General features: G+C 40.1%; 6 protein-coding genes across 11 annotated transcripts in view; 3 read left to right on the top strand and 3 right to left on the bottom strand.

Moving 5' to 3' along the window:
- The window catches only part of CHGB (chromogranin B), a 24,435-nt gene extending 22,317 nt beyond the window's left edge, over positions 1 to 2,118 (top strand). Inside the window, exon 5 of the mRNA XM_070732682.1 lies at positions 1,725 to 2,118. Coding sequence (XP_070588783.1) covers positions 1,725 to 1,808 — 84 coding nt within the window. The 3' untranslated portion in view covers positions 1,809 to 2,118. The remainder of the gene's footprint in view (positions 1 to 1,724) is intronic.
- A 4,631-nt stretch (positions 2,119 to 6,749) lies between these two features.
- TRMT6 (tRNA methyltransferase 6 non-catalytic subunit) lies at positions 6,750 to 22,471 on the bottom strand. The gene is made up of 11 exons (XM_070732685.1): positions 22,176 to 22,471; positions 18,734 to 18,861; positions 17,464 to 17,573; positions 14,959 to 15,050; positions 14,793 to 14,876; positions 13,874 to 13,998; positions 12,662 to 13,008; positions 10,168 to 10,253; positions 9,411 to 9,513; positions 9,243 to 9,329; positions 6,750 to 8,365 (listed from the first exon to the last, which is right to left on the bottom strand). Exons 1-11 carry the CDS (start codon positions 22,280 to 22,282, stop codon positions 8,213 to 8,215), a joined length of 1,422 nt encoding a protein of 473 aa, XP_070588786.1. The 5' UTR covers positions 22,283 to 22,471; the 3' UTR covers positions 6,750 to 8,212.
- A 1,246-nt stretch (positions 22,472 to 23,717) lies between these two features.
- On the top strand, positions 23,718 to 51,650 carry MCM8 (minichromosome maintenance 8 homologous recombination repair factor). 2 transcript variants are annotated; one of them, XM_070732683.1, is made up of 19 exons: positions 23,718 to 23,947; positions 25,251 to 25,417; positions 26,118 to 26,195; positions 28,514 to 28,596; positions 29,302 to 29,451; positions 30,791 to 30,894; positions 32,837 to 33,035; positions 34,175 to 34,260; positions 34,745 to 34,896; positions 38,173 to 38,371; positions 42,619 to 42,649; positions 43,256 to 43,396; positions 44,175 to 44,316; positions 46,004 to 46,199; positions 46,364 to 46,583; positions 48,018 to 48,227; positions 49,616 to 49,692; positions 50,005 to 50,194; positions 50,989 to 51,650. In XM_070732683.1, exons 2-19 carry the CDS (start codon positions 25,276 to 25,278, stop codon positions 51,079 to 51,081), a joined length of 2,493 nt encoding a protein of 830 aa, XP_070588784.1. In that variant the 5' UTR covers positions 23,718 to 23,947; positions 25,251 to 25,275; the 3' UTR covers positions 51,082 to 51,650. The 2 variants fall into 2 exon arrangements, with proteins under 2 accessions (XP_070588784.1, XP_070588785.1); XM_070732684.1 differs by having other exon boundaries at positions 23,845 to 24,138.
- A 5,563-nt stretch (positions 51,651 to 57,213) lies between these two features.
- Positions 57,214 to 67,538, top strand: CRLS1 (cardiolipin synthase 1). Its single transcript, XM_070761109.1, is given in 6 exon segments — positions 57,214 to 57,372; positions 57,615 to 57,744; positions 59,601 to 59,686; positions 61,498 to 61,566; positions 64,168 to 64,259; positions 65,371 to 67,538. Coding segments are annotated over 6 exon segments (624 nt in total). The 3' UTR covers positions 65,459 to 67,538.
- A 2,306-nt stretch (positions 67,539 to 69,844) lies between these two features.
- LRRN4 (leucine rich repeat neuronal 4) lies at positions 69,845 to 86,008 on the bottom strand. Its single transcript, XM_070738252.1, has 5 exons — positions 85,767 to 86,008; positions 78,540 to 79,292; positions 75,703 to 75,907; positions 73,561 to 73,698; positions 69,845 to 72,479 (listed from the first exon to the last, which is right to left on the bottom strand). Exons 2-5 carry the CDS (start codon positions 79,234 to 79,236, stop codon positions 71,222 to 71,224), a joined length of 2,298 nt encoding a protein of 765 aa, XP_070594353.1. The 5' UTR covers positions 79,237 to 79,292; positions 85,767 to 86,008; the 3' UTR covers positions 69,845 to 71,221.
- Positions 86,009 to 100,715: 14,707 nt separating this feature from the next.
- Positions 100,716 to 142,702, bottom strand: FERMT1 (FERM domain containing kindlin 1). Of its 5 annotated transcripts, XM_070732676.1 has the most exons (15): positions 142,578 to 142,702; positions 140,100 to 140,254; positions 137,579 to 137,812; positions 129,895 to 130,047; positions 128,504 to 128,717; positions 128,035 to 128,137; positions 125,598 to 125,705; positions 122,960 to 123,091; positions 121,679 to 121,728; positions 119,979 to 120,103; positions 117,612 to 117,718; positions 114,302 to 114,523; positions 112,412 to 112,536; positions 107,608 to 107,749; positions 100,716 to 104,015 (listed from the first exon to the last, which is right to left on the bottom strand). In XM_070732676.1, the coding sequence occupies exons 2-15, from the start codon at positions 140,248 to 140,250 to the stop codon at positions 103,842 to 103,844; spliced, it is 2,040 nt and encodes a 679-aa protein (XP_070588777.1). In that variant the 5' UTR covers positions 140,251 to 140,254; positions 142,578 to 142,702; the 3' UTR covers positions 100,716 to 103,841. The 5 variants fall into 5 exon arrangements, with proteins under 5 accessions (XP_070588777.1, XP_070588778.1, XP_070588780.1 ...); XM_070732677.1 differs by lacking the exon at positions 137,579 to 137,812 and having other exon boundaries at positions 142,578 to 142,701; XM_070732679.1 differs by lacking the exons at positions 137,579 to 137,812; positions 140,100 to 140,254; positions 142,578 to 142,702 and adding an exon at positions 129,370 to 129,469 and having other exon boundaries at positions 129,914 to 129,986.
- Between the last annotated feature and the right edge of the window lie 1,477 nt (positions 142,703 to 144,179).

Below are 144,179 nucleotides of genomic sequence, written 5' to 3'. Positions count from 1 at the left end.
GCGAGGGGGGCGTTTGCCCAGGTTCGCCTGGTGCACCAGTTGCGGCCCTATCTGGACCGGGACTCATTGCTCACAGTCACTCATGCCCTCATCACCTCGAGGTTCGACTACTGTAATGCTCTCTACATGGGGCTACCTTTGAAAAGTGTTCGGAAACTTCAGATCGTGCAAAATGCAGCTGCGAGAGCAGTCATGGGCCTACCCAGGTATGCCCATGTTTCACCATCACTCCGCAGTCTGCATTGGTTGCCGATCAATTTCCGGTCACAATTCAAAGTGTTGGTTATGACCTTTAAAGCCCTTCATGGCATCGGACCAGAATATCTCCGAGACCGTCTCCTGCCGCACGAATCCCAGCGACCGATTAGGTCCCACAGAGTGGGCCTTCTCCGGGTCCCGTCAACTAAACAATGTCGGTTGGCGGGCCCCAGGGGAAGAGCCTTCTCTGTGGCGGCACCGACTCTCTGGAACCAACTCCCCCCGGAGATTAGAACTGCCCCTACTCTTCCTGCCTTCCGTAAACTCCTTAAAACCCACCTTTGCCGTCAGGCATGGGGGAACTGAAACATCTCCCCTGGGCACGTTTAATTTATGCATGGTATGTCTGTGTGTGTGACTGTTAGCATATGGGGTTTTTTAAATATTTAAATATTTTAAATTGTCTGATTGCTTATGATTTGTTTTTTACATGTTGTGAGCCGCCCCGAGTCTTCGGAGAGGGGCGGCATACAAATCTAAGTAATAAATAAATAAATAAATAAATAATAAATATACAGTATGTTTATCCCAGGCATGTTTAAATTAAGTTACTCTGGATTTACCAACCACGTCTGCTGGAAGTTTGTTCTAAGCATCTACTACTCTTTCAGCAAAATAATATTTTCTCACATTACTTCTGATCTTTCCCCCAACTAACTTCAGATTGTGCCCCCTTGTTCTTGTGTTCACCTTCCTATTAAAAACACTTTCCCCCTGAACCTTATTTAACACTTTAACATATTTAAATCATTTCTTGACTGAAAGCAGCTCTTAGATGTCTCCACATAGGTGTGCATATATATGTTGCTTACTTTATACAGCCTTATTGGAAGAGCCAGGAAAAGTAACTAGAGCTACATTAGTATTAAAAATCCAAATATAATACAGTGGTACCTCTACCTAAGAACGCCTCTATTTAAGAACTTTTCTAGATAAGAACCGGGTGTTCAAGATTTTTTTGCCTCTTCTTAAGAACCATTTTCTACTTTAGAACCCGAGCCCAGAAAAATTTCCCGGGAAATTTGAGAGTGGCACAAAGGCCTGGCCAGTTTCCTGCCATTCACCCTTTAATCCTGGCCATCCTGGGCTTTTCTGGGCTGCTAGAGGAGCCTTTTGGTGGTGCTTAAGGAGGCTTTGGCAGTCCAGAGCGAACAGAGTGTTTTTCTTTCTCTGGGTGCTTGGAGAGGGAATAAACCTGTGGTTTCCCCAATCGCACACATTATTTGCTTTTACATTGATTCCTATGGGAAAAATTGCTTCTACTTACAAACTTCTCTAATTAAGAACCTGGTCACGGAATGAATTAAGTTTTTAATTACTGTACATGCATATGAGCCATTACCAAATCTAAAGATTACTAAGCTGCACAATTGCATGAATTTCTAACAATCAAATTCTCAGAATAAAAACGTGATCTATGCTTTTAAGGTCATAATCTACATAGATTTCCTTTTCCATTATCACAGGAGAAAGAACTGGAAAACTTGGCTGCTATGGATTTGGAACTGCAGAAGATAGCTGAAAAATTCAACAATAACCAGAGAGGATGAATTTTATTTGACGTAATGTGGTATGGTGAAGAGTAGCTTTATTTAAAGTATCCTGTATTTACTAGTAGAGTCACTGCCTCAAATGATGTTCTTCTCCCGAATTAGAAATAGTTTACCATCCTTTAAATATATAATTTACACCAGTACAAAACATCTTTCTGTTCAAAAAGATTTGTTCAGATCAGCATGAATTCTCGCCTTCTGAATTTCGAAATGTATGAGGATAATTGTGTGTGCATTCTTCAGAAATATATTATCTCAGTAAAAAATAAACTTTACATTGTCTACATACCGTAGTTAACTGCATGTGCTCCTGCATAGCTTGTCTATGATTTACATAGTTAGATTTTTCAGAGGAGACACAGTCAGATGCTTGTAAGTCTATATTGGAACTAGTTTTTTGTTCCTTACAAATTAGTATATTCTGCAGTACCTTAAAACTGACTTTGGGAAGCTGACAGCACCAAAATTGATGCACCATCTACTTCTATGCTATTATGAGATAGATTGAACACTTACAGTTTATGAAAAAAGGACACTGACTGCAGTTCTCTCACCAAAGCATTGAATGTGCTTCTTAAACTACCCCCAAAGTTTCTACAGAACTGTATTTTTAAAGTGGTTAGCTGCATAATTGCTGCATTGAATTAGTTATAAATACAATAACTAAAATAAATAAATGTTCACAGCATTTATAGTAATTAATTTTCATGTAATACGTTTTTAGTTTTTACTGTACACTCATCAATTTTATTTTGGGCTCACTCACTTTTGGCTATATGGTCCTCACCACACAACTCAAGCAATATAAAAATTAGAGATACCCCAGCTTTAAAACAAAACAGAATCTTAACCATCTGGTAGTATCAGAATACCTGGATACCAAGGAAATATGGTAGTGAGGTAATCCAACAGAACAAAGTTTCTGCTTTCCATCATATTCTGATGCTGATGATGAACTTCACAAAACTTCTTATTTTATAGCTGTTAATTCTAGTAGCACTTAAGTAGATTGTTTTTATTAATCTTGATAACAGGCCTGGAAAATGATTCCTTTATATATAAAAGCAAGCAGGGTTTGTTTATTCTCCAAAAGCACCAGTAGTATCTATGATTTTTTATTAGAGGAAAAAAAATCTCTACTGCACCGATTGCAATTTAAGATTTCAGGGACCAAGATTTCAGCATGTAAGGCCTGCTAACCAAAGGCATTTCTGGCCTCAAAATGCCAAGCCAGTCACACAAATATCAAACACATAAAACATTTAATAAAAAAGTTAAATGAATATAAAACATGGGAAACACAATGGTGGATAGTTATGCTAGCTATCAATCTGAGGTAGTCAATATTTTCATAGGTCATTTATTATCTTGATTCTCCGATTGCCACCTACTGGATGTTGGAAACATTGCTTTATATCATGAGCATAAATGAACATTCCTTCTGCTTTTTCAAGACCAAATTAAATAGGTTGGGAAATCAACTCTAAGTGATTTTTTAAAAATCTTGCTGATAGTAGGCAAATAACCTGGATTCATAGGGTATTTTCCAGAGGAAAAAGGTGTCTCCAGATTGATTTTGTACATGCAAAGTATATGTGAACTATGCATTTATTGCATTTATAAATTGCCTTTTTTCTAGACCAGTGAAGCGCATGGGGGGAGCAACTCCCCAATATTGCTAAAGTACTGGATTTTTCAGAGTATAAGACACACCTTTATACCCCCCAAGAAGGTGAAAACCTGGGTGCGTCTTATACAACGAGTGTAGCCCCATCCATGCACCCCCACTCTTTGGTCTCTGCCTGCCAGCAATTTACTTCCTTGCAGCAAACAGCAGCAGAGCCTACTTAGCACAAGCCACTGATTATCTTCCTCCCGACACTCAGCTGACTGAAGTTGCTGGCAAGCCCACTTACTAAAATGAAAGTGAAACTAAAGCTGCATGGAGGCAAATTGCTGGAGGGATCAGACTGTGCTGAAACTAGCTGTTTTTTTGCTGCAAGGAGGTAAGTCAATAACTATAAAGGCCTATAGAATGTTCAAATTATTACTTATCTTTTAAAGACTGTTTTATTATTAACTTAACAAAATGAAGCTTTTTAAAATAAATGCTTGATCTGAAGAGGACCAGTGCTATTGTATCTTCTTTTAAATAGCAGAGAATACTTCCAGGAGCCACATCAATTTTAAAGATCTGGAAAAGTATAATCTGAAATGTAGTGTCCTGTTTTAGTATTAAGATAAAGCAGCCGAGTCAAACCTTCACTTAGTCATGTTTGGAGTAGATCTATTTAAATAATTGGGAGGAGTAAGTGTGATTACATTTAAGAAAACTTTCTTGGATTAATATTCTGCCATAATGTACATTTTTCCAATTCTTTGCTATTTCTGAGTCAAGAAATACACAGCTAACAGTGTATATCATCTGTGCTGTTTGCTGATTGGCAAATTGCTGGGAGGTAGAGGTCTTTTTTCCCTTGTTTTCCTCTCCCAAAACTAAGATGTGTCTTATATTCCGAAAAATACAGTAACAAGTTTCAGATTTCATGGGCTATGTTACATATGACTCTCACAGAAGCTTAATTATTCAATGCTTAATGAAACTGATTAGACAAAAGTATTCAGGGGCCAGAATGATCTTCATAATTAAGCTGGGATATAAACATATATTGTAATGATTGGCTCCCAAGTTTCAGCTTTTAGATTACATTATAGATTTAATTGTTGTTAAAACTAGAATGCCAGTTTTAAAACTGTTCATTCTGCTGAAATGCTTTTAAGTTAGCTAACGTCATACATGAGATATTACTATAGTCAGGCTATTAAAACATATCAGGGCTGGGCTACTGCCTGAATTTGGGGGGGGATACAGTGGGGTAGTGAAAATGGAGCGCCACCCCAGAGCACCCAATTTACACTGCAAGATGTTGAAAGAAAATACATAAGCCATGCCCACAGCGTGGTAGTAAAAAATTTGGTAGCCCTTCACTGCATATGCATAAGGCACTTACCTATGTTAACCAATGAGATGAAAGCTTTTTTTTAATGTGCCATCATGTCAATGTTGCCTCTTAATTTTCTCTACAACAATCTATCTCTAATCTGGTCTTTCAAGTTTTCGGAGGATGCATTCATCGCCATTGAGTCCATCCACCTTGCTGCTAGTCATTCTCTTTCCTTCCACCTTTCCCAGCACTAGTATTTGTCAGAGCTAGATTTTCACATTAGTGTGTCCAAAGTATGATCATTTGTCATTTTGCTCTGAGTGATTATACTGGATTGATTTGCTTGATGACCCATTTGTCCATGGTATACTCAAAAGTCTTCTCCAACACCAAATTTCAAATATTTAAATTGCTTCACAAAACAATTTACATGTCTACACAGCAAGACTTTTGATGTGGATATTGGCGGTGACAGGGTGGTGGTGGGGAAGTAAAACTCCAGTAGAAGATAACACATCACACACAAAGTATTCTTCGCTTTTTCAGCCTTGCTGTGATATATTCTAGCGATGTACTTAGTTATAACAAGTTGATAGCAGGATAAGCGTTTTTGTCCCCAGGCTTTGCTTTAACTTAACTACTTAGCAAACCAAACTCTGCAGTGGATGCAATTTATTTATTTATTATTTATTAATTGGATTTGTATTCTGCCCCTCTGCAATGATGATGCAGCCAAGTGGGGGCTAGATTTTTATTCATTTATTTTCAAAGACTTTTTCACAGGGTTCATAGGATTTTTTAAATATGTGTAGCAAGAGAGACTGGAATGACTGTTGCTAAGGGAATCACATGACTGCATCACTTAGTGACAGCAATTCTAGCAGTCCCAGATATTGTCATTAAACAAGGACTTCATGTGACCATGACTTCCAACTTCCTACCAGCTTTTCCCATTGATTCTGCTTGCGGAAAGCTGGCAGGAAACCCCAGAATTCATGATCGCATGACCTCAGCTCATAATTTCATAATGTCATAATTTTGAGCTAGGTGCTAAGCTCCCAAAATGCAATCACACAACTGTGGGGACACTGTGATGCTGGACTCTCCAAGGACTAGTTGTACCTACCACTCATTCTGCCCCACTGTAACAAAATACTGCCCAGTCTTCCTCTATAAGGGATTGTTTATTTATTTACCAGATTCATAAGGCTGCTCAAACAATGTGATTCCAGGCAGTGTCCAACAACAGAAAAAAAAATATCTCAAAAAAGATCCATGTAACATTAAAACATACCGTACATGAAATACTGTGTAAATTTGAAATACTGAACATGCTGGTAATCAAGTACCATAATACAAACAGCTGAAGGAGAATCCCATTCAACCAGCCCCAAATGCTTGTGGGGAAAATCCAAGTTTAAAGCTGATTGTTGATTATCTTCTTAAATGAAAAATAAAGGATTGCTCTATGATCAGGATTCAAAGGGGAAAAAGTGATTTAGAGCATGTGTATAGAAGGACCACCACACTGGTCTACAGTTCTTTCAATCAAACCCATCTATTTCAAGGATCTCTTTTTATACCTCTTTCAAATTGGTCTGTCTCTTTTTTCTTTATTCGACTCTTTATATCTTAACTTTCTTTCCCTGAATCATTCAAGACAGCTTATAAAAGCAGTGCAAAAATGCTAAGAACTGAAGAAATAAAGCAGCAACAGATCCAAAATTAAAACTGAAATGTCAATGTTCTAAATCTTGTGACTCCCAAGAGTGTTTTAAGAATGTCGTGGTCCCGACTGAATACATATCTGGCTAGATCTTGTTTGAATTTGTGTGAATGGGGATCGATTCACAAATAAAGACAATACAGACCCAACACAATGGCAGGAGACCTTTTGGGTCCAATGGGCACATTGACACCCCAGTTTGGTTGCCATCCAGAAGGCTTCTTGCTTTAACAATCCTTTCTTGCTTAAAAGAACAAATAATTCATATATCACAAAATAATATAATTTATTCAAATGCAAATTTACAGATTAAAAACTCCACATAAAAATATAGTTATCACATGTTAAAAAAAGATGGAAACCAGTTTTACTTTCCTTTTCTTTTTAAGTGTTAAGTGAAAACAGACTAGCATTGCTTTAACATTCCCAAAGTAATATGCTTGTTTGTTTTTTGAAATTCAGAATGGTTAAAATGTGCAATAATCTAGCAGCAATCTTGACTTTCTCACTTATAATAGTACAATATTTTGAAACATTCATTTCATTTATTTAAAAAAACATTGATTTTAACAGAAATGGAAATGGGATTAGTGTAAACATGGTTTTTGAATTCTGAAACAGAATCAAGCTGGACTTTCAGTCACATTTTGCAACATTTCCAGGAAGATTTATACATAATTATATCCTTCTAAATTAGGGGTGTCAAGAGGGTGATTAAATCTGGCCTGTTAGGTTGGCCTGGAAATATCAAAGGACCGGCCCACGGTGCCTCTGCCAGCCCAAATGGACTGCAGATGGGCTGCTTTTGGCCCCCGTGAGGCCCGCTTTTGACCAGTGGATTACTTTTGGAGGTCGAAGAGGCAACCCCCCCCGGCTGCATGGAGGCCCCGTGAGGCCCGTTTTCACCCTCCATGGCCTCCAGCAGCACTCTGCTGGCCAAAAACAGGCCCCTTGAGACTTCCACACAGCCAGCCGAGTGCTGCAGGAGGACTGGATTAAAATTATGTGACCTAAACTAAGTGCCTGATCTGAATAGAAAACAAAGAACTTCCTATGTTAATACTACAGTTTAATGCCAGATTTTACATACTGTAGGTCCATTTAATCTACAAGCAACAATCTATAATTGACAGCCATTTCTATTTACTATCCTGGAAATTTACCACTGCTATTAGGTCTGGTATTATCATGATATTTATGCTATTGTATTTTTATTATTAGTTGAACAATAAAAATACAATAGTATAAATAGCTTTTCCAGACAATAGTATAAATTGCCTGGAAAAGCAATTTACTATTAATGGGATATATATTTAGAAATAAAAAGTTTAGTGGAGCATGAAGAATAAGCAATAAATGTTTGCCCGTAATATCCGATAGAAGAGATAAGAAAATTGTTAAAGTAAAGAACTGTGGGGGGAAAAAGGGGAAAGGCGCATCTTGAGCTTGTGTCAAATGTTCACCCTGACTATCCCAACCCCTGGCTCTCTGAGGTCAAACACAACTCTGATGCAGCTCTCAATGAAATCAAGTTTGACACCCCTGTTCTAAAGTAATGCTCCATAATTTATGGGGACGACCTGAGTCTGGAATGACATTGGCAATAAAAAAATTTAGTTGAACCTGATTGATTTAAAACAGAACTTTCAGTTGCAAATGGAAAAAAAGTGCATTCCGCTGGGCCTTTAAAATCAGTTAGTAACAGAGCACAAGGATAATTTCTTGAAGCATTACTGGTGTTCTTGAAGCTTACGCTTTTTAGAAGCTGGCTCGTCTAAGCAGTCACTGGTATTTATGCTTTCATTTTTAACGGTGATACCTGTCAGTAGATACCCACCGCCACCACTTATTAGCAATTTGGGATGACTTCGATCTGGCAAAATCTTAAAAATAAGAAATCAAAAATAAGCTATGTCATAATTGTAGTACTAATAGCACATTCTGTGAGGCTCATGGATCAGGAAGCAATAAAAGATTTCAAGAAGATACACATTAGACAAGGGTACAAATCAGACATTCAATGCCACTTAATTTGCCTTGCAGAAATTTCATAAAAAGAAATTCCTATTCTTATGTTACATTGATGAGTTATGAATCAATGATAATATTAAACTGAATGAATATTTTTATTAGGTCATTGACCAGAATTGGAAACAAAAATACATCAACAATAAAACAAAACAAGATAAAATATTACAATATATGGTAGGCTTGCCAATGAATAATCAGATAATAGTTACACTATGAAGTTACTTTGCATAATCTGAAGCCATCACATTTTTTGGACTATAAGATGCACCCCCCCCCCCAATGGGTTTGTGTGTCTTATAGAGCTAATATTGCGGCTGGGGGGGAGAGGGTTTGGTGAGGCACAAATCACCTGTTCAATGTGGCGGGGATTGCTGCTGCCTATAGTTGCTGCCCATTTGGTGAACAGGGCATGGCAAATGGGCTATGGTGGCAGATTTTTCCCCCTTGTTTTCCTTTTCTAAAGCTAACGTGAATCTTATAGTCCGGAGCATCTTATAGTCTGAAAAATACAGTATTTTATTTCCTCTATTATTTCATAATTTCAAATGTACATTTGATCAGAGATGCATGATTTTCCTGGTTCACTTGCATTTTATGCAAGTAAAATGTATAATATATGCATTTTATATGGTACACTAGGTTAGTATGGAGGATAGACTAGGGGACCATGGTCTTTCGAGACTGAAGGATGCCAATGCAATATGGTACATATATGTTTGTAATTCTTACCTGATAGTTTCGCAACCATGTTTCAGAAAGTTTCAGATTAATGACATCACCCTTCTCTCTCAATTTTGCATAACATTCTAGTAGTGGCTAAAACAAGAACATCTGGTTATATGAATTTACTGAATTTTTTTAAAAAAAGATTAAATTAAGAAAATATATTAGGTTTACCTCTTTATATTGGCAGTAGACAACAAAAGGCCTCGAAGGAGCTACCAGCTCTAACAACAGGAGTAATAAACTTGTTGGATGAAATCGACTGGCTACAATTAAACTGTAAGTTAGACACAGGTTAGCTGCATTCCTAAACATCAAACATCGCTATGAAAAGATATAAAAATACTTTGAATCCCAGATTAAAACTAAAAATACCATGGAAGCAAAAGACTTCAAGTTACAGTGGTGATGTGAAACCAGGTGGCTCTCCAAATTAGAGAAAATGTTGCTGGCCCACATTAAGGAGGGCTACATTAGAGAGGCTTTCTCAGATATAGATTATAAACAATTTTTTTCATGAATTTCCTCAACTTTATTTTAGATCTGAGCTATTACCTTTTAATGCACTGGCTATTTCCCTTATTTTTAACCCCATAGACAGTCTGAATCATTCATCACAGCTGATATATTGACAAATCCTTTCCATCATGGGATAATTGTACAAGCTATTGTCATCCTGTCAGTGTTGAAAATGTTCTGATCACTTACAGCATCTTTCGATCTAATACAGAAATTTAACATGCTAATGTAAAAAGGAAAATTCAGAAAGGGCTGAGCCCTTGGCTTTAAGCTATGTAGACAACTAACCCCTGTTCACAAATGATGAACACTAACACATCCAGTTACATTTTTAGAATGGCAAATTCCCTTTTGAAAGCAATTACAAACAAGATATTTCTGGACATGTTCAATACTACAAGAGAGTTCTTACCCATCAGCATCCTTGTTTTTCAATAAAGCAGCGGCTTCTATCAGCTTTCTCTTCTTTTCCTCTTGTTTCTTTTGTTTGTCGTGTGCCTAAAATATGTATAAATTTAGATTAAATGATTTTAAGAACTAGAGAAGGTCTAAAACATTTATCTCTGTAATATACACATTTATAGGCTGGTTTGGGCTTAATATTCAAATGCCTTCCTCAAATTTAAAGGTCTATTTGAAAGATAAAAATAGAATTGTTAAAAACAACAAAATATATTATAGTGCTTCAACCTGAAATACTTCAAATAATTAAATATATTGCTAATTTTTAAAAACAAGTACTTGTCTTAAACATTATTGCAATAAAGTCAGATATCTTACATCCTAATTTACTTACATTGCTATATATCAGCTTTAGACACTGAAATATTTTAACATATAGCTGACTTAACATGAAAAGAAATCACAATTAATCCAAAAATATTTCACAATTGATAAAATTATTCTGGTGCTATGGCTATATTTAGCAAAGCAGAGTATACTGCATTTATTCACATTTCTAATTATTATTAAATCTGATTTATATCAAAAGATCTTGCCATTAATTAATATACAGTGGTATCTCTAGCTACAAACGCCTCTACTTAAGATCTTTTCTAGATAAGAACCAGGTGTTCAAGATTTTTTTGCCTCTTCTCAAGAACCTTTTTCCACTTACAAACCTGAGCCTCCGAAACTGTAACCGGAAAAGGCAGGGAGAAGCCTCTGTGGGGCCTCTCTAGGACAGTGTTTCCCAACCTTTTTTGAGCCGCGGCACATTATTCACATTTACAAAATCCTGGGGAACATTGAGCGGGGGGGGGGGGGGTTGCTAAAAAACGTTTGGACAAAAAAAAAATCTCTCTTTCTCCCTTTCACTCTATTTCTCTCTCACTCTTTCTTTCTCTCTCTTCCTTCCTTCTTCTTTCTTTCCCTCTCTCTCTCCATCCCTCTTTGTTTCTCCCTTCCTCTTTTTTGCTCTCTTTCTCTCTCCCTCTCCTTCTCTCCCTCTATGACTTTCCCTCACCCTCCTTCCCCCTCTTACTCTCTCTTGCTTTCTCTCTCTCTCTCTTGCTGTCTCTCTCTCTCTCCTCTCTCCCTCTATCTTTCTCTCTCTCTTGCTTGCTATTTCTCTTTCTCTCTCTCTTTTTTGCTTTCTCTCTCCCCCCTCTCCCTCTCTCCCTCTCTTGCTATCTCTTTCTCTCTCTTGCTGTCTCTCTCTTTCTCTCTCTTTTTTGCTTTCTCTTTCTCTCTCCCCCTCTCTTCCTCTCTCTCTTTTTTGCTTTCTCTCTCTTTCTCTCTCCTCCCTCTCCCTCTCTTTCTCTCTCTCCCTCTCTTTCTATCTCTTTCTCTCTTGCTATCTCTCTCTCTCTTTCTTTCTCTTTCTCTCTCTCTTTTGCTTTCTCTCTCTTTCTCTCCCCCCTCTCACCCTCTCTCTTTCTCTCTCTTGCTATCTCTTTCTCTCTCTTGCTCTCTCTTTCTTTCTTTCTCTCTCTCTTTCTCGTACACCACGCCACAGCAGCGGCATTGGGCAGTAGACATGGGCCGGTGGGAGGATGGTCAGCTGTGAGGCGGAGCTCTGGAACGGAGGCACCGACAGCGGTGGCTGGACGTGTTGCTAGATACCGTACATGCTGGTGTTGCACTGGGCATGGGCGTGGGGCTGGAGCCTCCGTCCCGGCCCAGCCAGCAGGCAAGCGCCAGCAATGCAATGCCAGCATGTATAGCATACAGCAATATGTCCAGCCGCCACCGTCGGTGCCTCACAGCTGACCACCCTGCCGCCGCCCCACAACTACTGCCCGGTGCCACTGCTGCCGCCACCCTCCCGCTGCCGCCACCCTCCTGCCAGGCCCCAAAGCTCACCTGCTGCTGCCGCCAGGGAAACTCCAGCCGGGCGGGGCGCTGCAGCTGCTGGAAAACTTGGAAGGCGCAAAGAAGGAAGCTCAGCTTCCGGTCTCACAACTTTTTGCTCTTCGCACTCTCAGCAAAAAGTTGCGAGACCAGAAGCTGAGCTTCCTTCTTCGCGGCACACCTGACCATATCTCGCGGCACTCTAGTGTGCCGCGGCACACTGGTTGGGAAACACTGCTCTAGGAATCTCCTGGGAGGAAACAGGGCCGGAAAAGACGGGAGAAGCCTCTTTGGGGCCTCCCTAGGAATCTCCTGGGATGAAACAGGGCCTCCGCCCTCCCTGTGGTTTCCCCAATCGCACACATTATTTGCTTTTACATTGATTCCTATGGGAAAAAATTGCTTCTTCTTACAAACTTTTCTACTTAAGAACCTGGTCATGGAACGAATTAAGTTTATAAATAGAGGTACCACTGTATATTGCAGATAAGCATAACATAGTAAACATTCATGTTATAACTGATGCTGCAATGTGAGTTGAGAAGCATACTTATTTATCAATGGATTGAATTATTTAATTAAATTTAAGCTATCATAAAATGGTAGGATCTTACTGTTCCCTTGGCTTTATCATCAAGTACATCCGATGCAAATTCTGCTATTTCTTGATCTTCAGGTTGACCGCTTTCCATAGCTACTTTAGAACTGCATTCCATGTCTACTTCTGATATAGAAAGTTCCTTGTCATCCTCTGAACCATTTTTGTCTTCTGACACTGGTGTTTTCTCTTCACACTCTGAAGTCAATGGCTCTGAAGAAAATGTTCCAGACAGAACGCTGGCCACTTCGTTGAGGGGGAACTCAGAGAGAGTATCAAAAAAAGTTTTAGGAAATCCAAAACAACTTGTGGCTGCTCTAACAGGTGCTTCTCCTGGATATATCTGAACAATCGATCCATAACCTGCAAGTATAGATCAAAGTCAAATACAGCCAGGTTAAACCAGGTTTACCCTAATACACTGTGACAATCTAAACAAACCATTTTCTCTCAAATACAACAGTGACTTGCATGAAAGAAAACAGAAGTCATCTACAATTCTTAACATCATCACAAAGAATGTTCTTAAAAACATTGCCTGATACATTCATCTGTGAAAATAATGGATTGTTCATGTGATCCAAAAATGTTGAACTTTACACAAGCATTTACAGGTGATTTCAATTCAAATTACTATGGACAAGTGAAAGATTATTTGAACTTGTCCTGGCCCACTTTCACAAACTCAGCCAGTCAATCAGGTGCTGTGTTTTGTATTACAGCATCTGCCTTCCTTAGTTCCCTATGTTGTCTAGCAAATGTGTTCTCAAACTCCAGTTGAGTTCCAAAAATATTTGCAAATGGAATGTGGAACAACCAGTCAAAAGAAGCAAACCGAAAATTCTAACTGACTTATCCAAGCAGCCATATCTTCACTAACTCTTCAAGCTAAATTCAGTGAACACTTTTAACAATAGCTTTATTCACAATAACAAAGATTTCCTTCTTTATCTGCTTACTTTTCCATAAAACTTGAAAATAGTTGTTAGGCAAAAATAAAGCAGAAGGATAAAACACAATTGTCTTTCTAAAAGCATCTTATTTCTCTACTCTTCTGGTGTCTTTATATTTTGTAATCAATGTTTTGCTTAGAAAGCTCCCCTATCTAGCTTAACTGTAAGGAAAAAAAAAATGTAATTTTAGAACCAAATGCACATGCTATCCATAGAAATATTATTATTAAATGTTCACACTCCCAGTTGTATACATTATATTCTGCTCTTCTCACCTCCCATTCGTTCCATTACAGCTCCCAGCACCAGTCCTGCGCAGGTTTCCATTACTATCATCTTGTTGCCAGCATGAACATTTCCCCAAGTTAACATCTGGGCTAGAGTATCATACCGCAAATGGCTAGGATATTTTGGGGAAAAATAGATTACTTTTGCTGTGATTTAAAATATTGAAGAGTACAACAAATTTTATTAGAAATAACAGATTTCTAGTTCCAATTTATATTTTGAACAAATACAAATTCTGACTGTAAAGATATAATAATATATATTATTGTAAATATATATATAAATATATTTAGAAAAATATGTATTAAACATGTATTTTATTTTATTTATTTATTTATTTATTCAATTTTTATGCCGCCCTTCTCCTTAGACTCAGGGTGGCTTACAACATGTTAGCAATAGCACTTTTTAAACAGAGCCAGCATTATTGCCCCCTCTGGGCAGTTTGCAATGAGAAATTACAATACAATCAATGAAAGATAGTGTATTTTTTTCAGATGGAATGAAGCAAGGGGTCTCACTCTCCCTCACCCAAGGCTTGGACAGTGCTGTGCATGGAAACTGAAAAATGCTTTATCTCATTGTTTGTTCAGTTTCATCAGTTTATGTAGTACTGATGAGAAAAAGATATCAACAGAAATCTGCAGTTTAGTTTTTGCCTTTGCCTGCCAAAAGGAGAGCTTTGAGAAAAATCATGCAGAATAAGACTAATTATAGTCCACTTGGCAGCCTTCATCAAAATCTTCTTTTTAAAAATCCACACATCCACAGATGACAAACGACATTCAAGAAAAGAAGTTCATATATTATGCATAATTTCTATCCATCTGTAACATTTATCCACTCATTTACTGCTAGATGTAGTCCAACAAATACCCCATATAACTGAAATACATCAAGTCTTACTTGATCTTTCCTGGTTCTCTTGCATAGTACATTGTTGATAATATGCGAGTAGATGGTTTTATGATCGTAATAACTGCATCATATCTACATGGAAAGCAACAAAAATATTATTAAAACTATTTATGATTTGTGATTCACTGAATATTGTTTTCTAAATTCAACTTACTTCTTTTTCTTTTTTTTGATGTATTTATCTTGAGCAAATTCTGTTTTGTCTCTAAATGTGGTGCTGTTCTCTATTAATTGTTGAACTATTTCCTTAAAAAGAAAGATAGCTTAATCATTCTATTCTCATAGCTATTTATAAAGCATTTCAACGAAATAAAACACAAAAGTCCCCAGCATATCAACAATGACCAAGGAGCATCCAAGTAAAAATTTAAAAAGAAATTTAAAAAGAAGGAGCCAGTTTTCTGTAGTTATTAAAGTACCAAGACAGAAATGGGAGACGGTGAGTTTTATCCACTTCTGGCAGGAAAAATGTGCCAGAAAAACTGCAGTGACTTATCCAAGCAGTTGCCAGAGTTAACATTGACTTGAAGGTGTGCGTGTGCACATACACAGAGTAGGAAATATATTTATTCTCAATGTAGTCATGCATCTACCAAATGTTAGGCCAATACAGTGGTACCTCTACTTAAAAACGCCTCTACTTAAGAACTTTTCTAGATAAGAACCGGGTGTTCAAGATTTTTTTGCCTCTACTTAAGAACCATTTTCTACTTAAGAACCTGAGCCTGAAAAATTTTCCCAGGAAATTTGAGAGCGGCACAAAGGCCTGGCCAGTTTCCTGCCATCCCCCCTTTAATCCCGGCCATCTCAGGCTTTTCTGGGCAGCTAGAGGAGCCTTTCGGTGGCGCTTAAGGAGGCTTTGGCAGCCCAGAGCGAACAGAGCGTTTTCCTTTCTCTGGGCGCTTGGAGAGGGAATAAATTACTTCGCTGTGGTGATTCCCTTGCGCTGTCTCCCATACACCCGGTGTGAGGTTGCCTCCTGGAGCATCTGGGCGCGGATAGGCAAAGGGGGGAGCTTCGCCCCGGCCAGATCAACTCATCTTCAGCCAAACCGAGGAGTCACCACAGTGAAGGAACGAACGAGAGGAGAGGGGAGCCCTTCAGCATGGGAAGGAAGAGACAGCAGGTAGCAGCAGCAGCCACCTTTCGGTCAAAGGAGTGGGAGGTTCCCCCCTCTCGCCCGCCTGGATTTTTCTCTCTGGCGCAGTTTATGTTAGGCAGCCTTGCGCCGGGTGTATGTATGGGAGGCGCATGCTCCTCCTCGCTGCCTCAGAGTCCCCCCCCCCTTTTTTATGCCTTAAAGTTTTGGAGGTTTTTTATTCCACTCACCTCCTTCCTTTGGCAGCAACTGTCCTCCTCCTCTTCTTCCTCCTTCTCCTCCCACCCAAATTACGAGGTTTTATTTCTTCCCTAATGGGTTTGCACGCATTATTTGCTTTTACATTGATTCCTATGGGAGAAATTGCTACTACAGTGGTACCTTATCATACAAACTTAATTGGTTCCAGGAGGAGGTTTGTAAGGTGAAAAGTTCGTAAGATGAAACAATGTTTCCCATAGGAATCAATGTAAAAGCAAATAATGCCTGCAAATCCTTCAGGAAAATCCCAAACTTTAGAAAAGAGGCGAACAGAGGGCAGGGAGGAGCAGCTAAAGGGGGCGGGTAGAAGAATCAAGGCTAGGCTAAAGGGCGAGTGGGAAGGAAGAAAGGCAAGGGGGGCGCCCCTACCTTTTCTTTCTTAAAAAGACACCCTTTCAGTGCCTTTGCAAGCACGTTGTTCTCTGCAAAATCTTTCCTACTCCAAGCAGCCCCTCCCTTTTCTTTCTTCAAAAAAGGGGGAAAAAAGAAACCCCTTCATCCCAGCAGCAGCTGCTTGGGTTCGTAAGGTGAAAATAGTTCGGAAGAAGAGGCAAAAAAATCTTAAACACCGGGTTCGTATCTTGAAAAGTTCGTTAGAAGAGGCGTTCGTAAGATGAGGTACCACTGTACTTAAGAATGTTTCTACTTAAGAACCTGATCACGGAACGAATTAAGTTCTTAAATAGAGGTATCACTGTATTTAGCTATAAACAATCCAAAGAACTACACATGAAAAGCAGTACCACTGACTTGAATGTACATAAAATAGATGTTGCACTCCATTCATGATGATCATGAATGATACATATCAACCAGTCAAGAACCAGAGATCAGAAATATAGTTGAGTTGTAAAGTTCATATTTTACATGAAATAGTTCAAGATTCAACCCTTCAAAACTTTTAGAAGAGTATTTAGTATAGAAAGGCAACTGCCCTCTTTTATTTATTAAATTTAAAATATATGTAATAATAAATTTATATCCTGCTTTTTCTTGGGAACAAAAATAGCTTAAATGGAGTTCTAGTCTAATTTTATTGTGATATTACTTTGATGCCCAATTGGACTGAAATATATATACTGGTTCAAAGTTACCCAGTGAATTTTTTTTGGTTGAGTAGGGACTCAAATAAGTTTCCTCAGTTTAAGTCTAAAATTTCAATCACTATATGACACTTGCTCAAATTATTCAATAGAAAAGGATTCTAACTGTAATAGTTCCTAGCAATATAGCTTTCTAAACTGAAAGTATTCACTTATGATGTGAAGCAATAATATGCAATTGAGAATTCAAGATTACCTGTCCTTTAATGCCTTTATCCTTCAAAGCCTTTATATCATCATGAGTCAGTTTTTGAGATTTTCCATCATCTATTATATTACGATTATCTGTACCTGCTTCTTTTGTTTCTTAAAAAAACAACACCAAAGATATAACAGGTTTGTAAGAACTATTACTGAAGATTTATAACTGGTACTATAATCATCTAACAGACAAAACAGGAAACTAGGATTTAAACCCTTGTACTAGTTTATCAGGCAAAAGGAAATGTTAGTGTAGCTTTTTTCACTTATGCTTCTAATTGGTTTTTTTTAATCAAATGAGATGTTTTTTTTAAAAAAAATTGATTAAATTTAACATTTCAATGATACTAGTATATTTCAGCTTGTCCATAATATCTCATGTAGGATTCTTGCAAGAATGCTTGTCTCTTATACAAACCATAAAATCACAGTTTTCCTAAAAGAATTATGGTTTGCTACTTTGTATTGTCAAGAAATGGAAACTTTCTCAAGTAAACACTATAAATCAGATCTTAAAAAATAATGTAGCAATTTGGATATTATTCAGATATTCCCATTGTTTATTAATAATCTAGACAATAGATATGTTTTTAACATAATTTTTTGTTCTGAAAATCAAATATATCTGGTAAATCTAATTTTGAGTTTGAATCCACACTTTTATTTAGTTATATACATTACATTAAAATTTCCTGTCAACATTTTTCATCACATTTTCACCAAAGATAAATGTTCCTGCACATAGTCTTGCCAATCTGTAAGATAGGCCAGTGATTCACAATCTGTGGTCCGTGGAACCCTCTGGGGGGCCCTCCGCGATATTGTCAAAGGGTCTGTGCAGTCTTGAAAAAATGTTATGATTTAAATCTTGGGAATCTGTGGCCTAAAAGTTATTTAAAGGAGGTCCATGGTGAAGATTGAGACAGGCAAAGATTTTTATCAGCATTTCATGCTGCCAATGTAAGAGCTTATTTTTTATATTAGATGTTGATAAAAAATTTCTACGCTGCCATAAAGACTGTCAGTCTTCCATCCATCCATCCAATTTTTTTGGCAGCCCATCTTACTACAAGGTAAGTCTATAGTTTTATTACATATAAAGCATAGACTGAAAGTTGTAACTAAGATACTTCTTTGTTTCTCAACCCCATGTTGTACTTTGTTTAGGAAAAGTATCAGAACTATAAAAAAGTATCAGAATTATAACGTCAAAGCATACAAATTCCATAATTGCGCTATCCAAATAATTTCTATCTGATTCATACCTGGATTCATCTCTTCTAACGGCTGCTTTGGCTGAAGACTACCACCACTAGTCACTTCAAATGATGTTCCATACATATGCCCAATGGCATTATCTAAGCAGAACCACTGTTTTTCAAAAACATTTTTTCTAAAAACAAAAGCACCAACAAATCAATTAGAAACATAGAACCCTGTAATATTCACAATCCAAAATCTGAAAAAGGAATAAATGACATACATATATTGCAGTACAGTATATTCAATTCTAGTTTCAAGTAAAAGTAAGCAGAAATAGTTGTAAAATCATTGAGCAAGAAAAGCAAGCAAATTAAAATCACAAGAACATTTATTTTACTAGGCTTATATACTATTTTAATTGGATTGGCTGACAATCCATACATAATTAGGATTAAAACCAATAGATCACTCTATAAAATAGAAACATTTTATAGAAATAGAATGGAAAGATGGGATAGCTAAAAGCCATTATTACAACTCATAAACAGGCATAATCTTCCATTTATTCCCTTTTCAAAGTTCTAGGGATATAATCTGGTATTAATTACTTTTCTGAATTCCAAAAAGGTTGGTACTTGTTAAAAGGGGGCGGTGATTGAAAACTGCCTCTAAGGAACTCTATGAAAAGCTTATTTATTTATTTATTAGATTTGTATGCCGCCCCTCTCTGTAGACTCGGGGCGGCTTAAAAGAAATGCTTCTTTTAAGAAGGGAACTTGAGGGGACTTCACTTTCTTCTATTTAATTGAGTAGCCATCTTTATATTCCAGGAAAAAATTCTTTAGTGACTGCATCATGTTAAGGTTATTTTCCGTTGTATTTGCTCCGAAATGAAACTAGAAACCAGCTGTGTAGTTTTCTGTACAATTTGCACCTATAACTTGGGGAAAGACCATGACTGTCATGATGGCAATGCATTTCTAAATCAATTCTCTTTTTCAAGGGAACAAATTAAAGTCCCTCAATACCCCCTGCCTGTGAAACTCCATTACCAATGGTCTTCTCACAATTATATGATTCCGACTAGATATTCCATTCCACTAGAATAACAATATTTATTCTAATTTAAAAAATCATTTAAGTTTTTTTAATATAACACACTTCTTAAATCTATTTCCAGCTTCATTAATGTGAAAATTATCATTTCCCTCTACTACTTTTCTAGGTCTTTCACCTAAGGAAGATAACAATCAATTTTCTATTTTCAAAATATAACCTGACTTTTTTTTCATCCTGGACAACTGTCAGGCAACAAAATAAAGAACTCTGCATAGAAATGCAAACAGAAGCATCTTGTCATTAAAAACCTCCTACACATTCTCTACTGTATGCAGCCTTCAGTTCTCATTCCAATGAAATCTTAAATCTCTCTGCTCAGATGGGGAGGTGAAGCGATAAGGCTGCCATGTGCTGTTCTTTTTTACCCATAACTACTTTCTGGGTATAGTTGCAGAGCTGTCAGCTCAGCTTTAAGACCCGAGCTCCCTGCAACTCCTGTTGCTTGCTTGCCTAGTAATTCAAAAATATTCAGATGAGAATAGATTAATAGGTACTACTTTGGGGGGGGGGGGGGATAACAGGGTTCCATATGCATTTGGTTTATAGCCATGCTGGCTAAAGGACCATGGAAAATGTCTTCAGTTAACGCTGGCTTCCTCGGCCAAGGAACAGAGATGAATACCGGATCCTAGTGCAGGACACGACTGAGGGGGAAATACTTACATAATACAGTGGTACCTCTACTTAGGAATGCCTCTACTTAAGAACTTTCTAGATAAGAACCGGGTGTTCAAGATTTTTTTGCCTCTACTTAAGAACCATTTTCTACTTAAGAACCCGAGCCGGGAAAAATCACCCAGGAAATTTGAGAGCAGCATGAAGGCCCGGCCAGTTTCCTGCCATTCCCCCTTTGATTCCGGCCATCCGGGTTGCCAGAGGAGCCTTTTGGTGGCGCTTTAGGTGGGAATAAACCTCTGTCAGCGCCCAGAGAAAAGAAACGCTCCCTTTACTCTGGGCAGCCGAGAAGTCACCACAGGAAAGGAAAGGCGCCGGCTACAAAGCGAGCGAGTGAGAGGAGAGCCCTTCATCATGGAAAGTAAGAGGCAGCAGGTAGCAGCAGCAGCCAGTGTGTGGGAGGCATCCTCGTGCTGGCTGTATTGGAAGCGTGTGCTCCTCCTTACCGCCTCAGAGTCCCTCTTTTTTTTTTTTAGCCTTAAAGTTTTGGATTTTTTTTAATTCCCCTCACTTCACCTTCTTCCTTTAGCAGTGACTCTCGTCCTTCTCTTCCTCCTCCTCCTCCTCCCACCCAAATTCCGAGCTTTTATTTCTTTCCTAATGGGTTTGCACACATTATTTCCTTTTACATTGATTCCTATAGGAAAAATAGCTTCTACTTAAGAACATTTATACTTAAGAACCTGGTCATGGAAAAATTAAGTTCTTAAGTAGAGGTACCGCTGTACTTCTGTTTCTGTGGAATCTGCATAATTCAGACATAACCACGTCTTCTTTGGGCTCCACAACACTGTTCATCTGTTCGCATGCAGGTGTTTCTGCAATCCCAGTCAGGTATTATGGTGACTCGCATTGCTGGAAAATTATGCCCCTCCCCATTTTCAATCAGTTTTGGTCAGTGCCCACCTTCAAAGCCAGCAGAGGCTTAACAGCAATATAAACACTAAATGACAACCATGGCAATTTTAACTTGAGTGGACTTCAGAATAATGAGCTGGGGTGGCGCGGCAGGTAGAGTACTGTACTGCAGGCCACTGAAGTTGACTGTAGATCTGTAGGTCAGCGGGTTCAAATCTCATCACCGGCTCAAGGTTAACTCAGCCTTCCATCCTTGTGAGGTGGGTAAAATGAGGACCCGGCTTGTGGGGGCAATATGCTGGCTTTGTTAAAAAGTGCTATTGCTAACATGTTGTAAGCCGCCCTGAGTTTAAGGAGAAGGGCAGCATAAAAGTTGAATAAATAAATATATAAATAAATAAATAAATTCTCCAGGCAGCTAGGGCAGAGGTAGGCAAAGTTGGCTGTTCGATGACATGTGGACTTCAACTCAGAATTCCTGAGCCAATCATGCTAGGTAAGGAATTCTGGGAGTTGAAGTCCACATGTCACAGAAGAGCCAACTTTGCCTAGCCCTGGCCTAGGGAATCGTGGGAATTGAAGTCCACGTGTCTTAAAAGTCACTAAGGTTGACTTATAGTGTATTTTAATAGAGCAAAAATAACGTATTTACAATAGAAATCACATGAATGCATTAACAAAGGTCGAGGCAAATGGGTTTATGACGATTATATTGGCTAACCAATAGGCTGGCGGGAATGCACAGGCTTGAATCCTCTTGTCTAGGGATAAGAGATAATGGAAAAGCCAGTTCCAGTAACGGACTAGAACTCCTTTGAATGAAATAAAAGGCTGCAGAAGACGGAAGATTACCTTCGCTTCACCACGGCGACCGCTTTGAATACTTCGCCCCGCTTGAGAACAGCCCAGTCTCCCTCGCAGATGACATGGGGAGAAGGGGACCCGGGAGGCGCCTCCATGGCGACCCTTTCAAAGTCCTCGCGCCGAGGAACCCCACCGAAAGGAAAAGGGGAAGGAAAAAATCCTCGCGCACAGGCGTCAATTCAAGAAAAGGCCCCTCTTCCGGTTTTTCCCAAAAGCACGAGCCACGGAAGCGACTTGGTTTCCTCTCTTCCTGAAAGAGCGGTTGGTCTGATTGGCATTCAGTCATAAAGATCGAGGGATAGAGAGGCTCCGAGCTCCATGTTGATCGTGACTGGTGCCCTTGAAGGAGTCTGATGAACGGTTAAAAAACAAACAAACGGGCAACTACAGGCGACTCTCTTGCACACTTAGGAATTTCTTTTTCGCAAGGTTGTGGGGCCGTTCTATAATTTAGCATGTCTATGTGGACACTCTTTTCAAGTTTACAAAGTAGAGGTAGAAAAATAGAGAAGAGTCGTTACTTTATAATTTACGGACCTGACGCTTCCGGGCTCTTTTTAATACAACCCCCGTTTCTGGCTGGACGTGAAGATGTCTGTCATAATGCTGCTATGGCACACAATTCATGCGCAAAATATTTTTTGCGAGATCCCGGGACACGTCTATTTGCTTTCATTCGTAATTTTTTTTTTAAAGTGCTTCACAGTGATAACAGTATTACCAGCGAATGCTGGCTGGGGAATTCTGGGAGTTGAAGTCCAAATATCTTCAAGTTGCCATGGTTGGGAAACACTGACCTAGAGTTTAGACCACGGGCGAAAAGATGCGTTCATACATATTTTAACAGCATAAGCCTTGGAGTCCGATCATTCATTTGCTCCATTCAAAATGCCGTTTCTGTTTGTCGCCCAGTCCTCCAACTCTAGGAGAGACTTAACTTGGTAGGAGGCACAAAGGGAATATGTACATTTGAAAAATAACTCAGATAGCACCAGAAAGAGGAAATAATTTCTTTTGGAACATCGGGTAGGACTTTTGGCAAAGGAATCGATAAGAAAACGGCACATTTTATTGATTGATTGATTCATTGATTTGGTTCGAATTCATTTATGCTAGGAATCATATAATCATTTCGCTGCCTCTGTCCCGCCAAATCGGGACACTTCCGCTCTCGGTTCAAGCATTTTAAAATTATCAGCTATTCAGAGGCAGAAAAAGCGTGTGGGACGCGATTCCTTTCTTAAAATCAACGTACGAAGTCGGCTTGCCACTGATTCCCAACTTCGGCAATTAAAAAAAGTGTATGGACTTCAACTCCCAGAATTCTCTAGTTGGCATTTGAGTAGACGGTATTATTTTTCTGTCAAATGTTATGTATTACATAATATTTATTTACATTTATTTAGTCATGTTCGTGTGGGGGTAATAGTGACCCTTAGAGTTGAACGCAACGAAATTTCATTATAATAACAGAGCTGGAAGGGACCTTGGACGCAAGACACCCCACGTGACTTTGCCCTTTTTCCGCTTAGGTTTTCGGAGGGGTCGCGAGCGGAATTTCTGCAACTCAGCGGCGCCGGTTTTGATTGGTTGGGAACGCCCGACGCCTACGGAAGCTCCGCCGCGCCAAAAATTAAATGGAGGAACGAAACAAAACGGGGCAATAGACGTGAAGAGATTGAGGAGGGCCCGGTCGAGGTCGCTTTGAGGCGTCGTGACCGTCGCCCACGGTTTTCAACTTCTCTCTTCTACATTCGGCGGTAACTGAAACTTTGAATCTCCAAAGCGAAGCGTTCGGGTGACCAATAAATATATACATCTAGCCGAATCTTTTCCCCATTCGGTGGAGTGGCCGAGGATTTTTCATTTTCCCCCCTTCTCAAAATGAAGGAACGCCGAACTATATAAGGAATATAAGGATTTTGCCTAAAGCTAAGGATCCCGGATATAGGTTGGCCCACCTTCCCCGATAATTGGATTAAATTCATTTTTTAGAAAATTGATTTAATGGAATGTGCTTGGGAATCGTGATGAGAAGAAATGGAGGGGTCTATTTATTCAATGTTTTCCTTTAACAGTTTTACCTGTACAGTTAGTCCTCGACTTTGAACAGTTTCCTTAGTGACCGCTCCAAGTTACAACGGCAGTGGGAAAAAAGTGACTTATGACCATTTTTCACACTTAAGACTGTTGCAGGATCCCCATGGTCAGGTGATTGACATTCGGATGCTTGACAACTGACTCACATTTATTATGGTGGTTTACCTTTTGCGATCTTCTGACAGGCAGTGTTAGTGGGAAAAGCAGACTCACTTAACAATTGTGTTGCTAATTTAACAACTTGCCAGAAATGTGGCAACCAAAGTCATAAAATGAGGCCAAACTCACTTAACAAAATTCCCCACATAAATATTGGACTCAATTGTGGTCATAAGTTGAGGACTATCTATAAAAGTTTTTTAAAAAAATGATTTTGCACTTGAGCTGTCTTAGTGCAGTGCTATCAAAATTTATTGGAAAGTAACTCCTGATTGTATTAATTGAGTCAAATAGATTTGCGACACATGCATTTGGATACTTTTGTGTGCTATGCCTATTGTATTCAATTCCAACAGTCATGGGCTTACCACATTAGCTCACTTGAAGTTCCAATCAATTTAATTTTTTACAGCAGTCTAATTTCTTACAGCAGTTGGATATTACCTTGAAATTATCATTCAATATTGAAGATTCATATATGAGTTTATTCATAATATTACGAGTTTCGTTCCAATTTATTGTGTGAATCTATTGTTCGTCAGTTGTAAAGAAAAGTGTAAAACATTTTCCAAAAATAACTAATTGTGATTTATTCAATAAAACATAGTTAAACCATGGTTTAGTTTGATTTAAAGACTTAAACAAATATTCAGCTTTGGGGCATATAGAGGGGCTAGATGTCAGGAACCTATTCTACTTAGAATAATCTGCGAACACCAGCATAGAAATAAATTGATGTATGCCTTAATAATTACTTTCAAAATTAATGTATGCTGTATTGTCATGTATTGTCTTTTGATTCAGAATGCAGATCTGTTAAAATGCCAAGATGAGTATTGAGCCTAGCAGGAAAGATTCTGGACGAGGAGGAGGTGGTTTTCAAAGGTGGAGAAGAGGAAGATGGCAAGGGAGAGGAAAAGGAAGTGGACAGAAAGAAAACTGGAAAAATGCTAGTGAGAAATTAGTGTTGGGTATGTTAATTCCACAGCTTTATTCATTCATTTATAGCATTCATATGATTGCCCAAGTAAAAAAGCATGACTAAGCAGTGTACAAAAATAAGTTAACACAGAAAACAATGCATGCCATCAAATCCCCTTTATGTTACTAAAATAATGAAATGGCAGTCAAAAATAAAATATATTTTAACTCAACCAGTTGGGAACTCTGATAATCTTTGGCCAATCTTCCTTGGCCTTCCTGGGGGCCAACCATATATTGATGGCAGAGTGGGGAACATAACCTCCAAAAGGAAGGGGCTGCCACCAAGAAGACACACCTCATGAAGTGACATTGTTTCAGTGACAATGAATGTTTTCATTCTAGAATGTTTCAATCAAAGTAATTCCAAATAACTTCTCATGTCACCTCTGCATAATCTTTTTTACTTTGGAGATTAAAAAAAAATCTAAACTTTCTGAATTTTTAAAATAATAGTTTACAACAGCACAATACAATGCCTGAAGTCTAGATTATTATGCTATGGTTTAGATAAAATTTTAAAAACTGAATTTTATGATCAAACTGTCCCTCTGTACAGTACAGGGAGTTATTACCTTTATCATTTTAAATGCAGTATTTGCAGCTACAATATGTTGTATATAAATTGCTTTTAATAACAAATTAAAAATGCTCAACTTTATCACTAATTTTTGAGGGAATATTTTTCAGCACAACTTCCTCATCTTATTCAAACAACACAGGACCAGCGTACTCCATATAAAGGCTGGAAACTTTATTTCTCTGAAGGTGAGGTCTTCCTTTCTTTGTACATGATACAAACTGAGAGCTGGCTATGGTTGGAATTTAAAAGCTGTAGGTTATGCTCTGGGAGACTGTGAGCAAATTTTGAAGAGAGGGGCATAGATTTTTTTTTAAAAAGATTGTACAATTGTATGCTCGGATCACTGGCAGAAACTGTTCCTATTCTGTCCGCATAAATTCCTTCTTTGCCTGAATGAGGCAACCAAGACTGGAATATTAGCCTGGATTGGCAGAGGCACATACTGTATATTGACATAAATTACAACAGACTAAGTGTGATGAAATAACAAACAGGTGGTTTATTTTAATATAACAATCTCACCTTAAACTGAGAAAGAGCTAATATGGTATAGTATTGGTGCTGGACTAGGAGTTGGGGGACCAGATTCTACTCATCCTTTGGATACAGAAGCCATTCCCTCTCAGCTCTGATCAACTGCAGGCTCTACAACAAGCCATATGAAAAACAAGATTTATTGCATATCTCTGGTACCATATAAAAATAAAATGCAAGTAGAATACTTTTCTCTAAACATTTGGATTTGCATATGTAGCCTTATGGTTTGTTTCATGCACCAATAATATGGTTCGTGTAAGTTGTGCTGTTTGCAGTAAAGAAACCTATCTATATAAAAGAGTGATGTAATATTTTGAAAGGCACATAAATTAAAACTAAAATTTATCAGGAATAAATTAAATATGTGCTTTAGGATATGATCAAAAGTTCACAAAATTTTAATTTTTAAAATATAAAAACTACTCTAAAATACAATGGCATCATATTGAGTTTTCTTGTCATGGATCTCAATAGTTTCCATATATATATTGAAGTAAACTTGTGTTCAATGAAACCATGCTATATCATTCCTATGCATTGCTAAGCAGTCTGTAGTTGGATTTCACACGCACTGCTAATCTTAATGTAATTGGTCTTGGCCTAGCGTGTGACTTGTCTCATTGCAACTTACTACTACATAACATGATGATTAAATCCTGGTTTTATCATATGTATTCAATTACTTATTTTCGGTATGCCCAAAACATAAGGTTTTTCTCTGGCATGTAGCTTTATTAATTAGGATATCAGCAATCAAAGTAATGCTTATAAGATAAAATATGGTCAATATTACAAGGTTATATTTAACTGAAGAAATTAAATCCTTAGTTTTGTAAATATCTTTAAGTCCTCAAGAGAACTTTTTAAAGCTACAGCTAAATATAACATTTTTATATTAAAGTACAGTGGTACCTCTACTTAAGAACTTAATTCATTCTGTGACCAGGTTCTTAAGTAGCAAAATTTGTAAGTAGAAGCAATTTTTCCCATGGGAATCAATGTAAAAGCAAATAATGCATGCAAACCCATTAGGAAAGAAATAAAAGATCGGAATTTGGGTGGCAGGAGGAGGAGGAAGAAGAAGAGGAGGAGGAGGATAGTTGCTGCCGAAGGAAGAAGGTGAGGTGAGGGGAATCAAAAAATCCAAAACTTTAAAGGCTTAAAAAAAAAAAAGAAGGACTCTGAGGCGGCGAGGAGGAGCACACGCCTCCCATACACCCGGCGCGAGGCTGTGCTAGAGAGAAACCAGGCGGGCGAGAAGGGGGAACCTCCCGCTCCTTTGACCGAAAGGCGGCTGCTGCTGCTGCTACCTGCTTCCTCTTCCTTCCCATACTGAGGGGCTCCCCTCTCCTCTCGCTCATCCGCTTTGTAGCCGGTGCATTTTCCTTCACTGTGGTGACTCCTCGGTTTGGCTGAAGCCGAGTTGATGCGGCCAGGGAGAAGCACCCCCTTTTGCCTTTCCGCATCCAGACACTTTGGATGGCAACCTCACGCCATATGTATGGGAGGCAGCACGAGGGAGACACCACAGCAAAGTGGTTTATTCCCTCTCCAAGCACCCAGAGAAAGGAAAATGCTTTGTTCACTCTGGACTGCCAAAGCCTCCTTAAGCGCCACCAAAATGCTCCTCTGGCAGCCCAGAAAAGCCCGAGATAGCCGGGATTAAAGGGAGAATAGCAGGAAACTGGCTGGGGCCTTGTGCCGCTCTCAAATTCCCTGGAAATTTTTCTGGGCTCAGGTTCTTAAGTAGAAAATGGTTCTTAAGAAGAGGCAAAAATAGTATATTGAACACCCGGTTCTTATCTAGAAAAGTTCTTAAGCAGAGGCATTCTTAGGTAGAGGTACCACTGTATATTAAAAATTGGCTTATAAAATCAGTGAGTTTGTTCATTAATATGTTCTTATATGTTCAATGTTATCTATAGTCATAACTATATCAGCTATTAATCAAAGTTCTCTAATTTAGACTATGATGACAACTCACCTTTTGTTCAGAAGATTGTAGCCTTTGAAACCTTTTTCAAATCTCGAATAGAGTTTTATGATAAGGTAAGTTATTAGACTATACATATTGTTTGGAATACTTTCGTTTTCTGAAGCTGGTTTAACCACATATTTGTCTATTTGCTACTTGTATTTATATGCTAGGGGAATCCAAGGATTCCTCCTAATCTCAAGAGAAGAGTGGCCTAGAAATTGAATGAATGAATGAGTGAGTGAGTGAATGAATGAATTTATGAGCATTTTAATTGTTTTTTCTAAGACAATTTTGCAGATTGATTCTGTCAGAATCTTTAGAAAATTTGTTTAATCTTACTCTTCAGTGCTCTGTGATCTAATTTTTAATGCTATATTTTGTATTTGGATGGATGGATAATTTTTTAGAAAATAAGGAAGTCCCCTTGTCCTCAACTATACTCATTTTGTTTTTCACATATTTAATTATTTACATAGCATGTGTTAACCTTTCAGTCAAATTTATCTGGTTTATCTTTTTTATTTTGTGTTCAAAGTGAAAAGAGGGAAGCGTATGTCAGTGGTTTTGCTAAGTTCAATGAACAAAGAATGTATGAGACGATCCTCATAATGCAGCTGATTCATATTTTGGAATATGAGGCAGTTGGTATTTTTAGTAAAATATTTTTCTTTAGTATTTGGGAATGCTTGTGCTATGATTAAAATAATGTGTAATGGAGTGAACAAAAAAAAGAGTTGTAACTACTGAAAACAAATTCACACACTTCTATTTTGTAGGATGAAGTAGAAAGAAAAGGAAGTATTCTTGTGGATTATAAGGAACTGATGTGTGATAAAGAACTAGTGGAATCATTACCTGATATTGCTGTTGATTTAAGAGATACACCGCAAAGAATTTTGGACTGCATGGGTTTGGCCATACATCAGGTAAAGGAACTAGACAAATATTTTTACATTCCAAAAACTTATTCACAAAATGCAAATCTTATCTAAGAGAACAATTATATTTACATTTAATACAAAAAAGAAATACTGTACTAACCATATATACATATCTTAAAATAAAGCCTGGCTGAACTCAACAGCACTTAGAAATTTACATAAAGTTTGAGTCCAAATCTTCAAATAAATCATTTAGTTTATATTCTAGGGGTAAATTATGTAACCATAAAAAAGGAAGGATGATGAATATTTTATAACTGCTTGACAGTGAAATCCTGCATATGTGTGTTAAACAAGAATTCCTACGTTTTGAAAAGCAGGCTAGCCTGAGCAGAATATGAATTAAAGTAGTCCCATCATTTAGAAGTGTTATATAGTTGTTTCAAAGGCTGTTTGGATATCTGCACATGCATGTATAGGAACATTCTTGACATTCACATCAGAATTTTCTCATACAAAAGCAGATGAAAACTAGACACAACTGCATTAGAATATCTTTACAATGCCAAATAGTTTGGTTTCTAATTACAGAGGATTGTGGGGTTAGGTGGTCCTTTGGAATAGTATAGCAGGGACAATGCATACTACAGTGGAAAAGAAAAATAAGCTTCCCTTTGATAGTTAATAGCAACATCTGCTTCTAAAAATGATATTTCTATGTTTATTTTATTTATTAATAGAGTTGAAAGGGACCGTTAGGTCATCGAGTCCAACCCCCTGCCCGAGCAGGAAACCCTACAGCACCCGAGCCAAATGGAAGTCCAATCTCCTCTTGAAGGTGTCTAGAGTTGGGGAGTTCACCACCTCCCCTGGCAGGCAGTTGCATTGGTTGATCGCTCTGACCGTCAGGAAGTTCTTCCTTATTTCCAGGTTGAATCTCTCCTTGGTCAGCTTCCAACCATTGTTCCTCGTCCGGCCCTCTGGTGCCCTGGGGAATAAAGAGACCCCCTCCTCACCGTGGCATCCCCTCAAGTATCTGTAAACTGCTATCATGTCCCCTCTAGACCTTCTTTTTTCTGGGCTGTCCATGCCCAGTTCTCTCAATCTCTCTTCGTAAGTCTTGGTTTCGAGTCCCCTAATCATTTTGGTTGCTCTTTTTTGCACCTTCTCCAGAGTTTCGATGTCTTTTTTGTAGTGAGGTGACCAAAATTGGATGCAGTACTCCAGGTGGGGTCTGACCAGGGCATAGTAGAGTGGTATTAGTACTTCCCTGGTCTTGGAGCGTATTCCTCTGTTGATGCAGCTTAGGATTGAGTTGGCTTTTTTGGCTGCTGCTGCTAATTAATTTAATCAAAGTCAGGCAGTTTCTTTTTTATTCTCCAAGGTATTGATCAAAGACCTTGAAAAGCATGCTGCAAAGCTGCGAGAGCAAGAAGGGCTGCCCCTTGACCAAGAGCCTATTATAAATGTACCACTTATTCATGCAAGGTATCTATTTTTTTTTATTATGAGAAAAACTGAAAATGTTTTAAAATGTTTTGCAAACTTTCTTGTATATGAATACAAAATGGCAAGAGCTCTGTGACATTTTTAGAAAATGATAGCATAAGAAATCCTATAAAAATTTAATATTACTAATTTCTAGAGTATTATAGAAAACTTGGTATTAAACTTGTACCAGTAAACATATTGACCAAATTGTGGATCAGCCCCAGTCAATGATATGATTGTTTTTACCTGATGCAAAGAGCCAATTTACCACACAAGGCAAGAAATTGCACCCTCTTTATTCTGTATCTGAACAAAGAGGTGTTCTTGGGATCCAAATTGCAAATCAAAAACTTCTGAAAAATACAGTAAATTAGAATAGTTTTTATACATTAAAAAAAACCCACACACAAAAATCACATTATAACTGGAAAGCAATAGGCAACAACTAGTAACTTATTCATACCACTAGTTGATGGCCCTCTCAGAAGGTGGGTTCATTGCTAAAATATTGTACCCTTTGTCCTTGTGTTTCTGTCTCTGATAGCTGACTATACAAAATTTTCTAGATAATTTATCTACAAAAGGAAAGGAGAGTTAATTTTAAATCTACTGCTTCTGAGGGAAAGGATGGTACTTTTTTTTTATATAATAGCAACCACATGATCTTTCCAGGAATGTGCAAGGCAGAGAAAGCTGCTAAAAAGAGAAATAGACAACAATGGAGTTTCTCTGGTTCAAACCACCTATACCAGTCCTTCACTCACCTAATTAAAATGATGAGCAATAATATTGCTGCATATAGGAATAATTTACGGTATTTGCCAACATTTAGATTTATCAATGGCACACTTAGTTCAGAGAAATGTCTTGGTAGGATTGCATCTTTCTGTTTATTTGATATGTGAGGCCAAATATTTTTTCTATTTTATAGCAAATGCGGTTTTCTATTTTATCTCCTCTGGGAAGCTATTCTATAGAAACCATAGACACCTGCAAGGTTACCCATGAGTCACTCAGAAATAATTTCAGAGAAGTTCATTATATAGAAAAATATAAAAAAATTAAATGGGCTTAAGTGTGCCTCTAATAGCCCTTCTCCAGAATTTACAATTGTGGGATTTATTATGCCTCAATGCAAGTAATATGGACTTTCATTCTGACTACCTAACAATAATTGTCTGCCTTGAAGGATATTGCTTTGAAAAGATCTCATCATGTACCAAATCTGTGGAAGGACTTTTTTCATTATGTCTTTGCAGAGATTGTTATATAATTGGAATGATGTATTACAGCTTGAACATTCTATTTTTGTTTGAAGTAGTAAGACTAAATATTTCAAGACATTACTGAATGTTTTGATTTTTTTTGCACCATTGGATTTATTATTTTCTAAAATTATGACATTATAAAGGTTCCTAAACTGAGTGTAGCAATTATATTATGCAAGAATAAGTTAATTAAGAAAAAGGTTTTATGTTTAATAAAGGTTTTATGTTTAATATTCTGATTAACTATTAAAATGTATTAATATCCAAATGTATGCAGCTTTTATCTGAATTTTGGTCTGGTAAATAATTATAATTTCAGTATAAATGAAAGTGGATACACAGAAATAAGTTTTTACAATTGTAATATATTTGTGCCAAGACTGACTCACAATAGAAAAAAAATGTTATTTTAACATATGTAGTATAATCTAGGAAAACAAATAATGCATTGGCTTCATTTAGAGAAAATTAAAATAAGTTTCATTTAAACCCATGACACATGTAAATTATGGTAAATTATTTTTTATTACCACACTAATCTATTACACACACCATTGCTTTCACCAATTGTTATTAGCAGTATATGAATACAGTAGTAGTATTTTAAACAATGAACTCCTACTGAATTATCAGGATATTTATTTAATTTGAATATGCTTTTATATTTTTAGAGTGTATAACTATGACCCAATTACTCAAATTAAGAATATTCGAGCTAATTGCTATGGGAAGTATGTTGCTTTACGTGGAACTGTTGTGCGTGTTAGTAACATTAAACCTATGTGCATCAAGATGGCCTTTATATGCAATACCTGTGGAAATACTCAGAGTTTTCCTCTCCCTGATGGAAAATATACACTTCCAACAAAGGTAATTAAAAAGCCCTCAAATCAAAAGAGCTACCTCCTACTTTTTTCTAAGTAGTATTTTAAGTACTGTACTGTATTTTTCGGTGTATAAGACACACCTTTTTCCTCCCTAAGAGAGGCTGATAATTAGGGTGCGTCTTATACTCTGAATGTAGATTCTCCTCCCCCCCCCCCCCCCCCAACTAGCTGCTACCGATCTTTCCAGCTCTTACCTTGCAGGTTCTTTCGTTGTTTCTCTCTGTGAAGAATGTTTTCCAAGCCCTAAGTCTTTGCAGAGTTTTTTCATTGCTCTAACTTGCTCCCAATAACTTTCTTTCCAGACCTAACCAGGTGCTAACGATATTCCCAGCTCTTACCTGCTTGCAAGTTCTTTCATTGTTATTCTCTGCAAAAAATGTCCAAACCATGTCTTTTGATTTTTTTTCATTCTCTATTTGTTCCAAATGTTAGCAGGTGCTAACAATGTTCCCATCTTTTACTGGCTTGCAAGCTCTTTCATTGTTACTCTCTACCAAGAATGTTCTCCAAACTCTATCTTTGTAGGTTTTTAAAAATTGCTTTACTTGCTCCAGATGTTTCTTTCCAGCCTAACCAGATGCTATTAATGTACCCAAGCTCTTTCATTGTTACTCTCTGCAAAGAATGTTTTCCAAGCCATAAGTCTTTGCAGGGTTTTTCCCATTGCTCTACTTGTTCAGACTGTTTCTTTCCAGGTGCTAATGATGTTCCCAGCCTTTACTAGCTTGCAAGCTCTTTCATTGTTACTCTCTCAGAATAAAGGTTTTTTTAAGCCCTTAACCAGGGGATAAAATAATGTGCTGAAAGTGACCAGACTAAGGACGCTAACCAGATGAATACCTGGTAAACAGATTCTTTTTCCTATTTTCTTCCCCAAAAACTAAGGTGCATCTTATACTCCAAAAAGTATGATAATAAGTTTTCACGATGTTCTATTCACTGTACATTTAAGGACACAAATCATATCTTGATAAAGGGATTTTACAAATTGTAATTCACTTTAAGAGTAATTTTTATGATGGAAAGATAAATGAATCAAGCATAAGTGCAAGCCTCCCAAAACAAATATGGTTATGGTATAAACTTTCATTTGTACTACATTTGAATATTAATGTGTTTCAGTGTTCTTTGCCCGGATGTCATGGACGATCGTTCATTGCAGATAGAAGTTCTCCTTACACAGTTACAGTGGACTGGCAGTCGATTAAGTAAATATATAATGTTACCATAATATTTTGGAAACTTAGATCATTTACAGTAAACTCAATGAATTAATTATACAGTCTCTTTTACTGTAATGTTAAAAAGTTCTGTTGAATAATAATTGCATTCAAAGAAAATCTCTCATTTTTTTCTCTAAAGTTATCTTTAATCCAGAGACAGCAATCTCCTTTTCCTGTAAGATTGGTAGTGTGAATTCTGGTTAATTGTACTTCTTTCTCCACAAGATTTGTGTGTTTTTCTAAGGATGGGTGGATATTTTAAGGAAGATTTTGTGCATCTTTGATTCATAATTCATTTAATCTTATCTTCAGCACTGAGAAGTATTTTCCAAAAATATGTTGGTACTCCAGAATGAAAGGAAAAGTCAAAATGCTTGTTTTGATCTACCTATATATGCTCAATATTTTATAAAGCTTCGTTCTCCTCCACAAATGGTATTATATCTTTTTAATTAACTTGATATTCCAGAATTCAAGAACGTATGTTGGATGATCAGCGAGAAGCTGGGAGAATTCCTCGGACAATAGAATGTGAATTGGTTCATGATCTTGTGGACAGTTGTGTTCCAGGCGATGTGATTACTGTTGCAGGAATTGTCAAGGTATCGAACACGGAAGAAGGTGAACTATATCAACTTTTATGTTTTGACACTTGTATAGTATTTTTTAGCAATTTTATGAAATGGCTATTAATTCAGTTGTCTGATGTGTATAATTATATTTTTCCCTATTAGTGGGTCAAAGTAAAACTTAATTAGTGTCAAAGACTATAGCCACAAGATTTAAATTAAAATAGTACAGTGATCCCCCGATCATTGCGAGGGTTCCGTTCCAGGACCCCTCGCAATGATCGGGTTTTCGCGAAGTAGCGCTGCGGAAGTAAAAACACCATCTGCGCATGCGCAGATGGTGTTTTTACTTCCGCCGCAGCAGCGAGGAGCCGAAGATTGGGGTTTTAAAACACCCGCGCGGCTTACAAACTGAGCCCTAAAGCCAAGCGCCAAAGGCGAACTTCTGCGCTTGGCTTCAGGACTCGGTTTGGAAGCCGCGCGAGTGTTTTAACAGGTCTCCGCCATCATGGGGAGCTTCCTAGCACCCCCCCGAGCCCCCAACCCGGGTTTGGGGGGTGCTAGGAAGCTCCCATTGTTGGCGGAGACCTTTTAAAACACTCGCGCGGCTTCCAAACTGAGTCCTGAAGCCAAGCGCCAAAGGCGAACTTCTGCGCTTGGCTTCAGGACTCAGTTTGGAAGCCGCGCGAGTGTTTTAAAAGGTCTCCGCCAACAATGGGATCTTCCTAGCACCCCCCAAACCCGGGTTGGGGGCTCAGTGGGGGTGCTAGGAAGCTCCCCATGATGGCGGAGACCTGTTAAAACACTCGCGCGGCTTCCAAACCGAGTCCTGAAGCCAAGCGCAGAAGTTCGCCTTTGGCGCTTGGCTTCAGGACTCGGTTTGGAAGCCGCGCGAGTGTTTTAACAGGTCTCTGCCATCATGGGGAGCTTCCTAGCACCCCCCCGAGCCCCCAACCCGGGTTTGGGGGGTGCTAGGAAGCTCCCATTGTTGGCGGAGACCTTTTAAAACACTCGCGCGGCTTCCAAGCTGAGTCCTGAAGCCAAGCGCCAAAGGCGAACTTCTGCGCTTGGCTTCAGGACTCAGTTTGGAAGCCGCGCGAGTGTTTTAAAAGGTCTCCGCCAACAATGGGAACTTCCTAGCACCCCCCAAACCCGGGTTGGGGGCTCGGGGGGGGTGCTAGGAAGCTCCCCATGATGGCGGAGACCTGTTAAAACACTCGCGCGGCTTCCAAACCGAGTCCTGAAGCCAAGCGCCAAAGGCGAACTTCTGCGCTTGGCTTCAGGACTCGGTTTGGAAGCCGCGCGAGTGTTTTAACAGGTCTCCGCCATCATGGGGAGCTTCCTAGCACCCCCCCCGAGCCCCCAACCCGGGTTTGGGGGGTGCTAGGAAGATCCCATTGTTGGCGGAGACCTTTTAAAACACTCGCGCGGCTTCCAAAACGAGTCCTGAAGCCAAGCGCCAAAGGCGAACTTCTGCGCTTGGCTTCAGGACTCGGTTTGGAAGCCGCGCGAGTGTTTTAACAGGTCTCCGCCAACAATGGGAGCTTCCTAGCACCCCCCCCGAGCCCCCAACCCGGGTTTGGGGGGTGCTAGGAAGCTCCCATTGTTGGCGGAGACCTTTTAAAACACTCGCGCGGCTTCCAAACTGAGTCCTGAAGCCAAGCGCCAAAGGCGAACTTCTGCGCTTGGCTTCAGGACTCGGTTTGGAAGCCGCGCGAGTGTTTTAACAGGTCTCCGCCATCATGGGGAGCTTCCTAGCACCCCCCCGAGCCCCCAACCCGGGTTTGGGGGGTGCTAGGAAGCTCCCATTGTTGGCGGAGACCTTTTAAAACACTCGCGCGGCTTCCAAACTGAGTCCTGAAGCCAAGCGCCAAAGGCGAACTTCTGCGCTTGGCTTCAGGACTCGGTTTGGAAGCCGCGCGAGTGTTTTAACAGGTCTCCGCCATCATGGGGAGCTTCCTAGCACCCCCCCCGAGCCCCCAACCCGGGTTTGGGGGGTGCTAGGAAGATCCCATTGTTGGCGGAGACCTTTTAAAACACTCGCGCGGCTTCCAAAACGAGTCCTGAAGCCAAGCGCCAAAGGCGAACTTCTGCGCTTGGCTTCAGGACTCGGTTTGGAAGCCGCGCGAGTGTTTTAACAGGTCTCCGCCAACAATGGGAGCTTCCTAGCACCCCCCCGAGCCCCCAACCCGGGTTTGGGGGGTGCTAGGAAGCTCCCATTGTTGGCGGAGACCTTTTAAAACACTCGCGCGGCTTCCAAACCGAGTCCTGAAGCCAAGCGCAGAAGTTCGCCTTTGGCGCTTGGCTTCAGGACTCGTTTTGGAAGCCGCGCGAGTGTTTTAAAAGGTCTCCGCCAACAATGGGATCTTCCTAGCACCCCCCAAACCCGGGTTGGGGGCTCGGGGGGGGTGCTAGGAAGCTCCCCATGATGGCGGAGACCTGTTAAAACACTCGCGCGGCTTCCAAACTGAGTCCTGAAGCCAAGCGCCAAAGGCGAACTTCTGCGCTTGGCTTCAGGACTCAGTTTGGAAGCCGCGCGAGTGTTTTAACAGGTCTCCGCCATCATGGGGAGCTTCCTAGCACCCCCCCCAGCCCCCAACCCGGGTTTGGGGGGTGCTAGGAAGCCCCCCATGCCGGCGGGAAGACCCAGGGAACGTTCCTTCGGCCGCCCAGCAGCTGATCTGCCGGAACGCAAACTCCACCATCTACGCATGCGTGCAGATGGTGTTACTTCCGGGTTGAAAACTCGCGATATAGCCGTTTCGCAATGATCGGGGTCGCGATACCCGGGGGATCACTGTATATTGATACACAACTACTTGAAAACTGTTTTCAGAGAGAAAATGTTCTTAGTTCTTTACTTTTGGGTAGTGAGGACAGCTGAAGCCAAAAATTGCTGTATTTTTAGTGGCAGAGCAGTCTTATGGACTTATTGTCCTTCATAGCATTCAAGATGGTGAAAATTCAACATTTCCAGAGATCATTGTAACTAAACACGGAGTTTTAGCCATTTTTGTATTTTTATCTTGCAGTTACTTTATCTTAGTTTACTTGGGTCTTGTAGCTTATTTATTGGATTTTAAGATTTATTATGGCCGTTTTAATGTTTCTCCATCATATAAGCCTCTAAGAATCACTTGGATTATGGTGGGGTACAAATGCAGTAAATAAATAAATATACTTTACAAAACAGGGCAGATAAAGCCATGTAATAAAGGAAAATATGTTTAGCTCAAAGCTGACATTTCATTACCCAAATCTGGTAACATCCTAAGTTACAACTTAAAGCAGAAAGATGATCATGATCTTTCCATTGATATTTTAACAGGATCCTCAAGAAATAAAAATGATAAATGTGTCTTCCTATTATACATTGAAGCAAACTCTATCAGTAATACAAAAGGCCAGAAAATCAAGAATGATGAACATGGGTTAAACCAGCAAGGATGCCTGGAGTTTTCACTTAAAGATCTTTATGCAGTCCAAGAAATCCAAGCTGAAGAGAATCTGTTCAAGCTTATTGTCAGGTATGCCATTTATTTCAAATCAGGGGATATATTTTATTTGTCCCCACATTTCAGCCCAGCCATTATGAGTATTCACTTATGTGTACAGTACATGTTCTTTTTTATAAAAAAATATTTTGTAAAACGTAAGTTATTAATGTTTCTGAACATGATATTGTAGAAAAAAAAGTCAGAGATTGGACGATTACAATATATTCTTGATATTCATGAAAGAGTAGCTTCAAGTTGCTTCTAGCATTTAATTTGGTAGGAGTCACAATATTCTAAATGTCACATCAAAACAAACAAAGCAATTATAATATTTAATCTGTCTACACTTGCTATTTATCCTTTTATTCTTTTTCCTTATGGGTATTCTAGAGCTTAAGTATCCTTGATGCTCTCGGAGCTTGGTTGTTTTCTGGCAGATGTTTCATTACCCAAACTAATCTAATATCACTGATGATGTTACCTAGTTTTGGTAATGAAACATCTGCAAGAAAACAACCAAGCTCAGAGAACACCAAGGACCCTTCACGTTAACTGTAAAGTTACAAATTTCCCTTTATTGGTATTCTAGAACTGGATTGAAAATAGACAACAGGACATAGAAAATCCCTACCCAAGATGAGAGCCTAAAATAATTAAATAGTGTCATTACCAGGAAATCCAGCATGACTACAAGTTAGTTTTTTTCTGATCCATGTTCAGCTGGTAACCTATCCATGGAGTTGACAACTGCACAATAGTAGTTTGCCTTTTCCTTCTTCATGAGCAGTGGTCTAATTTCCCAATAAAGCTTACAGAACTGGGATACCTTGGCAGTCTCCCATTTAACTATTAATCAAGGCTCATCATGCTTAGTTTCCAAGTCAGATAAAGTTAGCAAGTACTACTGGTGGACCGGTGCCTGATGATAGTAAATTGTAATTTTGTTTTAACGCAAGATAATTCCATGCCCCCCCTCCAAACCCCTCTAACACTAATGGGGGATCTCTCCTACCGCATCCATCAGATATAGAAGATGTATAAATCAGCAAACAAGGAATTTATGTGTTTTAAATGTGACAGTAAGAGAATTATTGAGAGCCAGTGTGGTGCAGGTGTTAAGCTGTTCTATGGGCATTGGCGAAACACAGGCTCAAGTCCACAATGGGTTTGTAGGTGACTTGGAGCCAATCATCCTCTGTTAACTCCACCTTTCTCACAGGTAGTGTTGTGGTTGAGGGAAAGTTCTGTCTCCCTGTCCCTCCCACCCTGTGAAAGGCAAAATATAACTTTGACAATAAATATTTGTAAAACGTCTTACCACCCAGTTGAACTGATAGAAATGCAGTATAAAGAGCTTACTATGAATTCTCACAATATCGTAGGAAATGGCAGATAATGCCATCCCCTGTGCTGCTGCCAAAATATGGCATTGTTGAAAAACTTCAGATGAAGGAGATGATGTCAACCATACCATTTATGACATCATAAATACAATTGTGGACAAAGCATGAGGCTTTAAAAGGTTATAAAGGTTATCTTTGTCCACTGACAATCAGTCTTTAAAGTATTTTTTCAATCTATGACTGGTTTAATATTAGGCTACAATGATTTATTTCTGTTGCTTGTTTGTTATCTAAAAGGATAGTCTTAAATACAGTACAAGATTTCTTTTTGTGTAATAAGTGAACATTTATACATGTTGGAAATCCAATCCATTATGAAAGATAGCCTTAAACCTAAACCCTAAACTTAATTACATTTAACTCGAATTGATTTCAGTGGCATAATAAATAATTTATTAGATTTAGCATAGCTACCCACTCCAAAAGGCTCTGGGTTTAAAACAGTTAAAAACATTGCAACAAAATGTTATTGCTACTGTTGTGACTAGTTGCACAGTCAGACAGATGTTTAGACTAGATTTGGCATTGGTATCTGACTACTGAATCCTTCCTAAGGATCAGGAATAAGCAGATGTTGATACTTGATGGTATTAAAGATATCATCACAGGATGTAAACTCCAACTAGAGCTATGTTTTACAATTGACTGCTAGTGATTTTATTCAGTGCTAATTGTGTTCAAATGTTTCAGATGTTTTGGGATTGCATCCAAGGTGCCTTATATACTATTTGGTACATACAGTGATCCCTCGATCATCGCGAGGGTTCCGTTCCAGGACCCCTCGCGATGATCGATTTGTCGCGAAGTAGCGGTGCGGAAGTAAAAACACCATCTGCGCATGCGCAGATGGTGTTTTTATTTCCACAGCAGCAGCGAGGAGCCGAAGATTGGGTTTCCCCGCCGCCTCGCTGCTGCTGCTTGTCCGCGCGCGTGCCGCCCGCCCCCCGCGCTGTTGCTGGGGCCGCTTCTCAGCTGAGAAGCGGCCCTGGGGTTTCCCCCGCGCGCGCGCGTGCCGCCCGCCCCCCGCGCTGTTGCTGGGGCCGCTTCTCAGCTGAGAAGCGGCCCTGGGGTTTCCCCCGCGCGCGCGCGTGCCGCCCGCCCCCCGCGCTGTTGCTGGGGCCGCTTCTCAGCTGAGAAGCGGCCCTGGGGTTTCCCCCGCGCGCGCGCGTGCCGCCCGCCCCCCGCGCTGTTGCTGGGGCCGCTTCTCAGCTGAGAAGCGGCCCTGGGGTTTCCCCCGCGCGCGCGCGCGTGCCGCCCGCCCCCCGCGCTGTTGCTGGGGCCGCTTCTCAGCTGAGAAGCGGCCCTGGGGTTTCCCCCGCGCGCGCGCGTGCCGCCCGCCCCCCGCGCTGTTGCTGGGGCCGCTTCTCAGCTGAGAAGCGGCCCTGGGGTTTCCCCCGCGCGCGCGCGCGTGCCGCCCGCCCCCCGCGCTGTTGCTGGGGCCGCTTCTCAGCTGAGAAGCGGCCCTGGGGTTTCCCCCGCGCGCGCGCGTGCCGCCCGCCCCCCCGCGCTGTTGCTGGGGCCGCTTCTCAGCTGAGAAGCGGCCCTGGGGTTTCCCCCGCGCGCGCGCGTGCCGCCCGCCCCCCGCGCTGTTGCTGGGGCCGCTTCTCAGCTGAGAAGCGGCCCTGGGGTTTCCCCCGCGCGCGCGCGTGCCGCCCGCCCCCCGCGCTGTTGCTGGGGCCGCTTCTCAGCTGAGAAGCGGCCCTGGGGTTTCCCCCGCGCGCGCGCGTGCCGCCCACCCCCCGCGCTGTTGCTGGGGCCGCTTCTCAGCTGAGAAGCAGCCCTGGGGTTTCCCCGCGCGTGTGCCGCCCACCCGCCCACGCCGTTGCTCGCGCCTTACCGGGGCAAGAGGGGGAAGACCCAGGGAAGCCTCTGCCCGGCGGGGAAACTCCACCATCTACGCATGCGTGGAAGGGCACGCATGCGCAGATGGTGGAGTTTACTTCCGGGTTGAAAACTCGCGATATAGCGTTTAGCGAACATCGAGATCGCGAAACTTGAGGGATCACTGTATTCGCTTTCTATTGCCACAGTTGTTCCACTTCTCTCTGCAGGTCAAAGAGTAACTAATATCTAGTAGATACTATTTGTTCTGATCAGAATTTAAATTTTCTGAGTTTCTCTTTGCCCCCACAATATATCGTTTAGAAAACTTACTTTGCAAAGTACAGGAAAGCCAGATGCTACGGATTGTAGCCTTCTTGGCTGCCTTGGGTTTTCTCTCCCTAGTATAGTAATAATCTCATACTTTGTCTATGTACTTTTAGAAGGCTATAGAATTTGATAGGAGAGAACCAGTTTGATGTAGTGGTTAAGGTGCTGGCCTAGAAATGAGATTATGAATCCTAGTCCTGCCTTGGGCATGAAAACCAGCTGGGTGACTTTGGGCCAATCACTCTCTCTCAGCCCTACCCACTTCATAGGAATATTGCTCAGGAGAAAATAGAATGGAATATTGATATGTTTGCCCCCTTGAGTAAAATATGCAAGAGGATAATTCCCCTCCCCATAGGTAAACCAATATGCACCCATACTTAATTAGTATCGCACAATGCACATGCTACACAATTCAGATGAATTCCTTTTTATACAGGATTTGTTTATAAATAGATTTGAAATACGTAACCTTAAATATGTTTTCCATTATATGTGTTGTGAGCTGCCCTGAGTCTTTGGAGAGGGGCGGCATACTAATCTAATAAATTGTTATTATTATTATTGTTATTATTATTGTTATCATTATTGTTATCATTATTATTATTATTGTTGTTGTTGTTGTTGTTATTGTTGTTGTTGTTGTTATTATTATTATTATTATTATTATTATTATTATTATAATTATATTTAACCTGGTAATACAATTTGTTTTTTTCCTAGTTCTCTTTGTCCTACTATTTATGGTCATGAGGTAAGTATACTCTAACAGAAATATTCTATGATTCGAATTCCAAATGCTTAGTAGAAACTAAAATATATTATGGGCCTAGTTTATAAACTACATTTTAATGGCCTGCAAAGAAAATGTGAATTGTTTTTGTGGTGTTTCTGTTACTGTAATCCCTCTATTAGCAATATTAATAATATTCAATATATCAGCATTAAAATGAGTTTTTTATTCCTTACATAATCTGATTTATGCTTGTTTTCAAGACCTTAATAAAATTATATGGAAGTGTTCTGACAATATGCTTAATAGCTACCTATCAAAATGTACTATTATTTTATTTAAATGATCCATGAATTAAAAAGTGCATAATGGTTGCAAAGACTTGTATGATAAAATAACATCTTTATTGTTCTGGCACTATTGTGCTGTAAAAGATTTTGTAACAATTTTTGGAGGGCTTTATTTGATGCTGCACTGTCTGAATCTGGTATGTTACCATTTCATTTTTATTACTTCTGAAGAGTTAGAAGCTTTGTACAAATATTAATAGGGAATAACTGGTTCATGTTGTACTGAAATTGAATTATCCCTTGCAAATATTTTATGGATTGCTTTCCCTTGTCACAGGTGGTAAAAGCTGGTTTAGTGTTGGCATTATTTGGAGGATGCCAAAAATATATGGATGATAAAAACAGGATTCCTATTCGAGGGGACCCACATCTTCTCATGGTTGGAGATCCAGGACTGGGGAAAAGTCAGATGTTGCAAGTATGACTTCATTTATTTATACATGCACTGACTATTGTATTGTTTCAAAAATTGCATATATTCTTCCTTGGCATTTTATTCTTGTTAGTATACAGTGAACCCTCGAGTTTCGCGTCCTCGAGCATCGCGAAAGGGCTATATCGCTAGTTTTCAACCCGGAAGTAAACTCCACCATCTGCGCATGCGTGCCTTTTTTCTATGGCCACGCATGCGTAGATGGTGGAGTTTCCCTGGGCGGCTTCCCTGGGTCTTCCCCCTCTTGCCCCGGTACGGCGGCGCGAGCAACGGCATGGGCGGGCGGGCGGCACGCGCGGGGACACCCCAGCTCCGCTTCCCAGCTGGGAAGCAGCCCCAGCAACGCGCGCGCGCTTGGGGACATCCCAGCTCCGCTTCCCAGCTGGGAAGCAGCCCCAGCAACAGCGTGGGCGGGCGGGCGGTGCGCGCGCGCTTGGGGAAACCCCAGCTCCGCTTCCCAGCTGGGAAGCAGCCCCAGCAACGGCGTGGGCGGGCGGGCGGCACGCGCGCGGGGAAACCCCAGGCGCGAGCAACGGGGTGGGCGGGCGAAGGGCGGGCGGCGGTGGAAGTAAAAACACCATCTGCGCATGCGGAGATGGTGTTTTTACTTCCGCACCGCTACTTCGCGAAAAATCGATCATCGCTTGGGGTCCTGGAACGGAACCCTCGCGATGGTCGAGGGACCACTGTAATTGTGTATGTTATCAATATGAGTAATTGGTCTATAACATGCAAAGCTAGCTTTTTCAATTTGTTTTTTCAGGCTGTGTGCAATATTGCACCACGGGGAGTATATGTCTGTGGCAATGCCACTAGTACAGCTGGTCTGACTGTAACTCTGTCTCGAGACAGTTCCTCTGGAGATTTTGCACTGGAAGCTGGTGCCCTTGTACTTGGAGACCAAGGTAGTGTGTTCAAGTGTATTTATTCGGACATGAAAACTATGTAAACATTATAGATGGGCACATTTATGATGGTATAAACTTGCCTTTTACTGGAAACTTGAGATGCAGTCTTAACAGACAGGTATATCTTTTTCAAACATTGGGAACCAGAGAATGGGAGGAGTGTTATGAGAGAGAAATAAAATGTGTAGACTGGTAGTGTTGATTATAGAAGGCAAGAAATATTTACTGGTACATAGACAGATACTTAGAGATTAATTCCTCTCCCATTCATGTCAGAGGCACCACTTAAGGTGATTTTTGGGTTGAAAACATTAGCTGTGACATCACTGCTGTCTGGGAAATACCTGTGGAGGCTCTTGTCCTTGGAGTTGGAGGGACGGCTGCTCACCCTGCCGTTCAGCAGCATTTCAGTCTGGAACATGGGCTTGCTAACCTCCAATCCAGGGTTCTAACCATGTGAGCCAGTGTGATCCCGAGAGCTAAACTGATTAAATATTTTCCTTCATTTTGAAAATTCACCACTCCTTTTTGTAAAGCACTTTTTTTAGATTTACTTAGTCTGGTAATAAAACATCTTCAGGCAAAACAACTGGGTTTGGAGAGCACCAAGGAGTCCACTGCTTAAATGATCGGCTGTTTTGAGTTTTCCATATCAGTTGCAAAAAACTGATATGCGCATGCCTAACAGAATGTGACGAGTTGCAACTCAAGTACCCTGTCAGAAAGTTATTTGATGAGAATTGAGGCATTTGTTGTTGTTGTTGTTGTTGTTGCTATTATTGTTATTATTATTGTTATTATTGTTGTTGTTATTATTATTATTATTATTATTATTAATAATTAGATTTGTATGCCGCCCCTCTCCGCAGACTCGGGGCGGCTCACAGCAGTGATAAAACAGTATACAATGGCAAATCTAATATTAAGTCTAAAATAACAATTTTACACTAAAAATCTAAAAAAATCCTTATATAAAAACATACACACAAACATTCCATACATAAAACTACATAGGCAAGGGGAGATGTCTTAGTTCCCCCATGCCTGACGGCAGAGGTGGGTTTTAAGAAGTTTACGAAAGGCAAGGAGGGTGGGGGCAGTCCTGATTTTCGGGGGGAGCTGGTTCCAGAGGGTCGGGGCTGCCACAGACAAGACTCTTCCCCTGGGTCCTGCCAGCCGACATTGTTTAGTCGACCTGACCTGGAGAAGGCCGACTCTGTGGGACCTAACCGGTTGCTGAGATTCGTGCGGCAGAAGGCGGTCTCGCAGATATTCTGGTCTGGTGCCATGAAGGGCTTTATAGGTCATAACCAACACTTTGAATTGTGAACGGAAACCAATCGACAACCAATACAGACTGCGGAGTGTTGGTGTAACATGGGTAATATTTATGTTATCTTGAAAAAAAAAAAGTATAGATCAAAGTGTAGCATAATAATACATCCAATAATTTATTAACAATAAGTCTTATTTAGGAATTCCAAAAACCTATTAGCTCAGCAGTGTTCTTTAAATGCTTACCGTGAAAGATTTTACATCTTAATAAAAAGAGAATTCTCACATTTAAATACTAATTTTTTCCTGAATAAATTTCATTTTGAGCATGATGAATTTTATAACATAAATCTTTTTAGTGTTGAACAAGTAATTGCCTTGCTTCCTTTGTAATTATTTTTCTTTTTAGGTATATGTGGAATTGATGAGTTCGATAAAATGGGGAGCCAGCACCAAGCTTTGCTGGAAGCTATGGAACAACAAAGTATTAGTCTTGCTAAGGCTGGCATTGTTTGCAGCTTGCCAGCAAGGACATCAATTATAGCTGCAGCAAATCCGGTTGGGGGTCACTATAACAAAGCCAAAACTGTATCTGAGAATTTAAAGTAAGTACTGTATTTTCAAACTGTCTGCTTTATAGTTTACAAGACAAGCAAAAAAGTAAGAAATCTTAACTTACATTGTGTGAATTTTGGGTAAATTCTTAAGCTGTATTCAGTTCTTTGAGGTAGAATTGTAGTACTGTACTGGATTTGATTTATCCATGTAGGATGGGAAGTGCTTTGTTATCCCGATTTGACTTGGTATTCATACTGCTGGATGTTCCAAATGAAGATCATGATCATTTGCTTTCTGAACATGTAATGGCGATGAGAAATGGAAAACAGTCTGGATGCAGCAGTGCTACTGTGATTCGTGAGCATTCCCAGAATTCAAATATATCAGTTCTTGAAGTTCTTTCAGACAAACCACTAGCAGAGAGATTAAAGGTAAAATATTTGTTCATGTTTTGACTTACTATATCTTATCATCAGGGAATGCTGTTGATGTCTGGAAATAGCAACAGCATTTAGACTTATGTACTGCTTCATAGTACTTTTATAGCTCTCTCTAAGCGGTTTACAGAATCAGCATATTGCCCCCAACAATCTGGGTCTCATTTTACCCACTCCAGAAGGACAGAAGGCTGAGTCACCTTGAGCCGGTAGTGAGATTTGAACTGCTGAACTACTGCTAGTGGTTAGCTGAAGTAGCCTGTGCTACCCTGGCTCTAGAAAAAACGATATATTTAATACATTTGAGATAAATAGTTTTGAGATAAGTTGTTTTGTACATTTAGTATGTTTGAGGTAAGTTGAGTATTAGAGGAATACGATACTCCTTTTTTGCTGTAGCATAGTTTGCAAACCTAACATTATAGCATTACTGGGGACTGAATTATTTCTTTTATCTTTTCTGTTCTTGAAGCTGCTGGCCTCATGCAGTAATCTAGAAAATGTTTGACTTCTGTGGTTAGAAAATGAGAATTCTGTAATACATGAAGAGAATAAATGGAAATTGGCAATATCCAATATATATATATATATTTGTGATTGGGATTTAATTTTCTGAGCTTATCTTCACCCCTACAAAATATATACAGCTAGAAAACAAAGGATAGGAAAGTCAGATGCCATGGATTGAGCTTTGCACATTCTTAGAATTTTTGACTGCTTGGGTTTACTGTCTCTGGTATAAGAATGGTTTTCATATATTGAACCCTCCTAAAAGTTCTGTGTGATTTTAGAAGGCTACAGAATTAGATTTCAGAGATCCATTTTAATATAGTGGTTAAGATTCTGGTCTAGAAATAACCAGGAGACTTATAGTAGTCCCATCTTGGGCCTGAAAGCTGGCTGGGTGATTTGGGTGCCAGTCAACCTTCTCTCAGGCCAAATCATCTCACAGGGTTGTTGTTGTGGGGAAAATAGGAGGAGGAAGTAGTCGATGTGTTCTCTGCTTTGAGTTACTTATAAAATAATAAAGGTGAGATAAAAATCAAATCACATCTAAATAAATAAATAACTTTGTTAAAATAACTTTCCTTGAAGTTTTTGGTTAAGTGTTCGGTTTCCGCTTGGAAGCAATAAGCTTTTGGGCAAACACTCTGTGAGAGATAAAGAGATGCCAGTTCCAGTGGAAAAAACACTGGGGAGGTAGATCTCAATTATTAAGCTTCGTTTTTGTACAGTGCTTTAACATTCCAATGTGAGAATACATGTAACAAATGTGATGACTTTTTTGTGCTTCTGAGGCTGAGATGGGAGGTTAACTTGTGTCATTAAATTCTGTGAGTTATTATAGCTCTTATCTGCTCCTATCATTTATTTTTTTCCAGTTGAAATGGAATATTATAATGTCTAAATAGTATTTTTAAATGTTAGCTCATTCCAGGAGAAAACTGTGACCCAATTCCACATCAGTTGTTAAAGAAATATGTTGGCTATGCAAGGCAATATGTTCATCCCAAGCTCTCTCCAGAAGCTGCTCAGATACTACAGAAATTCTATCTTGAGCTCAGACAACAAAGTCAAAGAGCAGATAGTACACCCATCACAACACGACAGCTAGAATCATTGATCCGCCTTACTGAGGTACTGATTCATTTTATAACTGTTACTAGGAATTTTATAGTAAGTGTATTTTGACAGCCCAAAGTACTGGATTTTAAAACACAGAGACTGTAATACATATTTTTTTCTTATGGTGACTTATATCTGGTTTATTTTAAATGGCATATGTTGATGCTACCTGACATTGGAGATGGATCAAATCTAAATATTTTTGTGACTTGAGGAAAACCAATGTTTCTATCATTTTTTGTGGTACTATAAATTAACAAACTGGCATTGATCTATACATATACACATGTATATACAATATATATAAACATACATGAAGACACCTGTATATATCAACAATGGCTTGAAGGCACCAAAAACAAAGAAAAAGAAATAAATAAGGATGGAGCGGTCCAGATATTTTGGAGTAAGCTGTTCCATAGGAGAGAAAGCATCACTAAATAGATTCAAGTCTGGGAGTCACTGGAGGTAGCATTCTGTCTGTAGGAAAATGGCCCTTCCCTCAGCAAATCTTATTCGTCAGACAGATTCAAAACAGTTGCTGTACAGCAGGGAGGCCAGTGCAATATCATCACTCTCCGCTTGTCCTTCAAACCTAGTCTAAAAATAGCACCTCACATCCAGTTACCTATGGAGCAGTACCAGTTGCCTCCTGTAGTATCTTGTAGATGACAATTTTATCTCCACCTTATTTACCTTGGAGTTATAATTGATGCAACGTCTGAAATACAGATAGGTACATCCCCAAGAAGGAAATCTTTCTCCAAATATCAGTGATATATGCCACGTCTGCTCTTTCATCCAAGATCAAATCATGGTTGAGGATTTATTAAAAGCAAACCACTATGTAAATAATACTATCTATTCTAATTGGCAAGCTTTCTAAATTTTGAAATAGAGTTTGTTCCTTGGTGTATGTATGGTTCTTTAAACTATGGGGTTAACCTGAGACTGCCACAATATATGCAGAACACCTATTTTGATGCTAAAGTATGGTTTCTCTCATATCTCTTTTCAATCTTTTTTAATTAATTGAAGTTTTAGTAAGATTGGTATATTAGCTATTTAATATTTTTCATTTATTTGCGATTCATCAGTTTGTACTGACACGTTTTTGCAAAACAAAACAAAAAATTACAAAATTCAGAAACCTTGTGATAATGCAATTCATAATCAGGATGCTCAGTCATGGGACTTGGCTTGACATGGAATGTCAACTCAACTATTATGATTTGTTAAAAAATGGTTTGTAGCTCAGTATTGTGTCAGCCCAACTAAGCAAACTGTGGCTTATTCATAGAAATATTTTTAATGTGAATGTGATTCTAACTATGCGATTTCTAATCCAATTAAATATGGGTGATTTGTATATAATATTAGCATTTCTGCTTTTCTTTAAGGCACGATCAAGATTAGAGTTAAGAGAAAAGGCCACCAAAGAAGATGCTGAGGATGTTGTTGAAATAATGAAATACAGGTAGTATAAACTTAATAAAGTACCACAGTAATAGCATAAAAATCTATGAACTTGCAACCTACAGACTGAACGATATGCAAACTGAAGCATTTTTCAGCAAATAGAAATCAAAGTATTTTGAAAAATAATCTAAACATGCATTCAGTAAACCAAGCACAACCTGAATAGAATTATTTTTGTGCTATTTTTTAAGCTCATTAAAACTTTCTGTTTAAGGAAAAATTCAAAGAAAGTTCTCTGCCTCGTTTGCAGTTGTATCTTTAATTTTAATTTCTTGCTGACATGTTTATTTTAGTTTACTCTTTTCTCAAGTATGTTAGGAACTTACTCTGATGAGTTTGGGAAATTGGATTTTGAGCGTTCTCAGCATGGTTCTGGAATGAGCAAACGGTCACAAGCAAAGAAATTTATTTCTTCCCTCCATCGTGTTGCAGAAAGAACTTATAACAACATTTTTGAGCTTCATCAACTTCGACAGGTTGCTAATGAATTCAATATGCAAGTAAGTTAAAATAAATATGTACTGTAGAACAGGGGTCTCCAACCTTGACAACTTTAAGACTTGTGGAACTGAGGAGCTCGCTAAGGAACTCTGGGAGTTGCAGTCCACAAGTCTTAAAGTTGCCAAGATTGGAGAACCCTGCTCTAGAAGAACACAATTAGCTATTGATGTAAACAGTTGGACGGGAGAGGGTTACTATTGGTTCTATTGATGAAAAGGACCTGGAGTTCCAGCTTTACTTTAGAAATGATATTTGAGTTTGATATTATTGAATGCAATATGCGCATAACAAAAAATATTGGGGTAATGTTTAGGCTGGAGCTTTCCTAGGAGCTTCGCGGCACACCTGCCCGTGTCTCGCGGCACACTAGTGTGCCGCCGCACACCGGTTGGGAAACGCTGCTCTAGGGTACCAAATAAACCCATTGCCTTATGGCATGGTTTCTTAAATGGGGGTTTCCCAAAACTCTGGAAGAGGTCCACAAAATCAAAACTATTTTTCTGCCTATGTTGAAAAATTATACATTAAATCCCATCACATAATTATGAGAAGCAACAACAGTAATGAAGGCATCAGTGTTAATTTTTTAATTTCACAAATATCAATAAAATGTAACCCATACAAACGAAATCTCTTTGGATGTCCTCTATAATTTTTTTAAATGAGAAGGAATCCCGAGAGAAAAAAATCTTAAGAAACACCATGGATAGACTTTAAAAACCCTTTCCAAAATAATATTTTATAGTTGGTCTTCATCACACAGCTATTGTTTCTTGTTTAAATTTGTTTTTAGATACCTGACTTTGAAAACTTCATTGCATCTTTAAATGATCAGGGCTATTTCTTGAAAAAAGGTCCAAGATTATATCAGCTTCAGACAATGTGAAGTAGTTCAATACCTAAAGAAAACTGCTTACTAAGACGAAGAAACGAATGTAAAGGATTGCAACTCATTCGTGTTTCTTATTCAGCTGAATTCTTGCCTAAGAATACCGGTATGAATATTTGTAGAATTCAGGCATTGGTCAAAACAATCTGAAACAAGATTAATGTAAATGTAATAAGGGAAGAGGAAGCTGACGTCCCCACTTCTCTCCCTGACATTCCTGAAAAAGGTTCTGTGAGAATCTGATAACTCAGCTGGATGGTATTTGTTGTGATGCAAAGGATATGGGAAAATATCTCTAATGCTGGATGAAGAAGGTGAAGAAGGGGCTTTATGTATTGACATGAAACAATTCATTTACTAATTCTAATACTTTTCAAATGTACCGTGCATATAGTAACATTTCAAACCATTCTTGTTAAAGTTTTGTCTGATTTGAGTAATTTTGTTAATCCTATTTATTGATTTATGAATGTGGTGTGTATTTTTTAAGTCAAACTATAAACGAGCAAAGTTCATGTTCTAAATATTATACCATTAAAAAGAATATATTGTTGGATTACTTAAAACACCTAGTTTGGTAATTCTCATTTTGACAAAAAGTTGAATACAGGTCAGTACACATAACATCCACCCATGAACAAAAAGAGGTTTTCTATGTGCAGAGCCATCTTAGTTATTATCTTAGTTCAGGGATTCCCAAACTTGCCAATTTTAAGACTTGTGGGCTTCAACCAGCGGTGGGCTATGAGCCGGAAGTCTAAATTGCGCTCACCGCCGCGGCTCGTAAGTTCTTGTGGGACCAGTGTGATTTTGCTGCTGCACCTGTGGAGGAAGCAAAATAGTGCACGGAACCGCAGGTGCGCCTGTGTTTCGGCGATGGTTTTTTGCTTCCGCGCATGCTGAAACACGGGCGCACCTGCGGCTCCGTGCACGATTTTGCTTCCTCCACAGGTGCAGCAGCAAAATTGCGCTGGTCCCACAAGAACTTATGAGCCGTGGAGCACAATTTAGCGTTCTGGCTCGTAGCTCACCGCTGGCTTCAACAATTCAGCTATGCTGTCTGGAGAATTCTGGAAGTTGAAGTCCACAAGTCTTAAAGTTGCTAAATTTGAAGATCTCTGTCTTAGTGGTGTGAGAAAGATTGCATCTCACATTGAGCAATGCAATAGCTGGACACGGTATGGACAAATTTCTAAGGCTTTTGTCCCCGTTGAAAAATAAGTCACTTGTGTAATATATGCATAATTTTGAAATTATACTATCAGTTGATTTCATTTATTGAGGATGCTGCTAAGTCTCTGAAAGGAACGAGGTCTTCAAAGGGACTTAAAGCAACCCCAGCCATGGGGGGTCACTCACAAACGCGAATCCTAGAAAGAAAACTTGGACACATTTCTCTCCGGGTGAAATGACACAGTACTGAGCTGTGCACCTCCTTTTATTGGGGGGAATATGTAAATGGGATTGATTATACATACATATCAAGTGATATACAAACATCCAATAACATAACTCTGAAACATGACACAACGTCCGAGTCCCTCCTATCTCCATATGGCACGTAACTAGTTTCTACTGGACAAATGTCTCTCATGGCCAATTTCCTGGGCCCCTTTGTTGTTAATACGGCTATCTCCTGAATCTATAAAGCAAGGTCTTTTATCACAGCCTTCGTCCTGTTTACATTCTTGTTATTCGAGGAGAGTTGCTTTGAACCGTTTTATGGCCAGTCACTTCCTAAGCAGATTTTACCAGAAATGCAGACTCACTATGTGACCTTTATGTACAGTCCTGTTCTGGCTAATGAAGTCGGAGTGTATGAGGCATTTATGTCAGAAGTCCAGATATCAAATCCTATCCTAACATTATGCTATGGCAGCTACAATTTATTTATTTATAATTAGCAATTTTCTACATTGCATCTATAACTACATCTAAGGAACTTTGGGCAGGTTGCGAACAACATGATATAAAAATGACTAAAAGGCAGAGTTACAAACAATTAAAAAAACAAGGTTAAAAGTAAAAATCAAAGTTAAAAAGTTAACAGAGCTAAAAGCTTATCAAAGTGAAGGAAAAACTCTCAAGGGTTCTGGAAGGCCACAACACTGGGGTTGCCTCACTTCTGGAGGTAAGAGGTTCCAAAGGGTGGGGGCAATGGCAGAGTAGGCCCTCTTCCTAGATCCTACTGGTTGAAATTTTTTAATCAGTGGATCTACAGCATATCTTCCCTGTCTTTTAGTGAGGGGGAGGAAATAGGTTGATGTTTTGTCAGTTAACCAGTCTCCCACCATGAAGGATGTTAAAAGGAATAATACCTTAAATTGGACCTGAAAGCAAACTGCTTCCAGTGCAACTTTGTGTAGCAGAGGTGATACATGGGCTCCCTCCGAAACTGCTCCAAATTTAGACACCCTTCCAGTCAGTACATTTAAACACATCCTTTTGCCAAATGTAACATTTCAAATAAATATACAGTGGTATCTCCACTTAAGAACGCCTTTACTTAAGAACTTTTCTAGATAAGAACCGGGTGTTTAAGATTTTTTTGCCTCTTCTTAAGAACCATTTTCTACTTAAGAAGCTGAGCCCGGAAAAATTTCCCAGGAAATTTGAGAGCAGCACGAAGGCTTGGCCAGTTTCCTGCCATTCCCCCTTTTCTGGGCTGCCAGAGGAGCCTTTTGGTGGTGCTTAAGGAGGCTTTGGCAGTCCAGAGCGAACAAAGCGTTTTCCTTTCTCTGGGCGCTTGGAGAGGGAATAAACCATCTTGCTGTGGTAACTCCCTCGCGCTGCCTCCCACACACCCGGTGCGAGGTTGCCTCTTGGAGCGTCTGGGTGCGGAAAGGCAAAAGGGGGCGCTTCGCCCCAGCCAAATCAACTCGGCTTCAGCCAAACCGAGGAGTCACCACAATGAAGAAAAGGCGCCGGCTACAAAGCGAGTGAGAGAACAGGGGAGCCCTTCAGCATGGGAAGGAAGAGGAAGCAGGTAGCAGCACCAGCACTAGCCGCCTTTCGGTCAAAGGAGTGGGAGGTTCCCCGCTCTCGCCTGCCTGGGTTTCTCTGGTGCAGTGTATGGGAAGCAGCCTCACACCAGGTGTATGGGAGGCGTGTGCTCCTTGTCATCTCAGAGTCCCTCCTTTTTTTTTTAAGCCTTAAAGTTTTGGATTTTTTTGATTCACTTCACCTCATCTTCCTTCTGCTATGAGTTTTGTCTTATAGCTCTAGTAATTACCATTACCACCATTCCATTAGTGAGAAATTTCACTGGTCATCTACAAATATTGTGTACTCCACTAAACAAATAAATATATAGCTAATTCTAGGGTAAACAATGAATGCCAGTATAGATATTCTGAATAAAGTCTACATATTCTTCAAACAAAGCAACTTGTTTGTTGGTAATTTTTAATGCATATTATTTTTAAAGACAAGGATAATAGGTCTGAAGGAAAGTCCAACCTTTTGGAGTCTATAGCAAGTAGTATCACTGAGTCAATTTTGGATTCTTGGATGGGATACCAACAAGAGATTCCAGCACTAGGCCAGTCAATACAGATGGAGAAATATCTGGGAAAAAGGGACTGGCAAATCAGGTCCTGAACCGGACATGGTGTTTTTCCCTACCACCGTTACTTTTTGAGAAAATTAGGGCTATGGTAGACACAGCATTGATGCAGAGAGGCATATTAGTATGCCATGTATATACTTAGCCATTTTTCTACTAGGTATTAAAAACCAAATTGCCCAAATTACACACCCCGTCAAGCATAGTAATTTAATTTATGGTTGTGTTTTCCCCTAGTGGCATTCTTTAGCTACGTGATGGATTCTTCCTACTGGTCCTGTGCTGATAGATTATTTTTAATCAAGATACCCTTCCCACCTACCCACCCACATTTGCAACTGTCACCACCTGGCTTACATACTGGCCTGCATTTTCTCCATATTCATGCAGTTCTATTAAACATGCCTTGGGGTCAAACTCAACATCCAACAACTTTATAAAACACCAGTGTAGTTTCCTCAGCTTCAATGCTGATCACTAAAAGCCAGGAATTTTTTTTGTGTGTGTGTGTTCTCCCCTAAAATTAGTAACTTGAGTCTGATCCTGCCTAGGTTTTTGGAGAGCAACCCCAGCCAGTTCTTTTTACTTCACAAGCTGTGCTTACAAGGGGGGCTGATCTGCTTCCTATTTATTTTATTTTCTGTGCCTTCAAGTCAGTTGTTGACTCCTGGCTGATTGCATGAACTTTCTCTGCAGGATTTTTTTTTTGGAGGGGGGGGGGGGCAGATTTCGGACTGGCTCAAAGTCATCCAATTTGAAATGGCAAAACTTTTTTGATGAATGAAGAATACAAATGTGCTTCTGAGCTTTGTGCTTGTAGTGGAAAATAATTAAATTGCTTTTGGATTTTACCAATTTAGACTGATAGATCCATATAGAAATGACTAGTTTATATAATTAAAAAAGTTGTGATTTTATGTTAATGACACACACACACACACACACACTTGAAAGTTCAAAAACAAAGTTCTTTATCACAAAATTCAAAAGAAACAAAGCACCCTTTTAATATTGCAAAGAGCACTCGTCCCAAAACAACCTTGTAGGCTGTACAATCCCCTTAATCAGTCCTTAAGTACTTAGCTAGCAGCTGTGAAGGAACGTCACAGCCCTCCTTCTTCCACAAAGTGAAACACACACACTTTGCTCTGCTTTGGTTTCAAAGTCGTGAAAAATCAACAAACAAAGTCTGGAAACAGCAAGGCACGGTCCTGAAGAAACAACGATCAGATAATCTTCCACAATGGCCAAACCAGCACGCTGCTATTTATATCAGCAGCTCTAATTACTGGAGCCCCACCCAAACACAGGTGGCCTCTCTTATCTCCTGTAATATTTCCTCAATTGGTCTCTTCTATGCATAATTCTGCGCCTGCGTGGGTCTAACACTTCCTCATTCGAATCGACCGAAGATAATGGAGATTGGCTTCCTGGGCTGTGTGCCAAGCCCCCCTCTTCCAAGTCACCCCCACCTTCTTCGTCCGAGGAAACTGCACTACCTGACTCTGTCGGCAATAAAACAGGCCTATGACATGTTGATGTTTCCCCTGCTTCCACCTCCACATTCCTCGGGGCTGGAGCTGGGCCAGAGCCAACCACAACATCTACAGTATCATAAACTCAGAATTGATGTGGTTGGGGAAAACATGGTCTCTAGGCAGTATGTTAAAGCTGAAGGTTAGGAAATCAAGATCCTTTTAGACTGACAACAAGAAAAAAATCTCAGTGAATAGACATGAGAAGTAGGCATAACCATCCTAAAGGGAAATCTATGTGCTGTTTTGTTCTGAACATTTGAGAATTTCAGAGGAGTTGATAATCTGTGCACTGTAGCTATATCCTTTTATTAATCTGAAAATCAATCCATTTGCTGTTTAGTAGAAGAATTTATAGCTTGCCCTTTGATGTAAGAATCTCCAAATAGATTTGCAACAATGCAAAAACAAATCAACCTTTTCATTTGGTCAATGTCAAGGCCCATTTTTGTTTCTTATAGAGTTCAAAGTGTAGGAATTTGTGTTTTCTTCTGGCAATGATGGGGAAGTGAGTCCCCCACAGCTCTTGAGTAGGAGAGATGGGAATCACTCAGGGATGAAATGCAGCACATTTTGATATTATGGAGGTTCTGGAGAACTGGTAGTGGGAATTTTGAGTAGTTTGGACAACTGGCAAATACCACCTCTGGCTGGCCCCAGAGTGGGGTGGGAATAGAGATTTCACAATATCCTTCCCCTAGGAGTGGGGAGGGAATGGAGATTTTGCAGTATCCTTCCCCTGCCATGCCCACCAAGCCACGCCCACAGAACCAGTAGGGGAAAGCATACAAATCTAAATAATAATAATAATAATAATAATTTGAATTTCACCCCTGGGACTACTGTGTACGAGAACTGAGCCTTTTAAAAAGGTTTTTCTTGGTAGTTAAGGAAATTCTTAGAAAGATACATACATTCCAATGCAGCAATTAGACATATTAAACATGCAAAGTTTACCTGTTATCTTCCATAATATCAAAATACATTAAATTCAGATTATTAATATTTGTTTCATAATAATTTTTGTCCATGCTTTTTTTTTTGCTCTAGTATGAAAACCCTTGGACTGTCCCTAATCTACTTTCATTGGCAAGGATTGGTTTGGCACCTATTTTGGGCTATTTGATTATTGCAGAAGATTTTAATATAGCACTGGGTGTGTTTGCCCTGGCTGGAATAACAGATCTGGTAAGTCCTTTATGTATGTATTTTGCAATATTGTATGGAAATGAGACTTTTTTCCCCTTTAAAAGTGAGCTCAATAATATTTTCTAATTCGAATCCTTAGTGCTTGAATATGATTTTATAATTAGCTAGTGCTATTTATATTTTCAGCTGCTCTTGGAGAAAAAAAGGATGGGATATAAATTTGACAGAAATGTAAATGTTTGTTTTCTTTCCCGTACTATTTGTCTGACTTGCCTTTTCAGTTGGATGGCTTTATTGCACGAAACTGGCCCAACCAGAAATCTGCATTGGGAAGTGCCTTGGACCCTCTGGCTGATAAAATCCTTATCAGTATCCTATATATTAGCCTGACATGTGCAAATCTTATTCCAGGTAAGCAAAGAAGCTTTTAAAGCAGTCTTCCTGTTGAATGATCCAAAAATAATGACTTGTTAAATATTAGAAGCAAATCTCTTTCAGTTTATTGCCACAATTCAGTACCTCGGTATGTTGATACCATAGTTATAGTATTCAGCCTTCATATAACAGTGTAAACAAATCCAATGGGAAAAAATGCAATACACAGGGTATACCAAAAATCAGGCCTCATGAGCCGATTTTATTAATTTTGTTTTTGAGACAAAATATTACCATATTTAGGGATGCTCAAAAACCATTTGTAGAATGAGTAAGAAAGGGTTTGAACAGAAACTGCATTCAGTTTGAACATTTCATGTAATATACAGGTGAAACTCGAAAAATTAGAATATTGTGCAAAAGTTCATTTTTTTCGGTAATGCAACTTAAAAGGTGAAACTATGGGAGAGACTCATTACATGCAAAGCAAGATAATTCAAGCATGGTTTGTCATAATTGGGATGATTATGGGGTACAGCTCATGAAAACCCCAAATCCCCCATCTCAAAACATTAGAATATTACATGTGATCAGTAATAAAAGAATTGTACATAGAACAATGTCAGACTTCTGACAACTATAAGCATGCATATGTACTCAGTACTTGACTTGGGCCCTTTTTGCAGCAATTACTGCCTCAATGTGGCATGGCATGGAAGCTGTCAGCCTATGGAACTGCTGAAGTGTTATGGAAGATCAGGATGCTTCAGTAGTGGCCTTCAGCTCTTCTGCATTGTTCAGTCTCATGTCTCTCATCTTTCCCTGAGATAAGAAAAGCCATGCTGCATTAAGGCAGTAATTGCTGCAAAAGGGGCCCAAACCAAGTACTGAGTATATATGCATGCTTATTGCATTTAATATTCTAATTTTCTGACATTGTAGATTTGGGGTTTTCATGAACTGTACACCATAATCATCACAATTATGACAAATCATGGTTTGAACTATCTTGCCTTGCATGTAATGAGTCTCTCTCATATATTAGCTTCACCTTTTAAGTTGCATTACTGAAATACATGAACTTTTGCACAATATTATAATTTTTTGAGTTTCTTCTGTATACTGTATAGTTAATTAACTAAAATCTTATTTTTTATATATCCTATATGTCCACGTTCTTCATTGAGCTAAATTTCCTGATTTCATTTTATTAACTAAAATAAATTACTGAACCTTTATAACACAGTAATTCAAAAGTGATGGTTGATACAGTCAGAAGAGACTGTAGAACTTGCATCAGCCTTACATTGCAATTTATTGTGCACTATATAATCTCCATTGAAAGAAGATTATGGTTAGAAAAACAATATATAGCAAATAGTAACAGATCCTATATGTTTTATTCCCTTTTACCCAGATTGAGGTTATTCCCTTCTAGGGATAAAGAGGCAGCTAAATGCTCTAGGTGTATGTGGCTTTTGTCCAGGCCAGAAACTAAATGCATTGTTCAGTTATAGCAACTACTGTAATTCACCTCTGTTGTGTTTGTGGTAATGAGTATGTAAACAATATAATTAAATAACAGTGATTTAGACCAATTAGTCTTTTGCAGCAATCCATAGAGACATGCTGTGAATTAGAATTATTTTTATGTACTCTCAATATGACAATATCTGGTTGAGGAACCAGATTAGAAATCACTAGACCATGAATTAAAGTCTCATCTTAGGCACAAAGCCACCTGGGCAATCTTTGGCCACTTGCTCTTAGCCCTAGAAAGAACGTAATGGCAATCTATTTCTGAAAGTGATACCAAGAAACGTACATGGACTACAAGAGTCAGGAGTGAAATTTATAAATATTTAAAAAGACTTTCCTTATTTGCTTTTCAGTACCTCTTACATCAATGATAATTCTACGGGACATTACATTAATTGCTGCTGTTTTCTATGTTCGATACAAAACTCTCCCTCCACCGGTAAGTATCCTGCCATGTGTTAATATGTGTTTGATGGGAAACCAAAGCAGTCATAGAATAAACAGTATGTATAAAGCTTGTTCCCAAAAGAAGGCTTGCTAAAATAGGAATCAGACCTTTTTCCCCCCCTTCACAGACAATAATAGCAACCATGTCTTTCTGTCACAAAGAATTAGGGAGTGAAAGGGATTCCCTTCCTTCCTTATTAGGTCTGTCTGTCTGTCTCTCTCTCTCTCTTGCTTTTTGTATTTCGGTCCAAGACAGAACTTTCTTTGAATGCTTCCAGAGGGCAACCTTCCCTTATCTTCTGTCTTTCAGATAGAATTGTGACTCCCCAAATTCTCCTTGAGCCAGAAGTCTTGAACTGTGTGTGCTAATTTATTTATAACATTTTCCCAGCTTTCCACTTGAGTGTTTACATAATTATAAAAATACTCTCTCCAACCTTTCAGTAACCATAATCTTATTTACTTACTTATTTTATTTGTTTGTTTGTTTGTTCATTTATTTAGTCAAGTACATATTTGTAATATACATAGATATAACATTGTTTATATACATAAGATGGGTTCTGATAAGAGGGAAAAATTGGACAGCGACAGTAGGCACGTTTTGCGCTTATGCACCATCAGCATTATGCATCCACCAGAATATTCTTTGATTCTCCACTGTTTCTTCATTGTTATATCTTGCTTTGCTATACTTGTTAAATGACTCCAAGTTTCCTATTCATTTTCAAACTCTTGTTCAAGCTTCAAAATTGCCAGCTTGTCTACGCTTACGTCACCTTTTCACCCTGTCTTCCTGTGACCTTGGCCAACATCTCACTCTCAGCTGCAGAAGAGTCTCCTCCTTTTCCATTGAAGTGACATTATTTCTATTCCTGTTCCTAAACTTTCCACTCAAAATGTTTCTTTGACCTCCTCCCTCGCTTCCATGTTGTTCCTCAAAAGAACCTTTCTAAGAGCTGAAAGTACTTGTATATTCCAGCTCTCCTACTGAATTGAACCAAAATATTATTGAAATGATCACAGATCTCCTTCTGTAGGATCCCATGTCTGTTCCATGGTTTTTTAAATCCCATTTTGTCTCCTTAATTTAATTTCTTGTAAGACATCTTCCCTCTAAAGCAGATGTAGACAGTCTAAACCTGAAGCATAGGCAGCCTTCTATAACACTCAAGGATCGCACCATCCAAATTCAATGGCATAACATATCATAATTTTTCCTGTTTATTTTGTTGCTGGAATAAAGAGCAGAGACTCTACTAAGTTCTGTTGGATTCATGTGTTCCTTTTGTACTTTAAAATTGGGTGTAGTGGTGAAGGTGCTGGCCTAAAAACCAAAAGGCTGAATTTTAATCCCATCATAGACAGGGGAGACTTTCAGTCTCGCTCAGAAAAACCCACCTCACAGGGTTATTCTGGTGGGGAAAGTAGGGTGAGGAAGGAGTATTAGGTATTTTGACCATCTTTATATATTTATAAAAGAAATTAATATTAAAAATATTTAAAAATTGAACACAGAGTTTCCTAAAACAGGTTAAATATTAGAGCCGTTGTTAATTCTGACTACCTTACCTGAAGCTGTGAAAACCCCATCCTTTTTTATACTTTGATTGCCTAATAGAGTAAGTTAGATATATGCATGAAGAATTGTGCTGTTAAACATAAGCATACAGATGTAGAATAAATATGCTGTGCTGCTACAAAAAACATCAACTCAATTTTATCAGTTCATAAATTTAGCAAAAGCTTTGTTTTCGCCACATTTATTAAAAGCAAGATTATTATTTTTGTTGTTTCTCACAGAAGACATTAAGTAGATATTTCAATCCATGTTATGTCACTGCTCAGTTAAAGCCAACATTCATCAGCAAGGTAAGAAGAACAGTATGGAATGTTTGTGTGTGTGTGTTTGCTTTTAATAATGGGTTTTTTAGTGTTTTTAAAATTATTAGATTTGTTCTTACATTGTTCTTGTTATTGTTGTGAGCCGCCCCGAGTCTACGGAGAGGGGCGGCATACAAATCTAATAAATAAATAAATAAATAAATAAATAAATAAAGTAAGTAAGTAAGTAAGTAAGTAAGTAAGTAAGTAAGTAAGTAAGTAAGTAAGTAAGTAAGTAAGTAAGTGTGTCATGCTGTGTCCCTTTGGCAAACTGAATCTGGGTGGTTTTCACCTAATAACTGTGGGATTTGCTTAACAGTGGCAGCCAAGATTGCCAAAACTACCGTTGTTAGGTCGTACATTCACATGACATTTCACTTACTGAGAGCTTTGCTAGCAATGGATTGCTAGTCCCAATTAAGATTCTTAAAGTGAGGATTACCTTCAATCTACTGCTGCAGACAGATATGGAGGACAGGGAATGTAAATGAGAACAATAAAGAAATAGAATAGAATAGAATAGAATAATTTATTGGCCAAGTGTGATTGGACACACAAGGAATTTGTCTTGGTGCATATGCTCTCAGTGTACATAAAATAAAAAGATACATTTGTACAACACTTGTTGATTGTCATGGGGGTCAAATAAGCAATGAAGAAACAATCAATATTAATAAAAATCTTAGGATACAAGCAACAAGTTACAGTCACCCAGTCCTAAGTGGGAGGAAAAGGATGATAGGAATGATGAGAAAAAACTAGTAGAAATGGAAGTGCAGACTTAGTAAAAAGTTTGACAGTGTTGAGGGAATTATTTGTTTAGTAGAGTGATGGCGTTTGGGAAAAAACTGTTCTTGTGTCTAGTTGTCTTGGTGTGCAGTGCTCTGTAGCGATGTTTTGAGGGTAGGAGTTGAAACAGCTTATGTCCAGGATGTGAGGGGTCAGTAAATAGATGACATCCATAATGAGAGAAAATGTTGAAGTTCTTTGTTTACTGTGGCAGAATGATGCCCGAATGGTAAAACAAATACAGTAATACCTCATGATACGAACTTAATTGGTGCAAGGAGGAGGTTCGTAAGACGAAAGGTTCGTAAGACGAAACATTGTTTCCCATAGGAAACAATGTAAAGTCAATTAATCCGTGCAACCAAAAAACCCCCCGCAAAAAAACGGCTTTCGGCGACTGCTGGGAAGCCGCGTGGCTGTTTTAAAAGGTGACAGCCAGCCTGGGGGGCTTCCCAGCACCCCCCGAACCCGGGTTCGGGGTTCGGGGGGGTGCTGGGAAGCACCCCAGGCCGGCTGTCACCTTTTAAAACAGCCGCGCGGCTTCCCAGCTGTCTCCCGAAGCCGAATGTCAAAGCCGAACTTCCGCGTTCGGCTTCAGGAGACAGCTGGGAAGCCGCACGGCTGTTTTAAAAGGTCGCAGCCGGCCTGGGGGGGCTTCCCAGCCCCCCCGAACCCAGGTTCGGGGTTCGGGGGGGTGCTGGGAAGCCCCCCAGGCCGGCTGCGACCTTTTAAAACAGCCGCACGGCTTCCCAGCTGTCTCCTGAAGCTGAACGCCAAAGCCGAACTTCCGCGTTCGGCTTCGGGAGACAGCTGGGAAGCCGCGCGGCTGTTTTAAAAGGTGACAGCCGGGCTGGGGGGCTTCCCAGCAACCTCCCGAAACGAACCCGGGGTTCAGAAAAATTTTGCCTCTTCTTACGAACTTTGTTCGAGTTACGAACCGGCGTTCGGGAGGCTTCTGGGAAGCCCCGCCGCCCGGCTGTCACCTTTTAAAACAGCCGCGCGGCTTCCCAGCAGTCTCCGAACGCCGGTTCGTAACTCGAAAAAAGTTCGTAAGAAGAGGCAAAATTTTTCTGAACCCCGGGTTCGTATCACGAGTTCGTAAGATGAGGGGTTCGTATCTTGAGGTACCACTGTATATAAAGGACGAGTGAATGGGCAAAGAGAAAGGAGAAGACAAAGTTATGGGCGGAATAAGTTGATGGGGGGGATCCTCAGAAAGGAAGGAAAGCCAATCAGAAAGATGAATGCTGTTGGTGTAAATTAGATAAAGCTGTATTTTCTTTCCTGTATTATAGGTGAAACTCAAAAAATTAGAACATCATGCAAAAATTCGTTTATTTCAGTAATGCAACTTAAAAAGTGAAACTTATATATGAGAGAGACTCTTGACATACAAAGCAAGATAGTTCAAGCCATAATTTGTCATAATGGTCATAGCCATCAAATCACAACTTAAACTATCTTGCTTTGCATATAATAGTCTCTCATATTACATTTCACCTTTTAAGTTGCATTACTGAAATAAATGAATTTTTGCACAATATTTTAATTTTTTGAGTTTCCCCTGTATATCTTAAATATATTTGGTTTACTATTCCATTCTCCATTTCTGTGACTTACATTAAATTGTTTACACTGAAAGGGAAGAGCATCATGGGCATGTACTGTATACATAGTACTTTTTCTGTGAAAATGCAGTATGAGCCGCCCTGAGATTTCGGAGAAGGGCGGCATGCAAGTCTAATAAATAATAATAATAATAATAATAGTGACCTTAATTTTAATCTAATCTATTACCAGGTGAACACCGTAGTACAGCTCATCTTAGTAGCAGCTTCTTTAGCTGCTCCAGTTTTCAATTATGTCGATAGTGTGTGTCTTCAGACTTTATGGTATGTAACATTATAATTTGTATTATACTATTAGTAAGGGGGGAAACAGGCAATGTAAGGAGTATAATGAAAGCTCAGGCAATTTTATTGATTGCATGCTGTTCGATACAGTCTAGTTTTGTGAGTTGGTACATGAAAGCAAGAACATAAAATAAAGATAGGAGCAAGTACAACGATGGGCCATCTAAAAAACAGCTTGGCTAATGCTTTAACATGATGGCTAATGCTTTAACTATTCCCATGTTAGTATTGAGTCTAGGTTTATTGGATTCAGAGGTGATCTATTCCAAGTTCCAGTTCAGTCAGATCCACATGCGTGTGCATGCACACACAAACACACACAAACACACACACACACAAACACACACCTCTTCCTGCCTTGTGAATCAGCCAGGGTAAGTATAGGTTCAGTTTGTTAGTGACAAAACCCCATACACTGATACACATATCCCAATTTTTAAAATTTCACAAATAATAAATGTCATAAAGCTCAGTAGATTCTTTAGTCAGTTTAACACAGCAAATGTGGAAATACATAATTTTTGCTCAACAATTTTAGAGTCAAATTAGATGGCTCAAAAACTAAAAGATAAACAGAATTGCATCTGCAAGGTATTTTTTTCTAAGGTTGATTTAGATTAAAAAATGTCAGTATTTATGGGGTTGTAATCCTAGCAACATAAAAACTCATTGCATTATGTTCTTACAGAAAGAGTTTGTTTGATTTAAGGCAGAACTCACATTGCCTTGGCATTCATCTACCATATGGTGTGATATGTTGATTTTTTTTCTTTTAAATCGCTTAGGTAGGATTTCTTTGGAACTTCTAGGCATTTTACATGGTCCAGCCTCATAGTTCTGATTTCAATCGTTGTAGCAAAAACAGTTCCACTTCAAGTAGGATTCTTCCTGGCTTAATTAGTTTTTTAAAAATTGTGTTGCAGTGTTTTTTAGACTGGGCCTTCTCTCTTTCTCTCCCTCTCCCTCTCTCTCTCCCCCTCTCCCTCCCCCTCCCTCTCTCTCTCTCCCTCCCATTCTCTCTCTCCCTCCCTCCCATTCTCTCTCTCTCTCTTTCCCCTTGGAAACTAAAATAATCATTTTCTCTCTGAAGGTGCATCACAGCTTTCACAACAACTGCATCTGCATACAGTTACTATCATTATGGTCGAAAAACAGTTCAAGTGCTAAATGACAAATGACGTTTTGCAGAGTGACTGCTCTCCTCTCATTCAGGTCGTAGGGAGTTTATGGGGAGACTCTGAACGGTACCTTTGCCTCAGTGAAACTATGCCTTTACGATGTTAAAATGAAGTTTTGATCATGTAAATAAGCAGAATTTTCAGTGTATTATTTCAATCTATAAACAAATAAAGATTATAATTTTTTACTGTACTGAACTTACACATGTATAAACATAATTGTCTGATATTATTTGTTGATTGCTATCCAGAAATTTGCACTTGGTGTGGGTCACTGTGCTGTTTTCTTTGGTGTATCTCAAATGAAACAGTTATATGAAATATGAAATAATTGATACAAACAGAATTTAGTTGAGTTTTACTGTACTTAAAATCCGGTATAATTGATGGTGCAGCCTATTACTACAATAGATAAATAGATGTAATAGAGCAGGCAGTAAATTCTACAGAATGTAGATACATTATGATCTTTATAACACTTCATACACTTGTCTTCTGGTTTAAATATTATGGTTGCAATAGCCCTTTAAGGTAAAACTTGGGTCACTTCTTTCTTAATCTAATATTGGGGCATACTCTATTTAGGAGAGAGATGCTTTAACTGTTCCAGTGATGTGCTAACATAGTTTTGTTAGACTGTTTTGAAAGATGACCAATAAATAAAATAAATATACTAGCACGCAGATGCAAAATAGAGAATCAAAATAGTTGATTTTCCAAGGCAGCTTTGTAAGGGGCTGAGATAAAAATGTTCTCTGAATAGGGCCCACAGAATAATTGATGCTGAAAGGCAAAGCTTATGTGACAAACTTAGCAATCAGATGTCCTATGAAACATAAATTGATTGTGGTTTCTTAGTTTTGCTTGTACAGTAAACCTTGAGATTGGCCTGGCCTATTTTACAGGCTTTTCATAAGGGATATAACAAATTGAGTGCATCTATCATTTTGTAAAGATTTTCATAAGGAGAATTCTCCTAATAGGAGAAATTGGCCTAGGTATGTGCAATCTTTTGTCTCAATTCATCAAACTATTTCAAGACTGCAGCAAAGGTGAAAGATTGATACAATCTGAAGAGCAACCAGTCCATTTTAAGACTACAGCAACTTTTCTAATGCATTATTTGTCAGTGGTAGGGAAATATTATGGCTTTGAATAAATTTATATTTCAGATTTCTTTGGAACAGTTTTATTAAGTACTAATATTTCTCATTGGTCCAGTAAGCAGGTATCATTATCGGACAGCTACCTTTTGCCATAATACCAGGCAGCTAAGGAAGTGGGTATTAAAAGTAAAACAAGTAAGGTCCTTCTTTGATCCTGCTGACATGAATAAGATGTTGAGGTTTCTGTGAGAAAAAGTTTGCAAATCTGCATGTTAATGATTAAGAGTTGCAAATATCAAATGTGATATTTGTTAAAGCATAGGAAGTTGGGGACAAAAGTCTTAACCTATTGTATATGTAAAACTAATATTTTCCCCATTTGATTAAGTACAGGAAACAAAACAAAGGATAACAGTTATGTATATTTAGTTCCAGTTTCCACAATAGCAGAATTTAGGCTATTTTTTTTAATGACCTGTAAGAGATGTTACAGAATTGAATCAGGCACACTTAAGTACAAACAAATAATGTTTCATTCTTACCTAAATATAAAAATACTTGCTAAACTGAAAATAAGTATGAAAATATTGCATTATTAAAAAGCTCAGTAGAAATGGTTTCATTTCAGAAATGAAGGGAGAGAGTTGAAATGGTTGGGATATTCTATGCATTATGGGATATTTTTAAAATATGTTTTATATATCTAAATTTTATAATGTTTGTATGCTGAAAATATTTTTCATAGTTTATACAAAATCAGGCTGCTGCAATCTGATGGTATTGCAGTATATAATGTTTTCCCTCTATGTCATCAAGACAAAATAGGCGATATACTACACAACCTCAGAATATATTCTTTCAACCAGATAAGCATAAATGTTGCCAATGCCATAATGCAAGTTTGAAAATGAACGGTATGCATGTTTGTCTGCAGTCATTGCCTTTGCACTTTCAAAATAAATCCTTTAAATGACTACGCTGCGTCTAAATTGTGTTGCGTGAACTCTTTTCAACCATGACAGCGGCTGGTGCTGCCCTAGTGTCCTTCACATTTTCAAAATCAGGATGTGAAAAGTTTAGATAGGTTGTTGAGTGATGTACAATGACCACATCACAGGAAGTCCATATCAAGAGTCTTTAAGCTGATAATAGGATATTAATGTTTAAGGCTGTAAATGGTCAGAGAAGGAGATACATTAATTATCCCATGCCTGGCGACATAGATAGGTCTTTAAGGTCTTACGGAAGGTGAGGGGAGGGGAGGAGAGGCCATTTCTAATGTGGTTTACTTTTCAAAGAGATATCCTTGTCCTGTGCATTTAAAGCCAGCTTGTTTAGCCCGGCCCAATTTTAAACATTTCTTGTATTTCTCATGCATATTTTACTGGCACGAAATTTAACAGTTAAATTCAATTTAATTGGCAATAAATCTATTTCGTCTTTACCTTGGTTCCCAGACCTTTTAGGGATATAGTCCTTGGCATTCCATAAGTGGCACTTGATCAGGAGAAAATTATACAACCAGATTTAAAATATAGGTAGTCCTCGACTGACAACCACTCATTTAGTGACCATTCAGTTACAATGGCACTGAAAAAAGTGACATGACCATTTTTTCAGAGTTTGAAGCAGCCCCATGATCATGTGGTCAACATTCAGTTGCTTGACAACTGGTTCATACTTAGGACTATTGCTGCGTCCCATGGTCACGTGATTCCCTTTTGCCACCTCCTTACAAGCAAAGTCAATGGGGAAGCCAGATTCACTTAACAACCAGGTTACTAATTTATCAACTGCAGGCAATTGACTTAGCAACAAGAAAGGTTGTAAAATGGGGCAAAACTCACTTAACAAATGTCTCACTTAGCAACGTAAATTTTGGGCTCAGTTGTAAATTGAGGACTATTTGCTGATTAAAATTCCCAAAGGAGGCACTGCCTGCATGTTCAGACTTTCTTCAGTGTTCTTTATTACACCCTGATATTTTCTAGCAGCTGGAATTGTATCTAAGCAGGAAAATTAATTGCTCTATGCCAGTGTTTCCCAACCTTGGGAACTTTAAGATATTTGGACTTCAACTCCCAGAATTCCCCAGCCAGCATTTGCTGGTTGGGGAATTCTGGGAGTTGAAGTCCAAATATCTTAAAGTTCCCAAGGTTGGAAAACACTGCTCTATGCTGCCTAACTTATTTTCGGTCTTCATTTTCATGCCAGAATTACCGGTATCCCTTTATAATATGTAAATAAATATTTCGCTCTTATATTAAAATAGTCTATACAAGAAACACCCCCGATTGGTGTTGGGGTACGAATGTTTGTCTGGTGGTGGGCCTAATCACTGAGCACTTGTTATATGTTGGGTGTGTGTTTTTTTATATTATAAAATCAATAAGAATATTTTTTTTTTTTTAAAAAATTACCGGTAGCTATCGACTTTCTGATCATCATCTGTTCTATCTCTCATTGACATTGCCCTTTTCATACCAAATGAAACAAATAGTTAAGAATCTTCAGAGAAGGGCGGCATACAAATATAAATAATAATAATAATAATAATAATAATAATAATAATAATAATAATAATAATAGACATGATGCTGTGGCACAGATGATCCACTGGAACTTGTGCTGGAACTACCATTTTCCAGTAGCAAAGAACTGGTGGGATCATAAGCCCGAAAAAGTGGTCGAAAATGAGCAAGCAAAACTACTGTGGGACTTCCGACTTCAGACTGACCGAATTCTGAAGCATAACACACCAGACATTGTGATCGTGGAGAAAAAGAAAGTATGGATCATCGACATCGCAATCCCAGGAGACAGCAGAATTGAGGAGAAGCAGCTAGAGAAATTAGTGAAATACGAAGATCTAAAAATCGAGCTGCAATGACTCTGGCATAAGCCAGTGAAAGTGGCCCCAGTGGTACATGGCACGCTGGGCGCAGTGCCAAAGGATCTCAGCGGACATTTAAAAACCATTGGAATTGACAAAATCTCCATCTGTCAATTGCAAAAGGCCGCTTTACTGGGATCGGCAAACATAATTCACCGCTACATCACGCAGTCCTAGGTGCTTGGGAAGCGCCCGACTGGTGATAAAATACGAAATCCAGCATAGTGATCTCGTTTGCTGTGTTTTACTGATAATAATAGTAGTAGTAGTAGTAATAATAATAATAATAATAATAATAATAATAATACTTGAAATCACGAGAAAATGATTGTTAAAATCTTATTCTATAACAATGAAATACATAAGACATTATCAAATCAGCTTCTCTGAATACACATTTATTGTAATGCTTACAATTTCTAAACTTGACTTATTTTCCTATTGTGCAAACTTAACAAAAAGATTCCTTCATATCTAAACTGCAAGGAATAAATGTATGTTGCAAAATATTTAATATTTTACCACTGACAAAAGTACATAAATTGAGTAAAAATAGCAAGTTACACAGTTGATCTTTTAATAAATGCCACAAATAATACATTCTAAAGGAACTTTGTATAAACATTTACCTTTTTTCATAAAGATGAAATAATTTCATTCGGAATTTAAGAAAACAAATTTAAATTAGGAAGGCAAAAGTTGGGGTTGCAATTTTTTCTTTTTTTAAAAAGAAATCATTTTTTTTTTTAAAAAAACCATTGATTCCTAAATTTTAGGTTCACCCTGGAATTTAAGGCAGCAATGATATACATAAATCTGTTGGAGAAGATAAAACATTCTGAATTTTAAGTGATTTCAGTAAAGAAATTATGCTTACAGTTTAAACCTAAACATATTATTCTACTTTGGGCCAACCAACATTTAGCAGTCTCCTATCAAATCCACTCTGGAGGATTGAGGAACTCCCAAAAAGAGCCGGCATAGTGGCAGCTTTAAGAAGACAAAGAAAAATCAGTTTCTCATTCCTGCTGGCAAGTCCGACCTTTCAGCTAATTGGATTAAATGCTTTAAATGCTGGATTATCTATTTTTTCTCCACCTAAAAATAGTCTGACTTTTAAGGATTTGTGGTAGTCGTTTGATAGTTTTCATAATTTTAAATATTGAAAAATAATGTCTGATGACTTCAGTTGGAGAATAAATTTCACAAGGAAAAGCAATACTAAAGCAAAACAATGGGGGGGGGGATCCTCTTTTGTGTGTGTGTGTAAATTAGAGTTTAGTTTAGTTTATTAGATTTGTATGCCGCCCCTCTCCGAAGACTCGGGGCGGCTCACAGCAAAACAATAATACAATGTATTACAAATCTAATAATAATAAAAAAATTAATCCATTTAAAAGGCATTAATAACAATAAAACCCCAAACTATGCAGCCATACACATTCAACCTAGTCATAATAAAAAGGGGGAAAGATAGTAATTATCCCCACGCCTGGTGACAAAGGTGAATCTTCAGCATTTTACGGAAGGCGAGGAGGGTGGGGGCTATTCAAATCTATGGAGGGAGTTGATTCCAGAGGGCCGGGGCCGCCACAGAGAAGGCTCTTCCCCTGGGTCCCGTCAGCCGACATTGGTTGACGGGACCCGGAGAAGGCCAACTCTGTGGGACCTAATCGAGAGGAGGAATAGGGATGGAGGGAAATAATCACAGTGGGTAAACAGTTTACAACAATGGCCTACGTTTGCCAGTCTCATTGCCCCGTTTTATTTTATGGAATAATCAAAAGCAGGATTTTTATAAGATACTAGATGTGTGTTATATTGCTCTATGTGTGTTGTCTTGTATTTTTTACACAGACATACTGACAATAATATGGTAGCTGTGAGAAAGACCCCACTTGTGGCGCCCAGAGCCGCAAAAATAGATGTGTAGCTGGACTTTGTGACAAAGGTGCTGCAGCAAGGATTATGCTCATTCCAGCCTGTAGTTTGGCTTGACCCTGCCTTGTTCCAAGCAATTATGCACACCTGATAGGTAGAACCAGGAAGAAGGTTATACAAAGTGTATTGCCTAGCACTGGCATAAATCTCTCCAGAATTTGTGTAATTCTTTTTGCTGCCTGTAGGACGGTAGGCAAGCTGGTAGAATCTTATGGCAGAATTCGGGGAGCACCAGTGGATCTGGGCTGACGTGTCCCTCATTTCAGAGACCTCATGAAATCTTGGCGGATCTGGGATGGTGAATTCACCCGACATGCCTGGGCACAAGCAGGAAGACAACTTCTGGAGATCAGCGCAAGGCTTCTGGAGATGCCTGCATGGGTCATAATCACACAGACCCGTGGTCTCGTCTACAGATGCCACTTGCTGGTTTTCATAATCATAGTCATCTGTATAATCCAGTAGACTATTAGCAGATGCAAGATTTGGAAGGGAGGTAGATCTGATGGGATCCTGAAGGGATAGATCATTCTCATTGGAATCTGTTTCGCTGTACGAAATGAACAAATCACTAGAAACTTTGAAAGAAGACGTTCCTGTCGCTTCCGTTCTAAAACTGTGTAAAGTAGAATGGTGCTGGGTTGTGGTATCTTCTTCCCTTTCGTTCGTTTCAATTGTGCTCACTTCAGGAAGCTCAGTAGAGAGTTTTCCCAGGTTTGCTGAGAAGTCTGTAGTAAGAGGTGCAGTAGTCAGTGGGTGCTCTGTAGATCTATGAACTGCTTGCTCGTTGTAAGCCAGAATGTCTGCCTTATCTGGATCCTTCCTTATTAGGTCTCCCCAGGTAAAAGATGTGCTTTGAGGGATGAAGGAATCGCTGAGAGACGTTTGAGGCAATGTACTAGAGTCGGCCAATATTTCTGTAGTGATGCTAGTCAAGGTGTGGTACTCTTTGCCTTGAACGAAAGACAAGGTCGATTGCATAGTTGTCTGAGCTTGACACTGATCATAGAGTTTGGACAACAACATAGAAGAAGATGTTTCTTTATCTCCTGGAGAAAAATAGCACATGGTCTCCGATGCCCTGAAACAGGAGATCAAATCAATCAAGGTTTGCTATGAGGTAGTAGAAAGATGTAACGTGTAAAATGCCACAATAGTTCTATATCTCTCATTTGTGTTTTTGGGGGAATGGCTTTTAGCATTCTCGTTCCAGTGTAAAAGTTCAACTTTGCCTTTTACCTTATTATGTTAAGACTATCTTGGGCTCTGAGGAAGTAGGAGGAATCAGAGTGAAGTCTGGATCTTTGGTGGATTTGATTGACTAACTTTAAAAGTCTTAACTGAGAACTGTCTCTAGTTGCTTATAATCTACACCAGGGGTTTCAAAGTGGCAGCCCGCAGGCCAGATGCGTCACATAAAGGCCACACCCACTCCAGCTCCACAATTTGATGCCACCAATTTGACATTTGTGATTTAACACCCCCCCTCCTCCATTTAATGTGAAATATACCGTACCAGTGCTCAGTCTGTTTGTCACTGTGTGCAAGTTGCTGATGACAACCAAAAGTACAACTGATGGGCCTATGCTCTCCTATCTGAGAGTTGTGTTAGTCTTTAAATATGACCCCTATACCTTTCGAAAATGGTAACGTAGGGATGGAAGACATAAGATGCGATGCCTTTTTCTAAAATCAAACTCATAAATTTGAATTTGGTACATATTTCTGTTTGCGTTTCTGTCTTTTAGATCTTGCCGAGTCAAGAATTTTTAAAATTTATTTTAAAATTAAAAATCCACACAACAGTTCATGAAAATCCACACAACAGTTTTTATATTTTTTATATGTTGTGAGCCAACCTGTGTCCTTGGGGAAGGGCGGCATATAAGTCCAATAAATGAATGAATGAATGAATGAATGAATGAATGAATAAGCCAGCCAGCCAGCCAGCCAGCCAGCCAGCCAGCCAGCCAGCCAGCCAGCCAGCCAGCCAGCCAGCCAGCCAGCCAGCCAGCCAGCCAGCCAGCCAACCAACCAACCAACCAACCAACCAATAACAGCACTAAATGCCTTTGGATCCCTTATTACAACAACTCCTACGCTTTAAAAAGCTAATTTGGCCTCAAAACTGGAGTTATCTTCATTCTAATAACCCTTCTTACCTCTGTAGAAAGACTGTGTTGGGGTTTGACAGCAACCAAGAAATTGCACAATCACAAACCAAAGGATTTCCATAGAGGTTGATGGAGATAGTATGCGATGAAGTGAGATTCCATTGGTTGAAGTTGCTCAAGTTACAGCTAGGAAAACAAACAAACAAACAATAAACAATTTAATATCTGCATGAGAGGTGGTCCTTGACTTACAACACTTCATTTAGTGACCAAAGTTACAATGGCTCGGAAAAAAAAGGTGACTTAATGCCCATTTTTCACACTTACGATCACTGCAGCATCCCCAAGGTGACATGATCAACATTCAGATGGTTGGCAACTGACTCATATTTATGATGGTCTGCAGTATCCCGGGGCACTTTGTGACCTTCTGATGAGCAAAGTCAAATGGGGAAGGCTGATTCGTTTAATGACTGTGTTATTAACATAGACAATTGTAGTGATTCACTTCACAGCAGTTGGAAGAAAGGTCGTAAAATGGGACAAAACTCACTTAGCCACTGTCTTGCTCAGGGTCGGAAATTTTGGGCTCAGTTGTGATTGGAAGTCAAGATGTTTGCTTTATTGTCAGAAATGGTGGAGAGAGATTGTATTCTATACAATCCCCCCCCTACATTATACATCTGTCTACTCTGCAGCCTCCTTGATTTTCTGATATGAAAAATGAATTTTCTTATGAAACTTCTGTTTGTGATTTATTTTGAGCCTATCAATAACACTAGCAATAACATTTAGACTTATATACCGCTTTGCAGTGATTTATAGCTCTCTCTAAGCGGTTTACAGAGAGTAAGCATATTTTGCCCACAACAATCTGGGTCCTTATTTCACCAACCTTAAAAGGATGGAAGGCTGAGTCAACCTTGAGCCTACTGAGATTCGATCTACCAAATTGCTGGCAGCTGGTGATCAAGCAGAAGTAGCTTGCAATACTACACTCTAACCACTGCGCCACTGAGGCTCCATCAGCCCAGGTGGCTGGAGATTGCTGGAGAGACGATTATAAAAGGAAATATGGTTTCTCTTTAGTAATACAAACCCAAGGAGATTCTGTCTCGGTAATGAGAGTTACCATTTTTTCTTCATGCTTGATAAAAATAAAAAACTAACTTATTTTCCATGAATACGGGAACATTTTTACAGGAGCATACTATGATAAAAAACACCAGATGATTGAACTATAGCTGAATCAATTATCATTACAAATTTAACTTAATACATTCAGGAATGAAGGAGGGTTGTGATGAGTTTCATGGAACCTAATGACCTGTGTTGTGGTTAGCTCTGGCCCAGCTCCTGCCCCAAGGATTGAGGAGGTGGATGTGGGGGAAACATCAACATGTCATAGGCCTGTTTTGCTGCCGACAGAGTCAGATGGTGAATTGTCCTCTGCAGAAGGAAGTGACGGTGAGATGGAGGAGGGGGGCTTGGAAGACAGCCCAGGAAGAAGACAATCATCCTTATCTTCCTTAGATTCGGATGAGGAAATAATGATAGACCCACGCATGCATAGAGCTATGCATAGGAGTGAACAGCTTCAAAAGTATTATAGGAGGACTGGTTGGGTGGGGTTCAAGTAATTAGGGCTGCTGTTAAATTGGCAGCGTGCTGGCCTCACAGTGTGGAGATTATCTGATCGTACTGGTTTGGACCGTGACTTGCTGTTTCAGGACTCTGTTTGTTTATTTTTGAAGACTTTGAAACCAAGGCAGAGCAAAGCGTGTGTGTTTCAACTCGTGGAAGAAGGAGGGCTGTGACGTTTCTTCACAGCTGCTAGCTAAGTACTTAAGGACGGCTTAAGGGGTTTTTACAGCTTACAAGTTTGTTTTGGGAAGAGTGCTCTTTGCAATAGAAAAAGGGTGCTTTGTTTCATTTGAATTTTGTGATAAAAAACATTGTTTTTGAATTTTCAAGTGTGTGTGTGTCTGAATTTTTTACCCTTGAATTTTCGGGAGGCTCATACCATAGAGCCCGGCAGAACAACCTGTAGATATGTCAGTCCAACAAATTCTCATCCCCAATCTATTGGCTAAACAAAATTGACCTTGTAGCTCAATAAGTTTAGAAGGAAGCCGCTGAAAGCTCAATTAAGACAGACCCCTGCTAACAAGTAGACACAGGAAAGCTTACTTTTTAAATATTAGGTTGTCCACATGAGGTATGTGATGGAACGATTCAGTTTCCACTAGACTCAGTGCATGGGAATCTTGGCAGTTCAATTCGCTTAGCCTGGACAGACTGCGCAAGACAGCTGGATCCAGTCTTCTTAGCTTTGGCATTTGTGTTAGCTGGAAGAAGAGGAGGTGTGGTAGATCTTTGATCCAGTCTTCGTGAACTGGGAAAAAGGAGGAGGAAGAGGTCAGATGAAACAAACAACAGACTTAAGGCGATAATGACTTGAAAGCACCAGCGGGACCTATGGACCTCAAGATGCTGAAATTCCAGTAGAATTTCTAATTAATTCTTCCCTGCAGGACATCCTCTTTCTTACTTCTGATCCAGGGAATTGTAGGTTCAGTCTTCTGTGCCTGACCATATTTTAAAAGCAGACTATTTCGCAACCACAATAAAAGAGAGATAATTTGTGAAGAAGGAATTGGTTTTAAGATCTTTCTGTCTACTCGCCTTATATTTGAGGTAGATATGAATAGAGAACTTTTGAATAATTATTAATAAGTGTGCTGGTTGATATTAATGATGCTTAATCATAAACATCATATCAAACTACAATTTAGAGAATAGGCAGCTCGGAAGCTCTTCAGCCATGGATAATTTCTGCATCAAATCGGACCTCTCTGCTAAGAACCTTTCGATAATTAGCTAGATTCTAATACTCACAAGCGAACATGATGGATCGGGCTGTGGAAATAGTAATTCAAACTACCTGTTGACCCTGGGTTTCTTATTTTGTTCTGTGTTGTAAATGAGAAACACAACTTACAGTAAGCCACTGTAAAAGTACACATACAGTAAGGCCTCACCTCTTGCTGGTGTTACGTTCCAGACCCGGCCGGGATAGGTGAAATCCGCGATGGGGAATTTATCGACTGATAGTACTTATTTAAGTATTTATATTGTAATTGTTTGGTAAGTTTTCATTGTTTTAAGTGTTTATAAACCCTTCCCACACAGTATTTATTTTAGATACAGTATTTAAATACAGTATTTACAATTTTAGATATATTTTTTTTTTAAACCTGCCGATCGAGTTCCGCGGGCTGTTTAAATCTGCCGATTGACTTCCTCAGAAACCCGCGAACCAGCAAAGATCCGCGAATGATTTTTCTCATTAATATTTCTTGAAAACCCGCGATGAAGTGAAGCCGCAGTAGGTGAAGGGCAATATAGCGAGGGACTACTGTACATAAATGCCTCATCTATTAGGTGAGAACCCTTAACATAAAATGTGGGCATTGTTTCTAAGACTCCTAATATATAGGTATCAGGACGAAAAAATATCTGGGAGCTGGAATACTAAATTTACCCATTCTTGGTTTTTAAAAGTGAAACTAGATGTTGCTTTCCTAAGCTTTCCTGAGATTCTCATTGAATACAGTATTACTTTTGAGTAATATTATACAGGTGGTCCCAGTAGTAATCGGCACATTAGGTGCTGTGCCAAAAGACCTCAGCTAGCATTTAAAAACAATAAATATTGACAAAAGCCCAGTATGTCAGTTGCAAAATGCCACCGAACACTTGGGAAGTGTTCGACTTGTGATATTGTGATATGAAATCCAGCATATCAATAAATCTCATTTGCTGTGTATTACTATTTTTTGTGATGATGATGATGATGATGATAATAATAATAATAATAATAATAATAATAATAATAATAATAACTTGTGATATTGTGATATGAAATCCAGCATATCAATAAATCTCATTTGCTGTGTATTACTATTTTTTGTGATGATGATGATGATGATGATGATGATAATAATAATAATAATAATAACTTGTGATATTGTGATATGAAATCCAGCATATAAATAAATCTCATTTGCTGTGTATTACTATTTTTTGTGATGATGATAATAATAATAATAATAATAATAATAACTTGTGATATTGTGATATGAAATCCAGCATATAAATAAATCTCATTTGCTATGTATTACTATTTTTTGTGATGATGATGATGATCATGATGGTAATAATAATAATAATAATAATAACTTGTGATATTGTGATATGAAATCCAGCATATCAATAAATCTCATTTGCTGTGTATTACTATTTTTTGTGATGATAATAATAATAATAATAATAATAATAATAACTTGTGATATTGTGATATGAAATCCAGCATATCAATAAATCTCATTTGCTGTGTATTACTATTTTTTGTGATGATGATAATAATAATAATAATAATAATAACTTGTGATATTGTGATATGAAATCCAGCATATCAATCAATCTCATTTGCTATGTATTACTATTTTTTGTGATGATGATGATGATGATGATAATAATAATAATAATAATAATAACTTGTGATATTGTGATATGAAATCCAGCATATCAATAAATCTCATTTGCTGTGTATTACTATTTTTTGTGATGATGATGATGATGATGATGATGATAATAATAATAATAATAATAATAATAATAATAATAATCTCATTTGTACAAATTAATGATTGTTCTACCTTGAAAAAGTTAAAGAAATCCCTCAAATGGGAAATTCTTGTCTATAAATTATCTTTTTATTCAGATTTTAGCAAATTCTAATTAAAACTGAATGCAACTCTATTATGGATTGCCCATTATCCCCAGGCAACGTTAAGATTAGTTGTTTAGCATAATTAGAAGTTACAACTTTGGGAAAGACCATGTTTTGCCAAAGTCTTCAGTCAGAGTTTAGAAAACTTTACAATCAAATTTTACACCCACCTCTACCATCCCACCCAATTTGATGGGACTTGTCATTCTTCCAGTTAGACTTTAACACTTACTCCTCTCCAGAAAGGTTGCACTGAGGTCAAGGCTGATGATCGGAGATTTTCCGGCTTTTTCAGTAGACTCTGAATGGTGGGACAAGTTCATTGCAAAAGCAGATTCCAGAATCCCCATTTCCCCATCTTTTCCCAGCCATGTGGATGACAAGTTCAGGACATGCAGCTGAGGGTAGCAGGAGAAGGCGAATGGCTGGATCTCTCGGATAGGGTTTCCCGCGAGAGACAACTCTTTCAGATTGTCCAAAGTAGTAGCAATGCAGGAAGGTACAGCCAAGAGCAAATTGAAGCTCAGATCTAAGAAATGTAAATGGCTGAGATTTTCAGTCCCCCATATCACCTTCCGGATCTGATTCTGTCTCAAGGAGAGGATTCGAAGTTTGGGAAAGTAAGCCAGATCTCGGCTATTTAATTCTGGCAAAAGATTGACACTCAAATCCAGATCTTCCAGAAACTCCGGCAGACATTCAGGGAAGGAAGTGAGATTTTGATTCTGTATGTGCATGGTGGTTGATGTCCTGTTCCTCAGCTCCTCACAAGTCAAGCTAGTAAGGTTTTTGTTTTCCTCCAAGATATTCTGATGAATCAGCAGGGACAGAGCCTCCCCAACTTCTGATATGGCAGGACTTGCCTTCTCTGTGGGCCTAGCAGTGACGATTCTGACAAACAAAACTACACAGGCCAGGAAGCCGGACATTGTAGTCCTTTAAAAGCGCCTTGGATATGAAAAGGGAGCTGTTTTCAAAGGATAGGCTAAGGGAGGAAAACAATATTGGGTTAATTTTAACTCATTATTAAAGTTAATTCCCATAGAACAATGTTAAAGTTAATTCCTGTAGAACAGTCTTCTCAATTATATTCTGTTAATTAATCAATCAATCAATCAATCAATCAATTAATTAATTAACAGAATATAATTGAGAAGCACTGTTCTACAGGAATTAACTTTAACATTGTTCTATGGGAATGCTGCTAATCCTTCAGGATTAGGTGGCATAGCAGTCTAATTAATTGATTGATTGATTGATTGATTAATTAATTAATTAATTAGACTTCTATGCCGCCTACTCCAGAAGGACTGAGGGCGGCTTACAACAATTTAAATTACAAATAACAACAATAATAAAAAGAAGTCAAGAAAAAACAGTCTAAATTCTAAAACCCTGTTTAGTATGTCTCGGTGCAGCTAGGCTGCGAGACCTTCGACATATGCAGAGCAGAGTTTAAGGTAAGAGTGTGGATGTGTGATACAGCCAGTAACGACACAGACTTAGTGTGTTAAACAAGTATTATTTACATATATGTATATTTACAAGCACAAAGCAGAAATAAACAACAAACCGCACATAGCAGCACAAAGCAGAATATACAGTGATACCTCATGATACGAACTTAATTGGTGACGGGAGGAGGTTCGTAAGGTGAAAAGTTCGTAAGATGAAACAATGTTTCCCATAGGAATCAATGGGAAAGCGATTAATGCGTGCAAGCAGAAAACTCACCCCTTTTGCCTCATTGCTGCCGGCATTCAGATCGTTCGGGGGTGGGTAGAGGAGGGGAGAGACGGGGGGGGGGGGGAGAGACAGTGCAGACTGCCCAGAGGGAGCCTCATGGGTGGATTGGGTAGACAGTTACTGTCCGGCTGCAATGACTCAAAGGGAAGGGAGGCGGAATACGGGAGGAGGAGGGAGGCAGCCTCCACGCTCCAGGAGCTAATTGGCCAAAGACGTTCCCAGCCCAGCGCTTTTACATTGATCCCTTTCTCCGCCTCCCTCCCAGCCTCCGGACCGCATTCGCCTTCCTCCCACCCGCAGCCGACTGACCGTGGGATCCTTCCCGAGCTCGGAGAGCTTCCTGGGAATGAAAGCTCGCGAATGCAACAAGGGCGAAAGCCAGTGCTGCGAAGACCAGGCGGCGCTCCAGAGCCTCTGCGGCATGTTAAAGACTGCCTCCTGCCTGCCCCTGCTCTTCTGCCAGAGCGGGGACAGGCAGGAGGAAGTTATGCCGGATATGGGCGATAGGTGGGACAGAGGGGTGGGGTTAAGCCTCCTTTGGCGGCTGGGGAGCTGCGCGGCTTTGCCTTTTGCTGGGAGGGCAAGTGAAGGGCCGGATCTCCTGCCTCCTGCCTCCCCCCCCACCCAAATGTCTCCGCTGTAGCAGCTGCTACAATAGACTTCCACGCCTTTCGTCCGTGCCTGGCGGGAGGTGAAGAGTGCTTTGCCCAGGGCAAAGTTGACAGCAAGCAGCTCCGCAGTCGCCAAAGGAGGCTTAACCCCACCCCTCTGTCCCACCCATCGCCCGTGGCCGGCATAACCCCCTCCTGCCTATCCCCGCTCTTCTGCTGGCCACGGGCGATGGGTGGGACAGAGGGGTGTGGTTAAGCCTCCTTCGGCGACTGCGGAACTGCGCGGCTTTGCCTTTTGCTGGGAGGGCAAGTGAAGCGCCGGATCTCCTGCCTTTTGCCCAGCCAAACCCCCAAATGTCTCCGCTGTAGCAGCTGCTACAATAGACTTCCACGCCTTTCGTCCGTGCCTGGCGGGAGGTGAAGAGTGCTTTGCCCAGTGCAAAGTTGACAGCAAGCAGCTCCGCAGTCGCCGAAGGAGGCTTAACCCCACCCCTCTGTCCCACCCATCGCCCGTGGCCAGCAGAAGAGCGGGGATAGGCAGGAGGAGGTTATGCCGGCCACGGGCGATGGGTGGGACAGAGGGGTGGGGTTAAGCCTACTTCGGCGACTGCGGAGCTGCTTGCTGTCAACTTTGCACTGGGCAAAGCACTCTTCACCTCCCGCCAGGCACGGGCGAAGGACGTGGAAGCCTATTGTAGCTCGCCCATGGCCGGCAGAAGATCGCTCTTGCCCGGCTTCACACGAGGCATCAGGTCAGCATTCTGGGCGGGCGGGCGGCGGACGAGGAGGGGGAAAGCCTCCTGCAGCAGCTGCCACAGCCGCCGGCTTCCCCGCCGCCCACCCGCACAGAATGCTGACCTGATGCCTCGCGGGGAAGCCAGGCAAGAGCGATCTTCTGCTGGCCATGGGTGAGCGGCGGGGAGTCGGGGCTGCTGGCAAGCGCCCCAGCCCGGCTGTCACCTTTAAAAACAGCCGGGGGGCTCCCCAGCAGCCTCCCAAAGCCAAACGCCAAACCCGAACTTCCGTGTTCGGCTTCGGGAGGCTGCTGGGAAGCCCCCCGGCTGTTTTTAAAGGTGACAGCCGGGCTGGGGGGCTTCCCAGCACCCCCCCAACCCCGAACCCGGAAGTTCGGCAAGAGTTCGGGGTTCGGGAGGTTGTTGGGAAGCCCCCCAGCCCGGCTGTCACCTTTTAAAACAGCCGGGCGGCTTCCTAGGAGCCTCCCAACGCCGAACCCGGAAGTTCGGGTTTGGCGTTCGTAACTCGAAAAAAGTTCGTAAGAAAAGGCAATTTTTTTCTGAACCCCGGGTTCGTATCACGAGTTGTTCGTAAGATGAGGGGTTCGTATCTTGAGGTACCACTGTACTCCCCCCACAAGGCAAAGGCAAAGAATGAATGCGCTATCCAGCATCATCATCGGAAGAAAGCGCTGGCGCCCTCTTATGGTAAACCAGCCAAAGTCCTTAAAGGTATATTACTTCTGCAAAGGTACAAACTACAATTAGTAATTTACGTACATGGCAACTCCAATTACTGGTGAGTACCATGTACTAACAAACCCTAATTAAAACTCATAAAGACAATTCAGCAACATGTGTACTTGCCATTCATACAGATTCATATGTCCCTTCCAGGAAGAAATAAACATTTTGCACCCCCCCCAACTCTTTGCTGATGCGTATCTCGCAGCCCGGCCCAACAAACCTGCCAATCTCAAATTGCGCCCCACCACGAGATGTGCGTCCTACCAGCTAGCTCCATTGCATTCCTTGGCATTGTGTCCAGGGCAGCCTATTCTAAAAGAAAACATCTTTCGAGTTCAAGCTTGATTGAATTTGCGAGACATTTTCTTTTACAACGGGCTGCCCTAGGCACAACGCCAAGGAATGCAATGGAGGTACTGGTACAAGTGTCAGGTAGGATGCCCATCCTACTCCCTGCGGCAAAAAAAGCATGTTCCCCAGGGTCATGTGCCCACCTTGGTATTCCATGCCCTTCCCCCAGTGGGATGAGCCCAGTGATGGGCTACCAAAATTTTTACTATCACACTGTGGGCGTGACTTATGCATTTTGTTTCAACATCTTTCAGTGAAAATTGGGTACTCTGGGGTGGAGCTCCAAATTTTGTTACCGGAACTGCGTTCCTGACCGTTCCTGTAGGAGCCCATCACAGGATGCGCCCCATTATTTGAGAAGCAATGCCATAGAAGTACCCAGTATTTTACAATGTCCATTCATTAAAATATCATAAAAACTGACCTTATAGTGGGAATGCGACTGTGCAAGCTACCATGGGCCTCCCTAGGTACGCCCATGTTTCATCAACACTCCGCGGCTTGCCCTGGCTGCCGATCAGTTTCGGTCACAATTCAAAGTGTTGGCAATGACCTATAAAACCCTACATGGCATTGAACCAGAATACTTACGGGACCGCCTTCTGCCACACGAATCCCAGCGACCGATTAGGTCCCACAGAGTTGGCCTTCTCTGGGTCCTGTCGATTAAACAATGACGTCTGGTGGGCCCCAGGGAAAGAGCCTTCGAATTGCCTCCACCCTCCCCATCTTCCACAAGATGTTAAAGACTGATCTATGCCGCCAGGCATGGGGGGACTAACTCCCCCCTCTCTTCTGACTATAGCACTTGAGAATGGTATGACTGTGTTGTATTGATTGTTTTTAATATTAAGGAGGTTTAATTCTACTTTTATTAATTGGATTTGTATTATTGTTTACTGTATTTATTGTTGTTGTGAGCCCCCCCGAGTCTTCGGAGAGGGTCGGCATACAAGTCTAATAAATTAAATTAAATTAACAGGAATAAAAATGCAACTGGATTTGGTCTTGAAATCCAGCCAGAGGCTCTCTTAAGTGGCAAATAGACATTAATCACTAATTGGGATGGCTACTTTTTATTTATGAGCATTTTATCCTGCCTAGCTCAGGGTGATGAACACACACAATACTTTTTCCTCCAAATATTTCCCACAATAAGCAACCATGCGAGTGTGAGTTGAATCAGCTGGCTTTCATGCCTAAGGCAGGACTAGAAGTCACACACTGCCAGTTTTTAGAAGAATAGAATGGAATGGAATGGAATGGAATAGAATGGAACGGAACGGAACAGGACAGAACAGGAATGGAATGGAATGGAATAGAATAGAATAGAATAGAATAGAATAGAAATGGAATGGAACGGAATGGAACGGAACGGAACAGAACAGAATAGAATAGAATAGAATAGGAATGGAATGGAATAGAATATAGAATATAGAATATAGAATATAGAATATAGAATATAGAATATAGAATAGAATAGAATAGAATAGAATAGTATAGTATAGAATAGAATAGTTGGAAGGATGCTTGGAGATCTTTCGTCCAACCCCCTGCCCCGACAGGAAACCCTACATAATTTCAGATATTACTATCACTACACCAAAGTGACTTGTCCACTATTTAGCCAATTATTTATTCTTCATTAACATTCATTCAGATTATAGACATGTCCATCCACATATTCTATCCATTTAGAAGTACGTTCTGGGCAATGCAACCAACTTTACTATTTAATAATTTAATCCTGTGCTATGCCTGTCTTGCAACTTCTCAAAATTTTTCCTTTTTTGGGGAAAAAAAACAATGTTTTTTTCTTTTTTGACTCTGTTCTTGGTGGCTAGCACACCCACGCACACCCCTTTTGGCACTTGAACCAAAAAAGGTGGTTCTTTTGCCCGTTTGAGCAAACTTTATAATCAAAGATGATGGCATGGATTACAGCCAGTTTATTCTTTGTGTAGCTGCACATCCTTTCTTCATTCTGAAGCATCATTGGCTCTGCACAGATCATAAAGTCAAAGCAATACCCTCCTAATGCTTTTTTTGGGTGTGTCTGTGTTGATGGAAGTACAGAAATCCAGCAAGATGGAAAATTGCTGAACAGAAGGTTGTACAATGTGGCCAATCATACACGACCAGCCTATAAGTCTAAGAACCCTTCCAGGTTCCATTTCTAAAATAAAATGCCCTTAAGTCGGGAGTCGGGACTAGAACTCACAGTCTCCTGGTTTCTAAATTGAAAAAAGGTAAGCAGCTTGTTCTATATTCACTAGAGTAAATACATTTTAGATATTACGTCCATATATTGACTGTTGTAAAGTCAACAACAGATTCTACCAACACTAAAGGGATGGTTCTTGTTCAGCAATAACACCCTGCAGCCTCCGGATGAGCTGCCACAACTTTGCCACCAGCCCCAAAAGATTGATTTCAAAACCCCTTTTGCTATGCTCCAAAAATCAGATTCTCGTCTCTACTGAATCTGGTGGGTGAAGCCTCAAGATCAAACTGACTCCCCAGACATCTTGAATACAGCTCATTTGTCTGGAACCTGCACCATATTTCGGACATAAACACTCTACAAAATGTCCAGAGATATTTTACTAGAAGAGCCCTCCACTCCTCCACTTGTAACAGAATACGCTACGCAACTAGACTTACAATCCTAGGTTTAGAAAGTTTAGAACCATGTCGCCTTAAACATGACCTCAGCATAGCCCATAAAATCATCTGCTACAATGTCCTTCCTGTCAACGACTACTTCAGCTTCAACCACAACAACACAGGAGCACACAAAAGATACAAACCGAAAGTAAAACGCTCTAAACCCGACTACAGGAAATATGACTTTAGTAACCAAGTAGTTAATGCATGGAACTCATTTCCAGACTCTGTAGTATCATCACCTCACCCCCAAAACTTTACCCTTAGACTATCCACTGTTGACCTCTCCCAATTCCTAAGAGGTCCGAAAGAGGCGTGCATAAGTGCACCAGAGTGCCTTCCATCCCCTGTCCTAATGTTTCTCTTTTACTAGTATCATGTATATAAATATTATATCTTTGTATACCACCAATACATACATGACAAAACAAACAAACAAACAAATAAACAAACAAACAAATAAATCTTGTTCAGGAAAATCAAGCTTCATTGGTCCTCGCGAGGGCGAGAACAATGCCAGTAACATCCCGCCACTTGCCTGGAGCAACAGAAGATGGGACACTTGCAGAACTCCTCTTTAACATGGAAGTGAGAAGAGCTCACCTGTGCAGCCCTATGGTCCACTCCACCTTGGGTCAATCTCCTCTTTCATTTAGCCAGTGTAGATCTTGAATGCCACCCTCCGAATCCAGGGGAAATATCCTGGCTCCCTCTTGGTCATCAGTCTCTGTTTGAACTCACCTAGCAGCGCAGAGTGTCTTGGGGAGAGATTCGGGGTTAGCCACGCTCCCTGATTTCCCAGCACTTGCTTTATGCATTCCAGTGACTCAGCACTGACGCACCAGTGGCTGTGCTCGCTTGCTCCAGGCCCCCTCAGCCATCCCTCCCTCCCACCAAACCCCCAGTGTCTGTTCGTGGGTGTGAGAGATGTGTTGTTTTACATCTCCCCAGATGCCAGATGGGGCCGGCCCACACCCTCTGTAACCTTGCCCCCCTCCAACCGTCTCATTCTTTCAGTGGAGATGGGCAGCTCTGTTCACCAGTTAGTTGCTTCCTGTCTGTCTGGTTAGCTGGCTGGCTAGAATAAGAGCAGCAACCCATTGCCTTCTGCAGCCGGAAGAGAAAAGAGATGGGCAGCAGAGAGAAGATGAAAGCTTGGTGAGGAACGTCTGCTGATAAACTTTCCTCCCCAAAGAAGAAGAATACTTTGTCCTACCAGTCAATGATTCAACCACAATGTCATACCAGTCAATGATTATTTCAGCTTCAACCGCAACAATATATGAGCAATCGATTCAAGTTTATTGTAAAACGCTCCTAACTCGACTGCAGAAAGTACAACTTCAGGATTAGAGTGATCAGTGCCTGGAATGCACCACCTGACTCTGTGGTTTCTTCCCCAAACCCCAAAAACTTTAACCTTAGACTGTCTACAGTCAATCTCTCCCCATTCCTAAGAGGTCTGTAAGGGGCGTGCATAAGCGCACCATTGTGCCTACCATCCCTGTCCTACTGTCCTATTGCCTAATTTACCTGTACCTACTTTGCTAATGTTTATGTTTATACCAATGCTTGCTATCTTGTACATGTTTGACAAACAAATAAATAAAATAAAATTTCCCTCCAGCTATTGTTCATAAAGGAACAAATTTGCATTATGGCTGAGAGTTGTTTAAACTCTGCTAATAGCTGTATAGTCAACAAGCTGACAACTTTTATTTTATTTATTTCTATATGTTTCTCCTGCCTTTATTCCTTTTCTTCCTTTTTTATTCTTTATTGGCCAAAACTGATAGGACACACAAGGAATTTGTCTCCAGTGCATACACTCACAATGTACATACAATAACAAAGTGATAGGTTCTATATCACAGATCATAACTACAATCATTAATCATAAGATACAGTGGTACCTCTACTTAAGAATGCCTCTACTTAAGAACTTTTCTAGATAAGAACAGGGTGCTCCAGATTTTTTTGCCTCTTCTTAAGAACCATTTTCTACTTAAGTATCTGAGCCCAGAAAAATTTCCCAGGAAATTTGAGAGTGGCACAAAGGCCTGGCCAGTTTCCTGCCATTCCCCCTGGGTTTTTCTCTCTCTGGTGCAGTGTACCTTCTTCCTTTGGCAGCGACTGTCCTCCTCCTCCTCTTCCTCCTCCTCCTCCTCCCACCCAAATTCTGAGCTTTTATTTCTCTCCTAATGGGTTTGCATGCATTATTTTCTTTTACATTGATTCCTATGGGAAAAATTACTTCTACTTACAAACTTTTCTATTTAAGAACCTGGTCATGGAACGAATTAAGTTCTTAAGTAGAGGTACCACTGTACATTATTTTTAAGGGAGCAAAGTATTTACTATTCCTTCCTCCTCTCCCTACTTTCACAACAACAACAACAACAACAACAACGTTAGGGTGGATTGTGCTGAGAGAGAGTTACTGGCTCAAAGACCAGCTTTCATGCTTAAGTCAGGACTAGAACTCATAATCTCCTGGTTTCTAATTTGGTGCCTTAATCACTAGACCAAACTGGTAAGAAGTTTTAATATGGGATCAATGTAGGAATGCAGTTTGCAAATGCAAGCAGCAAGCTCTATAGTATATGTGAGTAAATTGCAATGAGCCCATCATTTTATAATGAAAGGAAGAAAAAAAAGGAAGATGAAGGTATCAGAGGGTGGTTAAAAAATACTAAGCCAGTGATCGGGAACCTTTCTTGGTTCGTGTGCCGAAAGGGTGTGCTTGCATGTTGTAGCAGGCATGCAAGTGCCCACACCCATTCCCTCCCACTCACGCAGGAGCACCCTCCATGCTGCCTCTGAATATGCACACAATTCCCCCCTGCATTTGTGCAGACTTCACTGAAGCCTGCGATGGTGAAAAAATGGCCACACAGGAAACCCAAACAGGAAATGGCCAAACAGGAAGTTTGGAAAAACAGGCTTCCAGTTTGCCTATTGTGCTGTTTTTCACACTCTGGAACCTTCAGGGAAGCTTCCTGAAGCCCCAGAGTGCGAAAAACAGCACAACAGGCAAACCGGAAGTTAATTTTCCCAAGTTCCAGTTTGCCTGTTGGCCAGATTTTTGCACTCGAGGGCTTCAGGGAAGCTTCACGTGCCACGGGTTCGCCATCATGTTACTAGGCCCTTGCCAAGTTTCCCCCCCCTTCAAAGTTTTTCCTTTCCGTACATAAGTGCGCCAGCATTCTTTCCGTCCCCTGTCCTAATGCTTCTTTTTTCTTTTTTTTACTAGTATCATGTATTTAAATATTATTATATCTTTGTACACCACCAATATGTACTTGACAAAACAAACAAATAAAATAAATAAAAATAAAATAAATTTAGCCTGCAGGCACTCCTGGGAACAATTTAAAAGGAATAATTTTGAATAGAATTGTTTGTGGCATGCTGTTACTTGGCTCAATTACACTTAAGTTACCTCACTTCCATTTAAAGCAAGTGAAACATAGGTAAAAAAGAAATTGGGCTACAGGTAAAAAAAATTGGGCTCGCTGCTAAGAGTCCAAAAGGAGTTGGTCAGCCTATAAATCTAATAAATTAAATTAAGTTAAATTAAATTAAATTACTGCTACAATTCTTTGAATAATGTTTAATTTCTTCATGCCAATATCATTCAGGATGGGCATTATTAGTTCCCTCCCTTTTTAAAGCTGTTTTCTATAAAGGGAAGTAATTTTGGGGGTTGGCTAATTGTTGTGCTGTGTTTTGTGTATAGAGATTTATAATAGAAGGGAGAAAGCTAAAGGGGGGGGGGGCTAGCTGTTAATGGGGAAAACCAGCAGGCAGCTATGTTCAAAGGGAAACCTGCAGTAGAGGGGCAGGATTTATGAGCTCACAGAATAGCTTTTAGCAGCAGAGGAATGTTGACTTTGAGAACAGAGGCTAACATCTCCTTATCTTTGCCCATGTCAGTCAGTATCAAGAAAGCTTTGAGACATACCAGCTTGTCCACACGTGTAAGGGAGATAGCTTAATGGAGCAGTCTGGAGACATTTGACTCTGTCCCCTTGTTGTAAACAGACCTTCTTGTACTTTTGGAACAAACCTTTTAAAGTTACAACAATCAGGTGATGTTACCCAACACTGTTCAAATATTTTACCAGCTCTGAAAGCTTCTGACTCTGGTGAATTCTTTCCCCCAGCCATTGTTCAAGGAAGGCAAAGTCCAAAATTGCACCCTGAAGTAAGTAATTCTGAGAAACTTCAAGTTATAAGCATATGTGGACAAGACACCAGTTCACTTGGTCCTACATGAACATTTTTAACCATGGTCCAAGATTTATCTGAAATTTAAAGGTGCAGCTACCCATTGAACTTTATAGGGTCTAGAAGAGACATGGAAAATAAAGATGTTATGATTGGTACTTTAGTTTTCAGCATGTAAATATTGCATTAATTTGTTTTTAATAAACAAAACTGAGATGGGGCAGGAAGTTTGGTAGCCAACAAAGGAATTGATAATTGACAGCCCTTGGTGCTATATTGTGGGAATGTAAACCTTTGCCTCATGCAAAATGGCATATAAGTTTCAAGTTTTATTGGATTTATATGCCGCCCCTCTCCGAAAACTCGGGGCGGCTAACAGCAATCATAGACAATATACAATAATAATCCAATACTAAAAGCAAATTAAAACCCCTTAATATACAAAACCAAACACACATACAAACATACCATGCATACCATTGTAACGGCCTAGGGGGAGAAGAAATCTTAATTCCCCCATGCCTGGTGGCAGAGGTGGGTTTTAGGTAGCTTACGAAAGGCAAGGAGGGTGTTAATATCCAGACTAGTAAGAATCAGTCATAGTGTCTTACGATAGCTATACTAATTTCCAATTATAAAAATATTTCTCCTTCCACAAGTTTCAATAAATACAAAGGCAAACAACATATAAATAAATTCAATTACATTTCCAACTGGAAAAACTATTACCATTTTATACCAAGCGAAATCCAAAAATGCTAAAGAAATTCTAGCAGTCTGGCATTCAGACAAATCCACCATTAACAAGCACATAGAGATAAACAAGATTCACACATCATTTAGATAAAAAACAAAAACAAAAAAGGAAACAAAAAAGACCAGAATGAATTCTTTTCCACAGCCAATACCCAGACAACACAAGGTAAACAATCTAGAGAAAACAACAGCCCCACCAATATTGCAGGGCAAGCTATTGCATATAAACATGGAGCAAAAACCCACATTCCCTAGCACTGAAGACTCTATATAGTTGGATAATGAAATGTTGGTAAGCATACAAATGTTGGGTGGCATACAAATCTAATAAATAATAATAATAATAAGCAACCAAGTTCAGAGTGCATCAAGGACTCCATAGTTAAATACTCAACTACGTACATTCTCCCCTATTGTTTGATAAAATACAGTATATCAAACCAAAACATATATCCACCTCATCACTCATTTTTCTATTTTAATGCTCCAAAAGTAGGAATCTTTTTTTTTTTGGTGCTGGTACATTTTGAAATGTTAGAAAATATGGAGATGCACAGCAGCCACCGAGGTCACAGTGTTATAAGCAATGTTGTGAAACAAACCACGTCTCTTTCCTATGTCCTAGGGCAGTGTTGGAGAATCTTTTTTACCTCAGGTGCCGAAAGAGCATGTGTGCGTGCTATTGCGCATGTGCGAGTGCCCACACCCATAATCCAATGCCTGGGGAGGGCAAAAACAGCTCCTCCCCGCGAGGCCCTCTGGAGGCCGGAAATGGACTGTTTCCCAACTTCTGGTGGGCCCAGTAGGCTCGTGTTTTACCTTCCCCAGGCTCCAAAGGCTTCCCTGGAGCCAGGGGAGGGTAAAATGCCCTCCCCATCTCCCTGGAGGCTCTTTGGAAGCCAGAAACGCCCTCCCAGAGCCTCTATGTGAGCCAAAAATCAGCTGGACAGCACACACATGCAAATTGGAGCTGAGCTAGGGCAACAGCTCATGTGCCAGCAGATATGGCTCCATGTACCATTTGTGGCACCCGTGCCATAGGTTTGCCATCACTGTCCTAGGGTGACATCACATATGCACCTTAAAGGGGAGAGCTTGCAATGCAATGCTGCAACATTGCTTCAATCATGCTAAAGAAAGGAATGTGAGCTTGTAACACACTCATAAAACGGCTATTGTGTGTGGTTTGCATACACGTGCAGTAACAGCCATGAAAACACAATCAGTATCTGCTTCATTTCTAATTTTATTAATCTTGTCATCATTCCTATCACCTCCCATTTATGACTGTATGACCATAACCTGTTGCTTGTATCCTTACAATTTATATTGATTGTTTCCTAGTATGATTTGCTTGCTTATTTGTACCCTATGACTATCATTAAGTGTTGTATCCAGGGGTGGGCTGGACGGGAGGGGGTGGGAATGCAGTGGGGTAGTGAAAATGGAGCTCCACCCCAGAGCATCCAATTTGCACTCAAAGATGTTGAAATAAAATGCAGGGCGTCCTCTTTGGGCAGCCTCTGTGTTCTTCATGAAAGCGTTTTTAAACCCCAAAGCTGGCGATTTTGCTACAAACAAAAGTGTCTAGGAAAAGTATAAGGAGATAAGATTTGAAATTAATTCTATGTGATCTGGGTTTCTGCCTCCCCCTCCTTTCTAAATGGCTTTAGAACAGACGTCTTCATAGCTGATTGGAGAATTCTGGGAGTTGAAATTCACGTCTTAAAGTTGCCAAGTTTGGGGACCCTGACCAGTGTTCCCTCTAATTTTTTTTGGGGGGTGAGCGGAAAAGTATAGTGTCTGAGCGGCAGTCCCTTCGGGACTGGGCGGCACAGAAATAATAAACAAACAAACAAACAAACAAATAAACAAACAAACAAACAAACAAACAAACAAACAAACAAACAAAAAACCCACCCTGTTTTGCCTCAGAGAATTTCAAAATAAAATACTGTACTGTGTGTCTATAACAGTGAGCTCATAATAGGGCAACTCTATCAATATCAAAATGCCACTTAAATAGTTGACCTAGTTTCAAACTAGATTTTGATTTTCTTTCTCTCTTCCTTACTCCCATTCTTTTTCTTTCTCTTTTCCTTCCTCTCTTTTTTCTATCTGTTTCTCTCTCTTCCTCTCTTCCTCTCTCTCTCCTTCCCTCTCACTCTTTCCCTCTCGGCTTCTGGGCAGGTTTGGAAAACTCTGAGTTGATGATGATTTTTAAGTGAGCGATTGCGCACTGCTCAGCTTAGAGGGAACTATGACCCTGACTCTAGAAAATAAAATGAATAATGCCAGAAACCTTGATTTTGTTTGGTAGTTTGCAGGAAGGAGGGTTATGACTGTTGTGTGTATTGGAGCATTTTGGGATGTTCGCTTAGGCTGTGAAAGTAGCAAGGAACACTTTAGATTGTTGCCATTGAGTAAGTGATTATTTTGTGAATGGCCGTTTTAATCATGAAGGCACCTTTATGACAATGCTCAAAATGTGCATTGTTGAGATGTTTCTGTCATTTCACAGTTTGCTCACTTCTATGATGTGGGTGAATTCGATGCCCTGCTTGTTTAGAGTCCATTGATATGGATATTGCTTTGAATTTCTTGGAAAATCTTTGGTCAAGTCACATGATTGTCAAGCCACTCCCGCCCAGTCACATGACCACCAAGCCACACCCACAAAATAAGCCACGTCCCCAGTGTGGTAGTAAAAATTTTGGTAGCCCTTCACTGGTTGTACTTTGTGATTCTTGACAAATGTATATTTTCTTTTGTGTATACTGAGAGCATAGGCACCAAAGACAAATTCCTTGTATATCCAATCACACTTGGCAAATAAATAATTCTATTATCTTCTATTCTTCATCAGGCCAGCTGGCAGTGATGATGCTGGCCATAGTTCCCTAGCATTTCTCGTAAGATGTTCCCCGTTCTCCTATCCCTCTTTTATTTGTGTACTCCCCCCCACCCCTGATCAGCCTCAAAAGCACTGGCATGAAGCTATTTCCTAGTTTCACTTTCTGAAAATGACTCTGAACCCTTGATTTGGAAATAAAGCCAATACTGGAAACTGGCATTTTTCTTTGCAGGATGCCAACTTCTCTTGAAAAAATGTAAACAGTTTGATAGATCAGAAAATCTGGCAGGCACAATTTTAAAAAGTGAAGTGCACAGCCAGGTTTTGTAGCAAGGAAATGGACCGACTTATTTGTGTCCCTTCCTGTGCTTTGCAGAAGATTACTCAAACTGCAGAGGGTTATACTCCCTCACCTCAAATAATAACAGGTGAGACATGACCATTTTCTACATGTTGTTTATATGGAAAATTAAAATGCAAATTGGTTAATGAGGGAGTTTTAATAAAAGGTATCCAGATGGTAAAGGAATCAGGCATATGCCAGTTCTGTTTTTAATGGCTTCCTCAGGGCTGAGAAAAAAGCATGAATGGCTTCAGATTATGCCTTCCTCTTTTATTGCAGGGTTAGTTAATTCTTGTAGATCTGTGCCAAAATTAGCTTGGAACAAGAAAAATGAGAAGATACTTTCTTTGGGAGTGTCCATTTGGGAGTTGCTATATTTCCAACAGATTGGGCAACCAAGTAGAGCAAGACTAAACTGTAGGCTGAGCCATTAATGAAATAGTTTGCATATGACTGTATTTTGGTGCAATCAGTGGTTCTAAAAAGTGCTTCTGTATTGGAAGACACTCTGAATTATAAAGTAGCCAAGCCCAGTTTAGCACACGCATATAAATAGAGGGGAGGTTAAGCACGGCTTAATGTGTCTTGTTGTTGTGGTTAGCTCTGGCCCAGCTCCTGCCCCAAGGAATGTGCATGGGGATGTGGGGGAGACATCCACATGCCGCAGGCCTGTTTTGCTCCCGATGGAATCTGCCGATGAAGCCTCCTCTGACCAAGGCAACATGAGTGACAGGGAAGAGGGGAGTTTTGCAGACAACCCAGGAGGAGATCAATCATCTGTATCATCTTTAGATTCTGAACAAGATTTAATGACACATCCACGCATGCGTAGAGTGATGCATAGGAGACAACAACTGAAGGATTATTACAAGAGAAAATGAGGCCACCTGTGGTTGGGTGGGGCTCCAATAATTAGGGCTGCTGTTATAAATAGCAGTGTGTGGGTTTGGCCATTGTGAAAGAGTATCTGATCACAGTTTGTCAGGAATCCTGGGTTGCTGGTTTCTGGATTTTGCTTGTTGATTTTTCACGCCTTTGAAAACAAAGCAGAGCAACATGTGTGTGTGTGTGTGTGTGTATGTATGTGTGTGTCTCACTTCCTTGGAAGAAGAAGGGGTGTGAAGTTTCTCCACAGCTGCTAGCTAAGTACTGTACTTAATGACTGCTTAAGGTTAATTGTACAGACTACCCGGTTGTTTTGGGACGAGTGCTCTTTGCAAGACAAAAAGAGTGCTTGGTTTATTTTGACTTTTGAGATAAAGATAATAGTTTTGAATTTTGAAACGTGTGTCTGAAATTTGTACCCTTGAATTTTTGGGAGGCTCCTACCAGAGAGCCCGGCAGAACACATGAACACTGTCTTTGTTTGAAGTTAATAGTTAAATTGGGAGGGAGTCAAAATCGCCAAAATCTCATGCACACACCTGTCTTCATGAGATTTTGCTTCATGCACATACACAGAAGCAAGACCTCACTTAGATGTATGCGCACGCCAGAGACACAAAGCTGTGCACTCAGCACATCAGTAGTGGCAGGAGTGGTAACCCCCACATGGTTAAGATGCCTGTCTCATGGCTCACCACACTCCTTGCACCCTGAAAATAAGACACCCCCCGATAAGGCCAAGGCCATATGTTGGGGGTCAAAAAATAAGACAGGGTCTTATTTTGGGGAAAATACAATAGTCAACAAGTTGTTGTTGATCTATTGGAAAATGTATAGTTTCTAATATTACAGATGCTGGAGCCCTTGAAAGGAATGGGCCCTCTATTCCAAGTCATCTAGGGCTGTATAAAATTGGCAAGAATCGTTTTTCAATACATTTATTCATTTATATTTATCAATTCTCTTATATTTTGGGAAAGGTACGACATTCTTTTATGATGAAGCAAATCATCCCATGTGTTGATTTTTACAGAAAGCCTTGGTTAATCGCAGTTTTCATTTTGGAAAATTAAGAAAAAATTGTATTAAAATTGTTGCTTTAGTCACTGCTTGTGAATTCATGGCTTGATAATGTTCTGTCGAGCTCTCTGGTAGAATCCTCCTGAAAATTCACAGATACAAATTTCAGACCCACACACGTTTGAAAATTCAAAACAATGTTCTTTATACCGAAAATTCAAATAAACTAAGCACTCTTTTTGTATAGCAAAGAGCACTCGTCTCCAAACAAACTGGTAATTTGTACAAATCCCTTATCAGTTCTGAGGCAATTCACAGCCCTTCTTCTTTCACAAAGTGAAACACACTTTGCTCTGGTTTAGTTTCAAAGTGGGGAAAAATCAGCACACAAAGGTTGAAGTCAGCAAGGCAGGCACGAAACACAACGATCAGATAATCCTTCACAATGGCCAAACCCACACGCTGCTCTTTATAGCAGCCTCACTAATTACCACAGCCCCACCCAACCACAGGTGGCCTCATTTTCTTTGATAATAATCTCTCAGTTGTTGCTGCCTATGCATCGCTCTCCGCATGCGTGGCTGTATCATTAACTCTTGTTCTGAATCCAAGGAGGAGCTAGATAATTGATCTCCTTCTGAGCTGTCTGCCCCACTCTCCTCCTCCCTGTCACTCATGTTTTCTTGGTCAGAGGAGCCTTCATCAGCAGATTCCACCGGGAGCAAAACAGACTTGCAGCATATGGATGTCTCCCCCACATCTACAGTCCTTGGGGCAGGAGCTGGGCCAGAGCTAACCACAACAGATAATGTACAAGAAAAATATTTATTTCTTTATCAAGGGCTGAATCATTTCACCAAAAACTTATTTGGTTTAGAGACTACAGCAGTTTTTTGAGTAGTACCGTGTTTCCCCGATAGTAAGGCAGTGACTTACTTTCTTTTTACCCCCAAAAGCCCCACTGTGTCTTACTTTGGGGGTATGTCTTATATTGTCCCGGGCACCGGGGTCAGCTCATCTTTGGGCAGCCTGGTGCCAGCTTTCTCTTTCCGCGGTGGCGGCGGCAGGCTCCGGAGGGAGCTCGGGTGGTGGCGAGAAGACGGGATTCCGGGTGCTGAGCGCCACCTGCCTGCCATTCACGCCAAGGACAGGCAGCCCCAGTTCCAGCGCCTTGGCCTGCTCGCCCAGCGGGGAGAGCAAAGGCGGCGGCGGGAGTAGCGGAGGCGAGGCGGAGAAGAAAGAAGCGGCGGATAGCTGGCGAGGCGCCGGCTAGAGGGCTGGACCCCGCCGCTTTGCTGGGGTCGAGCGCCACGCCCGGCGGCAGGAACTGCGGGGGGTAGCCGGCGTATGCTCTGGCTAACGAGCCCTTGCCGCAGCTATCCGCTTCTTCTTTCTTCTCCGCCTCGCCTCCACTACTCCCGCCGCCGCCTTTGCCTCTTGCCTGGCGGGGAGAAGTACAGAAGGGCCGGGTGTGCCACGTAGACGGCAAAGAGCCCCACTGCCAGCCCCGTCAGCGAGCTGCGCCTCGGCAGCATCGCTCCCCAAGACTAGCACCGCGGCCGCCACCGGCATCGACCACCCCGCCACGGAGAGCAGCGTACGACACCGAGCGCTCCGAATCCCGGGGCCGTTGCCCGAGACGAGCGCGATCACCTCCCCGGCCGCTTCGCTTCTTCGGATCTCCCTTCTTTCGACAACGGAAACGGAGGCGGGCCGCGCGGAGAGTGCTGGGAAATGTAGTCTCTTAGAGAACAACGGCATATCATGGCGAACGCGTGCAGGAGTAAGCTGGCTGCAACGTGAGCGCTAGAAGTACATCAGCAGGAATGCTAACCTTAACAAGCTACCGTGTTTCCCCGAAAGTAAGACATATGTCTTACTTTCGGGGTATGGCTTAAATTAGCTGACCCCCCTGAAACCCCCCATATGTCTTACAATCGGGGGGGGTCTTAGTATCGGGGAAACACGGTAGCAAATAATAGATATTTTCTTGCCATGTGCATTTCCATTAATACAATATTAATAAGTGTGAATTACTTGTCCCTTTTGATTGGCCCGCTTCCCCTACCGCCCCAAGAGATTTAAAAATAAAAGTAAAGGTACTTCCTTCAAGCCAAGTGGTTTAATGCCTGTTTTGTGGAAAGAAAAAAGGAACAATTAATCAACTTTGCAATTCTGTGCCCAATGAAACTGAAGTGAATCCTCCCTTCATTTGTAGGGCCAAATTTCCAAGTAGATCTATCAATCCACAAAAGGATTTTTTTAAATAAAAAAATGCAATTGTCACAAAATGCTTTTTCTCGTATTCTATGAATGTTGAATGGTTTTCCGTCTTTGTTTAAAATGGAATGGATCTAATGCCCCCATGAGCCAAGATCGCCCATTAAGCAGCATAAGGAACACACCTCCAATGGCAGCTGTTAGGAGCTGTGCTCTTTCCATCTCAGACAGCAAAAGAAAGTCTTAAACAGTACAAGAGCTGCAAGGAAGTGTCGGAAATATATTGCCCTTCTCTCTTCTATTTATGAAACCCCCTCTCAAACATACAAGTCTCAGTCCTCCATCTTTCCCTGGGGTAGCAAATCATTGTGGTCTGGAATGTAGCAGCTGGAAGCTGAATTCTTTATTGACACAGGAAGATAAACAGAACAGCCCGTCCCAAGCGGAGATGGTACCCTGCTTCAGATAATTCCTCCCCCCGTCCTCCCCCCTCCTCCCCATCAGCAAACACCGAGGGTCTTTCTCACTCTCAAGACTTATTATACAAGGTGAAATGTGGAGAGGCATTCCCAGGGATTAGTGAAGTTTCAAATAGCTGAACAATGAGTTGTGAAATTCCAAATAGCTGAAAACATCCAATATTTTTTGTGTGAATAAGTTCAAGTTTCACATAGGCAAAGGATCCAAGTACTCCATGGGATGGTTTGAAGCCCTTCTTAACCAGGCTCGAAATGAAAGGAACACCCCCAACATGTAAAATCTCTCAGAATTCACCTTCAGAAAAAGAGGGAAATTCTTTCCTGCCATCACAGGTATTCTTCTACATCAGGACCACAGTTTCATGGTGCCCTCATTTGCCCTCCTATTCTCTTATGGCTCCTCCTCCTCCTCCCTGTCTGTTTAGCTTAGAGACAGGAGATTCGTTTCAATTTAAATGGAGGGCACAAATGGAGAACTGTTTAAAATAAACAGAAGCATATGGCTGTAGGAGCATATTACAGTTTGTTGCAAAATCAAAGCCAGAAGCACACACAGATAACTGACTCAACTGGATTCATTAACTTCTTTATAAGCATAGTAACAGATGAATTTACAACACCATTAGCAGAGTTCTTCAATTTTGCAACGAACTCTAATATGCAAGCAGCTTCTAGTTCAGAGTATGGAGAGTACAGAGTGGACACAGAATGGGACGAGCCACGCCCAGCCTTGAGCTTACATTTTCAGTTTTGATTCTCTGCACAGAAGTGGTTAGCTCCCATTGGCTGATTTAGTTGCTATACCTATTCATTGGCTGACCTTGTTACTACTGGCTTTCCCAGTCATGAATATTCTAACAGAGCACCCATTTATTTAGGAAATGCATACACTACCTTAATCCAAATGTATTCTATATACCCTATGGGTATAGAGAATAATGTATTCTAATACATATTATTATATGTAGAAAATAATATATATTAATAACAATAGCACAATACTATACATACTGTATAGACAGAATGTAAGTGAAAAAAACCTCTAAATGTATGTGGGTCCAGATAGAAAAGGTCCATTATTTGTATTTTATCTGGAATGATTATATTTTTATCCTGCTTCTGATACAGTGGTGCCTAAGAATGCCTCTACTTACAAACATTTCTAGATAAGAACCGGATGTTCAAGATTTTTTTGCCTCTTCTCAAGAACCATTTTCCACTTATAAACCCGAGCCTCTGAAACTGTAACTGGAAAAGGCAGAGAGAAGCCTCCGTGGGGCCTCTCTGGGAATCTCCTGGGAGGAAACAGCGCCTCCACCCTCCCTGTGGTTTCCCCAATTGCACACATTATTTGCTTTTACATTGATTCCTATGGGAAAAAATGCTTCTTTATACAAACTTTTCTACTTAAGAACCTGGTCATGGAATGAATTAAGTTTGTAAGTAGAGATACCACTGTATATGGAATAGAAGCCTGATGATAATGGGTCTAAAACAAGAAACCAAGAGAATTAAAAAAAGGTGCTGTTAAGAAAGATCCAAATTTATACACTTCTGTGTGACTTCTGGTTTGTAGAGGCATTCCTAGACTTTTGTTTGTATAAATCCAAATGGTGTAACTTTTGTGACAGTTTCATTTGTTTTCTGGGAATGTAGCTGTATATAAAGAGTACCACTTTGGATTTCAATTATCTTATTATCCCAAATAACTCTCTGGAGATAAAAGGACAAAAGTACAGTGATACCTCATCTTACGAACTCCTCTTCATACGAACTTTTGGTCATAAGAACCCGGTGCTTAAGATTTTTTTTGCCTCTTCTTCCGAACTTTTTTTGCCGGCGCTGCTTTGAATCCCAGCAAGGAGAGCCTCAAGGGAATCCCCGCACTTCGGCTGACAACGGAAGTCTGGAGGTGGGGATTCCCAGCGGCGCAAGGCAAAAGGGGTGACTTTTGGGATGGGGCTGCACACATTATTTGCTTTTACATTGATTCCTTTGGGGAAAATTGCTTCGTCTTACGAACTTTTCATCTTATGAACCTGGTCATGGAGCGAATTCAGTTTGTAAGATGAGGTATCACTGTATATGCTTACTAAGTGCAATCCTGAAGCTGACAATCTCAAAAAACTGCTGGGAATGTTAACAGAATTGGAAAAGATTCCAGATCCTACTACTACTACTACTAATAACAACAGCAGCAACAACAATAACAGAGTTGGAACAGACATTGTAGGTCTTCTAGTCCAACTTCCTGCTTTGCCAGGAAACCCTACACTTCAGACAAATGGTTATCCAACATCTTCTTAAAAACTTCCAGTGTTGGAGTATTCACAACTTTTGGATGCAAGCTATTCCACTGGTTAATTGTTCTAGCTATCAGGAAATTTTTCCTTAGTTCTAAGTTATTTCTCTCCTTGTTTAGTTTCCACCCATTGCTTCTTGTTCTGCCCTCATGTGCTTTGGAGAATAGGTGGACTCCCTCTTCTTTGTGGCAACCCCTGAGATGCTGGAAGACTGCTATCATGTCTTCCCTGGTCCTTTTTTTCATTAAACTAGCCATGCCCAGTTCTTCCAACCGTTCTTCACGTTTTAGCCTCCAATCCCCTAATCATCTTTGTTGCTCTTCTCTATACTCTTTCTAGAGTCTCAGTATCCTTTTGCATCGTTATAAATCCTCAGTACCAAATCCTGTCCCTCAGTTTACAGTTTCATCAACTTTATCATTAGTAATTGATATAAAATGCCCAAATTATTTATTGAAACAGTTTAAAAACATTTTAGAATTTATTTTAAATGATTACAGCTAAAACAGCAAAAACTTACTAAGGCTAATTTTAATCATTATTCTACAATACTTGCAAAATTCAGAAACTGCTGAAGCATTTTATAGTAAAACAAATAAGTGATAATTAAAAAAGTAGAAAGATATCATATACAGTAGGAACAAAATGAAAGCCCTTTTGATTAAGATGAACTGGATTCTCTTTGGAGCAGATTATGCATTTAGAATTTTGAAAACATTTAGAATTTTGAAAATGGCTGCTGTACTATACAAAGCCAATCATAAGAATTCCAATTTACAGGAAGGCAAACTTATGATGCTGAAAATAAGCAAATTGATTTTTCATTCTACACATTTACACTCAGTCACCCTTATTTTTGCAACATAAAACCCATTCATCGGTGTTATGCATGCCTCTCCCATTTTTGTGCCATCAGGCACGAATATAAGAAAATTTAAATCTGTATAAATTGACCCATGAAAAACGTATCAAAACATTTTTTAGTGAGGGCAAGCCGCTGCAGTTTTCTTGGCAAGATTTCAGAAGTGGTTTGCCATTGCCTACTTCCTAGGGCTCAGAGACAGGGACTGGCCCAAGTTCCAGGGATGGGCTGCTGGGGGTTTGCAGGGGTTTGGGGTAACCTCTAAGATTCTGTGCAAGTACGTGACCTCCCAAATCCCACTCCTGGTGGACCCAGCACACCCCATCCTTCCCAGGAGTTCAAACATGGCCCATTTTGGATGTAGGTCAGGGTGCCCCCACTACCCGCTATGGTGCAGGCCAACTACGTCATGCCTACCAGGACCATACATCCACGCAGTAACTGGGCAGAGAACCCCTTGCGCGCCCTGCATTTACCTGCATCCAAAACGGGCCACGTGGGGACTCCTGGGAAGGATGGAGTGGACAGGGTCAACCAGGACTGGGTGGGGTCAACCAGGAGTGGGATTTGGGGGTTCTCCAAACTGCACACTTCTGCCAAAGTCATCCATGGTTAGGCAGCACTAGAACTGTCCTTCTTTCTAGCCTGGTGCCTTAACCACGAAACCAAAATGATTATTAAACATTACTATGCTAATATATAGTATATTCATCTTTCATTTCTGCTGTCTTGTCATCTTTTCCCATGAAAGGTCAGTTATAATGCATAGTGGTACATCTATAAAACATTGCATCTTGGTACCTATAACATTATATTAAATGATAACTAAGTAGGGGCAAATGTTACTAGGAAAATCAATGAAATCGAATGCATAATTATTTAGATACTAATTTAAGAAAAGGTCACAGGCATAGGAAAAGTGTCTTCATTCAAGGATAAACAGGCATGAGGAATCTGGCGCAGTGATTAGAGTGCAGTATTGCAGGCTACTTCTGCTGACTGACAGTTGCCTACAATTTGACAGTTCAAATCTCACCAGGCTCAAGGTTGACTTAGCCTTCCATCCTTCTGAGGTGGGTAAAATGAGGATCCAGATTGTTGGGGGTAATATGCTGACTCTGTAAATCACTTAGGGGTGTAAAGCACTGTGAAGCGATATATAAGTGCTATTGCTATTGTTACACCTCTTAAGCTCTAGCCACATATGCACTGAAATCCAGCCACTAGAGGGCGGTGTTATGTATTTAAGATTTAAAGAACTAGAGAATGCCTTCCTCCCTTTTTTGCACATATGGATAATTCTTGCTTCTCTTCCTCTCCACTGTTAACTACCAGTGAAAAACCAGCCAGTAAGAACAAAGAGGAAAACATTGTTCCATATTTGTGTCAAAATACAAATCAGTAATTGAATACAGTGTTCCCTCGATTTTCGCGGGGGATGCGTTCCAAGACCGCCCGCGAAAGTTCGAATTTCCACGAAGTAGAGATGCGGAAGTAAATACACTATTTTTGGCTATGAACAGTATCACAAGCCTTCCCTTAACACTTTAAACCCCTAAACTGCAATTTCCCATTCCCTTAGCAACCATTTAGATTATTACTCACCATGTTTATTTATTAAAGTTTATTAAAAAAATATTACGGTAATTAAAGGCGGACGAAAGTTTGGCAATGACGTATGATGTCATCGGGCGAGAAAAACCATGGTATAGGGAAAAAAACAGCAAAGTATTTTTTTAATTAATATTTTTGAAAAACCGTGGTATAGCCGTTTCGAGAAGTTCGAACCCGCGAAAATTGAGGGACCACTGTATAGACAAAAACCCTTTGATAGCAGGAGCCTTTCCAGAAAGTTTGTCTAAGACAATCTATGAACACCAATGAAAGTCTGCAACATTCTGTGAAACAAATCGGCTCAAGAATTCACATATCTCTAAAAATAAGCTTCCAATGACGTTCTGTTTTTACAAGCTCTTTTGAAAACAAGACTTGCTTTGAGTTTGGGTTACTTTTTCTTCTCCGGTGCTCCAGACTAGTGCAAAGGATAAACATTACTCCAAAAAGAATATATCTGCCATAAATAAATTATTTGTGTTGCATGAAGACTGGTTGGACAGCAGACAGCTCTCTTAAAGAACAATGAATTCCACTGACGGGAAGGCTATAGAGGACAGTGATTCAGTGTTGACAGGATTGGTGTGTAAAAGAGAGCAGCAAGCGGCAACCGGACTTGCGTGCCAAAGCTTAACAGATTGGTATGCAAGAATGTTTTCATTTCTAAAAAATAAAATACCTTTTACTTTAATTCAGGAGATTCTTAAAATAAATATAAAATTGAAATCAGAAGCTTTTCTTTTGGGTTTCATGGACAAAAAAAAAGCTAGAATGTTTTCAGAAGAGATTTATATTATCCAATTAGTTGCCTTATTCATGGAATTTTGTGAAGGCTCCATCTGACAATCTTCCTTTTATAATTTGGCCTCTTTCCACCATACAGTCCCACCCCCAATGGGCACTGAAGACAATAGTAGAACATTGATTTTTGATCAGAACGTGAAAAGGCCTCCATCTTGATGCTAAAGGCTGATGCTTTGCTTTGCAGTATGCACACTTCCACTTTATCAAGTTTTATTAAAGGAATCAGGCAGGAGGTATCAAGAAGCCATCTGTGAGCACCGTCACCTCTGGCCCCTCTATGCAGTTCAGACAAATATTCTGGTTTCCTTTCATTCCCATCCACCAGTTAATTTATGGAACAAGTCTTCATCCAATGTCTCATTCTGGTCTTTCGAACGGGTTGACAGGAAAATATAGCCGCCAATGTATTCATGAACCACTTTGCAATTTGCACTCAGGCAGGCAAATGCGATCGATACATTCTGATCGAACTCAATGGCAACCTGAAAGGGAAAAAAAACCCAATTGAAATATCAAGAATATAAATGCTGCAGTTGCAATTTTCTTACTGCTCTGTGTTCATCAGTGTAAAAAGCCGAATTGCATGAGCTGCAATGGGGAGGAGTGAAAATAGGAAAGGGCAGGCAGCAGTGGGCAGGGGCTTCACATTTTGACTTCTCTTTTGCTTCTGTGCTTGGACATCCGACTAAAATCAAAAGGCAGCTTGGCTGCTCACCCACCGTGCCTCAGCATGGTTCAGCATCCCCTTAGGCATTCCAGTACTGATGTTCTTCTCCCTCCCAATGCAGTCTGCATTGGCTGCCTCCTCCGGGTCCCATCGACTAAACAATGTCGTCTGGCGGGACCCAGGGGAAGAGTCTTCTCTGTGGTGGCTCCGACCCTCTGGAACCAGCTCCCCCCAGAGATTAGAATTGCCCCCATCCTCCTTGCCTTTCGTAAACTTCTTAAAACTCACCTCTGCCGTCAGGCATGGGGGAATTGAAACATCTCCCCCTAGCCCATGTATTTTTTGTCTATGATTCGATTGTGTGTTGTTTTTTATATATTGGGGTTTCTTTTTTGGACTTTTTAATCTAAAACTGTAATTTAGATTTTAAAATATTAGATTTGTAACTATGTACTGTTCTTCACCATTGTTGTGAGCCGCCCCGAGTCTGCGGAGAGGGGCGGCATATAATCCAATAAATCTAATCTAATCTAACCCCCCCCCCCCCCAAGGCTTTGGCACTCACTTGGATCACCCCTCCCAGCCTTGCCTGGCCCATCACAAGTGCTCCTTGACATGAGTGATGTTGAATTGGTCATGCCCACCCAGTCACGTGACCACTCAGCCACGCCCACCTAGCCCTTTGAGGGTGACCATAATGCTGATCCAGTCCTTGTTGTGGTTGGCTCTGGACCAGCTCCTGCTCTGAAGACTGTGGGTGTTGGTTTGGGAGAATCCTCACGTTCTCAGAGACCGGTTTTACTGCCAACAGCTTCGGACAGTGAAGCTTCCGTGTCAAGGGCAGACTCTGGGAGTGGAGCAGGATCGGATGATGAGGTAGTTACAGGCAGCCCATTAGCTAATTACCCCATTAGTGAGTCATCATCATTAGACTCGGAGGAAGAGGGATTCATAGATGCTCGCAGGTTTATGACTAGAAGGGAACAACTGCGCAAAAATTATAGAAGATAAGGGGGAACACCTATGACTCGGGGAATTAGGCTAATGGGGCTGCTGATAAATTGCCAGCGTCGCTGAGAGCGTGCGTGGGAGATTATCCGTTTGGTGAGAGACGAGTGTTATTTGATTTTGGATTGCTTCAGGATTTACAAAGACTTTTTGAATATTTCACAGTTAAGTACAGTGTGGACTCTTGAAGGGGGGTGGCTGTGACGTCTTCACAGCTGCCTTTATCTGCTCTGTTTTTGTTTTTGCTTTTCACAGCATTCCAGGCTTGTGGTTTGTGGGAGAGCACTTTGGCTGATTAAAGTGCGTATGTACAATACTTTCTGTTTTGATAAACCAACTCTTTGTTTACTTTACAACAGTGTGTGTGTTTTAATTTACACTTCGGACTTAATTGGGGCTGGTAAAAGTGTTCCCTCTAATTTTTTGGGGGGGTGGGCGGTATAGTGTCTGAGCGGCAGTCCCTTTGGGACTGGGCGGCACAGAAATAATAAATAAACAAACAAACAAACAAACAAATAAAAACCCCACTGTTTTGCCTCAAGATAATTTCAAAATAAAATACTGTACTGTGTGTCTATAACAGTGAGCTCATAATAGGGCAACTCTATCAATATCAAAATGCCACTTAAATAGTTGAGCTAGTTTCAAACTAGATTTTGATTTTCTTTCTCTCTTCCTTACTCCCATTCTTTTTCTTTCTCTTTTCCTTCCTCTCTTTTTTCTATCTGTTTCTCTCTCTTCCTCTCTCTCTCCTTCCCTCTCACTCTTTCCCTCTCGGCTTCTGGGCAGGTTTGGAAAACTCTGAGCTGATGATAATTTTTAAGTGAGCGATTGCTCACTGCTCAGCTTAGAGGGAACTATGGCTGGTAATGTGAAGCCCGGCATAACAGTCCTCAATGAAACTGAGTTAGACACCCCTGATTTAGGCCATATGGGGAACCTCTGAGGCCTATTCCATATATTCATGGAGATGCTAATTCATGGCATAATTCTATTCATAAGCAGTCACATATGGGGCCTAGTGATGGCATTTGATTTAGCTTGTTGCCTAGAATTTACCCCTCTGGAAGGCAGGCATAGGAAAAAATACCTCAAAAGAGACTTTCATTATACAGTTGCTTAACTCTTCAGGGCATCCAAACAACACAATTGTCCATTTGGAAATCCTTGGTTTATAAGCACAATTGGACCAGAATTTCCACTGCTAAGCAAGGCAGTTGTTGAAGGTTTGTGATTTTGTGACCTTTTTTTGCCATCATTTTTTGCAGTCATTTACCAAATCCAGTTTCTCCCATGGACTTTGCTTGTTGGCTGGAAAGGTAGCAAATGGCAATCACATGAACCCACAACATGTCCTAGGTGCCAAGCACCTGGGCCAGGTGTGACGCGATGGCAAACAACAAATGCTAAAGTAAGGTTGTCTTTGGAGAAGAGGCCTGAGGGAAAATTCTTCCTGAAAATCAGATAAGAAGCATTTTCTGTCAACGGAGCCCCATCTCAACCAATAAAGCAGTTGGAAAAGGTTGTGGGTTTCCACCCATCTCATTTTCTAGATACAACTTGTTCTCTCCAGAGAACTTTCTTTCCACTAGCATTAAACAAAATATTTTGCAATTCTTCGGTCAACAACAACACAAGAGCACGTAATAGATATAAACTGAATGTAAAATCGCTCCAAACTTGACTGCAGAAAATACGATTTCAGCAACAGAGTGGTCACCGCCTGGAACTCATTACCTGACTCTGTTGTTGCTTCCCCCAGCCCCAAAATCTTCAACCTTACATTATCTACAATAGAACTCTCTCCTTTTCTAAGAGGTCTGTAAGGGGCGTGCATAAGTGCACTTTTGTGCCTACTGTCCCTGTCCTACTGTCTTATTCTCCTGTCTATTACTACGTTCTACTTATGTTATGTTATGTTAATATGTTCCTATAATACTATACTTCCTTGACAAATAAATAAATAAAAAATCTACAACCTTACATTATCTACAATTGACCTCTCCCCTTTTCTAAGAGGTCTGTAAGGGGCGTGCATAAGTGCACTTTTGTGCCTAATGTCCCTGTCCTACTGTCTTATTTTATTTATTTATTTATTCATTTATTTATTAGATTTGTGTGCCGCCCCTTGTTTCTATTACTACGTTCTACTTATGTTATGTTATGTTAATATGTACTATAATACTATACTTGTTTGACAAATAAATAAATAAAAAATAAAAAGAAAATAGTTCTCAGACTAAGAAAATTTAATAATCAATTAGCAACAGATCAGAAATGGTTGCTGCCTGGGAAGCATTTGTTATTTATTCATTGGACTTTTATGCCACCTATCTCCGAGGTCTCGGGTCAGCATAAAAGTCCAATTAATAAATAACAGATAAAAATTTCATATTTACCTGACGTATCTCCCAGTTCACGTTCCATTGTTTCATATTTGAATACCTCCAGGTTGTAATTGGGTCCCCAGTAGCTGTGTCTATCCTAATCAGCCTGTTATAAGAAATCCCCAAAAGATCATCCTTCTTGCTTCCTTTAAATCTAAGGGAAAGAAGAGAGAGAGAAAAATCCAATCAATTGCTTCTGTTTCTCCAAGCAGTTTATTCCCATGTGGAATAGAACAGAATGGAATCTGGAAGGGACCTTGGAGGTCTTCTAGTCCAGCCCCCTGCTCAAACTGCAGAACCTATACCATTTCAGATAAATGACTTCTTAAAACCTCCAGTGATGGGAGCACCCATGCTTTCTGAAGGCAAGCTGTTCCACTGGTTAATTGTCCTCACTGTTAGGAAGTTTTTCCTCAATTCCAGTTGCTTCTCTCCTTGATTAGTTTCCAGCCATTATTTTTTGTCCTGCCTTCTGGTGCTGTGGAGAATAATTTGACCCCCTCTTCTTTGTGGCAACCCCTCAAACACTGTAATACGGCTATCATGTCCTCCCCACCCCCCAGTCCTTCCTTTCTCTAGACCAGTGTTTCCCAACCTTGGCAACTTGAAGGTATTTGGACTTCAATTCCCAGAATTCCCCAGCCAGCGAATGGGAGTTGAAGTCCAGATATCTTCAAGTTGCCAAGGTTGGGAAACACTGCTCAATACTAACCAAACACAAATCCTGCAGCGGTTCTTCATATGTTTTTGTCTCTAGACCTTGGATCATCTTAGTTGCTCTCAGACTGAGCAGCGTGAGAAAAGAATTACAGGTAGTCCTTGACTTACAACTGGTCCTCTAATAATTGTTTGAAATTACAAGGGCACTGAAGAAAAACTGTCATGTGTTCAAAACTTGAGATGGCATTTATTTATTATGGTTGCAGCATCTCAGGTCATGTGATGGCTAGTGGACACTTTCCCGGCTGGCTCCCAATCAGCAAAGTCAATTGAGGGAAGCTGGGTTATAAGTCAAGGACTATCTATGATCTTTTAATAGGAAAGTGAACACAAGAACAAGGGGGCACAATCTGAGGTTAGTTGGGGGAAAGATCAGAAGCAATGTGAGAAAATATTATTTCACTGAAAGAGTAGTAGATGCTTGGAACAAACTTCCAGCAGACGTAGTTGGTATAAATCCACAGTAACTGAATTTAAGCATGCCTGGGATAAACATATATCCCTCCTAAAATAAAATACAGGAAATAGTATAAGGGCAGACTAGATGGACCATGAGGTCTTTTTCTGTTTTTTAAGGTATAATTGGATTGTTATTATTGTTTCCTGTTTTTCTGTACATGCTGTGAGCTGCCCCGAGTCCTCGGAGAGGGGCAGCATATAAATCCAATTAAATAAATAAATAAAATAAATAAAATTTATTGCTGACTTCACATCATATATTATGCTTCCCTCTACTGGCCAAATATAGAACTACTATCTATCTATCTATCTATCTATCTATCTATCTATCTATCTATCTATCTATCTATCTATCTATCTATCTATCTATCTATCTATCTATTCTATCTATCCATCCATTCATCTTTCTTTCTTTCTTTCTTTCTTTCCTTCCTTCCTATTTTATTTATTTAATACTAAACATTAATATACTAAATACACTTGGGAAATTAACCATCAAAGCAACTTTCAGAAGAGGCTTTTTGACTTCTGTATGGCCTAAGTCAATACAGATGATATTACATTTATGCTTGTTAACCCTGTAGGGCCAGATTGAGGCAGGACATCCTGGAGAAAATCTATTCATGTGGTTATTAAGAGCCGTCACTGATTTAATGGCACATGATCAATCGTATGTCTGGGTAGGGGTGGGTTCTAACTTAACTTACAGCTGGTTTGCTTCCTCCGGCACCGTGTGGGTGCACAACCATTGCACACACTTTGCACATGCACAGTGTCAAAATCCAAAACTAAAAACAGCTTCTGTGCATGCACAGAAGCCAAAAACAAGATGGCACGGTATCCAGTGATGGGTTCCTGCCAGTGCGGTCCAGAGCGCTACATCGGTAGGAACCTGCTGACGATGCAATTTTCAGCTATTTTTTCCCCATTGTCTCCATGTTGGAAAAAGCCATCAGCTGTGCTTAGAATGAAGAATAAAGGTCGGATTAAGACAAGGACAAGCAGGAGGGTTTCTTCCAACACGGAGATGCTGAAAAATAATCACCGAAAATTGCATCATCAGTGGGTTCCTACCGGAGTGGTGCTCTGGACTGCAATGGTAGGAACCCACCACTGGGGGCATCTATGACGCCACCATTAGAGCCAGTTCAGGGGCGTGGCCAATTGGCGATCTTTCCCGGTTCGGTGAACAGGGAGGGAATTCCCAGTACCGATTCTATAGAACTGGGAGCAACCCACCTCTGAGTCTGGATTAGGTGTTGGCAGAACAACCTGAAAACAGAGGAGCTGTCAATAAATAAATCCAACATAGGTGTGTACGTAAGCACATAAATATGTAACACCAAGTGCTAGGAAGGGGGAATTCCAGTGTTCGATAGATTCAATCAATTTTAGTTCTGCTTATGTAATCAGAATTATGATTCATGCTTTCTTGTTCCAAAACGATTTCCAATGAAAGGAAATGGCCATTGCTTAACATTGAAAGGCAGAATGTATTTTTAAAAGAAGCTACAAAGCAGATGTTGCAGCCCTGATTACTCCCATAAAGATACCAAGAGTAATAGGAAAGTGAACACAAGAACAAGGGGAGACAATCTGAGATTAATTGGGGGAAAGATCAGAAGCAACATGGGAAAATATTATTTTACTAAAAGAATAGTAGATGCTTGGAACAAATTTCCAGCAGACGTGGTTGGTAAATCCACAGTAACTGGATTTAAACATGCCTGGGATAAACATAGATCCATCCTAAGATAAAATACAGGAAATAGTATAAGGGCAGACTAGATGGACCATGAGGTCTTTTTCTGCCGTCAGTCTTCTATGTTTCTATGTTTCTAATGTGGGAAGAGAATAAGCCAGAAAAAGGGTTTCAGGTGTCCTTGGATTGAAACTATTTGTTTAGCAACCATTCATGGTAATGAAAATGCTGAAAAAGGTGGACTTATAACTGGTCCTTAGAGTTCCAGCTATTGCAGTATCCCCATGGTCATGTGATCATGACCGACAATGAAGATGCCACAATATTCTGCCACTACCACCAGCAGATCTTTCTCTTCATTTTTGTCCTTGGTTCATTCACCTTCTTCCTCTTTTCAGCATTGGCTCCAGTAGTGAGTTGTAAAACCCTTTATTACCGGTTCACGCACCCTCACCGTCCTACTGCACATGTGCAGAAGTGTCCCTGGCAGATGGGTGGAGCCTCCCACCGGGCAACCCACCACTGATTGGCTCCCTCTCCCTCCTTTGGGCTTTCCAATGCTGACTGGCCTTAAGGCCCACAGAGAAAAGTTCTGTCAGTGTTGGGTTCAGAGGTAGCGGTGAGGAATGGGGTAAATTAATGCTGAAGGCAAGCCCAGTTCCAGCAGAGGCCCTATGTGGCTTGAGGATGGCCAGTGTTGGTGAACCCCATGGAAGAAAGGTGAGGCAAAAGTGAGGAGAAGGAAGACGACAACAATGGTGCTGAGGAGGCCAGAGAGGAATAATAATAATAATAATAATAATAATAATAATAATAATAATAATAATAATAATAATAATAATTTATTAGATTTGTATGTCGCCCCTCTCCGCAGACTCGGGGCAGCTCACAACAATAATAATAACAATGTGCAATGTAACAAATCTAATATTTAAAAGAAAGTATCTAAAGCTGAAGTGATTTGATATTAGAGAAGATGATTTATGACTTTCCTCCTCATAAGAGAACTTAAATAATATATATTATACTATTTGTTTATTGTTATAGTTAATATTGTTTATTGTACTTAAATAAGTAATTACTTAATATTATAATTATAATTTATTATTATTTTTGTCTGAATGTGTTTTGTTTAGTCTTGTTTTGTTTTATTTTTGTTTATTTTCTTTTTTGTTACAATTTGTAAATGTGTATATATATATTTTAAACCAATAAAAATTTTTCAAAAAAAAAGAAAAGAAAGTATCTAAAGCTGAATGTCCAGTGGGAGTGATTGCAGCTGGTAGATGGTGGCAGTGGAATACAGAGGGGTCTTCATCTCAACCCTGCTGTGCTGGGTGGCCAAAAGGATAGAGGGGAGATAAGTGTGGGAAGAGCTAGTTGAAATAGAGATAGCTCATGGAAGGCAGAGGAAACAAGACAGCCTCTTCTGGCTCAGTGATCTCCTGAAAACAGCTCTAGAAGAATCGAGGCTCATGCCTGGGAAGGACCAAGCTAGGCATGGCTTGAATCTTTTGGAATGCAGGAGATTTGATTGCCAGCTGGCTTCCAAGGAAAAAAAAACCCAACGGGGAATTCATCCAGAAGTCACAAGTTGTGGTCATGTAAGGTCCTTGTTTAGTGACTGCCTCCTCCTCATTAACAATTGCATCTGGGACTGCTGGAATGGCCATTGCTAAGTAGTCACGTGATGTTTGACTTAATGAAGGTTTTGCTTGGTTAGAAATTCCGCCCTCAATTAATGTCATACCCCGAGGATTACTGTACCTGTACGTGGAACAGTGATTTTAAGAAGGCTTCCAAACCTAAAATGCATTTCCTCCCCCCCCCCACCCAAAAAAAAGACTATTTCTGTAGTCAAAATGAAAGTAGTCAAAAGGATTCTAAGATGTTCTCTTCTATAAAAATGTAGGAGCAGAGGAACAGTAGAATTACCTTACAACATAATAGGATAAGCCGAATTCTGGAAGTGATTGCCATGCCTGGATAAATCTCAGTTTGGCTTCCATAAGAGGCAGGTGAATGATGTTGTGGTGTGCTTCTAGAATGCGAGCAGCTAACTAGGGAAACGTGGAAAGGAAAGCACGGGTTTAACTGAAGTAGAAATGAACAAGCAGCATTCAAATACTAGTCAAAAAGCTTTGGATCATGCAACTTTTGCTATTTTAAGGAATCAGACCAAATACTGAGCATAGAACACAATGGGGAAACCCCGAGGATGCCAATGCAGGATGTGAAAATGCTGGCAACTCCATCAGCATGGACACCCTTTATCTTGGCTCTTCCTCTCCTCCTTTCTTTTGCACAGGTGATGAAAATGATATTCTAACCACAACAACACCTCTGTCATTTGAGTGACAAGCCGATGTGCCAATTTCCCCATCACTTTCTTATTTTCCTAGCAGAAATTCAAGAATGGCATCCAGGATTTAAGAGCAGGAGTCTCCAATCCCTAGTCAATGGACTGGCACTGGTCTGCAGCAGGCCAGAAACTGGGCAAACAAGCAAAGCCCCATTCATGGGATGCAGGAAATAAATGAAACTATACCCACTCCGGTCCATGGAAAAACCTCTTTCCGTGGAACAGGTCCCTGGTGCCCAAAATGTTGGGGGTCCCTGTTTAAAGGGGTTTTATTTAAGGGCTGCATTTTAATACGTATGGTTGACCATAAAACTAGTTGATAATAAGAGATAATATACTAGGCTCCCTTCCTTTTCACTTATGAGCAAAAATATGTAACTGTCCACTTAGGAAGCCACACTGATTGACAATCAATTTCACGTGCTGTTGTGCACATTCAACTTTGTGCAGAACAAAGTATTCAATGAGAATATTTCATTCATTCAGATCTAGTATTATTTGAGTGTTGCCTTTATTTTTTTGATATTTTCCCTTTATTTTTTTGTACACACACACACATACATTTTGTATACAATAGTAATTTATTTCTCTCTCTCCATTCATTCCCTGCCTTTACTTTCACAAATAATTCAAAAACATATCGAACAGTTCGTCCTCCTCCTATTTTCCCCACAACAACAATCCTATTAGGTAAGGCGGAAGAATGACAGGCCCAAGGTCACCCAACTGGCTTTTATGGCTAAGGCAGGACTTAAACTCACTGTCTCTTGCTTTCTAGACTGGTGCCTCAACCACAAGACCAAACTAGGTATACATTAATTAATGACGGAGTTTAACTACAACTGTGGTTTTCACATGGTTTGAATAATTTGTTTTCCTTTAGCTTTTTGGACTGCTTTGTGCACTTTTGCTTAGTAAACCTTTCTGCTCCAGTATACTTAGCGGGATTTGCAACTGCAAACATGCAAAGCTGTGACTATTGATGAATTCTGTAAAATGCTGTTCTACTGACATTACACCCCCAATTTCTGGGGTAAATTACAGGATTGTTTATTTCCTCAGTTCCTTGCTAGCCAGGATCTTTTTGGGGTTGAAGAGGCAGAAGATGAGAACTTCTGAAAGCTGTACTTCTGAATCTCTTTTTCCTTTATTATCCTACTACAGACACAAAAACACAGAAGAACCATTACACAGAATCAATACAACTGAGACCAGGGAACAGCAATTTTAGGAAGAATTCCTGTCTTGCAAATTCAGGTTCCAATATTCTATTTACAGGTTTTTGCTGTCTCTTCAGATTCTGTTTTGTAGATTTTGCCGTAAGAAAAACACTCCTTGAAATTCACCTTTTCACCTATTAAACAAGAATCCTCTACCAATTAGACCTGAGTCAGTTTGAGCATGTCCCCTACCATTGGCCCCAAATCCAGCGGTTCCAGTATTTTCTTTGGCTCCCCATTTACCTGCTTAGATTTATATTTCTTAGTGTATCGTGGTGAGATGAAGCATTCCGGTTTCATGTCCATGCTTTCGACATCCGACACATCTTGGGGGGCAGCTGTTCTGCTTTTCATTTTCAGGAGCGATAGGATGTTATGCACTTCGGATTGGTAGGAACTGTCTGCCATTGTTTTTCCTTTAGAAGCCAACACACAAGCAGCCATCCATCTGGCATACTGCTCTTCCTGCAACAAACATCCACTGAGCAATATTAACAGGAAAAAAATAATAATCTGGCATCAATTTTTACTCATGTTGTTTAGCTGCAATCATTTGAAATGCTTTGGTTAACTTCAACACAGGCTTCACAAAGCATCCCACAGACCAGGGGTCTTCAACCTTGGCAACTGTAAGACTTGTGGAAATTCGGGGAGTTGAAAGTCCACAACTCTTAAAAGTTGCCAATGCTGGAGATGCCATGGACAATAATACTTCAGCAGCCTAATTTGTTTATTAAATTTCTATATCATTTCTTCTTCAGAAGTTCAAAGGGAAAACTTTCAAGGACCCCATATGAAGGGGATGAGCTGGTTTCTTTCTTGTTCTCTCATGTTTGTGTCCGGGAACAAAAATGACTGGAGTATCTGGTAGCAAACAGGCAAGACCTAAGCTAGAAAAGCAATGTTTGCAACATTAAGAGGAAGATTTGGAATGTTAAGGATGTTGCAGACAACAATAGGGAGTTGTGAAAGATCACCAAAGTTTGATTTTCATGTTCTTTTAGTGTTTGGTTTGAATGCATTTTCAATTTCCTCCAGGGGGTTCATTTACAGTACTACAGGACTGAACCAAAGTGACAACTAAACGCATCATTTGTGGGCCTCCATAGAATGCTAAACACACAAGCAGGTAGCAGTAAGAAGGCAAGAATTTCCTCCCCTCTTACTGTGTTCCAGAAGTAAAATCTCCTTGCAAAAAAGGAAGCTTCCTTTCTAGAATTGAGGCAAGTCCTGGTACAGGGGTAGGAATGTTCCACCTACCACTGTACCAAGATTATGGGGGAAAAGTATCAGTGATGGGCATAGTTCCCTCTAAGCTGAGCAGTGAGCAATCGCTCACTTAAAAATCATCATCAACTCAGAGTTTTCCAAACCTGCCCAGAAGCCGAGAGCGAAAGAGTGAGAGGGAAGGAGAGAGAGAGGAAGAGAGAGAAACAGATAGAAAAAAGAGAGGAAGGAAAAGAGAAAGAAAAAGAATGGGAGTAAGGAAGAGAGAAAGAACATCAAAATCTAGTTTGAAACTAGCTCAACTATTTAAGTGGCATTTTGATATTGATAGAGTTGCCCTATTATGAGCTCACTGTTATAGACACACAGTACAGTATTTTATTTTGAAATTCTCTGAGGCAAAACAGGGTGGGTTTTTTATTTGTTTGTTTGTTTGTTTGTTTGTTTATTTATTTATTATTTCTGTGCTGCCCAGTCCCGAAGGGACTGCCGCTCAGACACTATACTTTTCCGCCCACCCCCCAAAAAAATTAGAGGGAATACTGGTGATGGGAAACCTCTTATGGACCTTTTGCTGAGAAAAAGAGAAAAATGAACTTACGATTTATGGGTTTTAAAAGCTTATAGAAAGAAGAAATTATGATGTGGAATGGGGTGTCAAACTCGATTTCATTGAGGGCCACATTGACCTTGGGGGCCAGGGTGGGTGTGGCTAACTTGATGTCACTTGTGTCAGAGGTGTTTATTTATTTTGCCAGCAAAAATGGGCTCCTGAGCTGTTTTCAGCCATGACGTCCTTCGGCCTCCCTCTGCACAGCCCCCCTGACTTCCATTTTTCACTGGCAGAGGGCGGTAGGAGGCCGTTTGTGTCTGAAAACCAAGCCTGGGAGAGCCACATGTGGCCCTCCTGAGCTCTTTTTTCACTGGCAGAGGCTCCACAGGGTGGTTGTCTGCTATTTCTAGGGCGGCCCCGCGGGCCAGATCTAAGTACCTCACTTGCTGCATCTGGCCTCTAGGCCTCAGTTTGATATCCCTGATATAGAAAGAGGATAAATAAAATGTATTATAACTGTTGCCAAGAAGATTAGAAGCTGTTCTTTATCATCATCATTTTCTTTTCTTTATTCAGTAGTACCTCTAGATACGAGCTGCTCCACATGCGAGTATTCCAAGATATGAGCCACGAGGGGAGAGAAATTTCTGTTCTAGACCCGAGCTCAAATTCGGGATACGAGCTGAGCGTCCACTAGGTGGCGCAAGAATCCTTGCTTTTGGTTATCTCGGAGGGGAAAAACAAAGTCTAAAGCCATTTGTTCCAGATACGAGTTGTTTGACATACAAGCTCCCTTCTGGAACGAATTAAACTTGTATCTAGAGGTACTACTGTATACTGTATACTTATTGGCCACCCATCTAATCTAGAGGCGACTCTAGGCGGCTTATGCCCAATAAAAAGAATAAGATGACACATTAATACAATAAATATTGCCACTAAAATTGATTTAAAAATTAACAAAGATGGCAAGGAAGTAACACCTCCAGTATGACATGCCACCATGAGGGCCCCAGGTCAATTGAGCCAGGTCTTCAGGGTCCTTGAGAAGGCCAAAAGAATGGGTTCAGATCTCATCTCAGCTTTTCTATGTATTTTTCCACAATTTACCATTTTACTTTATTATCCTTATATTATCTGTATAAAATATGTGTACAGAAAATATTGAATCCTTTTTTTTCTCCTCACGGATGTATCAGAACTCTTAGACTTCCTTTATGCTTTAATTTGCCTCCACCACACGTCCATCTTGGGAGAGCCTGAGGAAATCCCAGAGCTGTAGGCCACACAAAATATAGGCCAAACAAGGCAATGGCTGAGAAAACCTTATTGTTCTGGTCGTGGAACTGCCAGATATTAATGACTTTAGGGAGGGAAGCTGAGTTTTACAAGAATTCTTCAGCCAGGAAGGTCATAGGAGGCAAAGGACAAATACTGACAAATTTACACAATTGTTTGGCAAAGTAGCTCTTGACACAGACTTTTGGACAAAAACCCCCTCTCATGAATGGAGGCAAGCAGGGGGATATACATGCAAGGCTACCTGGGGTTTGGTTCATTGTGTTTTTCCCCCTATACAAGCTTTGTTTTATTTCCGTGCACAAATAGTTGGGAATATTTATGCCCTGTGAGGGCTTACAGTGCACTAAAATGACAGCCAAGCACCTGGACCTTAATGAGGTTTCCCATGGGTCAATGCAATACGCAAAACTAATGCATTAATACCCCTCCTCTGTGCACACAATAGGTTCATTCAGCTGTTTTGTTACTCACATCGTGACACCTCAAATGTATTTCATTCATTCCATCGGCAACTGGGATGAGTAATTTAATCCCATATTTTTTCCCTGACACACTTACATCTGGGACAATTTCACATCCTGAACAACAAAATAGAAGAGAATATATATGTAAACATATGTTTCATCTTCATTTAAGAACAATGCACAAGAAAGACGGGAACAAACAGCATGTATAAAAGGTAATAAGGACCATTTTAAAAAGGTAAATAATTAATTACTACTTACATAGAAACATAGACGATTGACGGCAGAAAAAGACCTCATGGTCCATCTAGTCTGCCCTTATACTATTTCCTGTATTTTATCTTAGGATGGATATAAAGTGGAACCTCTACTTAAGAACTTAATTCATTCCGTGACCAGGTTCTTAAGTAGAAACGTTCTTAAGTAGAACCAATTTTTCCCATAGGAATCAATGTAGAAGAAAATAATGCGTGCAAACCCATTAGGAAAGAAATAAAAGCTCTGAATTTAGGTGGGAGGAGGAGGAGGAAGAAGAGGAGGAGAGTCGCTGCTGAAGGAAGAAGGTGAGGTGAGGGGAATCAAAAAAATCCAAAATTTTAAGGCTTTTAAAAAAAAGAGGGATTCTGAGACAGCGAGGAGGAGCACACACCTCCCATATACTGGCTGCTGCTGCTGCTACCTGCTGCCTCTTCCTTCCCATGCTGAAGGGCTCCCCTCTCCTCTCGCTCACTCGCTTTGTAGCCAGTGCCTTTCCTTCGCTGTGGTGACTCCTCGGCTGCCCAGACTATTTCTTTTCTCTGGGCACTGGTAGAGGTTTATTCCCTATCCAAGCACCCAGAGAAAGGAAAATGCTTCGTTCGCTCTGGACTGCCAAAGCCTCCTTAAGCGCCACCGAAAGGCTCCTCTGGCAATCCAGATGGCCAGGATTAAAGGGGCAGGAAACTGGCCAGGCCTTTGTGCCGCTATCAAATTTCCTGGGAATTTTTTCCGGGCTCGCATTCTTAAGTAGAAAATGGTTCTTAAGTAGAGGAGTTCTTAAGTAGAGATACCACTGTATGCATGTTTAAATTCAGTTACAGCGGATTTACCTACCACTAAGGCAGAGATCCCCAACTCCCCATCTGGTAGCAATCCATGCCCTGTTAGGAACTGGACCACGCAAGGAGCAGGTGATTATGCAAAGCTCAATTTGCGCATGTGAAACCACCTCTTCCCCCCTGCATCCCGCTGCTGCCACTGCTCTGTGGACCCAGCAAGATTGGGGACCGCTGCCGTTAAAAGAGGATAAATGTAACCCTGCAGACCAAGTAATTTTGTTCTGGGGTGGCACTCAGCCTTAGCTGATACTGTTTACTTTCAAGGGGGGCTGTGATGTTTATTGAACGTCATCTGATCAACAATACATTTTCATCTGATGTGTTTGAAATGATAGAGGACTGGTGCTATAAGGACCTTTCCCCAGAAAAAAAATATAAGTGACACTGAAGCATGTCATAAGGAGATGATCAATATGGGATTTGCAATATACACAGAACATTTTGCACCAGTGGGATTTTATCCCTTCCCACTGATTACTAATGTTGGCATAATGCTGGTCAGGGCAGTAAAAGCGTGGCACAATTTCTGTGAAGCTTTGCAGTAAGAGCTATGGTGGCATAGTAGTTAGAATGCAGTACTGCAGGCTATTTCTGTTGATTGCCAGCAGCCTGCAATTTGGAGTTCGAATCTCAACAGGCTCAAGGTTGACTCAGCCTTCCATCCTTCCGAGGTGGGTAAAATGAGGACCCAGATTGTTGGGGGCAATAGGCTGACTCTGTAAAACTGCTTAAAGAGGCTTGTAAAGCAGTGTGAAGCAGTATATACATCTAAGTTCTATTGCTATTGCTAATTCAGAAGTGTAATTACAGAGAGAGGCATATGGCTTTCATGTGTTGCTCATCTTCACTTATGGCAGTGGTATGTGCACTTCGGCACATATTATGTGGGCAACAATGTCATCATGTTTAATATCTTTTGGGCATCTGTCAGTAAAGGAGATCAAAATACTCCCAACTGTACAAAACAGGATACGGTAAAATACTCTATAAAGACAGAGCAATATGTGTCTTTGCGTGTCCACAGAGTTCATATCAGTATGAACTCAGACATTTAAACAAAGAACAAAAATGCTTATTGTGCTAGGACAGGGGTAGGCAAAGTTGGTTCTTCTATGACATGTGGACTTCAACTCCCAGAATTCCTGAGCTAGCATGATTGGCTCAGGAATTCTGGGAATTGAAGTCCACAAGTCATAGAAGAGCCAACTTTGCCTTCCCCAGTGCCAGGAGATCTCTGTAGATGCAACCGCACTTCGTATGAAAATATCAGCTTCTACCTCTTAGGTTAAGCTTCTCGATAGGTTCTCCATGTTCAGCTTCTTTGTTTTTAAAGTAAGACACGGATGTGTCTTTAAAGACGAACCAATATTGTTTGAAGGCTTTCAGCACCAGCTTTTTGGATCTGCAAATGAAGAATTGCTTCATCAAGTCTCTGTTCTAATGAGAATATTTGTCAACCCTTTGGACAAAGTTTTATCTCCCATATATTATGAAAGTCCATGTGGTTGTCTCATTCAGAAGTCTCTGTTTTAGCTGCTTTTTTTAGCAGAGAGGAGCAAATCACAGAGGGGGCGAGTAGCAGCTACAGTGGTACCCTGCCCGCCCCCAAAAGACAAAACATGCAAATGATGGCCTTTGAACTTAGTTCCCAATGCAGGAAAAAGTATATAAATTGTGGAGCTTGTATAAGTAGTCCTTGACTTACAACTACAACTGAGTCCAAAATTGTTGTTGCTAAAAGAAACATCTGCTAGGTGAATTTTGTCCCATTTTATGAGCTTTCTTGCCACAGTTGTTAAGTGAATCACTGCAGTTGTTAAATTAGTAATACGTGTGTTAAGTGAATCTGGCTTTCCCATTGACCTTCCCTGTCAGAAGGATCACAAAAAGTGGATCACATGGCATTGGGACATAGCAACAGTCATAAATGAAAGCCGGTTGCCGAGCATCTAAATTTTGATCACATGATTCTGGGGAATGCTACAAAGGTGGTAACTATAAAAAAATGGTCACAAGTCACTTTTTTCAGTGCCATTGTAACTTTGGTCACTGTGAACTGTTGTAAGTCAAGAACTACCTGTATTGTGATATAGTAATGCACATTTTACCACCTGCCTCCTCTTCTATTTCCACAAAACACTGAATTGTAAAACATCTTGGTGTCTCATTTTACCTCTTTATGTAGAAAGACTGCTTTCCTGAAATATTTCAAGTAAGTCATTCATTTCTTTATGACAATACAAATTCAATCATTTTTCATGCAGTGGTGTTTTTAATGGATTTAAGCACTGAGTTTTATTGTTTGATGATATTATTTTAATTTTTTATGGACCATCCTGGAAGTGGCTCTTATAGGAAGGATAGCTTATAGACATATTAAAACATGATTCAATATGTCTATCAGCATATAGATTTCCAATTCAATAGAAATGATCATATTGTATTTTGAGATTTTGGATATTGATCGCATTCAAAATTCAAGGCAATGAAAGACAACAAAATATACTAAAGCAGTGATGGTGAACCTTTTTCGGCTCGGGTGCCAAAAGAGTGCTTGTGAGAAAGCATGTGTATGCATGCCCACACCCACAATGCAACACCCTCCTACCCATGTGCACAAGCTCCACACTGCCCCTCCCACACATGCATACAACCACCTCCGCTGCCCCCGCCCCACATAAGTGCACAAGCCTCATTGAAGCCTCTGGACTTCTGGTAGACCTGTTTTTTGCCATCCCTGGGGTTCAGGAGGCTTTCCTGAAGCTTGGGGAGAGCGAAAACAGCCAAAAAGAAGGCTGAAAATCAGCTGGCCATGAGTGCATGCATGCTGGAGCTGACATAGGGCAACAGCTCGCATGCTCTCAGATATAACTCTGTCTGCCACCTATGGCACGCGTGCCATAGGTTCGTCATCACTGTGCTAAAGTAAACAACATTGTTCAATACATGGGTGGTTACCATCGCTTCTTTTCCTTACCTAAATAGTTTGAGGTTATCAGCAAGCTTTGGAATGTCTGTGATGTCCTCCTATGGAGAATCAAGAATTATGCTAGTATGAGGCATAGCTAGATACTTTCAATTGCATGTCAGTGATTGGCCCACATTATGGTTGCATAGTCGGTGAATATTACGATTACTAATTTGCTATTTGTTTTCCCCACACTAATTGCCCAATTCAGCAATACATTGCAGATAAATGTAAAAGTTTATTTCCAAAACAAACCCACAAATCTAAATTTGGGAGATAGGAAATAGCCAAAAGCTATGTTCCCCTGAAATGATGCAATATTGAAAAAAGGTTTGTATCTCTTAAAAATTTCAGATGAATCATAAATAAAGCACAAACTGCCCGGTACTAAAAATACCTGAAAAGCAGAATTAGAGAAGTGTGATAATATCATAAGTTTCTCCTCCTCTTGGGTTAAGGAAATATTGTACAGGTAGTCCTTGACTTGCGACCACAATAGAGCCCAAACTTTCTGTTGTTAAGTGAGACATTTGTTAAGTGAGTTGTGCCCCATTTCCCGAACTTCCTTGCCAGAGTTGTTAAGTGAATCACTGCAGTTGATAAGTTAGTAACCCGGTTGTTAAGTGAATCTGGCTTCCCCACTGACTTTGCTGGTGAAAAGATTATCATATGGCCTTGGGACACAGCAATATTCATTAGTATGAACCAATTGCCAAAGCTTCTTAATTTTGATCACATGGCCGTAGCTGTAAAAAATGGTCATGAGTCACATTTTTCAGTGTTGTTGTAACTTTGAGCGGTCACTAAATGAACTGTTGTACGTTGAGGACCACCTGTACACATATCCAGACACTGTTGAACTCTCATTCTTTACCCCAAGCAGAAATTGATAGTGAATGTTGTAATTCATCAACTTCCAGGGCAGAGATGGGTTCCTCCTGGTTCTACAGAATTAGTAGTAACTTGTTGGCCTGGGTTGCTGGAATCGGCAGCGACCCAGGCCTGCCACGTCTGAGCTGGTTCTCTTGGCGCCGCCATCTAGTTTTTTGCTCCTGTGCATGCACAGCAGCTTTGTTTTAGCACTGTGCATGCGCAACATGTGATGCGTCCCAGAGCGAACTGGCAGTGAAGAAAACCGGAGCCCACCCCTGTTCCAGAGGGCCATAGGATGTCCATCTTGGCCTACTAGGTATAGTGGAAAATATGCTCATTGATAAAGTGTGCCCAGCCTAATTTCCTACACCCTGAATGTTAGCTTGACTCTGTGCCCAAGGGAAGGGAATGACATACCAAGAGGCTCTCTGATCTTCCGCCTTCAAGTGTTATTTCCAGATTGGAAAGTGCTGCTTCCACTTCGTCGGTTTCACTCTCAACTGTGAAGTCTTTGGATCCTGATGATAAGGTCATCTTGCTGATATGGTACTGCAGTCAAGGGAAAAGATACCCGGATGGTATCTGGTAAGCTTGTTGATTTCATATACAGGGAACAAACTGAGAAGTTAATAGTGTAAAATCTTTACAATGAACTCTGTTTAGTATATTCTGACTCAACACATGTGTAGTATAATACACTAAACAGTAACACACTCGATCCAGGGACTTACATCCCCAGAAAGCCACAACATAGATCTAAACCATTCAACTAGATCCCTCCATAGGATAATCAATATTATAATATAAAAGTTTGTTATTTCTACCCAAATACACAACTCAACCCCCATCCTCCCCAAATTCCATTCATTAATCTTAGTCTGTGCTGTGCCTTCTGAAAGTCAGTTTAAAAGGCAGTGGAAGCAATTATGTTTTTATTAATTTGATCCTTCTTTTTGTTTTTTTTACAGTATCACATATTTACAGCATCTCAGTAATAGACTGTGAATCCTAATTTTACTCCAGGCTGCTGATTGATGTATTTATCAAAATCAAATCATTCCTGGCTGATTATACTCTCAGAAAGGCTAAAAGCTATTCATACAAAAAGTATAAATACAAATACAAATAAAATAGCACTTGGACTTATATACCGCTTCACAGTGCTTTATATCCCTCTCTAAGTGATTTACAAAGTCAGCATATTGCTCCCAACAATCTGTGTCCTCATTTTACTGATCTCAGAAGGATGGAAGGCTGAGTCAATGTTGAGCCGGTGGGAATCAAACTGCCAAACTGCTGGCAGTCAGCAGAATTAGCCTGCAGTACTGCATTTTAACCATTGCGACCACAGCTCTAATGGCTTTGTTTTAACCCAGTCTGCATTTTCTGTGTAGCAAAATATGAGGTAGCTTCTAAGAGAAGCAGAGAAAATTATCCTTATGCAAGCAACTCTTTCATGTTCCCCCGAAAAATTAAAATGAAGTCAAGAGAACAATTGTCTGCAATAGGATATAATTTCACGGTTTTTATATGCACAATTAAAGGGTTTAATATGGACAATGGAATTGAAAAACATGAAATAGGGACTTTAAATACGGGTTGCACTTTTTGGGGGGTTAAGATAGAAATGGATTTTTTGCTGAAAGAAGAAACGAAATAATATTCTATAGATTAGAACCGTGATGGTGAAAGATGTCATAGGTGGCATAAAGAGCCATATCTGAGGGCACCCAAAGCATTGCCCTATGTCGGCTCCAGCGCACATGTGCACACTGGCCAGCTGACCTTTGGGCAAAAGCCCCTGGAGCCTGTGGATGGCGAAAAACGGACCCAACAGGCCTACCGGAAGTTCAAAAATGAACTTCCGGTAGGCCCATTGGGCCATTTTCCACCCTCCCCAGACTTCAGAAAAGCATACACAGGAGGTGGTAGTGTAGCGTGAGGAGGGATTGTGTGTGCATGGGTAGGGGAAGGGCATTGCATTATGGGTGTGGGCATGCAGGTGCATGCTATCTTACGTGCATGCACCTGAGCAAATAAAGGCTTGCCATCGCTGGATTAGAAGATTAGAAAAGACATGGGTTAAATGGTCTGAAGGTACTTGCATAAAATCTAAGAGGAAGGAAGAGCAATAAGTTTGTAATTAACTATTGAAAATGTCAGAAGTCATACTTTAGTTTTTTTTCTCTTTTCTGTTTTTTGTACTTTTTGTTTCCTGCTTTTCTTTTGATTTGTGTTTAATTAAGAAACGAAATTAAGAAAAACACCTTAATATATATAAATTAACAAAAGAAAAAATGGTGAAGAAAAGGGAATACAGATAAAGAGCAGGAAAGTAATATTCCAACTAGTAAACATAGTCATCTGCTCCATAAATATGTGAGTTATAGCAATTCATTCAGATAATTTCTTCCCTGTAAAAGTTTGCTTTACTCAATGAAATTTTCAAAGAAAATGAAGTTTGTGCAGGTACTTTAAAGGATAATTCTGTAAACTCTTTCAGAGTATAAAATCCCATTCAATTCCTTGTGGCTGTTGTCCAATTAGACATGCAGAGAATTGCAGTCATTTAATTATTGTTTGGGTTTATATTTGAAGAACTAAATTCTGAACTGATTTGAAAACAACTAAACCTGGTTAATAAAGGTACGAAAGGGCCTTCTGTCTTTTTGTTTAACATCCAATTTGAGGAAGGACTCTTATCAAACTCAAAATTCAACATTTAACACTTTTGGGATTAATGATACCTTCTGAATGTTTGAAAATGGGAATGTATCACTATCCATCTATTTTTGTATTTGGGAGGTAACAGAATTCTATATTTCCTTTACAACTTTTGAACAATTAACCTCTTCATCCAACACCCTCCGTTAATCATTGACATATGTGTAAACAGAATTCAACATAGCAAACTAGTTTATCATTTTTCTGAAAGGTGGGGGAAAGGTCTCACTTGGAACAATCAGTCCAAGTTCCGCTCTCTGAGCTTTCATGTTCTGGCAGGTGATGGCTTCAAACAGAAAAAACTGGTTTTGTAACAAGGTCGAGTACATGCCTGCAATGCAGCAAAAATGAAGGTTTCTTCTTCGGTGCAGTCTATTTCTTCCAGCAGAATAGCCCAGCGGGCTTGCTCATATAGCTGGTGGATTCGTACTGCATCATACTGCCAAGAGAAGCAATATCAGGTTGCATTAGAAACAAGCAGACTTTGCCATGGGTCCAATGGTTAAGCAGCTTTACCTCCAGATATACAGTCCTTTGAAATCTTTTGCACTCCATTTCAACAAAGGAGGACACACCACTGGAGGACCTGAAGGATGGGGTTGGGAACAGGTCATCTTAGAGAAAGTGTGTGTGTGGTTGCCAACTTGGTGGCAGCCCAGTCATGATGATCAAGAGGGGGTAACTTTTGCTAACCAGAGAACTGCACCCCATTTTGCACTGTATGCCAACAGTTGCACTACAAAAACGAGTGGTGCTAGGATCAGATTTTGGGGGAAAGTTTAATGGCTTTATAAGGAGAAATAGATATGTAGCATTTTAGACAACTGATGTTACTGATATGTTCAAGGGTGGAATAGGATCAATGATGTCCATATTAATGCCCAAGAACAACTGATAAGGAGGAAGTGATAATATTGAAAAATAAGAAGGCTACCAGTATCGATTGAATACTAACACTTAACTGAGTATTAAAATCTAGATACAGTTTGCTCAGGGAGTAGCTATGCAACTTGCTTAATGTCTAAAGAAAGAATGTACCAATGGCAGATGGTTAGAGGAATGCCATTATTATACAAATTAAAAAGTAACAATAATTAATATAATATTAAGCTCTGAGTCGCTTTGAAAAGGGCGGCATAGAAATCTAATAAATAAATAAATAATAAATAAATAAATAATAACAGTTGGAAGGGACCTTGGAGGTCTTCTAGTCTAACCCCCTACTTAGGCAGGAAACCCTACAAATGGTTAGGATAAGGGTTAATTAAATTAAAAATTAAAAGTCACTGTAAATTTATGCTAGGTAGCAGGGTACTTTGACCAGAGCTTTTGCTGTTCAGCTGGTCATTTAAACAAAACATATGCTAAAATATAGGCATACATTTGGGGATGTTTTGCATAGATATGGAATTGAAGGTTGGCTGTTAAATTTGGTAAGAATGGTATACGATGGAAGTAAAATACATATAGGAATAAATGCTTATCTAATATTGAACAAGGAATGCATTTTTTACGGCTAGTATATATATAAGGAATATTTGTAGTGATGTTGGAGACATTTTGCTTGGGACATGAATATAGTCAGCTGTTCGGAAAAATGAATCCTTAAAAAAAAAAATGAAAATGGCTGTAAGAATGTGCTTCTGCCCAGTTAAATGGAATATGGAATTGAACAATGGGTCTGCCCAGAGAAATAAATACATAAATTGAATACAGTAGGAATGGAGCATTTATTTAATAATACAAAAAGTGATTGAATGAGGAATGAATGGGGGATGAGTAAATGTAGATTGACTATCCATCCATCCATCCATCCATCCACCCACCCATTTCATCTTTCATTTGTTTCTACTCTATTTCTTTTTTTTTTTAATATTGTGAGCCGCCTCAGTCAGCTTGGAGTTGCTCAATCCTGAAATCAAGTAGATCAGAAGAGAATATTCAACAAAAACTATTATGTTATTTTACTTGTGTTAAAAGAGAACTGATATAGTACTCTAATCCAGTGATTTTCAACCAGTGTGCCGTGGCACACTAGTGTGCCGCGAGACATGGTCAGGTGTGCCGCGAAGAAGGAAGCTCAGTTTCTGGTCTTGCAACTTTTTGCTGAGAGAGAGAGAAAGAAAGAGAGAGAGAGAGAAAGAGAAAAAAAGAAAGCAAGAGAGAGGGAAAGAGAGAAAGAGTGAGAGAGAAAGCAAGAGAGAAAGGAAAGAGAAAGAAAAGAGAAAGCAAGAATGAGAGAGAAAGAAAACAAGAGAGAGAGAGAAAGAGAGAGAAAGCAAGAGAGAGAGAAAAGGAGAGGAAGGGAGAGAGAGAGAGAGAGAGAGAAATGAGCAAAAAGGGAAGGAAAAAAGACAAATGAGAAAATGATTGAGACAGAGAATGAGAGGAAAGAGAGAGAAACAAGAGAGAGAGAGAGAAGTGACTCTTGATTTAAAGCATATGATAAAAAGCACCCAAAGAATAAGAGAGAGAAAAAACCTGTTTTTTGGAAATGGTTCAAGAGTGTGTATACACACACACACACAAGGGGGGGGGAAGATAGGGATGGAAAAAGAGTGTCTTAGAGTGTCATTTTGTGTCATTTTGGTTGGTGGTGTGTCCCAGGATTTTGTAAATGTAAAAAATGTGCCACGGCTCAAAAAAGGTTGAAAATCACTGCTCTAATCTATAAGCTGTGGTTTGACAACATTGAGTTATGATTACAAAATGAAATCCTTAAATTTGCTTTTTAATTGTCATGTCGGTAATCTTAAAGAGATTCTTACTTTTGCATTCAAATCAAAGAAATCATAGTATTTAAAACGGAGTAGAAGTTGATCGTCCTCCTGGATATCTTGTTCCATGAGTGATCGAGATGAATCTAACCATCTGAAAGGAAAAGAACATCAAGCACTCACAATAAATTCCACAGAAAGAAAAGTACCAAGTTGTAACAAAGCATGATATCAGAAATATATTGGGGGGGGGGGGGGAATAAATATAGTTTAGTATTTCTCTCCAATCACAGTACAATTTTTTTTTAAAAAAGATGGCAATGCCCACAACTGGCACCCACCAAACCAGTTCTGTGATGTTATTGTGATGTCACCAATGATTTGTTAACAGTTTGGGTGAATCGGTCCCAACCGGGAGGAACCAAATTCTGGTGCAGGGATACACAGCACACACAATCAACATTGCCTTTGGCTTGTCAAAATGGTTTAATGCTAATATTCAAAGAGAAAGGTTCCTCACCCAGCATTCAGCCTGGCTTTGTCAACTAATGTTCGAGGCTGATACATTTTGGCAAGCGTCTCCGGTGCACAATTAGGATGGCTAAAAGCGAGGGTGCTCCAACTCTGTTGTGCCAATGGGCTGTCACTGAACCATGCAACGGTGGAAGGGAGAGGTGAACCAGTAATGGGATCATAAGTCGGGGTCATGGTCTTGCTATATAAGCCAGGACTGGCTGAAATATTGAGAACAGAAAATAAAACCATCAGTTAATAACATCACTAAATGTCAAAGGAGATGATTTTCTAATATAAAACTTCCTTTTTCTAAAATAAAACTTTATTTCTTTGGGAACCCCTCCCCCCACTTTGGGACTCTATTTAATACTTTTGCGGGCAGCTTTCATTAGAAAACTAAATTCCAGTAGTTTAAATAATTGTGCTTGTTCAAAAAAAATAGTTAAACATACTTTTAGTTTTCTAACTTCAGATGCACTTTGGTTGGGGATGCTATGCCATTGGTATAATTCAAAGTATCTCTTTCTTTAATCTCCTGGGTCCTGTCATAATTGTTTCCCCCCCTAACATGTAAGTATCACTAACCATAATTGTTCTATAGATGGTACTGTGTCAGACCTGAACTGCATGGCGCTCAGGTTCTTTAGAAAAAAGAGAGAATACTTCCAAGTGGGCACACAGAGAGAATAATGATTAAATTTTTCACAATGCAGAACAGAGCTGTCCAACCTTGTCAACTTTAAGATTTCTGGACTTCAACTCCAAGAATTCCCCAGCCAGTTGTTGGCCAGTTGAAATTCACAAGTCTTAAAGTTGTCAAGGTTGGACATTCCTAATGCAGAATAAGTCATGGAGTTTAAGTATACATACCAATGAGCTCCATCCAAATACTAGAGACCCAATAGATGGAAGCAAAGACTTCCTGCCAGCTAGTGACCATCTGGATTTTTGCAGGTCACATAAGGTGTGCCTGCCAGCAATGTAGAAAGAAAATTACATTTATAGCAGGAGTTGGTATGGTTTTTAACTGGTATTTCCCTTGATCACCGAGTCTTTTTCAAAAGCTGAAACTGATGAAGAACTGTTTCATTTTCCTCATCTGCAAAAAGCATTCTTGCATGCCATTTGCCAAAACTTAATTCTTATTCCTAAAAATATGTAACTGAATCAAATACTACTTCTTCTTTCCTAAGGGCAGGATTTCCAATCCAGAGACCTCCAATAATCCTTATCATTTTGAGTCAGCATAGCCAATGTTAAAAATCAGCTTATAGAGTAACAAGCTCAAAGGTTTCTTGTTAATTACATGGCCTTTTGTTCTTACTTTTCAAACGTCAATGTATAGAGAAAGCAGCCAATATTAGTCAGAATCAGTATTGTCTATTGCAATGTTACCTGGCAATCCCAAACTCACTGGAGAATTGTGCAGGTTTAAAATATCTTCCACAATGGGTTCTTTGTCTTTGTCCTTCTCTTTCTCTTTTCTCTTTCTCTTTTTCATCTCATTGGTTGGCTTCAGTAGAGACAGTTCTTCTGATCGTCTAATACCTGCAACACAGCTGAAAATATCAACAAGCTGGAAAGACCAGTGGGTTCCATCATCCAAGATTTGACACATCATTTGCCCTTCTAGACAGGTTAAAAAATGACTCATGGTTATTGATCTCTCTGAGAAAGGGAGGTTCTCCTGCTTTGAAAGAGATGGTGAAACATCTCATCAAGAGGACATCTTTAGAGCTGATGGTTTTTAAATAACTATCATCCATCTCCCTTGATGAAATTTGTTGAAAAGGTAGTTGATTTGCAACTGATGAGTATCCTAAAGGAAATGAAGGCCAATTTTGATCATGAAGACCAATTTTAATTGGGTTTCAGATCAGGATTTAGCAATTCTGGAATACAGCTCACCTGTCTGGAACCCGCATTGCATATCAGACATCAAGAGAATCCAGAAAGATTTCACAAGAAGAGCTCTTCACTCTTCCGCTCGCAACAAAATTCCCCCAGACTTGAAATACTGGGATTAGACAATTTACAACTACGCCACCTCCGATCTGATCTAAATGTGGTTCATAAAGTCATATACCAAAATGTCCTTCCTGTTAATGACTACTTTACCTTCAACTGCAGCAATGCACAAGCATGTAATAGATTCAAACTCAATGTAAACCACTCCAAACTCGACTTCAGAAAACACGACTTCAGCAATAGAGTGATCAATGCCTGGAATGCACTACCTGATTCTTTTGGTTTCTTTCCCAAACCCCAAAAACTTTAACCTTAGACTGCCTACAGTCGACCTTTCTCCATTTCTAAGAGATCTGTAAGGGACGTGCATAAGCGCACCACTGTGCCTACCATCCCTGTTCTACTGTCCTGTTGTCCTCTTTTATCGTTACTTTTTCTTCTTATGTTATGTTTATATAAACTACTAGTATCCTGTACATGTTTGACAAATAAATACATGAATAAAATAAATAAACAATTCACTGAGGTGTTATTTGCAGTTATACTTGCATGTGTGAAGAAAAAACGATCTTATATCTACGAGTGAGTGCTTGATTTTCTCTGAGTTAGCAAATGAATCAGTGACTAGTACCTGTACTACGGGAGACTTCTAGTGCATTTATTTTCTATATTTTATTCTGTCACTACAGTCATTTACCCATATCTACTTATCTACATACAGCTACAACTCTTTCCTGCAGGCTGGTACAAGTCTTATTTGTGGTGAGGAATATTTTAGAGATGAATTCCTGGTTGAGCAATACCTGAGGCTTTAATCATTGTAATTGTGGTGTGTTAACAATCATGTGCTAGGAATTCATATTACGAATTGCACAGCTGTTTAACATGGCTTGAGGTGATACATTCCATCTGCAGAAAATGTAGCATATCACAGGAGAGGTGAACAATAACAAACTGAAGTTATGCGTGTGCACAACTTTATGGCTTTAAAACAGCAATGCTCAACAAATTATTGAGTTCAAGGAGCTCCAAACCTGGAAATCAGTATGAAAGTAGTGTGATAACTGCAATTACTTTAGAACTTCCCTGCTCTTTAATATAGAGCTGTAAATAAAAATAGTTCTACACATAGAACCATACTTATTTTTATCTGTTTTATTTATCAAGATGAACCAACAGAGTTCATGATTTTAAAAAGTCACCTAATATCAAGTACACAGAGAAAGACTGTAGAATTTTCTTTTGCTGCAGATGTTTGCTGTTGATGGTGTATCCGGGATATGGATAAAATTGTGGATTTTATTTATTATTATTATTATTATTATTATTATTATTATTATTATTATTATTATTAATTAGATTTGTATGCCGCCCCTCTCCGAAGACTCGGGGCGGCTCACAACAGTAATACAAAAACAATATAACAGTGAGACAAATCTAATATTAAAATAAAACGTATCTAAAACCCCAACAATTTAAAACCATACAACACATACATACCAAACATAAAATATAAAAGCCTGGGGGAGGATGTCTCAGTTCCCCCATGCCTGGCGATAAAGGTGGGTCTTGAGTAATTTGCGAAAGACAAGGGGGGTGGGGGCCGTTCTAATCTCTGGGGGGAGTTGATTCCAGAGGGCCGGGGCCGTCACAGAGAAGGCTCTTCCCCTGGGGCCCGCCAAACGACATTGTTTGGTCGACGGGACCCAGAGAAGGCCAACTCTGTGGGACCTTATCGGCCGCTGGGATTCGTGCGGTAGAAGGTGGTTCCAGATGTACTCTGGTCCAATGCCATGTAGAGCTTTAAAGGTCATTACCAACACTTTGAATTGTGACCGGAAACCGATCGGCAGCCAGTGCAGGCCACGGAGTGTTGCAGAAACGTGGGCGAATCTAGGGAGCCCCACGATGGCTCTCGCAGCCGCGTTCTGCACGATCTGAAGTTTCTGAACACTTTTCAAGGGTAGCCCCATGTAGAGAGCATTGCAGTAATTGAACCTCGAGGTGATGAGGGCATGAGTGACTGTGAGCAATGACTCCCGGTCCACGTTGGGCCGCAACTGGTGCACCAGGCGAACCTGGGCAAACGCCCTCCCCGGCACAGCCAGTGGCGATGATGTTCCAATGTCAGCTGTGGATAGAGGAGGATGCCCAAGTTGCGAACCTTCTCTGAGGGGGTCAATAGTTCCCCCCCCAGGGTAATGGACGGACAGATGGAATTGTCCTTGGGAGGCAAGACCCACAGCCACTCCGTCTTGTCTGGGTTGAGTTTGAGTTTGTTGACACCCATCCAGGCCCCAACAGCCTTTATTTATAACATTTGTATGCTACCCTTCTCATCGGGTGACTCTAGGAAGCTTACAATGGAGTTAAAAACAAGATGAAATGTTAAAATATCAAAACAATAATTAACACAAAAAATATTAAAGATGGGAAAGAAGGGAACAAGATTACACAGTGTGGACATGGAGTCTTATCTCAGTCCAGGATTCCTTGCTTGGCAAAGTTTAGATTAGTTCTTGGGGTCAGTATTGGTCCTTAAATGTCCATTGTTGCTGCTGCTATTATTGTTGTTGTTGTTATTTATCATTATTATTATTAAAGTAGTATTTATTCATTTTTGTAATAAAGGTATCTTGGGGTGAATAATCTGAAACTTCATGAAGGGGATGATGATGTGAAGAGTTTGGAAATCCCTAACTAGATTATCTATAACAGGGGTATAAAACTGCTGGCACGCGAGCCAGATGCTTCATATGCTGGCCACGCCCACTCCCATTTTAGCGAAGGGGGAAAAAGTCACAATACGTTACGTGATGACAATGTGACACCATGACTTTTGACACCTCTGATCTATAAGGTATTTTCTGTCCCTTTTATTCTAAGTAGGGAAGGTTTGCCTATTTGCCGATGACTCTAAAGTGTGCAATAGGGTTGATATTCCTGGAGGCGTCTGTAATATGGTAAATGATTTAGCTTTACTAGATAAATGGTCAAAGCAATGGAAACTGCAGTTTAATGTTTCCAAATGTAAAATAATGCACTTTGGAAAAGGAATCCTCAATCTGAGTATTGTATTGGCAGTTCTGTGTTAGCAAAAACTTCAGAAGAGATGGATTTAGGGGTAGTGATTTCTGACAGTCTCAAAATGGGTGAACAGTGCAGTCAGGCGGTAGGGATCCAAAGACGCGCTACAAGAATAGTGGAAGGTCTTAAGCATAAAACGTATCAGGAAAGACTTAATTAACTCAATCTGTATAGTCTGGAGGACAGAAGGAAAAGGGTGGACATGATTGAAACATTTAAATAAATAAAGGGTTAAATAAGGTCCAGGAGGGAAGTGTTTTTAATAGGAAAGTGAACACAAGAACAAGGGGACACAATCTGAAGTTAGTTGGGGGAAAGATCAAAAGCAATGTGAGAAAATATTATTTTACTGAAAGAGTAGTAGATCCTTGGAACAAATTTCCAGCAGACGTGGTTGGTAAATCCTTAAACATGCCTGGGATAAACATATATCCATCCTAAGATAAAATACAGAAAATAGTATAAGGGCAGACTAGATGGACCATGAGGTCTTTTTCTGCTGTCAGTCTTCTATGTTTCTATGTTTCTAAGTTTAGATGATTAATTACACCAGGGCAGAAACAAAATAAATGTTGTTGTTAAATTATAGGAATCAAAGACTACAGAGAAACTATCTGATGTCCCATTAGAAATCATTAGCAGTCTGACCTTGCACAATTATCCATTTTCAGGACTTTTAAACACATTTTGACCCCCCCCTCCCCAAACATGGACAGGGAGTTGTGGCTGTTTTGGTACTTTGCCACTGAATGATACTGTGTGAGGACTTTGAAGCATGCAGAATAAGGCCTCAGGCAATCTAGATGTCCAGATGGATGTTTTCCTGATCCTGAATGATGATTCTTCTAACTGACAAGATTATCATATATAGTAGGAATGGCTCTTTGCATTGCAAGTCCTATCCTGCCTCCCCTTCATCCTGAGATATGTGTAGGCACATCTTGTTCTGCTTTTTAAAAAACATGTAGTTGATGTTCCTCTTGAGTGGGTGAAAACAATGAAGCAGTAGTGGGCAGCTATGCAGAAATACCTCAGAATAAAGTGAGTGATTTGCTTTGGGTAAAATAAGCTCCAAAACCTTTTTTCCACTGGTCATTATACTTGTATGAACAACTTTATTGGGCATTGGTTTTATTCAGCCAAGGTTCTTTATATTTGAGAGAATGCAGAATTCAGTGATATTTCTCTCAAATTTGCTGAACTGAAACCTTTTCTTAAAAACACACACAATAAAATATAAATAAATAAAACTATTACAATAATTCCCCAGAGTGTCAATGGACCAAAAAGGCTGAGTTAAACTGCTTTTAAAAATCAGACTATTGCCTTGCACAGCCTACACTGTGCTCTCATTTTCCCTTTACTTTCAATGGATGTTAGAATTATAAATCAAAATATGCACACTTTAGGATCTTGAACTGGTAATATATAGCAATTGTGCTTTCTTCAAGCTGGTTAACTTTCAGATGTGAGGATCTGGTTACACTGTCTTAGAATTCCAGGAGAGACTTTTGGGCTTAGATAATTTAGAACTACGCCGTCTGAAGTCTGACCTAAGCATAGTAAATAAAATTATCTGCTACGATGTCCCACCTGTTGATGACTACTTCAGCTTCAACTGCAACAATGCACAAGCACACAATAGATACAAACTTAAGGTAAACTGCTGCAAACTCAATTGCAGAAAATACAACTTCAGTGACAGAATGGTCAATGCCTGGAATGCAATACCTGACTCTATAGTTTCTTCCCCAAGCCCCTAACACTTTAACCTTAGTTAGGGGCTTGGGGAAGAAACTATAGAGTCAGGTAGTGCATTCCAGGCATTGAACATTCTGTAACTGAAGTTGTATTTTAGTCTAAGGTTAGTCTAAGGTTAGACTATCTACTGTTGACCTCACCCCATTCCTAAGAGGGGCATGAATAAGCGCACTAATGTGCCTACTGTCCCTGTCCTAATGTCCCCCTGTATTTGTAACCATATCATGCATTCATAACTATGTCTATACATTCATGTATTCACAATCATGTTTATACTTTCTATGTAATCTTTTATATGCTTTTTAAACCAAACTAAGCTAAGCTAAGCTAAGCTAAGCTAAAGTAAAGTAAAGTAAACTAAACTAAACTAAAGTAAGCTAAAGTAAACTAAAGTAAACTAAACTAAAATTAAACTAAACTAAACTAAACTAAAAAAATAAAATAAAATTCCATAGATAAAAGGCTTAAAAAAAGCAGAGAGGCTGTTTCCATATGCTCATGGTATGGAAATGCTCTAGTCGCCAACTCTAATTTGCATGGCAAGGCACATGCAGTGAAATGTTAAACATTAAAGAGCCTTCTTCTTTTCTGCATCCGGTTGCTCAGTGTGAGAAGATGCCAGTGTTGAAGCAAACTTCAATCACATCTCGTTTGGCTTATATGGCTAGAAGTAGAGAGCGCCTTGATCGTCACATCAAGCAGACAATAACTTATATCTTGGGCCTGCTATAAAAGTATAGTAATGAAAAAAACAATGCTCTTCTCCAAATATGTGACTCAATGCTATATGAGAAAATGTTCCATAGATTGCAATTATTGGACAAAATCTCTTTTCTCATAAACTAGAAGGCAGATGTTCCAAAGAGAGAAAGTGCTATGTCTTCATATCTCATCAGGGCTGTTGATCTATAGGCTGCATCTGAAAGGGATGTGATTGATAAACGTGGAATAGATGGAAAGGATGGATGGTGTTAGCCATCACTCTGAAGAAATTAATTTTGAATTAACTTAATTTTTTTTTTGGTGTCTTCAAGTCAGTGTTGACTCCTGGCAATTACCTGGAGGAGTTTCTGCAGGGGTTTTGGCAATGTTTTTCAGAAACGGTTTGCCACTGCCTCCTTCCTAGGACTGAGAGAGCATGACTGGGCCAAGATTATCCAGCTAGCTTCGTGTCCAAGGTGGGACTAGAATTTACAGCCTCCCAGTTTCTAGCCAGGTGCCTTAACTATTTCAACAAACTGGCATTCATACTTAGGGACATATTAGGGAATAATTGTGGTAAAGAAGAAGCTGATTATCCTTATTACTAATATTCTTATTAGTCCATTGAAAAATTCACCTGCATCTTATTTATTCATTGGATTTATATGCCCCTTCGTCTCTGAGGACTCGGGGCGGCTTACAACATATAAAAAGAACAATAAAATTCAGTGTCTAAATCTAATTAATTAAAACTAGGTGCACAAATCTAAAATCCCCAATAACGTTAAAAATCTATCATACTCATTCAAACAGCGATCATACAAAACATTCGTCGGCCAGGGGGCCAAGTTCTAATGGCCCCAAGCCTGGCGGCATAAGTGACTCTTAAGACTCTTGCGGAAGGCGAGGAGGGTGGGGGCAGTGCGAATCTCTGGGTGGGAGCTGATTCCAGAAGGCCGAGGCCCCCACAGAGAAGGCTCTTCCCCTAGGTCCCGCCAAGCGACATTGTCTAGTTGACGGGACCTGGAGAAGGCCGACTCTGTATTAAATAGACCGCGTTCATCAAATCATCCTATTAGGCATGCTACTATTGAAAACATTGGAAAGCGTAGTACCTCTTTGAAGTTTTGCATAGGCCTAATAGTCAAAGGTTTCTATGTTGCATTATTATTTTGCAAGACCTCCACATCAGATTATAGTTTTCTAATCCTCCCTACATGTTAATGAAAAGAAGCTTTCTTTTTTCACACTGGTGACATACAGAGACAAAAATGACTGTGTCAGAGAACACTTTCCATGAGAGGAAAAGTGATGAAAAATTTTGAAGGATAGAGTTATAAAGTCTTTTATCCTCTTATTTCCTGGAATATTCCTAGGCTTACTTTTTTTGTGATGTCTGAAGATTAAAATGTATAGAATTCTTGCTTTTGCTTAAGTAGCATCTACTGGATTCCATGAGAATCCAGACATAAAGTGGAAGATTCCCCAAGACAGACATGTGGGCATCACTTACAACATCTGCCGGAAGCACATCAGGGCAGCATGTGTGAATGGCACTTACCAAGGCTCTTGCAGATGTCCCCAACAACCCTGAATACCACAGCAGAGAAGCTAACATTCAGTCTCACAATCTTCATGCTTGGTAAACGCAGGCGCAGATTTTTGTGCTGAGGGGTAAACAAGAGTATGGCATCCGCTTGCACTCCATATTTATCTAGAGTCCAATGAGTTTTCAGAAGCCAGTATTTCTTTTGCTCCCACCAAAGGGCATAGTCTGACCAATCTTGGGATATTCCTTAAAAAGAGAAAAGAAGAAGAAAGTAAAGCAAAGCAGGAACTTTGAAAAGGATACCACAAATGCCACCAAGCCACCTAGCCTTAAAAAAATAAAATAAAATAAAGCAACGGGCTGATAGTCAGAACTTATTTTCTATAGATACTGTTCCCTTGGGCCAGTCACTTTCTCTCAGCTCAACTTACCTCATGGGCGGTTATTGGGAAAAGTGAGTGAAGGACATACTTATGCCTACCTTGGAATTCTAAACCAAACCTAACAAAGACTAGAGCCATATCCATAATTTACTGACTTCATCTGATGGATTAGGTGACTTTGGGGTACCTCTTGAGCTTAACTAGCTTGTTTGGCGGGACCTAGTGGAAGAGCCTTCTCTGTGGGGCCCCCGGTCCTCTGGAATCAGCTCCCCCCAAGATTCGTATGGCCCCCACCCACCTCATCTTCCGGAAAAGTTTAAAGACCTATCTGTGCTGCAGGTTTGGGGCCATTAGACCCTAGCCCCCTGGCCGAGAAGTGTATGTCTTGCTGTGTGAATGGGAATGAATGATTTTAAATGTTATTAGAGTTTTTAAAGATTTTTAGCTATATTAATTGGATTTTTAGATACGTATATTGTATATTGTTTTGATAGGTTGTGAGCTGCCCCAAGTCCTTGGAGAGGGGCAGCATACAAAACAAACAAACAAATAAACAAACAAACTAGTACAATGGTGATGGATATAGTTCAAAGATGGCAAGATTGTGGATTGGGGACAGAGCATCCTCAAGAAACGGTGGTTGTTAAGAGTCAGGATTGACTTGATGACAAGCAATCATCCTGGGCCTAATATTTGCCATTTCTTTCTTGTGTTTTATTATTTTTATAACATATTCCAAATAAATAGAATATAACAATATAAAATATGCAAACAATAATTTCTATTCTTGCTTTTCATTCTACCTACTGTTGGCATTAATTCAATGCCTGCTATATATAATCATTTGACTCTAAAGTGTGCAATAGGGTTGATATTCCTGGAGACGTCTGTAATATGGTAAATGATTTAGCTTTACTAGATAAATGGTCAAAGCAATGGAAACAGCAGTTTAATGTTTCCAAATGTAAAATAATGCACTTGGGGAAAAGGAATCCTCAATCTAAGTATTGTATTGGCAGTTCTGTGTTAGCAAAAACTTCAGAAGAGAAGGATTTAGTGATTTCTGACAGTCTCAAAATGGGTGAGCAATGTGGTCGGGCAGTAGGAAAAGCAAGTAGGATGCTTGGCTGCATAGCTAGAGGTATAACAAGCAGGAAGAGGGAGATTGTGATCCCCTTATATAGAGCTCTGAAACATTTAAATATGTCAAAGGGTTAAATAAGGTTCAGGAGGGAAGTGTTTTAATAGGAAAGTGAACACAAGAACAAGGGGACACAATCTGAAGTTAGTTGGGGGAAAGAGCAAAAGCAACATGAGAAAATATTATTTTACTGAAAGAGTAGTAGATCCTTGGAACAAACTTCCAGCAGACGTGGTTGGTAAATCCACAGTAATTGAATTTAAACATGCCTGGGATAAACATATATCCATCCTAAGATATAATACAGGAAATAGTATAAGGGCAGATTAGATGGATCATGAGGTCTTTTTCTGCCGTCAGTCTTCTATGTTTCTATAAATACTAAAACCTGACTTAATATGTGATACCGGTCTTGTAAACCAGTCCCTGCTTGTTATGACTTCCCGAATACTCCCAGCATATCCTGTCTAGGTTGTTTCCAACAGATGTTTCTGGTATGGTGGCAGATATGAAAATGAAAAAATGTGCAGCAAATGGGCAGCTGTGTAAGTGATGTATCATGCAGAAACCTGCTGAGCTTCCAGATTTTCTTAGAAGGCTTCCACTAGAAGCCCAGTGTCAATAGCTCATGAAATACTGCCCAGCGCCCAGTATTTCCCTTCCCCTCTGAGGGAGGTGAGTGGTTCAAATAGGTGGAAAAATAATAAATAAGCAATGAATGGAAGAACAGAATTTTTGCCATCTGCTATCAGGGACGTGAGTTCACCCCCCCCCCCCCCAAATATGTATATTGTTTGGGAGGCTCCAATTCACTTGTATATATAATATACAATGAGCTGCTCTCTTTCTTTCTCTCTCTCTTTCACAAACACACACACAAACACAGATGCAGAAAAATGCAGGCAACCTGAAGCAACCCCAAAATGAATAAAATATATAAAACCTTATTCCTTTTGGGGTTGCTCCAGGTTACCTGAATTCTTTTGTTCTTTAAAAACTCTACACTCACCAATTTGTTCCACAAGTTTGAGCATCAAGCCTCCGACATGAAGCTCCCCGGATACTTGAAGGGTAACTTCTTTCTGTTCTTCTCCATTGTGATGATCGACTGTGATTTTGAGCTCCCAAGAATTGGAACCATATTCATTTAAAGAAATCATAGCCCTGTTGGGAATTTCAACATTTGTTAAAAAAATTATAAGGAAGGGATATCTATACCTATATATCTATATTGTATCATTGTTCTCTAAGAGCGTGGCGAAATATTCAGGTGACTTCAACTTCATTGTTATTGATACCTGCTCTTCACCCATATTTTTCTCTTTTAACTTTGTGCTTTTTTATAGTTTTAACATGTTTAAATAACATCATCATCATCATCAACAACAATAAAGTTTCCTATATATTGTTTAGCTTTGTTGTACCTGCCTAGAGTCACTGTGTCATTATGTGAGGGGCAGCTATATAAATCTGATAAATGAATGAATGAATAAAAACTGAGTGTACTTAACCTGGCTAAAACCCCTTATCTGGTAGAAACAACAACAACAACAACAACAGGCTCTTCTGATCACTTTTGATGTGCTGAATCAGCTCCTAGAAATCTAATCTGATCTCTTAACATGCCAGTTCTAGAAATTTTGCTCCCTGGGGAGGACATGACATGTGCACAAGCATGCACAGACAGATTGTGGAGAGACAGCACCCAAGGCTGGTGATGTTACTTTGGCACCTGAGGCAGAAGATTCCACAAGCATTCCTCCCACTGTCTGGCAGTAAGTAACTAACAATTTGCAGTCTTTTCAGACATCCCTTAACAACACCTAAGAATTGTTTTACTGTGGTTTACTGCAGGGGCTAAATTTCATAGGAGGATCATTGTTAAATAATATTTTTCAGCTTGATAACGGTTCAAACTTACCCCCCCCCCCAATGGTGAATGGCAGCCTCTTAACCATATTTGGATACCAAAGAAATGTGTTTTTTAACGACTGAGAATAATATTTTTGCACTTGTAGTACTTTACGAAATTCCAAACCAGATAGTTTGGAAACCACAAAAGCAATTACTCATAAATTTGCTGCATTTGTTTATAACATCTAAATGATGTGTTGCATTTCCATGCAAACATTTAGCAGTACTTCTGTACATCAGAGAGTAAGTTGTAGGATAAAATGATAAAAAACAGATAAAATCCATAATATAATCCAGTCTATCAATTATGCTTTGTCAATATTACTAAAATTACAATCCATAAGCTATGAAGTCTATATTCAGTTTGATTCTATTAGGGAAAGGAATAAACAAGATTGGCACATTTGTCGTATAAATTAGCTCAAGTCTATTAGGCACTTAAAAGCTGGCCACAAATGGTATACATACATACACACATATGTACATCAGAGTCAATATACAAGTAATCCTCAATTTATAACTCAATTTACATTGAGTGACTGTTTGAAATGACAAAGGCATTGAAAAAATAACTTATGACCAGTTTTCACCACTTGTTGCAGCATGTGATAAAAATTCAGGTCCTTGGCAACTGACATTTATTTATGACAGTTGCAATGTCCTGGTGTCCTGTGATCTCCATTTGTAATCTTCCCAACTTGCTTTTGTCAAGCAAAGTCAATGGGAGAAGCCAGATTCCCTTAATGACCCCATAATTCACTTAACAACTGCAGTGATTGGCTCAACTATGGGTGTTACTCATGTGTCTTAATCTTAATCTTCCGGTTAGTGATTTACTTTCTTTGTTTAAGATAATTTTATTAAAAATTTACACGCCATGCTGAATCTCGATTAACTAACAGATTTGGCCAGACATTAGCTTTTTAAAAGAATAGAAATCTTTATTGATCAATACTAGTATCATTTATATAAATATTTTTATATCTTTGTATACCATTAACATCTACTTGACAAAACAAACAAATAAATGATTGGACATACAAAGAATTTGTCTTTGGTGCATATGCTCTCAGTATGCATGAAAGAAAATATATATTTGTCAAGAATCATGAGGTACAACGCTTAATTCATAGGGGTCAAATAAGCAACGAGGAAACAAGCAATATTAATTAAAAAACATTAAGGATACAAGCAACAAGTTTTTAAAAGAATAAAAACAAGTTTTTATAAAAACAATTTTTTAAAAAAGAATAATCATCATAGCCTAAACCAAAGTCGCTGAGTTTGTCCAGGCCGAGGCTTCAAACGCAAAGCAACGCACAATGGATTTAAAGATTACACGTTGCGAGGATTTATCGCACCCATTTACACCCCTCGCACAACAATAAAAGTATCGTGTCTATATGCAGACAATAAAGACAGTACGCCACCCCCCCATAAAGCGCATGCGTCATGAGATCCCATTGGTACACTCAAGCTCAAATAACTCCCCGCCGGACGGGGAAAAAAAATCACCGACTTTTCCGGAGATCCCAGAGAGGCCGAGTTAGTAATCACGGCTGAGATTTCCTACCTGCGAAATGCTCTGAACCCCCCGCGCGCCGCTCCCGCCGCAGCTCCCGGACGCCGACTTGGAGCCTCGCGCAGGTTCGAGCACTCCCGGCGGAGGAGGTGGCTTACCTCAGCCGCTCTTCCCCGGCCCCACCTTCCAAAGCGGTGGGGCCCCGTCAACAGCAGCAGGTGTCCCGGTTAGAAGCTGCTGCCCCAGAGGGCTTATTTAGTCTGGCACCAGGAAGTGGGGCACTCCTCAGTTCATTTAGTGACCATTTTGAAACCAACTGAATTATAGCCTCTCTGGGATCTTTTAGTTTAGCCAAAACTTTAATTCTCCCAGCTAGGAGCTGCTCCTGTGAATTTTTGTTAACATTGCAGTGGTATGTTGAAGAATGATTTTTAAAAAGAGTAGATGTGTGGCCTGTGGCCACAACAATAACCAAGATATGTGTAGAACCTTGCAGGCTAATAGACTGTGATATAATGTTAAAGACACAACAGTTCAGTGCATGGAATACAGTGATCCCTCGATTTTCGTGAAACGCTATACCACGGTTTTTCAAAAAATATTAATTAAAAAATACTCCACGGTTTTTTTTGCTATACCACGGTTTTTCCCACCCGATGATGTCATACGTCATCACCAAGAGTCACTTCTCTGTCTCTTTTTCTTTCCTGTCATTCTCTGCTTCAATCATTTTCTCATTTCTCTTTTTTTCTCCCCTTTTTTCTATCATTTCTCTCTTCCTTCCACTCCTCTCTCTCTCTTTCTTCCTCTCTCTCACTCTCTTCCTTCCTTTCTCATCTTTCTTTCTCTCTTTCTCTATCTTGCTTCTTCCTCTCTCACACTCTCTTCCTCCCTCTCTCATCTCTTTCTTTCCTTCTCTCTCTTTCTCATCTCTCCCCCTCTTGCTCTCAAACGGCGGGCGAGCGATGAGCGAGTGGCTGGGTGGGCGGGTGAACGGGCGAGCGGCCGGGCGGGCGGGTGAACGGGGTGAGCGGCGAGCGAGCGGCTGGGCGGGCGGGTGAACGGGCGAGCGGCGGGCGAGTGGTGAGCGAGTGGCTGGCCGGGCGGGTGAACGGGCGAGCGGCGAGCGAGCGGCCGGCCGGGCGGGTGAACGGCGAGTGGACGGGCGGGCGGACGGGCGAGCGGCGAACGAGTGGCGAGCGAGTGGCCGTGCGGGCAGGTGAATGGGCGAGCGGCGAGCGAGCGAGCGGCCGGGCGGGGTGAACGGGCGAGCGGCGAGCGAGCGGACGGCCGGGCGGGTGAACGGCGGGCGGGCGGGTGCTGGGCGGGTGGGGGCAGCCGACATTCAAAGCAATCTTTGTCGGCTTCCGCACTTTCGTCGCTCCCCGGCTCCACCATCTGTGCATGCGCGGCCATGGAAAAAGGGCGCTCATGCGCAGATGGTGTTTTTACTTCCGCACCACTATACCGTGGAAAATCGATTATCGCGGGAGGTCTTGAAACGTAACCCCCGCGATAATCGAGGGATCACTGTATAGGCATTTTTGTAAATTCATGCTTCTGTCATCAGTGATGGCCTCTCACCATTCTGTCTTCTGGAATCAACTGCTACTGAAGCCTGTAGGAAATCTGAGTTTTAAGTTTTTGGAAATC

This window comes from Erythrolamprus reginae, chromosome 1, assembly GCF_031021105.1.
Source record: "Erythrolamprus reginae isolate rEryReg1 chromosome 1, rEryReg1.hap1, whole genome shotgun sequence".
Lineage (NCBI taxonomy): Eukaryota > Metazoa > Chordata > Lepidosauria > Squamata > Dipsadidae > Erythrolamprus > Erythrolamprus reginae.
The sequence above is the reverse complement of the archived record's forward strand: the minus strand, read 5'-3'. Positions and strand labels throughout refer to the sequence as shown.

What these genes read in the sequence shown, in the direction of transcription:
- TRMT6 (XM_070732685.1), bottom strand. Translation starts at nt 22,282, where the DNA reads ATGGAGGCGCCTCCCGGGTCCCCTTCTCCCCATGTCATCTGCGAGGGA. An exon ending in GTCGCCGTGGTGAAGCGAAG is followed by an intron (nt 18,862 to 22,175) that starts GTAATCTTCCGT and finishes TTTTGTTTTTAG; the next exon opens with AAAAAATGTTTTTGAAAAAC. An exon ending in GTTAGAAGAGATGAATCCAG is followed by an intron (nt 17,574 to 18,733) that starts GTATGAATCAGA and finishes TGTTTTTTTAAG; the next exon opens with AAACAAAAGAAGCAGGTACA.
- MCM8 (XM_070732683.1), top strand. Translation starts at nt 25,276, where the DNA reads ATGAGTATTGAGCCTAGCAGGAAAGATTCTGGACGAGGAGGAGGTGGT. An exon ending in GTACCACTTATTCATGCAAG is followed by an intron (nt 30,895 to 32,836) that starts GTATCTATTTTT and finishes TTATATTTTTAG; the next exon opens with AGTGTATAACTATGACCCAA. An exon ending in CCTTGTACTTGGAGACCAAG is followed by an intron (nt 44,317 to 46,003) that starts GTAGTGTGTTCA and finishes TTTTCTTTTTAG; the next exon opens with GTATATGTGGAATTGATGAG.
- LRRN4 (XM_070738252.1), bottom strand. Translation starts at nt 79,236, where the DNA reads ATGTCCGGCTTCCTGGCCTGTGTAGTTTTGTTTGTCAGAATCGTCACT. An exon ending in TGCAACCTTTCTGGAGAGGA is followed by an intron (nt 75,908 to 78,539) that starts GTAAGTGTTAAA and finishes CCTTTTTCCCAG; the next exon opens with TTCACGAAGACTGGATCAAA. An exon ending in AACACAGTCTTTCTACAGAG is followed by an intron (nt 72,480 to 73,560) that starts GTAAGAAGGGTT and finishes CTCCTGTTTCAG; the next exon opens with GGCATCGGAGACCATGTGCT.
- FERMT1 (XM_070732676.1), bottom strand. Translation starts at nt 140,250, where the DNA reads ATGATTTCTTTAAATGAATATGGTTCCAATTCTTGGGAGCTCAAAATC. An exon ending in GATAACCTCAAACTATTTAG is followed by an intron (nt 120,104 to 121,678) that starts GTAAGGAAAAGA and finishes CTTCATTTGCAG; the next exon opens with ATCCAAAAAGCTGGTGCTGA. An exon ending in TTATCCTATTATGTTGTAAG is followed by an intron (nt 107,750 to 112,411) that starts GTAATTCTACTG and finishes TCTTTCCCTTAG; the next exon opens with ATTTAAAGGAAGCAAGAAGG.